Source organism: Vulpes lagopus, chromosome 10 (assembly GCF_018345385.1).
Source record: "Vulpes lagopus strain Blue_001 chromosome 10, ASM1834538v1, whole genome shotgun sequence".
NCBI lineage: Eukaryota > Metazoa > Chordata > Mammalia > Carnivora > Canidae > Vulpes > Vulpes lagopus.
This window is the reverse complement of record NC_054833.1, coordinates 91665658-91792757: the sequence shown is the minus strand read 5'-3', so window position 1 is coordinate 91792757 and position 127100 is coordinate 91665658. Positions and strand designations below refer to the sequence as shown.

Genomic DNA, 127100 nt, shown 5'->3' with positions numbered 1-127100 from the left:
GGAGAGAGAGAGAGAGAGAGAGAGAGAGAGAGAGAGAGAGAATATGACATTGTTTCATCTAAGTGATTACTATTCCTCTATCCTGAAGTGCACTTCCAAACTTTTCAGTTGTGTGACTCAATGAGTTCCTTTTATTTTATTCAGCTACTATACACTTCCTCTGAATTCCAAAGAGCCCTAACTTAGTAGGCACCTTGGTCTCCATCCTACGGCTGAAGGAACCAAAGTTCAGAGCAGTGATACATATTGTCTAAGTTCTGCCTTGCTGGGAAGTGGCAGAGGCAGGGCTCACATATGCGGCTGTAAGCTCATGATCTCATTGAGCCTTGCCTCACGGCTCCTCTTTGCTTCTAAGAACCTACCCATGAAGCGCGTAATCAGTGCGTGCTGAATTGCAGAGAAATGGCCAATCACCCTTTCCAAATTCTTACCTCGTGCAAGGAGATTTTTGGTTTGGAATAAAAAGTGTGCATGGAAGGCTACACCAATTACCTGCTACTGCCTGACAAATCACTCCAAGGTGTGGTGGCTGAAGACATTTACTGAGCTTCACATCTGCAATCTGGGCAGGGCTCAGTGGAAAGAGCCTGTCTCTGCCCCAGGAGGCATCCACTGGCACAGCCCATTTGGGGTTGGAGGACCCACTTCCCAGGCGGTGCACCCACAACTCTGGCGAGATGGAGTGGGCTGTCAGTTCCTCTCTTTGTGTGCCTCTCTGAGTCAAGAAGTCAGCATTTGTTCACCCAGAACAGTGTCATTTAGGAAGTCAAGCAGGTTCTTCAATAAAGTCAAATGCGGAGGTAATATGAGACTCAGCAATTCTGTCCCTAGGTACATACCCAAGAGAAATGAAAACATATGTCCACAAGAACACTTGTATGCAAATGCTCACAGCAGCATTATTTGTAATTACCAAAAAGTAGAAATTATCAAAATGTTCACCAATGGATGAATGGATTTAAAAAAAAAAAAAGCAGTGTCACAAAATGCAATTATTCAGTCACAAAAAGGAACACAGTGATGGTAATCAAGGCCGTGTGGTACTGGCCGAAGAATACCCAGATCAGTCCATGGGACAGGACAGAGAGCCAAGAAACAGACCCCCATGAATATAGTGAACTTGTCGATGACGGAAGAGTCGAGGAGTACAGTGGAGCAAAACCAGTCTTTTCAACAAATGGCGCTGAACAACTAACTGGGCATCCCCATAGCAAAAAATGACTCTAGACACAGACCTCACGGCCTTCCCAACAGTTAACTCAAAATGGATCACAGACCGAAATGTAAAATGCAAAACTAAAAACTCCTCCAAGACGACACGGGGAAAATCCAGGTGACCTTGGGTGTGGTGACGACTTCTCAGCATTGAAGGTGCAGTCCAGGAAAGAGATCACAATCAGCGAGACTTCCCTGAAATGAGAAACATCTGTTCTGCGAAAGACACTGTCAAGAGGATGAGAAGATAAGCCACGGACTGGGACAAAATATTTGCTAAAGATAGAAAGAAGGTACATCACCAAAGTGAACTCGGGATGAACTCTGGACTCCAGGTGACAGTGATTTGTCACCATGTGATGAGCTGTCCAAATATTCCACTCTGCTGGGGGATGCTGCTAATGGGGGAGGCTGTGTGTGTGTGGAGGGGAAGAGAGTATGTGCAATGTCTCTGTACTTTTCTTTTCTTTTTCTTTTTTATAAAGATTTTATTTATTTATTTATTCTTGAGAGAGACACAGAGAGAGAGAGTGGCAGAGACACAGGCAGAGGGAGAAGCAGGCTCCATGCAGAGAGCCCGACGTGGGACTCCATCCCAGTCTCCAGGATCATGCTCTGGGCTGAAGGGCCACTGAGCCACCCGGGCTGTCTTCTCTGTACTTTTCTGATCAACTTTGCTGTGAACTGAAAACTGCTCTAAATACCAAAGTTCATTAATCAAAAAGAAAGAAGAAAGAAAGAAAGAAAGAAAGAAAGAAAGAAAGAAAGAAAGACAGACAGACGTGTAGCACGTCTTTCCAAATTCATGCTACACCAGGGATGGAGGAGCCCTGACAACATTACATTCATTGAGGGGAGCCAGGCTCAAAAGGCCACATATTGTAGGATGCCATTTATATGAAATGTCTGGACAGGCAAATCTGTAGACATGGAAAGTAGACGAGGGGTTGAAACGGCTGGGGGTGGGGGAGTGACTGATAATGGGAATGCAGCTGCCTTTGGGGAAGATGAGAAAGTTCTGGAATGAGTTAGTGGTGGTGGCTGCAGAACACTGTGAATGTACTTAATGCCACTGGATTATACATTTAAATGGTTAAAATGGGAAAGTTTTGTGATGTATATTTAACCACTATAAAAAAGAAAAAGGAGGACGCTTGGGTGGCTCAGCAGTTGCGTGTCTGCCTTTGGCTCAGGGCATGATCCTGGGCTCCCTGCATGGGTCTGCTTCTCCCTCTGCCTCTGTCTCTGCCTCTTTCTGTGTTTCTCATGAATAAATAAAATCTTTATATATAAATAAATAAATAAATAAATAAATAAATAAATAAATAAATAAGAAAAAAAAAAAAGAGGGGGGAAAAAGCAGTCAAGCAGGTTTGCCAAAGTGTAGGCAGACCGGCAAGTTATTACGTGATTTCCGCAAAGGCACAGCATCGGCACCTACAGAGCAGGCAACAATGGTGGCTGTTAATGCTTCATTGGCGATAGTAGTGGTGTCCAAGTCCTTGGCATGGATACAAAATTTTACAAAAAAAAAACTCTGGTAAGTGTCCGCTTTGTGCCAAATGCTGTGGTGAGCACTTTCCCTGGTCAATTTCAAAATTTAGACACACCTCTGCAAAGTAGATTCTATTGTTCCACTTCACAGATGAGGACATAGAGGCCAAGGAGGTCTTGTTACTGGTCTGGAGCCACACAGAGGAATGTGAGCTGGAAGTGGAATGCATATCAGGCTGAGCTCAAAGGCAGGTGATCTCACAGGTGACTTTTGTGAGGTCTCACCACCCCACTTTCCAGGGGCGGAGACGAAGTCATAGTATAGTTTTGGTAGCATTCCCAGATTCACAGGACATCATAGTCACATGGCGGCGATTGAGTAGACTCCTTATCTTTCAAAAAAATTTTTTTTAACAAGACATTTTTCAGCTTTATTGAGGTATAATTGATAAACAGCATGATAGTTTGATACAGGTCTACATTTTGGAAGTGCTACCACAGTCAGGTTAATTAACAACTCTGCCACCTGACACAGTCAGCCCTGCTCTTCTTGTGGTGAGAGTACCTGAGGTCTTAGAGACTTTCAAATACACAGTGCAGCGCTACTGGCTGTGGTCCCCATGCTGTACATTAGATCCCCAAATGCATTCAACTTAAAGCTGGAAGCCTGTACGCTGTGACCAAAGGATCCTATTTCCCCCAACCCCTGGGCCCTGCTAACCACACATAGCTACTCTCTGCTTCTATTGGTTTGACTTTTTTAGATTCTACATCTAAGTGAGACCATGCTGTATCTGTCTGTGGCGGCCAGGCTTACTTCGCTCAGTACCATGCCCTCCAGGTTTGTCCACATTGTCACAAATGGCAGGACATCCTTCTTTCTTGTAGCTGAATAATATTCCATTCTTTATCTATGTCATAACTTCTCTATTTGTTCAACCGTCGATGGACGCTTAGCTCATTTCCATTCTTCCTGTTGAGAAGAATGCTACAGCATGCAGGCATCCTTTGTTCTCATTTCTTTTGGATATTTACCCAGAAGTGGCTGCTAGGTCATATAGTACTTCTGTATCAATTTTCTGAGGACGCTCTGTACTGTTTTCCACAGTGACTGCACCAGTTTGAATTCCCACCAACAGTGCATGAGGCTTCCTTTTCCTCTACCCTTACTGACACTTGTTATCAATTGTGCTTTTGATGACAGCCATTTTAAGAGTTGGGACATACCTCGTGGGTTTGATTTGCATTTTCCTGGTGACCAGTGATGTTTCACGCACTTGTATGTCTTCTTGGGAAAAATGTTTATTCAGGTCTTCTGCCCATTTTAAAATCTCTTTCTTTTTTGGCTATTGAGTTATGTGAACTCCTTATACATTTTGAGTATTAACTGATTTTCAGATGCATGGTTTGTAAATATTTTCTCCCATCTTTAGGATGCCTTTTCAGTGTGACATACAAACTCTTTTCGGTTGTAGTCTCACATTTGTTTGTTTTGCCTTTGTTGTGATTTTGGTGTTATATCAAAAAAAATTATCACCGAGACCTATATCAAGGAGCTTTTTTTCCTATGTTTCTTTCTAGGAGTTCCATGGTTTTAGGTCTTACATTTAAGTTTTTAATCCATTTCAAGTTGATTTTTATGTATGGTGTAAAATGGGGGTCAAATTTCATTCTTTTTGCATGTGAATGCTCATTTTCCCTGACACTATTTGTTGAAGAGACTGTCTTTCCTCCATTGTGTTCTTGATGTTTTTGTCCAAGATTAGTTGACCGATTGTGCATGGGTTTATCTCTGGGCTCTCTATTCTGTTCCAATGGTCTGTGTGTCTGTTTTTATGCCAGTATCATACTGTTTTGATTATGATAGCTTTGTGATAGTAGTTTGAGATCAGAAAGTGTGATGCCTCCAGTTTTGTTATTTTCTCTTAGGATTGCTTTGTCTATTCAGAGTCTTTTGTGGTTCCATATGCATCTTAGAATTGTTTCTTTTATTCTTGTGGAAAATACCATTGGAATTTTGTTAAGGATTGAATCAAATATATAGATTGTTTTGGGTAATATGGACATTTTAACAATATTAAATCTGATCCATAAACATGGGATGTCTTTCCATTTTTCTGTGTGTCTTCTTCTGTTCCTTTGATCAATGTCTTATAGTTTTCAGTGTACAGCTCTTTCTTCTCCTTGGTTAAACTTATTCTTAACTATTTTATTGTTAATGGGATTGTTTTCTTCATTTCCTTTTCAGATTATTTTTGTTAGTGTATAGGTTTTTGCATATGGTTTGTAAGTTCTGAGAGTTTTTTTGGTGGTCTTCAGGGTTTTCTATGTGTAAGATCATGTTATTTGCAAATAGAAATTTTAACTTCTTCCTTTCTGATTTGGTGGACTTCTTGCCTAATTTTCATGGCTAGGACTTCCAGGACTCTGTGGAATGTGGACTCTACATTTATCTCATTTTTGGTCTCATAGGAAAAGCTTTCAACTTTTCATCATGGAGTGTGATGTAAGCTGTAAGCTTGTCATACATGGCCTTTATTATGTTGAAAGTTTTTATCACAAAGGATGGTGAATTTTGTCAAATGATTTTTCTGCATCTATTGAGATGATCATATAGTATCAATTTTATTAATGCAATGTATCACATTATGAGTATGTTTCCCTCTGTGTTCCTGGGTGGGTGGGACTACACCAGTTACAAGTGGCTAGAGCTGGGTCTCAAGGTGGTTTCAGAAAGGCCTCAGCCATGGATGGCTGTTAAATTGTCGTTGCTGAGGGGAGATGTGATGAGAGAACCTCCTATTCCACCACGTTGCTGATGGACTTCCTGGTCCTTAAACCTCTTGATGGACCAGAATATGTGGCTGTGGTGGAACTATGCCAGTGGGGAATGAGGCTACAGTTGGATCTCAGTGCTACTTCTTTCCGTTTCTCTGGAATTATCCTATGGGCTTTACCTCCAGGACTCCAGGATGAATTCCCCTTCATCCCCAAACTTGATCTCTTCCCAGCAAGTGCTTTTTTATGAAGCAGAAAAAGGAGTCCTGGAGTAGAAGAGGAATTATAAAATAGCCCCCTTAGGTGGACAATTACAAAGAGACACTGTTCAAGCTTGTCTCCACAGCCATGGGTGGTGGTCAGTGGCTGGTAGTGCCCAGAGTTTCCCATATCAGGGAATGGTATTCCATCCATCTGGGTATCCATATTTGCAGACCCAGACAGCATCTCAGATGCCCCTCTCCCTTATCTCTGCCCCCAGTATCGGGTTTATGGTCAAGTCCTGTTGATTTCACCCCATGACATCTCTTGATACTGTCCACTTCTCTGCGTCTCAATCTCCATTGTGATCACTCCAGTTCAGGCCTCCATCATCTCTTGCCAGGACCCTTGCCACAGCCTCCGCAAGTGCTCTCCCCAATCCACTTAGAAATTCTCCCCTCCACCCCCAATTTATTTTCAACATTCTAGCTAGAGTGACTTTTGAAATGCAAATCTGATCACATCTACCCTTGTCCCAAACCTTATAAAGGCTTTCCATTATTTTAGGATCAAAACCAAACCCATCTCTTGGCCAACAAGGACCTGCATAGGCCACAGCCTAGCTGCCCTTCCTGCCATATCTCACAATCTTTCTCATCAAAGCTCTAGCACTGCCTTGGCTTTGTGACCCTGGATGTGTTGCTTAACCTCTCTGAACTTCATGTTCTTCACAAAGAACAGAGATTATGTGTTTAGCTGAAGGCATGGCAACTTAACACAGGGTAATATGATCATTTCTTGAGTCAGACCTTCTGCTAAACTATTTACAAACTCTACTTCACTGAATCCTCCTGATATCCCCATGAGCTGTAACTGTGAAGTAACAGTTTCCAGAGGAGACGACCGAGGCTCACAAGGCCTCAGCATGCAGTTTGCTACAGAAAAGCTTGGATTCCAAGCCCAGGTCAGGCCAACTCAATGTCCTTGCTCTTGTAGACAATAGCACTGTTTTCTAGGCTTTTCTTCTGCAACTGAGAGTTTCATGAATAAGAGTTCTCTCCATCCTAGTGACATCTTCATGAATAGGACCCTTCTGGAGAATTCTATGGTTTACTTGAAGTGAGCAATGCACAGTTTTGAGATCTTCACAAATGCCCAATGCACGCATATGGAAGGGGTCCCCCATTTCTGGTGCCATTCAGGCCAGAGTGCACCTCCTTCTCTTCTCATAAAGTCATAAATCCCCCACTAATGTGACACCAGTCTCATTAACTCCAGAACTGAACTGGATTTTTTTTTTTTTTTTTTTGAGAGGGAGACAGAGAGTGGGAGGGGCAGAGAGAGAATCTAAAGCAGTGGATGTGGAACTTAATTGCACAACCCTGAGATCATGACTTGAGCTGAAATCAAGAGTCAGATGTTCAACCCACTGAGCACCCAGACATTCCTGGACTGGATCCTTGTATGGATTGACTGGCAAGGAAGAGGACCCTCTGCAATAAAGAAGAAATCCTCCATTGGTAGATAGCTGTCTTTGTCAGTTTCCAGCTATTGAATTATTTTTAAAACCATGGCTAATCAGCTAGATGTCAATACAAAGTAACATTCTCCTCTATTTGAGCTTCCTGGGCAGCAAAATGAAAAATAAATTAATCTGAATAATCAAAAACGTAAAAGAGAAGTCCATGACTCTGGCATAAGTATAATTATAATTTTGATTGGCTTAATTCCTGATGATGACTTAGCAGTAGTATAGAACCCAGTAGTGTGCTAGGCCTCGCCAGGAAGGAGCCAGCAACCCATATCCACAACAGAGCTACAGACAAAAGCTTTGTTGAGATTTTGAAATCACATGAAAAAGATCATCTACAAAAAAAACAAAAAACAAAAAACAAAAACAAAAAGATCAGTCTACATTTAGCTACTCTGTACTCAGATATTTGCATGTCCATGTTAAGAATTCTTAGTTAAGTGTTTAGTTTTGGCTATGGTTGAGGCAGAAGTGGGGACAGAAGACATTGCCCTCACTTATCTCTCAGGATTTGCACGTTTAGCTTCTGCCACCCTCTTCCCCACTATGAGCACACTGTAGACCAGAGTGTTTTGGTTTCTAAACCCTGGTTTTGTCTTCTTCCAGCAGTGTGACCTTGCTGAGCAATTTCCCTTCACCCCTCCCAGGACAATTCTCATTTCAATGGGAGCATCTTTTCCAGCACCGATCTTCTGTGATTGTTCTCTGTAATTTCTTCAAGGCACCTTTCCTGTAAAGCTAACCCAAAGATCAGCCTCGGTAGATCCCCCAAGTGTGCATTCTGGAAGAGACTATTACTAGCAAGGTTGCCCAAGGGCAAGCAGCTCGTTACTGCCTCCGAGAAACAGGTTTTTATCATCGGCAAAAAGGGAAGTAGGCAGGAAAGTTACAGAAACAGTAGAGCATTTTCTTTTCCAAATGAAAATAGCTCCACAGTCTGTTTTTGGACAACCGAAGGAATTCTTACTCGTAAACAATTCAGAAAACAAAGGCAAGTATAAAGAAGAAAACAAAAAGCAGGGTAACCCCAACGCACATAAAGAGCAACAGTGATACCAGTGAGCAGGAGTAACATTGCCGGATGGTGTGTACAGCCAGTGGTTTTTCCCCACGAGCACCAACCGACCAGCACTTATGCTACATACGTGTAACACAGCCACATGCACACCGCATGTTCGTGTACGTATGCACACACAGATATTACTTCCACACGGGACAGGTCACACCACGAACACACATTTTCCCCCACGCGTGAGCCCTGGGAAGTGTGGTCAGACTCCGGGGACCCGGAGCACCAGCTATTACTCCGGGGCACCCCTTCGGAGCCGCAGCGGCCTCAGGGTCCCCGTCTCCAACTACAAGTCCCAGCAGTGGCGGGCGCGGGCGCCGACGGGAGACCGGAGTCCGGAGAGACTACAAGTACCAGCAGGCTTGGCGCACACGCCGGGACTACGATTCCCAGGAACCTCAGCTCGCGGCTCGCGCAGAGCCCTCCGGGATATGTAGTCGCGCGCACCTAATTCCTATTCATTCAGCCTCTGAAGAAACGTAAATTCCTCTCGCGGTCCACCGACGCGACTTCTCACGGGGCTAGCGAGGAGACGGAGCGCGCGCCGGGAAAGGAAAGATTCCAGGCCCCAACCGTGGCGCGGCCGGAGGACGCGTGCGCATGCTCGGCGGTCGCCGGCGCCGGCGAAGGCGCGCGCGGGAGGCCTGCAGCGGCAGGCCCCGCCCCCTGGCCCGGTCCCCGGGCCGGGCGCGCCCCGCGTGAGGAGCCTGCGCAGACGGGGCGGGGCGGAGGGCCGCGGGGAGGGACTCGCGGCGCCTGCGCAGAGCGGCGGCTTCTCTCGCGAGGACGGACGCCATTATCGCATCTCCCCGACAAACACCACGAGAATTCCGCAGCCCACACGGTAATTGCAGCTCCCGCAGCCGGTCGCGTCTCCACCTCCCCCTTCCCGCGGGGCGAGAGCGAGAGCGAGAGCGAGATCTCCCCTCCTCCCTCCTCCCTGCGCCCTCCTCCGGCCGCCGCGCCCGCGCCCGCCGCCCCCGCCCGGGACGCCCTGCGCGGCCGCCCAACGGCCCGCCGCCTTCGGCCCCGCCGGCGCGCCCCGCTCCCGGCGCCCTCCCCGCCCGCTCTGGCTCCCCCGGCCGGCGGCCGCCGCCGCCGCCCCCGCCAGCCTCCCCCCGCCCCCGCCCCCGCCCCCGCCCCCCGTGAGGGCCCCGCGCCGCGCCGCGGACGGACCGGGGCACAGGCCTCCCCTGTCAGCCGGCGCCCGGGGCCCGCGGGCAGGCCGACCTGCGCCCGGTGTGCCCGCCCCGCGGGGCCGAGGGCTCACGGAGAGGGGAGGGGAGGGGAGGGCTCAGGCTTGGGGAGTGCGGCCTGGGGTTTGCCTCGAGCCCCCAGTCCCGCCCCGCCCCGCGCCCGGTGGGCGCCCTGCACCGGGCGCTCCTCGAGGACGCGGGGGCTCGGGGGCTGCCGGGGGGCTCGGGGCTGGCCGCCCCTGGCGCCCCCTGCACCGGCTGCACCCCCAGGCCCGCCTCGGGGAGGGCCCCCGGCCTCGCCAAGGTCGGGGTAGTCCAGGGGTCGCCCCAGGTGAGGGACACGGGGGACCGACGCCCATTCCTCAGCCTCCGGACCGCCCTGCATTGGAGGATCTAGCGGCGGGGAGACAGCGGAACAGCCCCCGAGATGAGGCGTCTCTGTTTAGCTTCGTTCTCCCTTGTGTCGCACTAAAGTGAGAACATGTGCTCAGGATGTTGGATTCCGCCAACATCCCTTGGCCTTAGGGTCTGGAAGTGGCCGCCACGCGCGCGCTCTGTGCTGTGGCTGGGCCTGCGGACCACTCCCAGGGCTTCTCTTCGCAGCCATCTGGAGAGGCGGAGGTGGCCACCTTGTAGAGAGAGGTGACCGGCGCCTGGAGGTTAGGACGCTCGTCCGAGACGCGGAGAGCCAAGGCCTCGAACTCCTCTCTCCGAGGTCCGTGCTCTTAAATAATAATACATCTATCAGTCATGCACACGGTAAACCCTCAGTGGGAAACTTAGGTTGAAGAGCAACAGCCCCGTCTTACTCCTCAAAGACTTAACATCTTTTTGCTCTTGGGGAAGGTCTCCGTGGCTCTGGAGAGTACCTTGGTATTTTATTAGTCTTACACATTGTTGACATTCTGTTATCATACGATGATTGAGCCCTTCCTATCATATCCCACCTTTTCTATCCCCTTAATTCACTGTGTTCACTAAACTCAGATTAAGACCGAGCAAATCTTGTTTTTCACTTCTACAGCTTTCTGTTTTTTTCTGTTGTTTGTAGTGGCCTTTCTTTTTCTTTGCATTTTCTGTTCCCATTGACTCTTTACGTTGTAAATTCTCAAGGGATAATGTCATCTCTCCAACTCCCCACTCCTCCCTCCCCCCCCCCCCCATTCTCCTCAGCCCTCTGTCCTCTTTTTCTAATCTGGATTGATTACTCAGGCCAGTACAAGTATTCTTCTGATATTTTCCTTTATTATACATCCCAGTTTGTACAGGATTCCATGTTTTAATCTTGGCTTTCTTCATTTCAATATCATTTCTGCCAAATAGTCTTATTCCTTTTGAGTAACTCCTTACAATCCTCTTTGGTGTTAGGACATTTCCAGACTGCCCTAGGATGTGGAGTCTCACTGTGGATGTTCTGTGCTTCTGGGCGCTTTCCCTTCAGCTCTGGGAAATTCTCTTGTATCTGAGAATTTCCCCTGCATTTACTCTTTTATTTTGATGATGGACATCTTGGATTGACCCACTGAATCTTTTGTCTTTATCCTCTTTTGTCATTTTCTTCTCTTTTTTGGGAGAGGGCTTCAAGTTATCTTCCAATCCTGTTTAAAATTTTTTATTTCCACAGTTGAAAATTGATCAAGAACTTATGTGTTCTCCCCACCCCCTCCCCCATAGTAGCTACTTGTGAACATATTCTTGATTTTGAGGATACCAACATGGAATTTTTTCAATTCTTTTGTTCTTTGATTTCTTATTTCCTCTAGTGCCATTGTTGCCTTTTAAAAAATATTGGCTTCATACTTCATGTGGCAAATATTCCTTATTGTTGTTTAAAGCAAGAGGAAATGGGCAGAGAGCTCTGAGTCTGTGGGGCTGGTTTTGAAAATGTGTGGGTCTCCCCTCAAGTCATTGGGAACTTGTTAGTGTGTGGGACTTTGAGTGCCAGATTGCAGAGACTTTTCCTGTAGGCCTTACAGCTTAAGACAAACCCCTTTGATTTGGGATTGGTCTACCTGGTCTAGGGAGGCTTCTGTGAGCAGGAACAGCCTGTGCTCTGCTGAGTGTTCTGGCCTGCCACAGGCTTACCCACTTTGGCTGTACCCACTCCTGTATGCTCCAGATTGTGGTTTCCTTTGCCTCCATTAGATCCTATCAGTCTCCCAGAAATATGCAAAGTATCTTGTCTGTGTCATATTTTCTTTCTTGCGGGATTGTTATATGCAATTAAAAATTAATTTAATGGGATGAGCAGAGATCACCTTTGTGGCAAGTCGCTCCTTGTGAGCAGGAATTACAGAGCCCGTTCTTGTCATTCTGCTCTGCTGCCTCTCTTGGTAATGGATGCCATCCGTCAGTGGAACCGTTGCCCTGATCATTGTCCCCGTGGTCATCTCCGCGTTGCAGTGTGGGCGGATGTTGTGTGTTCCTCCTGGAGGTTCTGGCTCTGTAGCCTTGGAGGCATGCCAAGCTCAGCCGGGGAAGGCCAACCATAGACAAGTGTAGCAAAGGTTGTGATTTCAGACTCTAAGGTTGTCTTATCACACTGGCTTCTTATACCATGTCATTGTACTAAGGTAGCACTTCAGTGTGCCAAGTTTAAGGATTGCCTCTAGTTAAGCAGTGATTACTGTACATGAAGTGTAATCTTGGTGCATTTTAGTTAGCTGTCCTTCGAAAGTTGTGTACAGTGAAATATGTCAGCTATATCTGTCAGGGCCTAGCAAGGCCCACATGAGGTGGTTCATGGGCCAGTGACATTACCATCACTGGGTGTTTGAGAGAAAGGCAAACTCTCAGGCCCCTACCAGACATATGGAATCAGAATCTGCAGCTTTGTAAACTTTTAATTTTGAGACTTTTAATTTTAGATTTACAGAAAAGTTGCAAAAATAGTTCACAGAGCTTCCCTGTTCCCGTCACCTTCTTCCCGTAATGCTGACTTCTTACATAACCAGATATCCATATGAAAATCAGGAAATTAACATCGGCACAGTACTGTTAACTAAAGTACAGACTTAACTGAATTTCGTAAGTTTTCCATTAATATCCTTTTTCTGTTTCAGGATCTAATCCAGGATCCCACTCTGCATTTAGTTGTCATGTCTCCTGAAGTCTCCAATCTGTGATCTTTACATAGCCCCAAAGTATCTCTCTAAAGATATTTATAAATTACAAAGGGAAAAATGGTAACTTCACAGTGGAAAAACCTACAAATAGCACTTTAACATCACCAGTAATAAGACATATGATATCACGTACCCCAGTGTGATACACTGAGACAAATGCTTACCATAGTTCAGTCACGAGAAAACCCAGATTGAGGGTCACTCACCAAAATCTTAACTGGTGCTCCTCAAAAAGTATCCAGGTCTTGAAAAAACTGGGAAAGACTCAATTTGCTTGTAAAAAGATTGCTGGGTGTGGTATATGCCCTTTGATGCAGAAGAAATACTTCCTGTGCTAGATGGTCACCAAGGAAATAAGATAAAGCACAGTCTTGTTTTGTGGATTGCTACTTGGGTGCTTCAGGCACAGGTTCTGGGTGAGGTGTGGTAATGGTTTAGTGATAGCACCCAGTATAGCTGAGAAAGCCATCATCTTTAAGGTCTTTGTCTACAGTGTATAAATCCTGACAACTTTAGCTGTATGGTTATATACATGACCCACAAGAGTAACTTTAAAATGTACACATAACTATCAGTTTAGCTACTTAAGTCTGGGAAAAATAAACATTTTTCTCATTTTGAAGGAGCTCCTGGGGGAAAATAACACATTAAGGTTTTCAATGAGAACTTCTCAGATAAAAGCTTTAAAAAGTCCTCCCTATGACAGGTAAATAAAGATCGTTATTGTGTTCTCTGACTTCATGTATATGATGGTCATAACAAAATCACATGATGGATTGTTCATTGGAAGTACTCTGAACCATTCTGAAATGTTCATTTTCTTGGGACGTGAGGAGGAGTTTTAGGGAATCTGAGAGCCAAGTACTGAGTGGGATCATATGACTGGAATTTGCTCTTAAAAAGCTACACTTGTTTTTTTGTTGGGGGCCAGTACCTGGAGGTTATTTAGCTCATGGCGGAGAATTAGAATCAGCAGTCACCCCTACTTTTCAGGTGATAAAATACTTAACCCTTCGGTTTTCCACTTTTGACAGGCTGTGAAACCAGTTAAAAATTAGAGCTTTAGCTAATACACTATCTTTGCCTCGCCTTTTGGCTCTGTTCATTGTCCAGGACTATGCCTGGCTTTTCCGGGAGAAAGTTCTTGACTCCTCACCCCTTGTGCAGTGGTGAAGGTATGGCCTCCTCACAATGCTCCAGAGTACACCTCTAAGAGGAAGCAGAACTGGGGATCAGCACCTGGAGCCTCCCATTGCTTGAAACCTGTGGATGTTGTTGAATTAAAATGTGATGGGAATGTTAAGCCACAAGCAGATAGTATGCCCAAAATATTGTGATATCGCATGAAATTGATTCTTCTTTTGAATTAATTTTTCTGCACCTTTCATTTCTATCCAGAGTCAAGAACTGTCTGATTTCATTAAATATTTTGGAGCCATATACCTCCATAGTAGAGTGGACAGTAAGATTCACTTTCTGACTGTAAGAAGTGTCACATTGGAGGGGAGAGGTGGTGGTGATGGTGGATGACTGGTGAATAACCCGTGAGCTCAGATTGCTCCCAGTGCATAAGTAATGGAAGAACAATATCCAACAAAGGTCCAGAGAAGGCAGAGATGAGAACGTGTGTTAATTAGATCACTGACAAAGTAGTAGGTGGAATGGATGCGTATGTGGAAATTGACTGCCATTTCCTTGCCTTATATTATCTTGTATTCGCATATAAAAGAATTGAGCACACTTAGAGCACTGGAAGTGAAGGTGGGTTGGACAGGGCCCCCAGTTAGACAGAGGTCTGGCCACAAGGGTGGGAGTGTGGTCAGGAAACCAAGACTATGTTGAGCCTATCAAGCTGAGGCCTCGGCATCTGTGGGCAGAACCCTGTACTGACAAACTGTTTAGTAATAAAGATTTATATTCTGTGCTTCAAAAAGTGCTGTTTGTGGTTTGTAGTGATTTTTCCTTTTTTCACAAGGTAGAAAATCATCAAATAATTTGAAGCAAAGTTTAACCTTTCTGAGCTGGAAGGGGGTTTGGATGAAGCTAGCAAGGAAAACTTGGTGTGTGTACTGCTGGCACTCCCTCCCTGCTGTCAACTGTGTCCAGCGGGTGTGGCCAGAGCCCCAGGCATATGAACCTCACAGAGCAGGGACGGATGGACTCGGGCTGCGGTTCCTGCTGTCACCATGGTGCAGCCCTGTGATTCCGTCGGCAGGTGGATGGCCAAGATGCACCTGTCTGCTGTCACACCATCCTCCTGTGAACTCTCGTCGGCAGGAGCCGAGACTGGGCCCCAGGAGCAAAGTGCTGCATTAGGCTTCCTTGTCTGCCAGAACGCTTCCCTGGAGATGCTGTGTAATTCACACCCCTTGTGCTTTTACACTGAATTGGACAGAGAAGGCCGAGTGTCCTGTTGACTAGCTAAAAGTGGCAGCTGCCTGTTGGCAGTGAATTGGTCTTCTTAGCTTTGTAATTAAACATCTTGTGAATTTTTAAGATTTGTGACATTCAAGTAATTTTCACATTTTTTGCAAAGTGAGGGTTTAGTATGTTATTTTAGATTTGTGTAATTCAAACTTGTACAATGCAATCATCCTGTGTTAGGAGAAAGAAAGTGGAAGGGGCCACATAAAATAATAACAAGTATGTAATGCTTGGGGTTCCCTTCAAGCACAGCTGCTAATAAAAAGTGCAGTTAGACTTGGTTCTTGAGTTCTGGGGATCATTCAAGAACTCCGTAAGCCTGCTTTACCTTACCGGGATTTCTATGGATCCAACTATAACGAATCAGAAGCCACTCTCTACGGCTGACAAGAGGTGGAGCAGGAAGAGCCAGTGGAGACCTGGAGACAGTTGAACCGCCCTGTAATAATAGTGCAGGCACCTCTTTCAGAGCTCAACATCCCTGTTCTACGGTAATAGGTCCTGATTTCTTTATTCTTCAGTCTCGAGGCAGTTTCAAGATCTGAAGATGCCACCAATGTCTCCATAAACACTTTTGAGCTCTAGGGCAGAAGTCAATAAACTTTTTCTGTAAAGGGCCAGATAAGTGAATATTTTTGACTCTGGTGTCTCTGTCATAACTGCTCAGCTGTGCCCTTTAGGGTGGAAGCCAGCATGGGTGTAGTTGTTTTCTGGTAGAACTCTACAAAATAGCAGGATTTAGTCCCTGGGCTATAGTTTGTGAGTTCCCCAAGCTCTAAACTAAAAATACTAATGCAAGTTGGAGAAATAAATCAAAGTTGGGGGTTCAGTAACAGTGAGATGGTAGGAATACTTCGACTGATGCAAGTACTGTTCAGAGTGTGTCCTCCCCTTACGGGTGGTGGTGCTGTTCGCCAGCAGCATCGCGCTCTTAATTACAGACGTCGAGACTTGGGGCAATCTGGAAGAAGGCCACTGAGCTGTCTCATTCACCTGCTGAAGGTGCTGAGAGTGTAGGTCAGAAATTTAGTTCATTTTAGGGAAATCTTGGAAAGGAAGTGTCAGTGGCAGCCTTTCAGAAATAGAACAAGTGATGACAAAGTTGCCTTCAAATGAGAATGCTTCCATCCATCCTCACTGCTGTTCCATGGAGAAAAAGCCTCAGCATCTCTTTGTAGGAATTGGGTGTTTTCAGACTTAGAAGTTGCAGGAATATTACAAAGAATTGTGACAGTTTTCTAGATTTTTAGGTTTTCTCTCCTCTCTACGAATCTATGTGTGTGTATTTTTTTCCCTGAACAATGTAAGATATGATGCCCCTTTGGTCTTAAATCCTTAAGAGGCTGTTTTCTATATTCCAGGGATATTCTTTTATACAACCACAACATAATTATTAAAATTCAGAGTTTCTCATTGATACAACTCTATTATCTGAGCAACAGATTTAATTCGATTTTACTAGTAATTCCAGTGATGTCCTTAGTAAAAGAAAAAGGGACTCATACACTTTGATGCATCTGTTTTTCCTCAAGGATATTTTCCCTGGCATACGTAATCATAAATTAGGCCCACACTCCTTACAAACTATAAGTTCAGTAAAATTAAAAGTGTGAACTGTTGATGAAAATCACTGAATAACCATTTCTTTCTGCCCTTCTGTTGAGAGAGGAATGGGAGGACTCAGTAAAGAGACAGAATGCTAGCTCTTTCTAAGGTCTGCTCAGATCCTTAGCTGCATGTGTCAATGCATTGTGATTAGAATGTACTAGAATTGTGGGTCAGAAATGAACATGACCTCCCATGGTGTCATTACCTAGATTTATTTTTTAAAAAGTTAAAATTTCCTAAGGTTGCTTTCAGGTAGATGTTATCCAATTGGGCTAGGTAAGAGTTCTTTTCCAAGGGTACCTGGTTAGTGCTGGACCGTTTTTTTTTTTGTTTGTTTGTTTTTTAAATCAGAGTCTAAATATTTTGGGTTTCCAAGTTGAAATTTGTCCCCCTTGAAAGTCAGGTTAATGGGCTAAGGTGAAAACATTTTTGAGATGCAGATAAATTATGTCATGTGTCTTTTTTTTTTAAGATTTTATTTATTAGAGCACGTGAGGGAGCAGGAACAGGGAGAGGGGGTGAGGGAGAAGGAGAAGCAGACACCCCATGGATCAGGCAGCCCAAGGTGGGCCTTGATCCCAGGACCCCAGGATCATGACCTGAGTGGAAAGCAGACACTCAACTGACTGAGCCACCCAGGCACCCCTATGTCATGTGTCTTTAATCAAAGTGAATTATTTGGTGTAGCAAACAGATTTTCTTAAAATTTAAAAGTAAATATCATCTGGAAATAATCTTAACCTGTAATAGTTCTGGGCCCCTCCGCTGCTGTCCAGTCTGAAGTTGTGCTTGGAGTCCTGGTTTCCTTGGCCCCCTTGGTTGGTTCCCCCACTTAAGTCTAGACTAGAGTTCTGTGCTCCAGGTAGCAGGTGTTGAGATGTTTCTGGGTTTGGGTGGAGTAGTCCTCTCCAGAGAGGCGTTTCAGCTCTGTCGCCCATAAGATTGTCTTAATGTTATGTGGGCTAGGAGAGTGTTGGGGCCTGAGACCCAGAGCTCCTTGTTCTGGCTGTTTGGCTCCTGCAGGGAAGGGCAGGCCTGGCCCCACATGCCAGGTGGTGTGGTGGGGAGCACTCCTGAAACCCTCAGCTCAGCATTTACCAGGCTTGCAACCTGGACTCTCAGGTCCTCATCCCACCGCACACAGGCTTCCTGATGTTCTCGAGCCCCAATAGGAAGGCCTACTAGTTTGAAGAAGATATTTGACTACTAAAGTGGCTTTTAAAAATTAAACTGTAGATACATGCTTTACATGGACATTTTTGTTGGCATGAACTTTCAATCTTCTACCTGATCCAGTTAATTTTGGGGTTCCAAGTGGTTACTTTTTGTATCGTTTTCATGACTGAGTTTGGACTACATAATGAGAACTCTGAGCTTGACAGACCATACTGAGAGACCATAAACTTAGATCCCTGGGCCCTGTGACAATAGTGGCATGGGATGTGTCCACCACCCTTGAACCCGTGTGAGGGCTGTGCATGGGTCAGCCAGTGTCCCTGACATGACCTTAGCAAGTCTTCCTAGACTCTGTTTTCTGTTCTAGATCATATTAATTACTTCTCCTTGGTTATCAGCCGTGCCTCTGAGGGGTTGCACTTGCTTGACGTGTTGTGTGGATCAGAAACCTCTAGAACTGTCCCTGCATCTGCTACCTGTCATTGTTACTTATTTTAATGACTGCTCGAGTTGGGAGTTAATATTTTGTTTTTGTGTTGCCTGGTTAGGATTACAAATCCCCTTAACATTTTGGCATGTGCTAGTTGTTTCATTTGGTTTCTGTGAAACTGCGAGGTGGAAAAAGCAGATTAGGACACCGTAGTATCCTTACCCTTGGACTGCTGACCACCCTCCTCCCTTGGCTTTGCAGTATGTGGCATTGAGCAGGAGAAACAGATGGGTGATAAAAGGCTTTCAGTTTCCGGAGGGAGCTACAGGATAGATGGTTGGGTAGACGCCAGGGAGGAAGAGCAAGCGTGGGTGATGGATAACATATGGGCCCTGTTAGCAGGACACACAGGTTTGACTGGAGCATGCTCTGCTTCCTCCCCATCCCCACCCCCCATTTCTTCAGGATACTCTGGTCTCATTTCCCTTAGTAAACATTCATACTATGGTGCATCTAAGGGGAGTGTTTAGGAATGGGCCTGTCTGTAAAATGGGGGCACAACGGCCCCCATCCATTGTTGTGAAGACTGAATGATATGATGCTTAATACATGGCAACTCCTGTAATTACTGTTATCAACATCACCTTCTAGGTCCTGGGTCATCTTATGCTTGTCAAGCTTGTAAGGTGCTAGCTTAATTGAAATTTGCATGTAGCCAGAATTTTTTTTTTTTTAAAGATTTTATTTAGTTATTCATGAGAATACACAGAGAGGAAAGAGAGAGAGGCAGGGACACAGGATGGCTGTAGGCGGCGCTAAACCCCTGAGCCACCAGGGCTGCCCACCCCCCCTTTTTTTTTGTAGTCAGAATTTTGTTTGTGGTAAACTTACATCATAGAATCTTGAAATTTTAGAACTGGCCAGAAACTTAGAGGTGTTTTAAATTAGTAAACTTGCTAAGGAAAAGCTTGGCCATGCTTGTAAAGTACATATTTATTGTAAGTGCAAGAACCTGCAATGACTTTTGTGTTTCTGCTGTGAGGGACTGGTCAGTATGTGCTCCACGGACCACTGTCCCAGCAGCCCTCCTTGATAGGCATTAGGTTTCAGATACCCTCTTGTTCTCTTCAGGGAAGTGATTTCTCTTGCACTTTTTATTGTAAATTGTGGTAGATGCTGTAACTACACAGTGCTGTAATTTTTGTTGTTATTCAATGATACGTCGTTGAGAATTTTTTTTAAAGATTTAAAAAAAATGTGTTCATGAGAGACACACAGAGAGAGAGGCAGAGACACAGGCAGAGGGAGAAGCAGGCTCCCCATAGGGAGCCCGATCTGGGACTTGATCACAGGACTCCAGGATCACCCCCTGGGCCGAAGGCAGGCACCAAACTGCTGAGCCACCCAGGGATCCCCTACTTTGTTGAGAATTTTAAATCTTATTAGATGATTTTAGACAGTTTGCAATAGTATGAATTCTTATAATCTTAGGGTCAATATTTCTTATATGAACATATGTCTGTGGAGAAAGTGTTTGTCTTTAATTCAGTGTCATAAAATGAGCTATCTCGGATTTAGGTATATGATCATAAAAATCAATACAATGTTTCTTTGAAACATAGCTTTCTTCTCTAGAGGTGGAAAAATTGGCCCATGTCATCTCATGCATTTCCACACTTCTGAATGCCTTCCATCTTAACTGAAAAAATAGAGGTACAAGTACATCAAGTGTATAGGAGAGAGGTTGACTTTCAACTGCAGTCTCCAAGTATTGAATGCTTTTTTTTTTTTTTTTTTTAATGAGATAAAACCAAGATTTCTACTGTCCTATAGCTGAAGGGTTGAAAGACCTGTCAGGCCCAAGACCTGAAGCATGGGTTTCGGGATTATCTTTGTTTATAGGAACATTTGAACTGCAGGGTCATTCCTTTACTCAACTAGTATTTGTGGATGACTTCCACATGCCCAGCATGATTCTTGGCAACATTGGTCACCCAATGCCTACTGCAATGGTTTTAACATTAAAGGGAGACTTTCAGGCACTGGACAAATCCTTACAGCCCCAAAGCAGCCATAGACAGCATGCAAACAGCTGGGCATGGCTGTGTTCCAATAAAACTTTATTCATGGACACTGAAATTGAGTTTCATGTAATTTCATGTCACAAAATAGCATCTTTTTTTTTTTTTTTTGATTTGGCTTATGGGCTGTACAAAAACAGGTGGAGAGTTGCATTTGGCTTAGAATACATTTGTTAGGTGGATGAATAAAAGGAGGCTATCAAGAGGCAGATGGGGCAGAGCCAGATTGGGGAAGGTTTGAAACCTAGGGAGAAATTTGGATGTAACACTATAAGCAGAGGAGGGCATGGAAGGTACTTTAGCTAGACTTTGAGAGGGTGAGCTTTCTTTGGAAGAATGTTAATGTGGAACTTGTCTACGGGTGGATGAGAGAGGATTGGTTTCTTGCTTGAGCCCTCTGTGGCTTTGGGATGGACCAAGGGGACACTCAGCCTGCCAGATCAATGGACTCAAATTCAGATTGTGTTACAGGGATGATGGGGCACCTAGCAGACCAGGTGCAATGGAAGGAAGCAGGAGGAGGAAGTGGAGGAGGAGAAGGAAGAGGAGGAGTGAGGGAGGGAGGATGGATGGATGGAAGGAAGGAAGGAAGGGAGGGAGGGAGGGAGGGAGGGAGGGAGGGAGGAAGTCAGGTCAAAATCAGCAAGCATAAAGAAGCCATGGGGTTTGGTAATGGTTGGATACTTAAGGGCAGCAGAGCAGAGGAAGTTCATAAAAGTCTGCAGAGTTCTTTGTGGGAGGGGTTGGGAGATTGGTGGTATCTCCTTGAGCTTTCTTGGGGGAAGATTAGTGCTGGTGCAGGAAGAGTTCAGCTTTGAAAGTGTTGGAGTGGATTTTATTGTTAAAGGCCATAGTGTGTTTGAAATACGGGGTGAGAGGGCAAGGTGGGGGAGATGGGGATTACTCCCAATCATTGGTGTGTGAGCCTGCTGGCAGTCCTGGGAGACCATCCATCCATCTAGCATCCCAGGGCTATATCCTGGGAGCGGGGAAGGGGCCTCACTAGTGCCCCACAGTGTGTGGGTCATTTGGAACCAGGTGGATGAATGCTCCGCAGATGAAGGGGGGAGCGTTTGCAGGAGGGCAGAGGTACTGGGAGAAGGAGGGAGAAATGGAAGGGCTAGGGCCCAAAGGTACTCAGTCATTGATACAGGGCTCTTGTCTGGTCCCTTGGAGAAAAGCTCCAGTCTGACACTGAGTTTGGAAACAGTATTGCTTGAGATTCAGAGGGAGAGGGAAGAGACGTTGTGGATGGGCTTGGATGAGGGTTCCATAACATGCCTTAAGAGTTTGGCACAGGAGGGATGTTATGGCAGCTAGTGAGCAGCTAGTGGATTGGAGAGTTTTATTATTTTTGTTTTTTTCTAAACATTTACTTAAGAGCTTTTATCAGATACATTGCAGAGTAGTATAGGTTGTTCTTGTGTATCCATACCCAGTTTCTCCCTGTATCGTCAACACACACCAGCATGATGTGGGGCCGGGGCCGCGACAGGGAGCACTCCAGGCACTGCTTGGCCTGTCAGCATGAGCAGGTTCTGTGGAGTCAGTGGTTCTGTGCTGCCCTTCCTCCCCTTAATCCAGAGAAAAGTTGCTAGAAGACAGCAGTGAGTTCACAGGTGTGTGTCCTCCATCTAGACTCAAAAAGGATTAGTATTTTGGGGCATTGCTTCATCCATGTGTACAGGCACCCCTTGGATATACTGTGGGTTTGGTTCCAGACCTCTGCAACAAAGCAAATATCGCAATAAAGTGAGTCAAATGAGTCTTACGGTTTCCCAGTGTATATACATGTTTACACTATAGTGATTAAGTGTGCAATAGTGTGCGTTATGTCTAAAAAAGCAGTACACCTACCTTGTTTAAAAACACTTTACTGTTAAAAAATGCTAATCATCTTTGCTTTCAGTGAATCATAATTACTGATCACAGATCAGCACAAGTAATAATGAAAAAGTTTGAAATACTGTGAGAATTACACATTTTGGTAATTTTTGGTAACCTGTATTTTTTTCTGCTTTTGAAAATTAGTTGCAGAGATCACTGTATTTCACCACTAAATGCTTGAGTGCTCACGTCCTGAGAGCAAGAACATTCACATAACCTCTAAAAAATGAATATATTAAGTGTCACTGAAGATATTGTCCATATTTAAATGTCCCCCCAAATTTGTTTATGGCTGATGACCCCCACCACTAGGACCTCACTGCCTCTGGCAGATCTCCTTAGGTTTCGTTAATTGAGAGTGAGCCTCTGCTAGTTTTATGCTGTGGGCTTTTCCATGGTCCTGGCCAGTAGACCTGTACCTTTATCCTTTATCCCCTTCTTTCTGCCAACTCCCCAGATCTTTACGAGGGCTGTGGGGTAGCTGCCTCAACCTGTGTTCCCCTAGCTAGGCCTCTTCTTAGCTCTAGCTAAGCAGTAGATCCCAGGTGGATCCCAATTGTCACTTGTACTTAGTCACTATTTTATTGAGTATCTTAAGGGCAGGGCCATGTTCTCTTTCTTTGTAGCATCTGTTGGGCGCAGTGCCCAGTGGTTATTTTTTGAAGAATGTGGGAATGAACGCAGGAAGATCACTTAATATTGTGTGAAAGAGTTCACAGAGACTAAAATTCCTCCTAGAATGAAGAAACAAGGCTGAAATATTTAAATCTGCAGTTGGGTGTACATTATCGTACTCCTGTATCTTTGGCAGAGGTAGTATTTTATGTTGTCAGAGTAAATACGTAACATCGTGAACAATTTATAGCTACCAGGGAAGAATTAAAATATGGGTATTATAATAGTAAACACCAAAAATTTTATTGCAAGGTAAACACAAGCTTCTCTAGTGTATTTACATTTATCTTTGGCAGTTGGTTAATCAAATAAAAGTTGCTTGTAATTGTTTATGGTTTGTATTTTATACCAGAAGTTATCTGAAATTCACTTTAAGTCATACATGTTTCTTATGCTTTCTGGATATACAATACCTGAAAGCAGTGGTTGTTAAAAGTGTGGTCCAAGGAACCCCATGGGTGTCCTTGAGACCTTGACAGGGGGTCTGTGAGATCAGACGGTTGTCATAATGATCATAAGAGGTCATTTGCTTTTTTTGTGTGTTGACATTTGCACTGATGGTGTGGGGTTGATGTGTCAAAGCTGCTGCCGCCTGGCTGCAGTTGGGTCCTTCTGTTCTTCACTGCAATTAAAAAAAGCCATTTTCACCTAAAAATGTCCCTGATGAAGTAGTAAAAATTCATTTATTAGGTCTCAACGTTTGAGTACAACTCTTTTTAATACTCAGTGGGACAAAACAGGAAGTTTGTGGAAAACACTTCTACTGCATTTCAGAGTTGGAGCATTGCCTGGAGGACAAGCTTTTCTGCACTTAAGTTGCTAGCTGAACTAGCCCTGTTTTTTCATGGACCAACATGAAAGAATAATTGATAAACTACGGTTATTTCTTACTAATTGAACAAAGTTAGCCTGTTACTTCAAGGAAAGCAACTAATGCTATTGCTGAAGAGAAAATTTGAGCTTTCAAGTGGAATTGGAATTTTGCAAAGTATGTCTCTGCCACTGTAATCCTGACAGCTTCTCAGTACTTAAAGATGTTTCTGATATCAGTGTTAATATTAATGAATGCAATGCTGTTGATAACACATAATGAACTGCGTTTGGAAAACTTGCATGACTCAGTGAACCAGTATTTTCCAAATGATCAATGCACGATGTTGCAAAGTTGCATTTGGGTGGAAGATCCATTGAAAGTTCAAGACAGACCAATGGATTTGAAAGTAATAATTTGAAAGTAATAAAGTAAAAAGTTTACCGATAAGGTTTTAGATTGCACACTGCAACAAGATTTCAGGGAAAAATAAAACACCTGTCGAGTGTTGGTATTGTCTTAACAAAGAGTCTTAACAAAAGTTTTCTGAATTGGCTCGTAAAATATTGTCCCCACAGGACTTCTTTGTGAGGGTGGGTTTTCTTTGTGTGCATCAACCAACATATTTCCTAGTGTAAGATTGAAAGCTGACAGATATGAAAATCCAGTTGTTTTCCATTAAGTCTGACATGAAGGAGCTGTGTGAAAATGCCAAACTACGTCCCTCTTCTTGCTAAGATTTTGCTGCTGCTGTTTTGGAAACTATAGTTGTTTATCGTAAAAAATATTTTACATATAATATGTTGATTTTTATAATTTTTTGTTGATTTCTATAATTTTTAAATGAATAAAGAAGTATTCAAACATTTTCTGTTCTAATTTCAAATATGGTAACTACTGATGGATATACCTATACAAACACAGGCTTCTTGGGGACCTCACTCACTTTACGATGGTAAAGGGGGTGCTGAGCCCAGGATGCATGTGAATTGGGGCAGTAGGTGCTGTGGGACCAGTTTCAATGCAGCCACTTTTCTTTCCTGCATCATGGTTGGTATTTGAGGAGGTGTGTACCTTTTGGAAAAAATGAGTAAAAGTGGCAAAGTTAATCAAACATGAACCCTAAGGAGAAGGACCTGCATCTGAGGCCCATTTGGCATTCTTTTTCTAATTTTAAATGTAAACACATCTGGGCCAGCTGTCTTAACCAAAGAATGGTGTGGCTGGGTTTTCCCAGGAAGAAGGGGAAACCATAGGAAGAAGGGTTTCCTACTTCCCAATTTCCTTGTTTACCTGTCCCCAGACAGGGTGTTGATAGTTATATATTCCCTTCCTTCCCCAGTTTGTCTTTTGTATACTGCCTTCCCACCCTGCATTGATTTCAGAGAAAAAAAAAATAAGCAAGCTGCGTCTTTTTCACATAATTATCTTAATTATGTTCTTACTACACTTATATCCAAAAGAATTTGACCTAATGGAATGATCTTTGGTTTCGTGGAGGTTTCCCTTTTTCTGGAGATTCAGCTTCAGGTTTACTTAGCCACTTCTTCACATGGAAATGGAAATAATTGTTGTGATTTTTATGGTGTGGGCTTGACATTCCTGCTCAGGTGCACACAGAACCCCCAGCAGGAGCCATGCAAGATGAGAGGCGGTGGCTCTAGGGGCGCTGGGCAGGCTGCAGGACCTCTGTGCTGGCGGTCCTCCTCTGCACTGCGGTTTCAGGGCTCAGCATCCATTCGGGTGGTGGTACCCTGAGACTCTTGGACTCGTGTAGGGACGCTCCTACCCTCAGAATTGTTCATTCAGTTCACATCTTCGTCATGGACAGTGTGAAGTCACACCAGTAGTCTATTTTGAGGCCCCTCCAAGCTAGGGTCATGCCTGACTTTCTCCCCCGTAACTGTGCCTCTTCCGCTGGCCACGCTGTGTGTATCTGATGGTGGGTAGCTTACAGTAGTAGCACAGAGTCACTTCGCTGCTGTGGGAGGTTGTGTGGAAAGACCCTCATCCAAGACATTCAGCATCAGGCTTAATATAAGAAACAGCTTTGTGGGCAGCCCTGGTGGCTTGGTGGTTTAGCGCCGCCTTCAGCCCAGGGCATGATCCTGGAGACCCTGGATTGAGTCCCACATCTGGCTCCCTGCATGGTGCCTGCTTCTCCTTCTGCCTGTGTCTCTGCCTCTCTCTCTCTCTCTGTGTCTCTATGAATAAATAAATAAAATATTAAAAAAAAGAAACAGCTTTGCAAAGAATTTCTGCCCTAAAAAAACTGGTGGGAAAAAGAAACCTGTACATGTGACATCCCTGAGACAGACCAAGTGATGTTGTTCTTGTGGTGCCAGAAGATCCCAGCGTAGACACAAGGAGGCTTTCTTTGTTTTGCTTATTTTTTTCTTGCTGCCTTTTTCCTAATGAAAGCTGATAGTCCGGGACGCCTGGGTGGCTCAGCGGTTGAGCATCTGCCTTTGGCACAGGGCATGATCCCGGAGTCCCAGGATCGAGTCCCACATCAGGCTCCCTGTATGGAGCCTGCTTCTCCCTCTGCATTTGTCTCTGCATCTCTATCTCTCTCTCTCTCTCTCTCTCTCTCTGTCTCTCTCTCTCTGTCTCTGTCTCTCATAAGTGAATAAAATCTTTTTTTTTTTTTTAAAAAGCTGATAGTCTGTCCATAGCATTTTGTGCTTTTACCTTTACTGCTAAAGTCAAGTTGCATGTTCAATTACAGTAGCTTTTCTTTTATTCCTGTTTTAATGGCCTTGTGGTTTTATTTTTTGAATATCCAAAATATTTAAAAATTAGCAAAATTAAAAATAAATTTGTGGTTCTGTATTTCAACTGATGAACAGCTGCTAGTGTCTTCTGCTGACAACTGATGAGCAGTTTGCCTTATTTTCATTGTTAACAACTGAAAGTGCCGTTCACATGAAGGTCGCTGTCATAAACTAAACAGACTTGGGACTTAATTATAGTCTAGTCTTTATTGGAACCAAGACATAGATCTAGTACTTTGAAGACTTTACTCTCTGGCTCTTAAGTAGACATGCTGACAGTCCTAGTTCTGCATTGATGTGTGACCCCACTGATAAGTCCAGTGGATTTATCATCCAGGTGCTTGTCGTGGCCCAGTGTGTGCCAGGCTCTGTGCTAGGCAGGGAGCAAAGTGATTGAAATTTCTGGAGCTTCTCTTCCAGTTAGGGGAGACAGGTGCATATGTGGTGAGTTAGGCTTTCAGTGCCTTGTGACAAAGCAGAAGAGGGGAGCAAGGAGCCATGCAGGTGCTGATGGTGGGTTTTGAATGGGTGTAGTTGTGTCTCTGGGAAGATGGTGTTGGGCAGAGGCATTAGCTGGCAGAGGGCCCAGTGGATGTTGGAGGGCTGGGGCTCTGAGCTTGGACAGGTCCAGCAAGGAGCCGTGGGGAGAGCCTGAGGGGCACCGGAGGGTGCCAGCTGGTACACAGTTGTCTTCAGAGTGCCAGAAAGCTCATGAATTAGGAAGAAGCCTTTGGTGGGCTTTGAATAGATGAGAGATGTGGTCTGACATGTGTTTTAATGTGATCTGCATGGCTTTTTAACTAGGTATTGGGAATAATTATGGGGCAAAGACAGAGCAGGGAGATTATGCAGAGGACAGTGCACAAATCCAGATGTGAGAAGATGAGGCCAGAGTGCATGAAGTGAGAGATATGCCCACAGCTTGCCTATAAGAGGGACAAGAGCCAAGGACTGAAGGTTTTGACATGGAGAGTCGGAGGAGCAGGGTGGTTGTGGGGTGGGTATTGAGTGCAGTTCAGGTATGTTGAAACTGAGACCAGACACCCAGGGATGGTGTCCAGGACACTGTTGGCTACGTGGATCTGGAGTTCACGTGAGAGGTCTGAGTTGAAGGGTGGGCCTGCGTTATCAGCCACAGATGGTGTTCCAGTGCTACTGAGTGAGAAGAGGTCCTCCACTGAGCCTGGGCATCCCGCCAAGTCAGGAAGATGATGAGCACCCCCATAGAGAGAAGGGAAGGCAAGAGAGAGGCAGGTGGAGGAGGTGGGAGCAAGCCTGTGCCCGTGTTGCTGGCGGGGAGCATGGACCCACCTGGTTGGTCTAATTGGGCTAGGTTCTACAGGGAATGGAGGCAGCAAGTCTAGGCAGCTGTTAGGGGGGTGGTTTGCTCTGAAGGGGAGGAGCAAGATGGCCAGCTGAGCCCTGGGAAGGAGGGGCTGTGATGTGGAAGGGGGAGCAGAGAGGGAGGTGAGGTGGGGAGGGCAATGGCGCTTCGGGAGCCCCCAGAGCTGTGTGGATTGGAGCACATGGCCGGCTGAGGCAGTTGCCTGGTATTTGTCAGGATTTGATGTGGTTGGACTTGTCTAAATACTTACTGGTTTTAGAGGGACAGTTTCATAGTGATAATAATACGTGCTTACAGAAGACTCAGCACTCAGCTGAGGGAAGATAAAGGATGAACGTTGTCTGTACTCCCCCTCCCTGCCAGATACCAGGAAGTTCACCATGATGCCTTTACACATGCACATGGCCTGTGACTCCAGACACGCAGTTATTAGAAAACGGGATTGGGATCATATATGTACAGTTCTATAATTTTCCTTTCATATATATATATATATGTATATATGTATATGTATATATAGTATATATATATATTTCTGTTAGTATTATATTCTGGAGATCTTTGCATTTGGTTCACATATTAAACCAGTCTCGCTCACATTAATGAGTGTAGTGTTTTACAGTGTGGTGTGCCATTGTTTATTCCACCATTCTCCGGAGATCGAGCACTTCGGTTGTTGATTTGGGTTGGTGGGTCCTTTTTTCATGTGCCCCAGGGGAGATGCTCTCTTCATGGGCTTGCTAGGGTCGAACTGGTCATTTCCATCAGAGACTTTATTGACATTAATCTCAGCTCAGCTGCTTTATTGTATTAAGACTGGACTACCTCCAGGACTTCTGAGAAATGGTAAATTTAATTTGCCAAAATGGCAGCCGCATGGAGTACTCTGCTCCAGTTTTCTTGGGCCTGTTGCCCTAGTTTTTCCTATTCAAACCTTCACTGTTAGCAGAATTTTAAATGACTCTCTCCTGGCAGCTGAACCGTTCTGAGTAAACGACTTGGATAGCGTGTGGCGTCCTCATTGGGAAGAGCTTGGGATTGAGGATTTTTATGGTGAGCTTGGAGGATTTTCTTAAGCCGCTCATAGAACTTTCAGAGACCAGGAAAAAGCTTGAACTAGGTGTTTGAAAACTTTCCGTTAGCCCTTCGTGAGGGATGCTATTTAACCTGGAACCTGTGAACCCAGGGCCATCTGAACGGACTTGAGGGTGCCACACTTAAGGTTAAGGCTGACTGCGTGTGACAGGTTCCAGAATATGCTGTTTTAGAGCAGGTGGTTGGTTATTTTCCAATGAGGGAAGTCTGAGGCTGGTAGTCCTGGGACATGTGGCAGCTTCCGTCTTGTTCTTTGCTCTGCTCTTCTAGTTCTTTCTGTCCCACCCTCATCTCTGGAGTCCAGCAGCAGGAGGACAAGTGGGAGGGCCATGGCCACATGCCAGCTGCCCTGTAAAGAGGTGTCCTGGAAGCTGCCATGCACCATGCCTGCACTTAAATCCCATCGGCGAGAACTGGTCACTTGGCTACAGCATGCTGCAGGAGTGGCTGGGGTAGGGGGTGGGGGGTGTCTGCCTGGTGGCCTCATGTCCCAGGAAACGAGGACTCTTACCCCGAGCATCAGGAGAACAGCTTCTGGGATAGGCAGCTATGGTTGGTGTGGGTGAAGCTCTGAAACTTGGCATAATTTTGTCTCTCTGTGCTTTTTTTTTTTTTCCTGGAAAAGAGCTCATAGCGTTTTATTTTGTTTTAGATTTTGAAAGCAGTCAGCGACCTGAAAACGTTTAAATCCACCCCTCAAAGGTTGGGTGGGTGGTATTATCTCACTGAGGTCTTACTGCCTACATTAAGCGATTCACTGTGTCCTTTAACAGTCTTCGCTTAGGTTCTTGATTTGGACAAAGGAAGACCAAGTTTATGGCATGAGGAGCTCTTAGAGGTCATCTTCAGAGGACACAGAGGTAGCACAACACCTGTTTCTTCACATCTGACAGGCTCCCATGTCCGCTCTGCCCACTAGATATCCCTCTCACGGATGAGCACAGGCAGCAGCGTTCAGAACTCTACTCTGCAATTGAGGCCGGAATGGGGAATCCCTAGCAGTTTATGCCCATATGTTTAGATGACCAATATTTTTTTCTTCTTTTCTTTCAAGTAGGCTCCACAATGGGTGTGGGGCTCGAACTCATGACCCTGAGATCAAGACCTGAGCTGAGATCGAGCAGGATGCTTAACTGACTGAGCCATCCATGTGCCCCTATTTGACCATTTTTAAAAAGTGCTTTTTATTTCTGAAAAGGTGATAAATGCACAGGATAAAAATGCAGATATTATAAAAAGGTGAAAAGGGAAAAATAATTTCCTGTCCCTTGTATGTCCCAGGAATAGTCTGTGCATACTTAGCCTATGTCTTTAAGAAAAAAGCATGCTATACACTTCTGCCCTGCTTATGTCATGTAATTCCACGTCTTGGGAGGTGTTTCTTAGAGGCATCTGCCTCGTTCTTACACACAACTGCTTGGTGTGTCCATTGTGTGTGCCTTGTTTTAAAAACTCCCTGTTGATGGACACATAGTCCACAGTCCCTCTTTTGCATCTAAAGCAACGCCTCCATTGTTATAGGTTCTGTGGTCTGCAGATCTCTGCACGTGGATATGAATGTGGGTGCTGGAAGGATTCCTGAGTGGTATGTGGGGTCTGGGCCATGGCCATTGGCATTGTGATTGCCCTCGCCTGCTGCCCTGGAAGGAGCCATACCCATCTACGTTGGCCCTGGAAACATTGGAGTGCGCCCACCCCTCACCCTCCTGGGACACACGTTGGTGCTCCCCTGTCTGATGGTGGAAGATGATGTCTTGTTTAACTTTGCAGTTTATAAATTGTGTGAAGGGTTGAGTTCTTCTCATGTTCAAAAGCCTTGTGCCTTCTTTTTTCTGTAAATTCCCTCTCATTTTATATGCTCATTTTCCATTAGGTTTGTTGGTTCCATTTCTTGCAAAGTCACTCCTTCGTTTCTTAGTGGCAATACTTCCATGCAGAGATGCTTCTTACCATGGGACTGTTTTCTCTGTGGCACAGTTTAGGTAGAAAGCAGGATAAGTGTCCAATCCTTTTTTTTATCATCAATGTTAATAGTTAATGACTGGGTTTGTAGCACCTTCTGAAGCTGACCTTCTGTGTTGTTAGTAGCATGAGGTCATGAACTTAAAAATAGTTTTTTGAGTCCACTGACATGGGTAACCTTGTTGATGGTCAGTGTTTCTTTCCTCTTTGGCGAGGAGGAGCTGCTTCATGTTGACTCTGCGCCCTCTGCGACGACCCCAGTGTCTGTCATAGCTTCCTTACCTCTGGCCTGGCCAGATGTTCCGGGCTCACTCTGCTTCATCCTCGTCCCAGACCTGGACTCAGTAGTCCTGGAAGCCCGGATTTCTTCTGGTGAAAAGTGGTATTTAAGCATCACAGTGTGGGCTCTCGGGATACACATTTGCTCCTGATTCGACCACTGTTTCTTTGCCTTTTTGGTGAATTCTTTCTTTTTAGAGAATTAGAGTGTGTGTGCAGACATACAGCACATTTGTTCGTACTTGCGACCCAATGCACAGCCCCAGGGTGTTGTCTGACCTCTGGTTCTGCTTTCCTGGTTCCCAAGGAGTCAAAGAATGATAGAGTTGGAATATCCCGGAAGTCCTTATCTGCACATAGGGTGTTCTCAGGAAGGAATTCCAATGCCACCAGTCAGTGTGATCACAGAAAGTTGTTGGTATTTATTTTGTGTACATTCTTCCAATTTTTCTCCCCATTTTAAACAGTTAAAATTATATGTATATCAATGGGCATAGGACTCTTGTGTACAGTGCTTTTCCTTTATATTCTTCACTTAGTTCTGCTTGTAAGTCTGGAATTCTTGCCACTAACCAGTTCTTTTGTTGTCTCTTCAAGTGATTTTGGTTTTCTGAGGTTTGTTTTCTCGCAGTTTTTTCAGGAAGGGTTTATGGAATACACTCCTGAGTACTAAATGTTGATAAATGTTTGCTGCCTTTACACTTGAAAGTCATTTTGTCTGGATATAAAATTCTTGCCTCATGTTTCTTTGAGTATCTTATATATGTTAGTCTATTTTTTTTGTTGTTGTTGTAGTTTGATAATTTTTCCCCCTACTTTAAGTCACCTGGTCTTTTAGCTTGGATGTGTAAAGAAATTTCTCTCTTTTCTCTCAATAATGTTTTCATTAGAATGTATCTTGGGATTGGGTATCCGTCTTCACCTCCCCCCCCCCCCCCCCAAGTTTGTGATGTGTCTCTTTAGTAAGTAGTTTCAGAGTTTCCCCCTTCCAGAGAGTTGCCTTGACTCACACTCTTGGGCACTCTGTCCTTGGGCTTTGCCCTCCTGGAGCCGCCACCTCCACGTCCACTGGGCCATCTTTGCCCACTGTTTGTGCTCCTCTTTCTTGAACTATTTTCTTTCATCTCTTATTCTTAAAATTTTCCTCCACTTCTCATTTCCTGTGCCTGGTTCCTTTTGGTTTCCTTCATCTCTGACCCTCTTGGGTTCTATCCCTGCACTTTTGTACTTTGTAATGCTGGCTTAGGGTTCACCGTGAACCTTGTCCCTCAAAGCATGCTTTCATGGTCTTTAGTGGCATTATTTTCCTCTTTATTCTCTTTTAAAATATATTATCTTTGCATGAGATTGGACTTCAGTGTTTTCTGTTGTTCATTTTCATGTGGAATTAATTTTCCTGAATATTTAGAAGGCAAGCATGATTTAGAATAGTTTTTTCTAATTTCATTGTTCTAGAGCTCTATATTCTATTGATTTTAGAAAGTTTTAAAATGCAGCAGTTTATTTTCTGAGCTCTCCTGGCTTTGATTTTTTCCCCCATCTCCCATCCCCCCCCCCCCCCCCCCCCTTTTTAAAGTAGGCTCTACACCTAACATGGGGCTTGAACTTACAACACTGAGATCAAGAGTCACATGCTATACCAGCTGAACCAGCCAGGTGCCCCTTTCTCTCCCACCTTTCATTTCATTCCCACCAATCAGACTTTCATTTTCCTCTCACTTTTCCCTGTCCTATACATCTGGTATTCTATTCCTAGTCATTTCTTTTTAGTGTATTTAGCCTAGAAGGGAGGATAATTAGCTCTGAGAGTTCCTGGGGCCCAGACTGTTCTAGGCCTTCTGGATGCTTCTGCAAAGGCCTTTGCAGTTTTCTGCCTTTGGACTCTGCTCACCTCCTGGTTGCAGCTGCTGTCATCAGGTGGACCGATTGCTTCTTTCTGCTTCCTGCTTCATCCCTGCTTCCACCACAGTGATCTTGTAGCTCTCAGTGGTTTATCCCAACTTGCTGGTATTTTGGGGCTCATTAGGAACACCTCATCACTCAATCTTGTTGTGGATGTTGACCTGGAGTTTGTTCTTACTATCCTAGTTGCTCATATGTTTTTATGGGTGGGGGGGTTGGGGAGGGTTGGAAACCTACGGCACTCTGTCCTGGTGCCTGGGGAGGCCTCCTTTCCCTTCCCCGTAGTGTGTCATCAGTTTCTCCTTTGTTGAGGACCCTTGGTGCTTGAGTACTTCATTCAGTGTTGTGTCAGGTGTATTAGCTGTGAATAAAAATGCCTTTGCGATCTTATATTTGATCGTGCATTTATGTAAAAATGTTACACATACTCTATAAAGGAAGGTTTAACGTAGGAGCTTAACATATGAGTTCCTCCTTTTACAAATTTTGTCTCTAAGAAGTTCTATAAATTTTAAATCTGGTTGAAGGAGAAGAGCCACACTATTTAAAGGATATAAGAATGTGTGTGACACCTCCAAATTTAACTTCATGCCTCTTGGACTTACTTATTAAAAGGAGATGTCATTAGGCCCCTAGTTGAAAGTAGGTGATCTGAAAGTTAATTTGACTCCTCCTGCCCCACAGGAATGGTGACTGGGGGCTGTGAGCACTTCAGTGGTGAGAGGAACTGTGCCACAGAATGGAGGGCATTGCTCCTGCCCTCAAAGAACATGGAGCCAGGTTGTGGAAAGATCAATAAATGGTTTATTTTAAAAATATTTATTTATAAATAATTAAAACATAAAGTATAATATGTGAAAATATTATGGTGACATTGATCCTAAAGATCTCCAGGACATCCTGTTTTTAAGTAGTATGTTTAGATCTGTGTATAGATAGCCCATATCTGGCATAACGTGAACTCATTTTTGTTTTGGAAGATAAGGTCCTTCTTGACCTAATCAAAGTGTTTCAGGAGCAAGAAGAAAGGAACTGCCTGTTCCAGATATGGTTTTTAGCTCAGGGATGATGGCTCAAACCCCTGCCCTAGAGGGTGACAGGACAGCAGTGCTCCCAGGGCCATGGTCGTGAGGTGGTGCTGTGGTTTGGGTCTGCTCTGGAAGCCAGAGGAAAGCAAAACAGAGGCACTTAGTTGGGGGGGGGGCACTTTGAGTAGCAGAAAGGGAATATGGGAGCACCCTTGGAGAAGAAGGGTCCACTCAGGTAAAATCCAGGAAGCAGGGTACGTGTTCCAGTTGGAGAACAGTGGGCATGCAGTAGTTCTCCTGGGTGCGATACAGGTTGATGATGGGCAAGTGTACTTCCACGGAAGGCAGGGCCCCACTGAGACTACCAGCATGGGGATGGCCTGGTCAGGCCATCACAAGAAGCTGGCTTGGGAGGTGGCGTAGGGAGTGGACCAAGGAAGTGGGAGACCGTCAGGTAGGGGCTGGTCTAGTGGGCAAAGATGGAGACAGTGAGCAGGGTTTGCAAACTGCTTCCGGCTTCTCAGAGAACACTGCCATGTGGTGGTCTGAAGCCAGGAGAGCCCTGTATTAAACCTTGCGCAGCACCTGACATGCTCTGAGATATACCTGCTTAGTAGTTTGTCTCACGTCCCAGGTCACGATCGTGATCTCCCTGTCTGTCTTGATTTTGTAGGTGGCAGAAACCCAGCCCTCCGTGAATCTGATTCCTGCCCCCTCACCGGCCACTCTCTTCTCTCTCTGGATGATGTCAGAACAGGATCTGGCGGATGTGGTGCAGATTGCTGTGGAAGACCTGAGTCCTGGTCACCCAGGTACGGCGCTGTGGGACAGTAGGTGGATTCTTATACTCTCTTCTTCACAAATCCAGAAGCACTTCCAGAAATTTTCTTTCCTTTAAAAGTAAAGCAAGAGAAGAAGTGATACATGTGCTAGGCATGGAGGGTGGACATATCAGCGCCGCATCCATCCATCCTGAGGGACAGCCCCCCAGCACCCGCCTGCAGCAGTCCTGTGACACTCAGGCTTCCACAGCTTTCCTCCTTACAGCTTCCTGCCTTTACAATCCATTTCTGTAATGCACATTAGAAACCTTGCTTTGTTGGTGTGGACAAATCTGCCTCAGGTGTAGCCCAACCGCTGGACCTCTTTCCCATACACACCATTTACCTTGTGTGCACTGTTTTCTCTCCCTGTATGCCCTGCAGCAGAGAGCCTTGCTGGGATCTCTTGGCAAATATTTTTGTAGGGTAAGTTCCCAGAAGTAGAATTGCTCTGTATGTTCAAAATTTTGATAAGACACTGACAGATTTCCCAGAAATGTTTATTGATTCTTTCATTGACTGTGTGTGAGAACAACTTTATTCCTGTACTTTTGTTAAGGCTGGTAATTTTTCTTAATGATGCTAACAGCACACATCTACTTTGAAACTTTAAATATTTGTTTTGAGAAGACTCTTTATAAAAGAAACTGTAAAATTGAGGAATTCTATCTATGAAAAAGCTTTGTCTATACATTTATTTTAGAAGATTTCTTTGTAAATTTCTTTTTCTTTCTTCTCTTTTTTAATGTTTGATGTGAGAAGTGCACACAACAAAATCACTGGGTCTTACAGTTGCCTGGTTATTATTTTTGGAATAGTAGGATTGAAATGCTGACTTTTTTTTCCCCCACAGAAAAGACGATTTAGAAATCTCTTAAGAAAGTAGGAAGATGTGTATCTTTTATGATCTGTTTGATATATTAGCTGAAAACAATTCATTTGAAAAATAAGAGAAAAAACTTCATTTGGAACTTAGTTGTGGTCTGGAAGGGAGAGCAGTGTAAATTATTTTAGAATTAAACGAGCGGTCACAAAGAAATAGAGGCACTCCTTCAGAAATGCTGTGCCTTTTTCCTTATTTTGCCTCTACTTTGTTTATAAGAACTGCTGTCACCTGTTGGCTGGTGATATCAAGAGCCTGTCAAGTCATTGGACAAAGTTAGGGCCTGTGAGTGTAGCTGTGTGACTAGTCTTTTCTGTGAAAGCTGACCAATTTGTTGAGAGTGAGAACTTGCAGCCTTGGCCTCATTAGCACCATGCCTTAGATGCCACTGAGATAAATACATACATACATACATGCATACATAAGAGAACCACTATCGCTGCCCATAAAAATTTAAAAAATAACTTCATATTTTGGTAGGTGAATGACTGTTCCTTTAGAAAACATACACTGAGATGTTATAAAAATGTTTCAATTACATAAATTTTAAACCTTTTTAGAACAATTAGAATTCTGGACTGTTAACTTTCTAAATAAATTGTTTCTCTGGAGATTATAGTTCAAATAAGGCTTAGAAAAACCATTTCTAACCTTGGTTTTGTCCAGTCTGTGTTCCTTACATAACTGGGGACTATAGTTTATTAACTGTTTGATGAGACCATTATGTGCACGGCTCTCTGAGGCCTTCGTACACAGAAAGCTTCCAATGCCTGGTCCAGAAGAGCTTGCACACACCCAGCAAATACCATGGTGCATGCATGTGTTTGCCTTCAGAGTGGGCTTAAGATGGAGATGATTTTGTCCTTCAATTCTAAAATACAAACTTTTAAAATTTAGAAGTAGTTAAACAAGGAGGAGAAATAAAAGTGTCCCATGATCCTAGCAGTAGAACTGCTTATTGACATGGCAATCTACTTTTTTTCTGATTTCCACTTAAAACAAAGATGTGTAGGTTTCTCTGCATCTGCACATCCTCCCCCTGTAGCTGCACTCTCTTAACCTATCTAGCATGGATGTAGGTTTGCAGACTTTATCAGGCCTGGCCTTCCAGTTGATTGGTCTGGCTTTAAAACGAACATTGAGTTCTTTTATCTAATTCTAAAAGTAATGTGTGCAAAATTATAAAAAGCAATGCAGGCAATGTGTGTAAATATAGCAAAGGATGAAGAGGGAAGTATATTTGCAACTGTACCACCCATAGAAGGTTGTTGCTGGAACGCTGGCATGTCCTCCTCCATCATCCGCCGTGGACACACTTCCTTTGACACGTCGCTCTGCTGCCCTTTGCTTAAAGCTGGAAGTACTTCATGCTGCTGCAGGTCATCTTTTCCATAATTATAGGAACTAGCTGTGTGGCTCTGGACAAGTTGCTGAACCTCACTGGACTTGCTTCCTATTCAGCAAATTAAAAGAACTGGAATAATGACTGCCAGGATCTCTGTCTTCCAGTCCTGGGACAGTTCACCAGTTTCCAATGGTAGTAAATAGATGAAAGTTTTTGAGAACTTGTGTTTTGCTAACCACAAACACTTGTAGGCATGGATTTTTCCTTTTACTTAATTAAATGGGCATTGATTTCCACACATTTCTGTGGAGGTGGTTGAGCATTCCCTGCTGCCCATGACCCACAGTGTGCTTCCCCAAACCTTTTGGTAGGCAGGGTAATTCTTGTTTTGTTGGTCCTTGGCTTGTTTCTGCAGATACAGATAATTTACCTCTAGGAAATCAGTTTACAGCTCTTATCTAGGATGCATGAAGGGTTTGTGTTTGAGCCACAGGACTAATCATCATCTTTAAATTTTGGGGTTTTGTGATGAGGTTGTGATGATGCAGGCTTCAAGGCATTGGCACAAAACAAATCGAGATTCTGATTTGGAACCTCAGTGTGCACAACCTGTCAGCCTGTAATGCTTTGATTGAGGTGGGGACAGGGCACCTGGCTCTCCCTGAAGCCTCCCTCAACAGATAAGGAGGACAGATGTGGACAGCTTTGTGTGAAGGCGGCAGGGGAGAGGCATTGTGCCACAGCTGGGATCACAGTGGGAGCTGGTTTGAGTTCTAGCATCCACACGGGGCTGCAGGGAAGGTGACTCAGTCTCCCTGAGTGGAGGTGGCTGGGCATTTGATGGTTCTGGGAGGGCTGTGGAGGAGCAGGGATGTGCTCAGACAGCATTGTCTGAGCAAGGCAGATGGTGGTACCTGTCACAGCCAGTCTGTCCTGCCTGACTGGAATGTGGGATGCACTTGAAAGGTGGGATGAATGATGCCCCAAAGTGTACGTGCGCTCTGGCTTATTCCCATGAATGCCATGGCAAACATGCTTCTGCTCATGTTCCACATGTACACTGGTATGGTCCCACTCACCAGTACTCACTCTGTAGAATACATTCCCAAACTCGTATGACCATCAGAAAGTGAGTTGAAGCCACTAAGCAGGAGGGCCAAGTGACAGATGTCCATGTGTGGCAGTGCAGGATGAAGGAGAAATACTCTGTGCAGTGGACACTGGCAACTCCAGGCAAAGAGAGGACAAGGGAAAATACTGCAGTGATGTGGGAAGGTCCTTATGGTAATCCCTGAGGACAAATGCTGAATGGGACATTCTGTCCACAACTGCAGGTCTGTTTCTGGATTGGCGATCTGGGGCCAAGGTTCAGGAATGGAGAGAAGTGTGGTTCACAGAGATGATGTGATTGTGGACAGTTCTGGTGTTTGTGTTTATCTTTGGTGCTGTGCTTGTAGTGAACTTGGGATAGAGGGGAGGGGGCCGGCCCTGACCGTGGGTGGAGCCACTGTGGGGGGGCAGGAACTGGGCAAAGCAGCACCCTGGCAGGGAGTGCTTGCGGTATGGCCATGTCACGTCTGAGCCTAGGAAGGTGATATGCACACTGTGGGTTTGATTTTCAAATGAGGTGGCCAATGGACAGGCCTTGAACTGAAGAGAAGGCCTCACTGTTCTTGGGTTTTGTGAAGCTGGAAGCCCTGGGGCAGAGGCGCTGGCTCCTGTGTGTGGAGTCTCAGAGTGACAGGAGCTAGGACAGAGTCTGGTGCCTGGGGATGGGAGGCTGAGCCACGTGGGTGCAGGGTGGCGGCAGCCGCAGTGCTCACACTTGCTGTGTCTGCGTCGGTTTGCAGTCGTTCTAGAGAACCATGTGGTGGCAGATGATGACGAGCCGGCCCTGAAGCGCCAGCGCCTGGAGATCAACTGCCAGGACCCCTCCATCAAGGTGAGAGCTGCCAGGGCTGCCCGCACCCTTGTACCTGGGGCCCCACAGAGGGTGGTCCCCTGACCCGGAGGGGTTTCCCACATGGCCCTCTCAGAGTTGGTGAAGACGGGACTTCCCTGTGCCTTTGCAGCCCTGTGGTGAGGAATCCACTTGGGCTGGGGGCCACTGCTATCACAGGGCTGTGATCAACCCATGGCTGGCCAAGACACAAGCATGTTGGTTCTTGAGAAGCTCAGTTGGCTACTCGTGCACTTACGGCCCCCACAGCCCCGCTCCCTGTCCCCTGGTTCCCTGTCCCTACACCCCCCAAGGTGTCTGCTATGGGCATTCCTCCCCTTCCCCACCCCCAAAGTTGAGGGTGGAAGAGAAGACAAGCAAATTCCCATTTGTTGAGCATTGCCCAGGCTCTGGCCAGCTGTGGGGACCAGTGCGAGGTGTTCCTGGGTGCGGGTGTGGGTGTGTGGCTGGTTGGCTTAGCCTGGAGGTGGGGGCCGGGGGTGGGGGTGGCTATGACTGTCACAGGAAACAAGGGGCTCTCCAGGCCGAGGGTGGGCTGCCAGGGATCTTGCTGGGAGGAAGCAGGGGAGAAAGGGGGTCAGTTAGGGTACCTGAGCCCTCAGAGTGGCAGCTGGAGATGCCGTGCTGGCCACTGGGTGGCAGGCTTGCCGTGCACAAGCGGCACCCTGAACTGCTGTTGTGTGTTCTGCTGTGGGCTGGGCTCCCGCCTGGGGATGGTGTTCCGCAGTGACCCTGGCTCAGTGGGAGCGCCTGTCCTGGTCTCTGCGTGTGCTTCTGCTGAAACAAAGGAGTCAAAATGCAGGGCCACTTCTGTTGCTGTAGATGCATTTGGAATTGGGCAGTCACCCTGCAATCATAGCATCCCTTCTGAGCAGTTTCTTTTTTCCATTTGCAGTCATTCCTGTACTCCATTAACCAGACAATCTGCTTACGGTTGGATAGTATCGAAGCCAAGCTGCAGGCTCTGGAGGCTACTTGCAAATCATTAGAAGAGAAACTGGACCTGGTCACGAACAAGCAACACAGCCCCATCCAGGTCCCCATGGTGGCAGGCTCGCCACTCGGTGCGACCCAGACGTGCAACAAAGTGCGATGGTAAGAGTGGTATGGAGGGCGGGCCTCCTGCTCACCAGGCTTCCCAGCCTGGCCTGGCCGCTGGAGTCGCCTTGCATGTGGCTCTGTGGCTCTGAGTTTAGTTAGCCGCAACCTTGACACGTGACACCCAGCCCGACTGCCTTGAAGTTGTTCCCGTGGTTTCTGTTGGGCAGAAGCCACACTAATGCATCTTCTCTCTGGAACTGAGCCATCAGATCTTTGAAGATGTGCATCTCTCTCTTTTTTTTCTGTTCTGCATGGCTTGTGTACACATAGGTAGTGTTTATCAATTTTATTGGAGATACCAGATTTTCCATTCATAGCAGTAGTTTTTATTGTGCCTTTTAAAAAAACCCTTTAGAATCTCATGTCAGTGATGGGTGTAGTAGTCTCTGTACTGTTTGAGTAGAGACTTGATAAGAATTTACTTAGATGGAAGGGGTTCCTCAGAGTGTTCATGTATCGGCCTGTTCACGTATCATTCGTCCTTGGGACCTCTGAGGTGCTGGCGCTCCTGAGGTGAACTCCCTCAGTCTTGGTATCCTTCTCTTCTCTCACAGCTGGCTCCTAAGAAGTCCTGTTTATGGTGGTGGCAGAATTTGTCGTTGTAGTTGATGAGAGCTTGAAGCATTTTTGCTGACAGGCCCCTTCTGTCCTGGCCTTGCTGCAGTGTCTGCAGAGTCCACCCTGTTCCAATGCTCCAGAGTCAGGAGCAGCATTAGGGGCCTGGTAGACTTTTTCAGGGGGATGTGGGGGTGGAGGAGGGGTTCCTGGTGTGCTTTGGGGATGCCACATGCTTCACTTTCATGGTAGACACCTGTTCTGGTTTGTCCGGGACAGCTGTGGATGACATCTGCTGTGTGGGTATAACTAGCAGTGTCTCCAAGGACTCCGGAGTGTCCTCGTGTGTTTGCCACACTGCATGGCCCCACACCTCCTCTCTGGGCCTGAGGAAGAGGGGATAGTTGCTCTGAGACAGGCCTCTGGCCCTGTGTTTCTGCCAGCAGACATTTGTTGAACTTGCTCTCTGCAGGCAGGGACACTCAACCCTATCAGAACCAGCATCTTCCATACAGAATAGTTTTTCTGTGATGCCTTCTTACCCTAAAATATGATGTTTAGAAAATATTTGTAATGGAAAAATGAGCGTAATGTCTTAGGTGTAATGTGAAGAGAAATAAAAGGGTAGAAGGTATAATAAAATAATATGTGTTTTTGACTTGTAAACTATTGGGTGAAGTACATAAGGAGGCAGTGAGTAGGCCAGATGCCCAAACCTCGTATGTGGAGCTGTAGTGACAGGGAGAGCTGTTGTGCTTGACCACACAATGCTGGGAACTCAGGTACCAGGTAGAAATGGAATCTTACAAAGTGATGAGCAATGCTTGATGAAGTTCCAAATAATGCAAAATGTAATTTTTTCTACACTTGAATTGCTGGAAAATTTGTTACAGTAGAACTATCCAAAAGTATTTTGTGAATAAACATTGAATAGAGTAAGATTTTAGGCTCAGAAAGTTGTTAACAATCATGTTTTTCCTCATATGAGCATCTGGGACATTTGAAGTCTGTGCAGCAAGACTTTTTGTTAGATGAGACTCTGTCATGTGCTGAAGGATATTTTAATCTTCTTGGCTCACACTCACTAAATCCCAGTAGTGTCTCGTAAATGTGATGACCAGTGTGTTGCACTGGATTTCAGAGCCCCCGGCCCACCCCACCCCCAGAACCTCTCTTGGGAACTGCTATTCTGAGGAGTGAGAAGGGAAAGAATGACCTGCAGCTTCCATCTCATAGGCACGAAGCTGGTGTGTGTGGACGATGGTCTCCTTAGTTTGTCACTTTCTTACCTGTGCTTGAAAGAGCTACTCTTCATGATTTGGGAGACATGTAGACAAAGTACATCCATCCACATCCCGCTGTTGAATACTTGTGACAGTTCCAGCAGGGTCACGTGGACGAGTTCAAGGTCTGAAGAGTGCTGTTGCAGGTGTGGTTTGGACCTGGCAAGCACCTTCTTTTGGGATTCCTTCTGTGTCCAGAGCAGGGCCCCCATATTCTTGGGAAAACAGGCCTCTTCATGCCACACAGGCTGCCCTGGTCTGAAGCCTTGGGGTGACCGGGGCTAGGTCACATAGTTTTATCAACTGTCCATTTCCACTTTCCTCATCTTGAAAAACAGGACAAGATGAAGGTGACCTAGGCCTGCCTTTGGACTCTTTTGGCCTCTCCTATAGTTTAAAGGATGCAGCTAATGGGTGGGGGAGGAAATGGCCCTGCTTCTTTTGGGCTTGTGCCCCTAGACTGGTGTGCCATTTTCCTCTGGGCTTTGGGTTGTCTGATGATGGAGTGGCTCACTTGGATAAAGGCATTTCCAGGCTGCAGGAAGCAACCGGCTTTTTCAGCTCTCTTCAGCATTTTTGTGATTGCAGGGCTAGTGGGGAGACCCCATCAGTAGAAATTCCACCGTGCTTCCTGCTGCCAGCTATGGCTTAGACCTGCTATGGTTTTCTCCGTGTAAGATTTCATGGAGTAACAAGAGGTAGAGTAAAAGGAAAGTTTTCAGATACTGACTCAGATGTCTAATTTCATCAATCCATTGTCAGTTAGGTTTTATACCTTTAAAGAATTGTCCTGGTGACAAAATCAAACCATTATAGAATGCATTTACTATGTCTTGGCACAAGGTCTCAGTATCGTTAGTGAAATGATTACATCAGAAACTGACAGGAGAGTGATAAAAGGGACGACAGTCCCTTCTCTGTTCTCTCCAAAGCATGGTTTTAAATAGGATGTATACATATGATCTTTAAAGAAATGAGAGTTGAAAACTGCTAACATAAAATTTTGGGAAGAATAGATAAGAATTTAATCCGAGTATATCAGTGAAGAAATGTATAGTTTAATTAGCAAGTTATTCATTTGTGAACACAGAAATCATTGAAAATTGTACGTATCAAGTGTGGATGGTGAGTGGGACAAAGAGGAGAGAAGTTTCCAAAACAAACTAAAAATGACTTAACATTCTGAGTAATGAAGTACTTTTACCAAATACTTACTTGGCCTCAGGTATTTAAGATAAAAATTAGAGGTATATAAGTTCTGGATAATTTTATGTGCAAACCATATGCTTTTAAGAAGAACTTAAGATCCCTTAGGCCCATTTGCATTTGTTGTGCATGATTGGTGGGGAGTCTGAGTATAATTGGGGCAGACAGATGGAGGTTTCTTCAGGTACAAAAGATTCTCGGTAGTACATGAGAAGCTGTCCCCTCAAACAGTCGCCCGTCCATTCAGTGAGGCTGCCTGTGGCCCAGGTCAGCCCCAACCCCGCGGTGTGCAGCTCAGGCCCTCCACACTCCAAGACCCACTCACCTGCTGGTGTCTGCTGACTGCAGGCCCACACAGGACTGTCCTCTTAACTCTAAGAGTTCCTTACGTCTCCTTACTCCCTGGAATGCAGAAGGCAACAGAATGCAGCCAACCTCACCTGCCATCTAGGATCCAGATTTTTCAGATTCTGCACCGGAATGAGATTTACCATATAAATTCAAGAAAAAGCAGTGAAATAAAGAAAATGTTTTTCTTTGATGCTAAAGCTTACTCATTGTACTACAAATGTCTGTGAGGGTGTTTGGAGGGGTTCCATGCAAGGATGGTGCCCTCCCTGGGGGAGAAGGAGATGGACTTGGATCACTGCAGGTAGATGCTTTAGTTCATTGAAGGGGCACCACAGATTCGGATTTTGCATAACCTCCAAGGCTTGACCTCTGAGGCTGCCTTCACGCTGGTGCTGAAAGTGGCAGATGGCTGGAGAGCCCCATCACAAGCTGTGCAGTCCCTGTACGGAGGCTCATCCTCTCAGGGACTTTTCTGTCTTACAGTGTGGACTGGAGGGATCAGGTGTATGGACAGGGATGCTTACATAGATGGGTATAGAAATTCCTCCTTGGCACTTCTTTGAAGCTAGACACAGCTATTGGAAGAGAGTGCAGTGAGCAGGAAGTGGCTGAGTGTGGCTCTGCCCCTGTGGATGGCTGCTCGAAGGCTGGCAGGACTGTGCCAAGCAGTGCCCAGCTCACGGGACAGGGTACCTGCTTGTCCAGCGGTGTCTTGTAGGGATGGGTCAGACAGCAACGCAGACCTGGGTGTTCCAGATTTGTTTTCATTAATGGATGTACTGGCTAATTAGAAAAATGCTTGTGTTTCTTACTTTGTGTGTTTCTTTTAAAAGCAGTATGTTTTTATATTTTTGTGTACAAATGGTTTATTTTTATTGAGATATAATTGCCCTACAACAGTTTATTTTTAAAAACTTAATTTTTTTTTTAGAGTTTTAGTGTGTTTCTACAATTTTATTTATTTATTTTTAAAGATTTTATTTGTTAGAGAGACACACATAGAGCATGAGCAGGGGTTGGGGCAGAGGGAGAGGGAGAAGCAGGCTCCCCGTTGAGCAGTGACCCCGACGCGGGGCTTGATCCCAGGACCCTGAAATTATGACCTGAGCCGAAGGCAGATACTTAACCAGCTGAGCCACCCAGGCACCTCTGTTTCTACAGTTTTAAAACAGTTGCGGTAAGTCAGTGGACTCTTTATAATACTCAGACATAAAAGTAGTTTCTCTTCAAAATCTTTTCCTTTAGAGAGCTATGTCATATAAGACATATGGTGGAGGAAAACTGTTTTATTTTCCTTTAGGCTGATTACCCACAGAGAACTGAAACATTTGATCAAGAATTATTTAAATTCCCTCTGCTCTGCTGGTTGCTGAGTCTTTATTTCCCAGAGGGCCTTTTGTTTTCAGTGTTGATGGATATTTGTGGAAAGTCTATTGGGGCCCTTGTGGCTTGTGGGTAGAGGGGGTCCTCTTCTGAACATGTCTCTCGTGCTCATTGGGGCACTAGCAGACATCTGTGTTCAGAGTGTCTCTACTCTGGGCCGTTGACCTTTCTAATCAGCAGGGTAGCATTTAGTAGGTTTGGGAATGTGACAAACTCCAGATGAGGCTGTTTGGTGAAGAAAAGGTTTGGTCTCAGCCATGATGGACTTGTTTACAAATTTTGAATTTTTGATGTTTCTACTTAATTTCTATACATAGGTTTCTCTTTCCCACTACCTACACAGCTGCACACTCGTAGTGACCTAATCACGATACCTGTGCGTGACAGGGCTAAATATGAGCCAAGGAAAACACACAGCTTATGCACATATTATTTGTGGAATCCTTAGCATAGTCTGATGACTCAGATACAATCTGATAACCAAAGCAGATAAGAAACACACGGCCAGGGATCCCTGGGTGGTGCAGCAGTTTGGTGCCTGCCTTTGGCCCAGGGCACGATCCTGGGGACCCGGGATCGAATCCCACGTCAGGCTCCCGGTGCATGGAGCCTGCTTCTCCCTCTGCCTGTGTCTCTGCCTCTCTCTCTCTCTCTCTCTCTCTCTCTATCATTAAAAAAAAAAAAAAAAAAGAAACACACGGCCAAACGTTTTCATAGATCATGCCTGTTCTCAGGATTTGGAGTACTTCTCTAGTGTTAGAATAACTCATACCTCATTGATTGGGGTCTGTGGATCAATGTGGAGAGAATTGCCACCTTACCACCATGATGTCTTCTCCCCTTACACAGGTCTCTAATGTCTCGGTTTTAGTGTGCAGCTCTTACTCCTATCTTGTTAAATTTTTCTCTAAGTATACCCTAATTGTAGATGCTGTTGTTGATGGTACTGTATTTTATTTTATTTTATTTTTTTAAAGATTTATTTATTTACTTATTCATTCATTCATTCATAGAGATGCAGAGAGAGAGAGAGAGGCAGAGACAAAGGCAGAGGGAGAAGCAGGCTCCATGCAGAGCCTGATGTGGGACATGATCCAGGGTCTCCAGGATCATGCCCCGGGCTGCAGGCGGCGCTAAACCGCTGTGCCACCGGGGCTGCCCGATGGTACTGTATTTTAAATCCCAGTTTTCAGTTGTTTATTGCTAGCATGTAGGCGTACAGTAGGTTTTTGTCGACCGACCTTTATCGTGCACTGTTTCTAAATTCACTTGTTATGTAGCTTTTTTGTAGAATTTAAAAGCAAGTGGAATGTATGTGGTCATACTTTTTTTTTTTTTTTACATAAAGAAAGTTTTATTTCTCATCAGATTTCTCTACCCTTTCTTACTTTGGTGGCTAGGATCTCCTATTTCAGTGCGTACTTTTTTGTATTTTTACCTTATTTCTGATCTTTGCATGAAAGCATCCAATCTTTCACCATTAAGTGTGGTGTTAACTGTAAATCTTTTGTTCTTTATCTGATTGAAGAAATCCTATTCTTGATATCATGGTTTGTTTTTTTTTTTTAAATCGTGAGCAGGCATTGAATTTTCACGTGCTCTTTATCTCCTTGAGACTGTCGTGTGGCTTTTCTTCTTGGTTATATTGTTAAGAGTGAGTTACACTGCATTTCTGTCACAATAGGCCTGATGGTCATAGTGTATATTATGCTTTTTTATGTATTTTTGGATTGATTTGCTAATATGTAGTTAAGGGTTTTTGCATCTCCCTTTATATAGGGGATGTTACTCTGTTGTTTTTTTTTCTTGAACTGTCTTTGTTGCCAGTGGTAGCGGGAGGGGCGGGAGGAGAGAGACAGAGAGAGGATCCCAAGCAGACTCCACACCCAGTGAGGAGCCTGACATGGGGCTGGATCCTGGGACCCTGAGATCACGACCTGAGCAGAAATCAGGAGTCAGACACTCAACCAACTTCACCATTCAGGTGCCCCTGAAAATGTTTCTATAGGATGTTTTATTTTTTCCTTAAATGTTTGATCCACTTTGCCAGATATTTATGAATTCAGTTTTTTTTTTTTTAAATGTGGAACTTCTTGAGTCAGTATTGTTTAATTTGTATTCTTGAGGGATTTTTTTTTACATCTAAATTCTGGAATTTACTAGCATAATGCTTTTCATAGTGTCATCGTGCTGTGGGTAGGTCCACAGGACATTTAGTTGCCCTGTGTCCTTGGGCTCCTCTGGTCTACGATGGTCTTATAGACTTTCCTGGTTGTTACAACCGTGAGGAGTGCTGGTCAGGTCTTTTGTAGAATGTCCCTTGATTGGGATTCATCTGGTGCTTTTCTCATGATTGGACTGGGATTGTGGGGTTTGAGAGGATGACCTCAGAGGTGATGTGCCTCTTTGATTACACCTCACTGAGGGCACATGCTGTCCCCATGACCAGCCTCTGTTGCCCTATGTCAGTGGGCTGAGGTGACAGTCTTTAGATTTCTCTGCTGTCAAGTTCCACCCACTGCCATCCTGTGCTCTTGGGAAGGACATCATGAGCTCAGCCCCAGCTTTGGTGGCAGGGTGGTGGTGGTGGTGGTGTCATGCTCTACCTCCTGGATATATTGTTGTGCTTCTGCACAGATTTGTCTCTTCTTCCCCTTTTATTGATTGAACCATTTACTTATGTATATCAGTGTTGACTCAGGGATATTTTTTTTTTTTAATTTTTATTTATTTATGATAGTCACAGAGAGAGAGAGAGAGAGAGAGAGGCAGAGACATAGGCAGAGGGAGAAGCAGGCTCCATGCACCGGGAGCCCGATGTGGGATTCGATCCCGGGTCTCCAGGATCGCGCCCTGGGCCAAAGGCAAGCGCCAAACCACTGCGCCACCCAGGGATCCCGACTCAGGGATATTTATTGTATACTTTGGGTTAGAATCCAATACTCCTATATTTTGTTGCTCAGATGTTCCAGCTTTGGCCATTGGGAGTGCTCTTAGGTGGCCCCTTTGTCCTTTGACATGCCCCTCCCCCATCATTTTGGGGTTTTTGTTTGTCTTGAGCACTTCCTTCCTTCCTAGTGCCATAAGATGCTCCAGGCTCAGCTTGCATGCTCCCTGTACCAGCCCTAGAGTCTGTCATTTCTTCTTTATTGGAAGATGGCATTAGAGGCCGGCCGGGGTCTGGGTGCTAGGTCTCACTGCTGTGGTCACCTGCAACCCCACGCCCTCTGTGTGGTTACAGAGTACCTGCTCCACCCAGGAGTCCCTCTTGTTCAGTTTTTCCCTTCCTACTTTTTTTCTTTGGTAGTCATTTCTGTAGCTCCTTGCAAGGGAGAAGAAAGAATATGCATTCCTAACCAAGGTGCTCTTCTGATCTGGTACTGTGAGCGTGCATCCAGAGGATTTTGTCACCATATAGCATGACTTCTTTGGGATTAGAACTCGACCCCTCCAGGGTCTATCTGCTCCAGAATCTTCTCTCTTAAGCTGCTAGTGGTTGAAATTTGTTGTGTTTGGCTATCCTCATTTCTCTGTTGCACTTGGTTATTTTGGAGGAGTTGGTTTTTTACTGTATCTTGCTCATCTCATTAGATATTGGAAATAATTTTTTGAAGTAAATTTTTAATGCTAATTTATCCTTATCCCCAAGAATATTGTTTTGAGTCCTGTTTTTTATGACTTTAATCTTTAACCTGCAAAGAATGGAACTAAACCCTGTAAAACAAATTTCAGTGAGTATTTCATTTGAATGCTTTGTGTATATGTTGGGGGCACGAGCTGCTGTGATATAGGATCCTCTGAATCTGTGGGATGACAGTTGCAGGTTGGCACATCCTGTTTCTAGAAATGGAGCCTTGCTCCCGTTTACCTCCCATCCGTGAACACCTGTCTCAGGGCTCTGTTTGCTTCGTGGGGACCTGGGAATGTAGCCTGACTGCATCGTGGCTCCCAGGAATGGAACCACCCTATGTGGAAGGTAGGGGAGTAGCCCTCTTGCCTCTCTGGGGCTTAGAGACCTCAGTTACTGTGTAAGTAAGGGTTGCTCCCCTGCTAGTGCTCCCCTGGTGAATAGTTCAGTGTTTGTAAGGACAATGCACTGCACATGGTATGTTTTATTATGACCCAGATTCCTCTTTTTTTTTTTTTGCAAAATATAACTTTATTGAAAAAACTAAACAACAATATCCAACTTTATTTAAAAAGCATTTACAATACATGAGCTTTTTAAAAATGTAAATTAAATTAATTAACATAGTGTATTATGAGTTTCTTTTTTTGGGGGGGGAAGGACATCTCCTTTATTATTATTTTTTGTATTTTTTTTTATTGGAGTTTGATTTGCCAACATACAGTATAACACCCAGTGCTCATCCTGTCAAGTGCCTCCCTCAGTGCCCATTACCCAGTCACCCCTTCCCCCCGCCCACCTCCCCTTCCACTACCCCTTGTTCGTTCCCAGAGTTAGGAGTCTCTCATGTTCTATCACCCTCTCTGATATTTCCTACTCACTTTCTCTCCTTTCCTCTTTAATCCTTTTCACTATTTTTTATTTTTTATATTCCTCGAATGAATGCAACCATATAATGTTTGTATGACCCAGGTTCCTGTGTGCCATTCCGGAGTACATTTGTGAAAGCTGGTAAGAGAGTATATGTGCTTAGGGAACGTATGCATATCTGTGGAGTTTCAGAAGAATCTGCAAACCTGTTTTCTTATGAATAGAAAGTGGAATTACTTGAGATTTTTGCTAGCTCTCTTTTGTTAATTGAGATTTTTTCTATAAAAAATTTGTATTATATCAGCTTTACCCAACTGAACTTCACAAATGTTACTTTGAATTGCAAAAGGATCAGCTGTCAGCAGAGTGTGGTGCAGAGAGACTTCGGTGTAGGGGGGAGGGAGGCAGAAAAGTTTCCATATGTTTTTCCGATGTTCTGGCAGGATTCCTCCTCCCCCAGCCATGAAACACAAAGCTGGATATCAGTGTGTGAATAGAAGCCATACCTGAGCTGCCTGCCTCACACGGGTGGAGAGAGGGAGGCATGGTAAATTAGCCAGCGCTGTGAGAAGACCTTGTCATCAAGGTCCCTGCCAGGTTCGGGTTAGTACACATGGCAACTGGGAGCATCCTGAGGGTGGGGCATTTCTTCTCTGCCGGGAGCAGGGCTGTCACTTCACTGAACTCTCATAACATTCAGAGGCACTTGCTGTGAGTATTTTAAGTTATTTAAATGTATGTCTGGAAGGTTAGTTTCTCCTAGGATGGTCATGTTCTTAGCCCCTGCCTGCATAAGGTGAGGTTGAGGCCGAGAACACAGTTGTGGCCTTTCTTTCCTGCCTTGCGGCTGATGAAGGGTATCTGCGTCACCCCAGCCACGAAAGTTGGTTTGCTGAACATCCACGGGCATGCCTCTGTTGATGATTAATCAGACTTGCTGGCAGTTGGCTTCTTATTTCCTGGATGAACACTAGTGTGGAGTAAAAGCAGGCAGTGCCAGTGGATGTTTCCTTTGGTCATTAGGACCTGGAAGCAAGGACAGACCGCTTATGCTGCTCATATGAACCTGACTTTCCAGGGGCGCCCCATGCTGCAGAGGAGCTTAAGAGGCGTTCTCCTGGGTACTCCCAGTGCACCGGAATTCTTGGGTGGGGAGGAAGTCAACCCCTTGCCCCACCATATCCGTGGCAGACTGGCAGGTTGATGGCTGCTTGTCCCCTCTGAGCTCACAACAGCTTCAAACTCCAGTCAGTGTGCTGTTTCACTAGGATGGAGTTGGCTGCAAGCCTTAAGCTCTCTTGTCATCCATGTTGAAGGGGTTCTTGTGTTAGGACACAATGTAGGTTTGGGTGTATGCATGCACACGTTTGTCTGCATGTACATGTGTACATTCAGAATCCAGTTATGCGCCCCTGAAATCTGTGTGAGGAGTTAGCTAATTCAGTTAGAATTTCTATCAAGTTCTTTAAGCTTACAGAGATCTGACATGAAGCTCTTCCAAATAACTGTTGAAAACTCTGGGTTCACCTGACTTGATGTAATTTGTCGTCTTCTCTTTGCCCAAGATCTGTGTGTTTCTTGCTGGGCACTCTGCACATCATATGCTGAGCTCCTCTTGTGTCGGCTGGGTTTTGTCCTGGGTGCCCCTGCCCTTCCTCCACCCTGGGTCCCTGCCTGCATTGACCATGGTGTGGTCCTAAAGCTCTCTGTGTCAAACCAGCTTCTTTTCTATTTTTTTGTAATAAAAAGTGGAAAATACTGATTTGTGAAAAATATTTTAAATCCAGCATTTTTCAAGAAAATATTTAGGTCTTCTGTTTTTGTGGTTTGTTAATTTTTGCATAGTCTTCAACAGAGCCCCTTGACATATATGCAAATGGTAGTCCTGTTTTATGTGAGTGATGGACAAAGGGGACAGAACCATTTGTGTTCTAAATTCTAGTACAGGTACCTCTAACATGGTCACCAAGCAGTTTCCTGAAACAGAGGAGACATTGAAGACCACGTTGTAAGTGTACCTTGGAAAATGTTAGCATGATGCCTCTGACAGCTGAAGAGGTCTTGTTTTAAATCCATCAAAATAAAATAGTTTCAACACCCAACCCTGAAGGGGTAAGTGTTGGCAGTGATTGACATCGGATCCTTTCTGGTCTTGGCTAACAGGTGACAAGGAGCATGACAGGCTCTATTACCCATAAGTGGGAGACCTTGGGCACATTCATACCCTTGCCAAGCTCCGGTCTCCTCAGTACAGTGAGAATAAAATAAGATGTAAGGATCATGGTCCTTGAGGTCCTGCCTATAAGTGCTTGGTGTACTTTGACTCTCAACACCCCTGTGAGGTTTAAGAGATTAATCCTGTTAAGGCTTCTTGTTCACTGAGGGTCTAATACCATCCAGGCCTCATGGTCACCCTGAGTGGATTATAGCGCCCTAGGCTGTCCTTTGGGTGTCGTTTTGTTGGGTTTCTGTCCTGGCTCTTGACTCTTAGTCTCTTTGAGCACGTGGCCCAGCAGCATGAGATCAAGGAATCCAGCTAGAAGCAAGAGCCAGAGCACTGAACAGTCATGGGGCTTATTGTTGAATTTATTCATGTGTCAAACATGCAGGGTTGCCTGTACTGTGCACTCACCTAAGTAGCCGGGGTACCTCCTTGAGAAACGGACAGATTGTTTGTGTGGGGGATGGCCACATGACAAGTTAAGCTGTAGGAAGTGAGCCACGTAATAGCATTGTGGGGAAACAGCGAATGGAGTGGATTTGTGCCTCTTACACAGGGTTGAATATGTGTGTGATTTTGTTTGTTGTTTGAAACCAGGGACACCCATCAGAATCACCAGGGAAAATGGTTAAAAAACAAAAGCCTTGAGCTCTCTGGGGGTGGCCCCTGGATCCCCCAGGAAAGTCTGATGTTCAGAAAGTAGTGGGCTATGGACTGTTGCTTTGTTGGTGTTGGTTGTTAGTCTCTGGAGGATTCGAGCTCAAATCGAACTTGGCTGTGTGAGCTTGGGCAGGTTATTACATTAGCCTTACTGAGCGGTGGGCTGCTCGTCTGCACAGGGAAGGTAAGGCACGCTTCGAGGATTGAGTGTGTCCCTACCACCGGGAGCCCTGGGGGCAGTGCTGTCCTTTGGCTGCCCCTGGGGGGGTCACTGGAGGCCCCATACTCACTGTCCATAGAGAGGGAGTGGTTCTTGTGACCCTTAGTCACAGATCACTGGGCCACATCACAGAGTAGCTCTTACTTCTGAATGATACCATTTTTATGTGAGAGTGTATGATGGGTAATTAGCATATCTTAGAATTAAAACAATTAGGATAGTCTGTGAAGCTAGTCTTTCCCACTTTTCCTTAATTTTGGTTTTTATTTAATAGGAACTGAAAAAGCAAAATGGCAAACATATAATTAAAGGTATAGGACATGATTTAAGATTGCTAAAGAGTGAATTGAGCACATCGTTTTTAGAAAACAAGATGAGAGATGAGTGGAAGGAACATCATAGAGAGCCTAGAACTAGGCCCGCTGAGCTTTGACAAGTGCAGAGGCCAGTGAGTGGGGGAAGTGCAGCCCTGAACACCTGGAGCCAGGGCTTGGACATCCGCAGCAGAATGAGAGAAAGGACCCTTGGTGTCATGTCATACCTGGAACAGAAATTAATTTGAAATGGAGCATAGATGTCAGTGCAAAGCTGTGAGACTTGCCGATGCAGCTGTAGGAGACTTGATACTGAATGCACTGCCCATGAAAACAGTGATGAAAATGCTGAACTTAGGCTCCTCTAGAGACCGATGAGGAGGATGAAGGAAACAGGCTACATACGGGGTGGGGGGAAGGCTTGCACACCATACACCTGACAGTGATGGATGGCTTGCTCACCTGCAGGAGAGCAGCCCAGTTAGAGAGTGGGCAGGAAATGTGAACAGATAGGTTGCCCAAGAGGAGATTTGGATGGCAAGTGAGCACATGATCATTAGTCATCAGGGAAAGGCACGTAAGTCCAAACCACACAGCGTGTGGCTCCACATCGGTCAGAATGATGAAATGAGAAATAGTAACACCACCACATGCTGGCGAGGATGTGGAGAAACTGGGTCTCTCATCCACGGCTGGTGGGAATGTAAAATGGGGCAGCTGCTCTGGAAAAGTCTGGCAGGACTTACTGTATGGCCCAGCAGTCCCATTCCTGGGTGTTTAGCCCGGAGAATTGAAAACGTGTGTTCACAACCTCTGCATGAATGTCCATGGCAGCATCAGTTGTAATAACCCAAACCTGTGAATACCCCATGTGCCCTTCTGGTGTTAAAGATTAAAAAGCCTGGGCTGCCCGTAAATAAAGCTCTGTGCGGTAGGAAAGTCCTCGGCAGCAACGCCAGTGAAACTGAAGGTGGGTGCTAGCAAGATCTTGGGGATTCTGCTGAGCACAGAAGCCAGTCTTGAAGGTCATGAGATGTGTGATTCCACATCCCTAACCTTGCCGAAGTGTAAGAACCATAGGTGAGAGCAGGTTAGCAGTTGTTGGGGGACAGGGATGAGTCTGGGAGGGTGGGTTTTTCTAAGGGGGCAGCACGAGACTGCTCCTTGGCAGCAACACAGGTCTACACATGGGGTCAATCCACCCAGAACCACACATGCATACAGGAGGCATGCAGAACTCATGAAATCTGAGTAAGGACTGTAGACTCATTAACAGAAGTAGTCCAGGGTGAAATCCTGTTTTTGATGCTGCGCTGTATGACAGGTGTTATAGGATGCCACCCCTGGGGACATGGGACTTTATGTACTACTTTTATTATTTCTATAGTGATTTCAAAGCAGAACTGGGAGGGGACACATTCCTGTGTGTGTGATAGGAGAGGAGGGACGGCCACAGTACACCCGGTGAGGGTTTGTTACTTGGAGTTGGCTCACACGGTTGTGAGGGCAGCCAAGCATGTTTCCAGTCCAGGGCAGGAAGGGGAGAGCAGGATCAGAGGAAGGAGCCAGTTGGTGTCTCCAAGACCGGGAAAGAGAGCCTAAACCTCCCACCTGATCAGGCCAGGCTCACCTAGGATAGGACTTTTAATTACCCCTGCAGAATAATTGCTTCATAGCATGTGCAGATTAGTGCCTGATTGAATAATTAGAGAGTGTAATTCAGCCTAGGCAAAACACACTTATACTATTGTACCAGTTTTCCCATAGCAACCTTTAGATGACTATTTCATCTTATTAATGTGACATGGATGTTCCTTAATTTTTGAAAAACGAAATTTTTTTTAATACAATTTGAGGTTGATATAAATGCATTTGATTAGTCAGAAGGGTGTAATTTCTGGCACATTGTAATGTTGATTTATTGCTTTCTCAGATGTTTGCATTATAGTCTAAATACCATCATCTGCTTAAAAGTACCCCACGAATGAGCTTTCCACCGTTGAATTTCACCTTATTCCTTTGCTTTTTGACAGTTCATTCCCATTTCATCCCCTCCCTGTGCAACGGGAACACAAATTGGAGCTGAAAAATGTACTTCCTATTGCCACAGGCTCCAAGCCTTAAAAGGGTCTTTTGGATTGAGTTCTCCTGACAGTCATTAGTACACAGTTGAATAAAACAGAATATGTGTATGACTAATTCTTAATAATCCAGTGTTGTGAATGAGGTCTTGAGATGGATGGGGCTTTTGTTTTGGCTAATTTTTGAATCCTCCGGTGATCATGACTTATCACTTAAAGTAAGACAAGGTTCAGCCCTGTTCCTGCTTCCAGTGTTTTTAAGGTTTTAAATGCTGAGAAACCTTGTTCACAGAAATAACTACGTGGGAGGAGAAGTACCTCTCAGCTCCTCAGGTTGTGTCAAAGGTCTTTGTAAGCTGCTGTCAAAAATGATTTTTGATGACCTCTGAGCTGAAAAGGCCAGTAGGTCCTCTGTCGGTTTTATTGAAAGCAGAGAATGCTAAAGCATTCACATGCTCTGGGGTGCTTCGTTGGTCGATGGAGGTGTCTCTATGGCTTTCTCACGCCCAGCCTGGTGTCCCCTGGGGTGCTGATATTCCGGATGGACAGTGCACATCTGTGCATTTGCAGGGATAGGTCATTTTCTTTTAAGGTGGGAAAGGGGCTTTGGGAGAGGGAACAGAGACCAACCAGGTGCTCTTTCAAGGGGAAAACATTGTTAGGAAGGAGCATGCAGTGTGGGAATTCGGATGATGCGCTGCTGAGAGCTGTCCATGCCCAGGAACACCCTGGGCATCTTGGTGGACCTCTAGGGCTACCTGTTTACATTGAAGTTTGTTGCTTAAGAATGTTACTTCTTTGACCTTAATGAGAACTGTTAGGGAGAGAAGGTATATTTAGTCAAACAATTTTGCTAGATGGTGCCATGAGTAAGTTTCAGTCTGTTTCCTTTGGGACTTCTGAACCCACTCATGTGCTGCCATCTGGGTGGAGTCCCATTAGGGGGCCCTGTAAGCCCCAGGGTGGCTCCGCTTAGCTGCTCATGGAGGGAGAGAGGTGGAGAGGCACATGTGGGACCCTGGGGGACAGCAGGGTTCCTTGGAATGTACTTCACGAAAATACCAAATGCGTGCAAACCTGTCATCTCCTGTTGTGATACGTGAGACCTGAAATCTTGAAAGCCTGTGTGTGACCACAGTACCAAGCTGAGGTCACCCAGGCCACTTGCGATGCCTGCCCTGTGGATAGGCTGCAGGGATTTGGTGGGTTACTTTCGCTAACACCAAAGAACAAGTAGAATCCCTGAAAAAATACTACATTGGAATGAAATGGAGTTGATTTTGCTTTTATTTTAGAAAACCACCCCATGGTCCTGTGATGTACTTGGGCATGGAATGGCACTGTTTGTGTCTCTCATTTTGGGAGGGGTCACTTAACAGCTGTGTGCCTGTGACACAGGGCTCCATTTTCATATGTGCTTTTGGTTCTATGAAATCTTTTCCCAGAGTTGTGAAATTCAAGAATGACACCTTCTCAGGTCAGATTCCCATGCATTCCATGGGAATACCAGTCCATGCATGGTATTCCCATGTATTCCCAGTGCTCCTGGCCACCTCATGACACAGCATGCTCAAATTTCCTATGGCCATAGCACCACTGGCCAGAAGCTTAATGACTGAGCATCTCCAGGAGTACGTGCCTTGAGATAAGCTGTTGGCCACTACTTATTTGACCATACCGTGCCGCCTCTAGGAAGGCCTCCGGATGGGGGCTCTATTCCTTCACGTAATCATGTTCCTTCAGAGACCCGAGGCCCTTTGTGGTTGGTGCACCCCCCTAGTAGAACACGAGGTGATAAACGTGTGGTTTTGCCTGCAGTCTTCCTGTCACATTTGCCCTTGTCCTTCCAGAGCTAACTAACGTTCTGGAATGAGGTCGACAAACATGGTGGTTATGAAAGCCTTGATTTGTCACGTAGGGGTGGAGTGAGTAACAACGTCAAGCTGTGTTTCATGCAAACACCCGACTTCAGAAACCCTACTAACTGCAGAAGACCCCGGGACCCCCGCTGCCTTCTGTATGAGGGTGTCCGTGTTCCTTTCTCCGCCCACCTGGGACTACCAGCAGCGAGGGTCGAGGGTCGGTAAACTCTCTCCTAGGAAGAAAGCAAGCAGAGGGAAAGGAGAAAGAAAGCCCCATCCCGGCCACTCCCTGCCCAGTGTCAACTGTAAATGCCGCGTGAGCCCCGCGGGGGGCCCCCCCTCCCCTAGTGCAGGTCATTGGGAGCTGACTGTATTGAATGACTCTTATGTGCTCTTCAAATGAATGTTGTTGTGTTAAGGTCTTCTTTTTTCTTTGTGATTCTTTTGTTCCGTAGCGTCGTCCCCCAGACCACAGTAATACTCAACAGTGATCGGCAGACCGCCACTGTAGCCAAGATGGACGACCCCTTGAGCAACAGGGCGCCGGATTCCCTGGAAAATATCATTAGCAAGTCAGTAGCCACCACACCAACCCCAGCACCTCTCACTGCCACTGCCACCGCGATGAGTCCCCCCAGGACCAGTCGACGTTCCGCGCGGGGCACGGCCCACGGTTCTGTGTGGTCAGGGGGCGGTGCTGCGCCCGCCACAGGGGGGTGACTCGGCCGGGGAGACGGCTCTGCTGCGTCCCCCTCCCTGACCACCACGTGTTCTCACCTGTCTGTCTAGCAGCGTGTCAGGCCAACGCACGGCCTTAGTCTGCTAAGTGATGGAGGCCCTTCAGGGTGACGATTTTTTTCCTCCCACCTTTTTCTCTTGAGACTTTGTAAATGCAGCCTTGGTCAGACACGGGAGTGCACAAAAGGCATCATGCGATGGTGGAGGCCACCGCGGGTGCCCCTGTGTAGGGCTCTAGGCCCAGCATGGCCTGGTAACATGCCCCGAGAGGACCCCTCTGCTTGTGGCTCCCCTCTGTGTGTTCACAGAGCTCCATTTGGCCTCTTCTCTGGGTCCTGTCTGCAGATCGTTCCTCCCCCAGCTGTGTCCTGTGCCCTTTGTTGTTCTAGCCACTCCTCAGGGCCCCATAGTGCCGCGGCCTGCTGCGCTGGGGGGCGGGAGAAGGCCTGGCTAGATGCTTGGGGGCCAGGGAGCTCTTGCCAGTGGTGAGACACAGGGTCGGGCGTGCCAGGGGCTGACCCCGAGTGATTAGGAGCCAGGGCAGCTTGTGAGCAGGCTGCTGTGAATCGAGTCCAGAAGGTGGAGCCCCCTCCCCATGGCACAGCCAGGATAGGAAGCATGTTTTGTCTCTGTAAGCAGGGAGGTGGCATTTCTTCCACTTTCTTTGTGCCCACTAGTGCCCGCGAAGGGATGTTGTTGAGGCGGTCTTGGAAGAGCTGCGTAGCGTGTCTCCAGGCAATAAATACAAATGCTTTGGGCCTTTTTTGGAACTGGTGACTTATGTCCTATTTTCCTGGCAGTATCTTACAGCCCCATATCAGGACCCCTTAGGGTGGTGAAACTGTCCCTTAGGAAGTTCTTGGCTGGCTTTTTAGATCCATTTCAGTGGATTTTGTTGGTGGGAATAGTTGGGAGTGATAATGGCCATTAACAGAGTCTAGTTGCTTCTGGTAGCTGGTAGGTCTAAGTAGGGAGTGGATTGGATCAGTGAAAAGTGTCCAGGTTCACTTTCTCTTAATCCAGTCTTTCCTTTGCATAGCCTCAAAAGTTACTCAAATGTCCACGTTTTGCAGGATCACCTCTGTGATCAGAGTTGCATTCTAGGCCTTGAGTCACAGTGGGTTGTGATTTTTTTCTCTTGTGATACAAACATGATTGTAAACTTTGCAATTTCATACGGTTTCTTTCCAACCCCAGACTATTTCGTGCTGCTCAGTTGCTGTTAATCTTGGTAGGGAGAGCCGTATGGGGAGACTTGTGAGCTGCTGCTCCATGCGCAGTTAGAGTCTCTGATAAATGAAGGTGAGAAGAACATGGCAGTGCCTCAGTGCTAGTGTCTGCTGTTGCTCATGGCACGCTCACAACATTGGCTGGTGTTTTTGTTTCCCGCTCAGCGCGGTGCCCGGGCGACGACAGAACACCATTGTGGTGAAGGTGCCGGGTCAAGAGGACAGCCACAACGAGGACGGGGAGAGCGGGTCCGAGGCCAGCGACTCCTTTTCCAACTGCGGACAGTCGGGAAGTCAGAACATTGGCAACAACGTCACCCTCATCACCCTCAACTCAGAAGGTGCGCCCGCAAAGCTTCTTTCCTTTGCCTGAGAGGCGGTAGGTACGGCTTCCTGTCCTGTTCTGTGTGTTTGCCGCAGAGGAAAGCAAAGCGGTCAGCCTCACAGTGTTTCAACTTGATGATGGCTCACAACCAATCCATGTCTGGTGGAAACTGTACTTCAAATTTTGAATTGGGGTCTTGTCCCCGGGCTGGCAGCGTGCAGTCTGGTCTTGGTGATGCGAGGTAGTGGCTCCCAATCAGTTCGTGGTCATGCAGTCAGTAGCCACCAGCCCGACCACTGTTCCGCACCTCCCTGCAAGCCCTTCTGTTTGCCCCTTTCAGCGCTGTGTTCGGTAAGTTCCATGAGCTCTCTCGCACGGTATTTGTGTGACATGATTTTGCCCAGCTGTAGTCTAACGTGGATGTTCTGAGCACGTCTAGGGTAGGCTGGGTGAACGTGTGATACTTGGTAGGTTAGGGGTGTTAGATGAATTTGTGACTTAAAATTTTTTCAACCTATGATAGGTTTCTTGGGACATAGCCCCATCCCCAGTTCAGGAAGATCTGTACATGTTTACTGTTTTTAAAAAGTGGTAGAAGAAAGTGAGAAAAACATAAAATTTCATGTCCAGAGAGCTCTGTAGAATCCTGTGGGCTTTTTCCATGTGAGCATAAACATGGTATGATTCATGGTGTGACATGGACCTCATTCATGCACGTCTAGTCAGCTTCTGGAGGCTTTCTAATGACAGGCATTGTGCTTCTATAACTAGTAGCTGGTCACTGCCTTTGACCATAGGCCTATCCACGTCTCTGTTGAGGACCAGACACAGGTGCTCAGAGGGGATTGTACAACCTTCCACGAGATGTAGAGGGAGCTGCTCTGCTGGCTGGATGTGAGCCTGGACGTGAGCCTCTTTCACCCACACCAGGGCTCCTGTCCCCCCCCGCTCCCCCCCCGGTCTCTCCTGCCAGGGTCTGATGTATGCTCTCGACTGGCCCTGGTCCCTGCTGCTGGCCTGATGTGCCTCTCAGAGGCTCCCTGCTGCCTGGCACCTTTGCCCTGCCTTTGTGGGCCAACCTCGGCTTCCCACATGGCTTTTCATAGCATGGGGAAGAGGGCAGATTGATGGTTTAGCGCTGTGTTCCTGACTTTTATTTTTTTTTTATTTTTTTTATTTTTTAAATTTTTTTATTTATTTATGATAGTCACACACACACACACAGAGAGAGAGAGAGAGAGAGAGAGGCAGAGACACAGGCAGAGGGAGAAGCAGGCTCCATGGATTGGGAGCCTGACGTGGGATTCGATCCTGGGTCTCTAGGATCGCGCCCTGGGCCAAAGGCAGGCGCCAAACCGCTGCGCCACCCAGGGATCCCTGTTCCTGACTTTTAAAGCCTCTGTTTCATTTACTAGTAAACTTGTCAGGTTTATTGGTTTTATGTCTGAGTTGTTGATTATTACTAGAAGCACAATATTGATTCCTAAAGGCAGTGATGTAGATTTACTGAGCAAAGATTTTCCTGTTAGACAGGTTACCATATCTGAAAGATTGAAGACAGTGTTTTTCTCAAAGTTTTGCTCAATTCTGACATAAATTGCTAGGATTGGGACAGCACAGCAGGAGTGAGGAGAGAATCAGAGTTTAGGGACAGTGTTTTTTAAAAACTTAGATCGAGGGCAGCCCGGGTGGCTCTGAGGTTTAGCGCCGCCTTCAGCCCAGGGCCTGATCCTGGAGACCCGGGACCGAGTCCCACGTCCATCTCCCTGCATGGAGCCTGCTTCTCCCTCTGCCTGTGTCTCTGCGCGCCCCCTCTCTGTTTCTCTCATGAATAAATAAATAAAATCTTAAAAAAAATAAAATTAAAAAATAGAAACTGAGATTGAATTTAAATACCATAAGGTTGACCATTTTAAACAAGCATCCAATTCAGTGGTTTTTAGTACATTCACATGGTTGTGCAGCCATTGTCCAGGCTAATTCCAGAAGATTTCTGTCAGGAAGGAAGCCCTGCCACAGTCACTGGCCATTCTCCCTGGTATTCACCAGTCCACTCTCCATCTCCGGAATTATGTGTTGCAGGCGCTTCACACACGGGGGAGTCGTGTAGAGCACGCCATCCCTTCTGTGGCCAGGTCCTGCTCCATCATGTGGATGCACCACATTTTGTCCATCCATCTGTTCATTTGTCAGTGGAAACTTGAAGTGCTTCCAGTTTTTAACTGTGATGACAATGCCTATCTAGGTAGTTTGCGAGAACATGTGTTTTTGTTCCTCTTCGTAGGCACCTGGGAGGGGAATCACTTAGTTTTTTTACACATTAAGTTTGAGGAAGAGAGGGATGCCATCAATCTCAGCTAATGGAGATTTACCATCCATGGTAGAGATGGCGTCTGCAACTACGTGTTCTTCCTGTCTGTGCACGTGGATTCTGGGTAGATGCCCACATAGGTCTGGCTGGCCACTCAAAGCTTCATGTTTGTTTGGTTTAAACTGCATCAGTTAGGGAGCATAGCACCCAGTAGTTCTGTGAGTTTCTCAGTGAGTATCATAAAAACAAAATATTTCAGCTTTTTATGTGTCTTACTGTGATGTGATTAATGTAAGATATATTTCATTTGGGGAAACTGCAGAATGCTGCTAAGTGAACACAGAAAAGAGTCCTGCTTTGAGGTTAGTAACATCTGGGAGACAAAATACAGATTTTCTTTTTATCTGAGTCTGAGCTCTTGATGAGCTGACGCACTTTGTGGAAAGCATTGCTTTCTAGCGGACTGTGTCCATTGGGCATGATGGATGGAGAATGCCTGTTGTTGGGATTGGGGCAAGCTAGAGAAATTTCTCTGATGATGAATTTTACTTTGGGGAGATCATAATTCAGGACCATTCTGTTTGTCTCACGAGGAGAAAGCATGCTGTGTTGTGTGCATCCTGCTGACTTTGCCCTTGGAGGGTCTCCCCCAGAAGTTTGACTGCTGTGAGGAGGCCAGGCTGTGCTGCCCCAGCCACCACCATGGTCAGGGTGAAAGGACATGGAGACGGACAGGGTCCTCTTCATTTGGTTGCCGTGTATGGAAACACTGAGGAAAAAAGCTCATCCATTTGTGTCTCTTGTATGAGATTTACTGTTGACCTGTAGTGGCATCATGGGTTTAGTCCTCTGAGATAGACGAGTGTGCTGAGAGGTGGATTAGCACTTTCCCTGCCTCATCCTCCCTGAGACCTGCATGGCTCAGCCGGAGACAGTGTCAGGTCAGCTAGTTTATGTTAGGGAAGCTCTGTTCACATGCAGAGCTCTGAAGGGCCCTGACTTGGCGTTTGTTTGTGGAATCATTGAATTCCTGATAATGGCCCAGAGCTGCAACTAGACAGATTGTTCTTAGAACAGTATTTAAGTGGCTGTAGTTCTAAAAAACCACAGGTTTCAAAATGGTTATTTCTTAAGAATTCCAAATGGTTTACACGAATTGATGTGTGTTTTATATCAATTTGGAGCCCATTATTTACTCTAAGGCACCATATCTTTTTTTTTTTCTTAAGAGAGAGCAAGTGAGCACGTGTGTGGGGGGGTGGGCGGGGGGGCGGAGAGGCAGACTGAGCGAGGATTTGAAGCAAAATCCCTGCTGAATGAGCCAGCCTGGAGCCCAAGGTGGTACTCGACCCCAAGGTCATGACCTGAGCTGAAATCCAGAAGTGGATGCTCGACCCACTGCCACAGGTACCCCGAGCCAAATCATGTGATGCCCATGTTCCTAGCTCCTCAGAGTGAGGGAGGAGTCTAACTGCCATGGGCACCTTGCTCACCTGGGTTCTTGCTCTTCTCATCTCGTGGCTGTTTGGTCCATTTACTCCTGCCTTTGGAAAGTACTAAGTGTGAGAAAGATAAAGGGACTCTTTTATACACTTTGATGAATCTGTTTTTCCCCAAGGATATTTTTCCCCAGCACATGTAATCATAAATTAGGCCCACATTCCTTACAAACTACAAGTTCAGTAAAATCAAAAGTGTGAATTAATTGTTGATGAAAATCCCTCTGAATAACCATTTCCTTCTGCCCTTCTGTTGGGAGAGGAACGAGAGGCCTCAGTAAAGAGACAGAATGCTAGCTCTTTCTGAGGTCTGCTCAGATCCTTAGTTGCAAGTGTCGATGCAATGTGATTAGAATGTGCTAGAATTGTGGGTCAGAAATGAACATGACCTCCCATGGTGTCAATAGCTAGATTTATGTTTAAAAAGGTTAAATTTCCTAAGGTTGCCCTCAGGTAAACGTAATCCTACTGGGTGAGGTAAGAGTTATTTTCCAAGGGTACCCAGTTAGTGCTGGACCAGTTTTTTGTTTTGTTTTGTTTTTCTAAATCAGAGTCTAAATATTTTGGATTTCCGAATTGAAATTTGTCCCCCTTGAAAGTCAGGTTATAATGGGCTAAGGTGAAAACATTCCTGAGATGCAGATAAATTATGTCATGTGTTCTTTTTTTGTTTTTTATATATATTTTATTTATTAGAGCGTGAGAGGGAACAGGAGCAGGGAGAGGGGGTGAGACAGAGGGAGAAGCAGACTTCCCATGGAGCAGGGAGCCCGATGTGGGGCTCAATCCCAGGACCCCAGGATCATGACCTAGCTGAAGACAGATGTTTAACTGACTGAGCCCCCCAGGTGCCCCTGACATAAATTCTTTATGTTGTCATGACATTAAAAAACATTTTATTGGTGATCATAAATGGGGTCCTAAGAAGAGGGGGATCACAGACAGGTTAGTGACCAGTTAATACCAAGTTAGTGAAGATGACTGGAAGAAGAATGCCAGTGGGTCTTTGAGTGTGACTGGTCAGCAGGGCTCTGCTGTTTGGCCCATCTCACGGAGTTCCAGAATGGGTGGCATGTGATACTGATTTGTGATACCCTGTCTGTGCCCCATGGTTCCCACTCATTCATGCCCAGGAGGATGTGCTCTAGTCACGATTGAGATCATGATGACTTGTGCTCAGTAGGTGACCAGGCCCTGGTCCGTGGCCTTGTCCCTCACTCAGTGTGTGCTCATGTGGTTTCTGTGGAATGTGCTTAGAGTTGTGGGGGAAAGTGTTGGCTTCAGTACCAAAGACCGTTTGTTTTTTTCCCTTTTCCTTATTATCTTATATGTAACTCGACCCCCTTGAGTAGCCCATTTAAAAACCCCAAATTATCAATCTGTTTATAGCTTACAGATGTCACATCACTCCCAGATGAGCATGGTTGTTTGGGCTACGGGTACAGAGTTGACTGTGCCTAGTTCCAGAAAGGCAGGCCGTCTGGTTGTTTAGGTTGATCTAAGGGTGGAGTGTTCTTGGTGCTCATTTCAGGTGACACACGTGAATAATGGGCACAATCAGAACATGCCCAGTTGTAAGTGTCATGTGTGATCCAGTGTTGGGAGGGCATGTTTTGGAAAGCCTTGGTCAGCTCGTTCCTAGGGCTGTTCTCCATGAGCATAGCTGAGCCTCTGGTTCCCCTCCCCAGCCTGTGGGCCTCCTTGTCCCCACTGTCCCCCCTCCACAGGGCATGGAGAACGCCATACTGCATCAGTCCCTACTCCGGAAGCTGATGATGTTTGCTCCTGGAACTCTCTGGTTCGGGGGGATGTGGTGAGTTGGATGCAGCGGAGAGTGAGGGCCAGGGGAGAGGTGAGAGTGGAGCCTCTGGAGGAGTGGTTGGCACCCTCTAGGTGAATGCAGAGCGGGCAGGGCAGTGCAGTGATGGGCCTTGGCATGGAGTTGTACCAGCTTGGAAGAAACTCTTAAGTACCTTATGGTCCATGTATTACTGCTGATCCCACACATTTTCTAAAGTAGTTTCTGTGACTCTGACCAGGCCTCGCAGCCTCTGAAAGCAGGAGTGGACAGTGGAGCGGGGTTCTGTAGCCTCAGAACCCAGAGGGCATTAGGGCAAATGAGCAGAGGCTCCCAGGTAGCTTTTTCTGTTTGGTCCTTTTTAAATGTACAGAAGCGGTTGGACTTCAGCTTGGGTGTGTGACAGGGTGTGCGTTTGCCACACTGCAGGACAAGGTTGCCACCCTATTGGTAGCGGGAAGGCCCCCTCTGTTCCCTCAGCCCCGAGGGCACAGGTCCCGCCCAGCACCTCATAAGGCCTTCGTCGGGGTGTTGCCTGTGCCGGGCTTCCTTCTCTCTGGAGGCTCTCGGCCTGCTCCCAAGCTGTGGTGGCAGAGAAATGGGCACATTAGTTAAACTGCGGCCCCTTCCCTCATCAGACATGTAGAAGGATGGGGAGTTGTGCAGGGCAGGATGGGATGGTGGGCTTGAGGCACAGGGAGGTTGTGGTGTAGGTCTTCCCATGGGGAGCTCAGCACGTGGCCGGCTGGGTGCAGGCTGCTTCAGGCATGGTTGAGTAGAATCCTATTTTCACCTTAAGAAAGGTTTGAGTGTCCTTGGTAAAAATTTTGTAATAATAGAACTGATTTAAAACTTTCCACTCAGGACACCTGGGTGGCTCGCTGGTTGAGCATCTGCCTTTGGCTCAGGTCGTGATCCCTGGGTCCTGGGATCAGGTCCCACATCGGGCTCCCTGAAGGGAGCCTGCTTCTCCCCCTACCTATGTCTCTGCCTTTCTCTGTGTATTTCTCATGAATACATAAATAAAATCTTTATAAATAAATAAATGACTAAATAAATCTTTCCACTCAACAACAACAAAACAGAAATAATCCATTCCGAAAAAGCACTTTGAAAGAAAGTGGTAGGATGTACCAGTTCTGAATCAGAATCTGTGTAATTTGTTGTAGTTTGTTGAATGTCAATTTTATGGATTTGGAAATTCTCCAATTCTGTTTCATGTGATTGTAAAAGCCCTGGTTTTGAAGGAAGGACAACCTGTTGGGGGCCACCTGGCCCCGGCTGCTGTCCTCTGGGCCTGCGGCCATTCATGCCATTTAAGACCTTTTTCTTTAGATCTTCCTGACCCTCTTCTCATGCCAAGTGTTCATTAAATATCCACTGATACACGAGGATGCTTTTGAAACATCTGTATGTGGTCTTCATAGAAGTTTAGCTAGCAGATGGCCACAGCTGACAAGTTGTGACAAGTGTGCTTTATTTTTGCATAAAAATAGGTTCCAGGATCCTGGAATATCCTGGCATATGATTTTTTATGGGACAGATAATTGTAGGTAGCACAATGATCAACTGTTGCATGTATTACGTGCAGAATTCTTTTTTTTTTTTTAATTTTATTCTTTTGAGAGAGAGAGAGGATGCGTGCATACATACGATGAGGGGAAAGTAGAGGGAGAGAGAATCCCAAGCAGAATCTGTGTTGACCCTGAGGTCATGACCTGAGCTGAAACCAAGAGCCAGGTGCTTCATTGACCGAGCTGCCCAAGCACCCCCACCCTCCCATTTGGTATTTTCTGCCTCAGGTGGAAGAAATTCATGATTTCAGGTGCAGTCAGTCCTTGTCCAGTCCCTGGAAACACGGAGCCGTGATACTCATGTGAAGCAGAGCAGCCTGAAGGCTGCTGGCACTGGCCTGCCATCACCTGCCCTGTGAACTCTGTGGGTTTACCCTGTGGTGGCATTCCTGCCTGGGACCATCTCTTCCATTTGCTGTGGCATGTTGCTTTTGAAATTCATGAACAGTTTGGGCAGTCCTGTACAAAAGCCAGATGAAAGTGAATTTTTGATATAGATGGAGGATACAGCCTGACACCAGTCCTGACCACGAATCTGTTCTTTGAAGACTTGCCCGGACATGGGAGGGAGCCGACCTTGAATGAGGTTGACAGGAAGTTTGCTGTGTTGGGGAGCTGGCACCATGTTCTCTTTCTTTGAATAATCCTGGGGCCCTGGGTGAATCACAAAGTGTTGCCTTCTTTTGGTTTGGTCTCTGTCCTGTGGGTAGTGTCCCCTCTCACGATTCTGGAGAACTGAGTATGTGGCGTCTCAGTAATAGCCAGCAGACACCGCTGTAACAGGCGGCTGTCAGTGAGCATGTGGGGCCTCCAGGGGTAGAGCTGAGACCCCTGGCCTTCCCTCTTTGGGAGCTGTGGACATGTGGGATGCTCTGCTGGCAGGCGGATCACCATGGGCAAAGCCTAATGGCATCCGGAGTGGCCACTCACCTGCTGGATTGTCCCCTGCCATGCCACTCCGAGGTGATGCACAGGTACGTGCAGCAGTGCCATGAGTCATGGCGCCTCTGGATCAAGGCAGCTCAGCAGGGAGCCAACCCTGTGCTGGCACGGGGTAGGTCACGTTGATGCTGTCTGGGAAGAGAGATTCATGCAGGGAAATTGGCTCTTCTCTCTTTAGCCTGGCCGATGGTGGCCGCATGGCCGCGCTTGCATCTTGGGGCTCTTTTCTGCACATTTCATCTTCCTGGTGCTGAAGTAGAACCTCAGAACAGATATTTGTACTGAAGTGTGTGTTTAGTGGGAAGAACATTCAAGTTACTGCTGAAGGTTTTTTTTTTTTACTATTAGGTTTTTCAGAAGTGTTAGTTAATTTCATTGAAGGTTTAAATAATTAGAATAGAAGGTAAGTTTATTTTTCTTATAATTTGGTAGTTTTTAAATAAGGCCAGTGGAGTCTTTCTATTATTTCAGATGCCCAAAATGACCAGGCTATTTTAGTAAAATAAACATATCCTTTTTTGAATTGTCAAGAGGTGAATTTCTTAAATATTTATGTGGGAAGGTGTTTTCATTATCTTTCCCATTTAAAAGACATGATTCATTGTCACTGGTGAGAAGCTAGAGTCTAGCCTGGCTTCTTGCTCCCAAGTTGGAAGTGAGTTAGTAACAACTGAGTATTTCCAAGGGGAGCAGAGCTGAGCCAGGGGTCAGCCAACATGACCTGTGAGGGACCTGCACCTGAGGCCTGTCCTCTTGCCACAGGGTCATGGAGGTGCTGCCCATCTCCTGGAGGACCACAGATAGTGGTGATGGTGGTGGTGGAGCCCCAGTCCCCATTCCCACAGGGATGCTTCCATGGTGGGGATTTTTCATTGTGTGGTTGGTCAGTGTTACTCAGGGTGTAGTCCTTGTCTGCCTAGCTTGACTACTCGCTTTAGAGATGAGTATGCACCTGCCATTCACAGGGCATCTAGTGAAGTTAGGGACGAATAAGTTATAAACAGGTCATAAAATGCCTTGTAAAAGTTTGAGATGTTAGATTGGATAAAGTTTCTGGATCATCTTCTGTGTTGTCAGAGAAATTTAAAGTATTATTTTTAGGAGTGATAAGGGAGCAGGGGATAAGGAAAGTTAAGTTTTAGCCTCATTTACTTTTTTTTAAAAATTTTTTAAAAAATTTATTTATGATAGTCACACAGAGAGAGAGAGAGAGAGGCAGAGACATAGGCAGAGGGAGAAGCAGGCTCCATACACCGGGAGCCCGACGTGGGATTCGATCCCAGGTCTCCAGGATTGCGCCCTGGGCCAAAGGCAGGCACCCAACTGCTGCGCCACCCAGGGATCCCAGCCTCATTTACTTTTGGGAGAGGGAAAAGCATCTCTTGAAATAATACTTACTATAGGAGTCTAGACTGACCTCTTTCATCCTCCAGAATATTCTTTGTGCTTGGCACGGAGGACAGGCTCCTTTGTCCATGGGCAGGTGTCAGCATGGAGCAGGGCCTAGCTGGACATTGAAGCCAGTGTCCTTTGTTGACTTGGTGAGGGATCTCCCGCATTCTCCTGCTTCTGTTGGAGCACCTTCAGCTGCAGCAGAGGTGCTGGGTTCATGTAGTACGTCCCATGTCCTGTTCTGCGGCACCACTTAGCAGAGACCAATTGGCGAATACAGACCTACCCATTGCTGATCACTCTTACTGATGATTATTTTTGACATGAAAAAAAATGAGGTTTAACTGTCATTTGTAAGTTTTCTCACTCATTTAACATCGTATTTGCTTTCACATAGATGAAATCACCTTTCCTTCCTATGGAATCACTTTGAAAATACTCGCATTTACACTTTTGGAATGCAGGCGCAGTGTTGCCCTGGGACCCCTGTGGCTCAGGATGCCACCACCCCTCCCTGCAGGCTCACGTGGATCCTCCTGTTCAAATACTTAGGTCCAGAGATGCTGCTTGGTGCCACTAGACACCAGACCTCTGGTTCGACCGTAGTTACAGTTAAATCAGCAGTGAGTGTTGGAATGTGGGAAGGTTTCAACACCACAGGTCCTGAACTGAGCCCTGGTGCTTCTTGGACTGATGAGTAGCCCCATCCCCAGTCCTGTGTGTCCTCTGTCACTGCCCTCCCCCCGAACATCCCCTGCCCTTCAGTCCTCAGCGTACACCAGGTCACTCCCCTGTCCTTCCTATTTCCCCTACTTGCTTTGTGGCTTGATTGACTGCTGCAGGTGGAGGGAAATCTTTCCACTCTGTGTGGTGTAGTGAAGACTGGGTTACCGAGGGTTTACATCCTGAGCATTAGACCCAGTGCCAGGCATAGAATTGGCCAGTAAGTATTTATAGGTGAATCAATAAATGCCTGAGAAGTTGCAGCTTTTTTGACATTCTGGATATGACTTCGAGACAGCCCCCTTCAAGTCCCATCCCATCTGTACTTAGGTTACTTGTCCGTTTTTTTTTCTGTGGGTAGACTAACCATGTGATAGTAGCTGATCGATGTTCAGAAACACATATCTACTGAGCACGTGCTCATACATTGATGTTTCTCAGAAATGATACTGCTTCCTTGTGGCCTATTCTGAATTGCAGAAGTCAGATTTGTGTTTTGTTTTCCATCCTTAGGAAAAGTCAGGAGCCTAGCCTCAACCCCAGCTAAGCAGTACTTCCAGCTGCGGGTCCGCCCCGATGGCGACGTGGTCCTCTGGACAGAGTTGCTGAGGCTCGCCTGATGTTCATGCAAATCTCGTGATGCAGGAGCTCAGCTGGGAGGGGCTCCCCGTGAGGGGCTGGTTGTGTGAGTCACCGCTGGGCTGGCCACTTGCTCTGCTCCAGGCCTTCCGCAAAGCAGGGCGGGGTGGGCTGCCCTTTGTGGGGACTTCTTCCTGTGTGTGGAGGTTGGAATGTAAACATCAGGACATTCAAAACAAAGCTCATGAGAAATCCTGAAGTGGTGATGACCTGGCTGTGGCGTGATCTAACAGCCACTTGACAGAAAGCTGGTGTCCCTCTTGCATCCCAGCTGCCCAGGGGAGGTTTTGTCCCTCCCTATGAGCGTCCCTTCTCTCCCCTGGTGGCCTGTTTATGCAGGGGCATGCTCACACCCTAACTGGCTTCAATGTTGGGGTCAGAAGAGGTTGGGAAGCTGCTAGGTTTCCTGGCAGAATCGATGATTCTCTTGGTTTGTTTCCTTCTGCCAAAGGTTGAGGCTCCTTTAAGTTAGTGTGTATTTGAAGCCCTTTCACATATAGACTGGGTCACTACCATGGCTGGAAAGCTGTTCCAGGGAGATGGAATCCATGGTCGAGCAAAGCCAACCCCTTTGCTCTAAGGGTCTAGCTCGGAACCAGGGGCTGGCTGCCAGCCTGGTCTCTGCCTTATGGTGTCCTCACTTCCTCCGGAGAGCTGGATAGGTGCCAGTGGATGTGTGGCCGGCACGGCCCTGGTAGAGAGGTTTCCCCACTGCCTGCCCCCATCTCTCCATACATCAGCCTTGTGCCTGTCTCATGATCATTGCTGTGGCTTTGCTAAAAGTTGAGAAGATGAGGATCCCCCTCTCCCCTACCGTGAACGCTGAGCTCTGGGTGTTTGCATCTCACACCGTCCTTGAGAAAGCCAGAGTTTGGGGTGTGTAGTGATTTTCAGTTTGCACAGGAGAGACTGGAATCGATTGCTGGGGTGGGTGGGGGGTGGCTCTGCCATCTGCTGATTCTGGAGCCCTCCTCCCAAAGTGCTCTCCTGTGGGCAATGGGCAGAGATCAGACTAGGCAGCTAGATGGGGTAGCTAGTCTGGGTGTGAGGGGACCTGGAAGAATAAATGATGCTGGAAGTAGCTGGAGCACATGGCACCCTGTGGAGCAGCACCTGCTTCCAGACACATTTAAGGATGTCAGGTCTGCTGAGTCAGAAGTCAGGTCCCAGCAGAGCATGCAGCCCCCTGGGTACCCAGGTCCTGGAGACCTGCAACTCATCAGGCACCAGATCCTGGTCCTCCTGGGGCCCTGCTCCTCCAGGGCACCCCTCTCCTCCTGGGGACCCTGCTCCTCCAGGGGACCCCACCTCTCCTGGGGATCCCACTCCTCCTGGCCCCCTTCCTCTCCAGGGGACCCTGCTCCTCCCTGGGAACCCTGCTCCTCCTGGAGATCCCGCTCCTCCAGGAGACCCTGCTCCTCCTGGGGTCCCTGCTCCTCCAGGGGACCCTGCCTTTCCTGGGAACCCCACCTCTCCTGGGGACCCCACTCTTCCTGGGACCCCTGCTCCTCCTAGGGACTCTGCTTCTGTGATCAAGCAAGGCTCGGGGGGTTTCATTCTGCAGGTAGTACCTTTGAGATTTTAAAAGCACAGATGGTGCACTCCTTCGTGTTCAGGAAAGCGTGTGGCAGGGAATGAAGTTTCCACAAGACAGGGAGGGAGATCACAGTGCTCTGAGGAGGAGGTTAGAGGTGCTTTAAATTGATAGACTTCTCGGTTCACTCTGAGAGGCCAGAGGGGCGAAGGGAGTGGGGGGCAGGGGACATCCACAAAGCTGGGCAAGGGAGCGCCCCATCCTCATGGAAGGACTCCACAGCAAGGAGGAGAGCATGGGCTGGTCAGCCCACACCTGGAGCCCTCTGTCCCGCTGAGTTGCCAGCTGCCTCCTCCACAGTGTGGGGCAGTGCCAGTAACGTCCTTCGTCTCAGCTAGGATGTGCCTGGCCTTCCTGAGGCTTCTTCTCAGAGCAGTGCTGAGGAGAGGCGTGAGGGACAGGGTTGCGAGTAGGTTTGAGAGGCGGTCCTGCCACTCAGGGCCTCCAGAATGGCCATCGGAACCGTCCCCTGCCCCAGGCGCCAGAGGGCTCAGCCCGCTGTTGTTCACCACCCTGCCAGATGCCAGCAAACCTAAAACAAACGCAGTTATCTTAGGTTATTTGTGGTGTTTTCCCCGCCAGGATGTGAGGAGAATCTGTTGTTAGAGGTGAGCGCATGCCTGGTGTCACCTCTTCCAGACTTGCGGGCCAGCATGTGGGTCTGGGTGGCACGCGCGGCTGGTGCTGCGGGGCCTCCTGTTAGACTGGCAAGAGTGGGGGGCAGGCCTGGCTCCCTGGCACGGCCTGGCCCCAGGGCAGGTGCTCTGCCTTGTGTTTGCTCTGAACTGAGCTGGGGCGGGGGGGCCGTGCAAGCCAGCCTGGGAGACGAGAGAGTGTTTCCACGTGGCAGCAACTCTGCTGTCCGTCTCTGAGGGTGGGCGGTGGGAACCAAGGTGACTCTCGTTGGAACGGTGTGCCAGTTTCTGTTCATCACATGCCCTTTGTGACCCTGGGGGCTGCCTCCTGTGCTCCCAGCCACGCTTTGGAAATTGGGGGAGCTGTTCACCAGCAACCACCATGCAGGATCTGTGTTGAACGTATTTGAGCTGAGCTCAGGGGACTTGGGCTTGTGAACTTACATGAGACTGCGTCTCCTCTCTTTCAGAGGACTACCCCAATGGCACGTGGCTGGGCGACGAGAACAACCCCGAGATGCGGGTGCGCTGTGCCATCATCCCCTCCGACATGCTTCACATCAGCACCAACTGCCGCACAGCCGAGAAGATGGCACTGACGCTGCTCGACTACCTGTTCCACCGGGAGGTGCAGGCTGTGTCCAACCTCTCCGGCCAGGGCAAGCACGGCAAGAAGCAGCTCGACCCCCTCACCATCTATGGGATCCGCTGTAAGTGTGGCCTTCCTGGGTGCCTGGTCACAGGTCACGGCTGGCTGAGCCTATGCTCTGGGGTTGGAGGGCCTGCTGGCCTTGGTGCTAGCCACAGAGGCTCCGGGTGGAGCATCCCCTTCAGTAAATAGCGCTGGTGCCTGCCGTGGGAAACATGGGGACGTGGGCCTTTCAGACCCTGGCTCCACCAGTCCTTGGGCCTCTCTGGAGGTCGGGGAGGAGCAGAGCCACAGTATTCCCTGCCCTCCACTGAACATGGCCTTTCCTGGGCTTCCCGGTGGCACAAGCAGGGTGCCATCTGCTTCCTCCTTCAAGAGAGGGCTGTGTAGTTAGGGGCTGACCTCCCCGACTAGCTAGCATATAGTACTGGTCCTGATGTCCTCACAGCCTGTGTGGTGTTCCTCCTCTCTGAACAGTGCCCCACCTCAAATCAGTAGTCCCTATATCCTGTTGGTGACATTTAAGCGGGGGGCAGGTGACCCATGTCTTTCTCAGCAGCACCCACATGCCTCTCTGCCCTGGGCTTGTCCACTCCACGAGCTTGCCTGACTCTGGGAGACAGTGCTGTGGCTTATGATCCAACGTGAAACGAAGCAGTGGACTTAGGAGACCCGAGATTTCTAATGGAAGGGCTGGATAGCCGGGTGTGAGACACGGATTCTGGAGAGTCACTGTGCTTGAATGTCGAGTTTAAGTCTGAGCTGGCACAGGGGGATCGAGTTCACCCAAGTTCACCATCTCAGAGCAGAGAGGGTGCTGTCCCGTTGGGAAAGAGCTGTGTTTGTCACCGGAAACTCTAGTGTGATCCCCGAGTCTCCTGTTAGGAACACAGAGAAACAGGCTGGCTTTTCCACAGTTATTGTAAGACTAGCGGGAGTATTTTTCTCTATGGCCACTTATACAGACTTTTGATTAAAACTGAGGGCTTCCTGCTGACTGCTGACTCATCTGGTTGTGTCTGAGACATGGAATCTAGCTCCCTGCTCACGCTAAAATGGCTCATTATCCTGGTTTCCCTGTCTCTTGGCCCTGGGCTTTCTCCCACTCCTCTCTGAACCACTGGGGGGTGGGGAGGTCTGTCACAGACCCTCAGGGCCCCCTCGTCTGTTTTTCTGGGAGACTGTTCGTGTGGCCAGGTGATGGCAGCTCCTCAAATGGGGCCAGAGTGGTTCAGGGATGAGCAGAGAATTGCAGGAGGGCCACAGCAGTGGATGTGTTAGGCTCCGTGGGCCTCAGGGTCTCTTGTGACTGCTTAGCTCTGGAAGCAGCCACAGGCCAAACACAAACAGACCTGCTTGTATTTGAACAAAACGTCATCTTTAAATGCAGGTAGTGGGCTGCTGCCAACTGCCAGCCCCTGCTCTGGAGCAGGATGCTGACCAGAACCCTCCAGTGCACTCGCTCACACCTCTCCGGTCTGTGACGAGGCACGTGGTGTGCGTGCAGCCCGAGAACACATGGTTGTGTGTTGACAGGGTGCTGTGCGGTGGTGTGTGATTGCATGATCCATAGTGCCCCGTGCAGGAGGTTTGTGAAGATGAGTGAGATTGGTCCACGATTCCCAGTAGACTCCATGTGTGGTCGGTGTTTGTCAATGGCCAAAGCCCTGGCTGGCAGTGTGCTTGGGAGGTTAGAAGAGGCAGCCCTAATGGGGAGGCTCCGTGAGCGGCTTGGACCAGGCCCAGGCCCAGGCTGTGTAGGCATGATGGCCTCTGGGGGGTGGACTGCTCTTCCCGTGGGGAGTTGACATCTCCCAGAACCTGAAGCTGGAGCATGGTTGCCTCTCATTTGGAGATGTACCTCAGAGCATCTGTCAAGGAGTATGGGCTCCCTGCATACAGGCTGTGTCTTGTGGGTTGTTAGAAGCTTGGAAGAGGTTCTGGAGAGGGATGGAGAAGCCAGGTGGTGTGGGACAATGAGCAGAAGCACATGGTGATGGGATCGACATGCTCATGCCCAGAGAGACTGTGTGGTGTGGGGGAACATGCTGAACTGACCAAAAGGGCCAGCCCTGTTTCCTGTGCGTAGAGAGGTTGGCCTGCCTGTGAGCTGTCCTCCATCTGGGAAGCACTGCCGCCTTCCCAGGGTATCAGGAAGCATGAGGTAAGCATCTTGCCTGGTAGCTGCCACATGGCAGCAGCTTAGCAAGGGAGCATCTGTTTTCTCCTAGCCCTGCAGACTTCAGTGTCCCCCTGGGGGGACTGTGCTCAGCAACAGGGGGTTGCTGGCTGTGCTTACCAATCATGGCACCACATGCACCCATGCCAACTGGGCTGAACCCTCCACCCCAGAAGGTAATGCCCTGCAGGTATGCAGTCCCCCTACAAGGCCTCTGGTCATGACCTCCTGTGGGATGGGAGTGCTCCTGAGTCCATGTCCATGTGACCAGTACCACCGTGCTGTGTGGGTAGTGTAGCTTTGGTAAATGAGCTCTGGGGAGGGAGGGTCTTGGGCTGGCTGGCTTTTGGGGAGACAGAAGAAGGATGGCGGCCTCTTAGAGAGGCCATGTTGGGAGACTGATGAGGGTGTCCAGCCCAGGTCTGCAGCAGTGGAAGCAGAGGGGTGCTGATGGATTCCAGGGATTCTGGAAACATGAGCAAGGCTTGGCTAAACAGAAACTCAGAAGGTCGCCTTTATCACTGCATGCTGAGGAAGATGGCCCACTTTCTATATAGCAGATGACTAATTTACTCTCATAAACCTCTGACTTACCAGCAGAATGGTTGTATTTGCATTGAAGCCAGGTGGCAGGACCCTGTGAGCACATTGGCAGGAGAATGGGCCACCCGTGTCCTCTCGTGGGAGAACAGGGGGGACAGAAGGGTTCTGGGGATCAGGCTGTCCGGGGCTGGTGGAGGGCTGCTGTGGATAGCTGCTTTCTGTAAGCAGGCAAACTTGGCCATGTGTCTTTCCCATGCAGGGGAAACCTGTGGGTCCTTCCTGACCCAGACTATGTACATTTGTTCTTTTTCATGTGTAGTATGTAAAGAATGAAGTATCTTTTAAAAAGAAAATCACTGGAATTGAGATGGACCATCTACAGGGAGTGTCCCCTAAGAGGCAGGGCCTGCCCTCACTGAGCTTCCATTCCTCCAAGGCCACTGCTGAGGGAGTGGGCGAGGAGTCCTGTTGGTAGGTAGCAGCTGTGTCCTGGAACTAGCCATCTAACCGTGGCTCTGGGTCTGCAGCATGCACGCCCGTTCACCATGGGTGCCCCATGTCCACCGCTTCCCAGCAGAAGAGCAGAGGGTTGGGGCCTGTAGCACTGCACATCTGGTGAGGGCTGCACCTGTGGATGACGCTCAGTAGCTTATCATGTACAGGTTGCTGCACCCTCAACAACAGAGGCCATCAGGCAGGACGCGAATTCCTGAGCATCCAGCTCTGTCATGTTCAGAGTAGGTGCTGGTTTGGCATCTTCGTTTGGAAGCAGGGAGCGGCTGTTGGCCTGGGTGAAGCTCGGGGACGAGATGGGCAGGAGAGCAGAGCACCCGGTCTGGTTGCACAGGCGCTTGCCTGTGGGTACTCTGAAGCCTGGGCTCCCCCTAAGCCCTCAGCAGCAGGGGGTGGGTGCATCAAGGCATCATCCTGGGGTAGAGCAGTGCAGTCAGGCCGGGTTTCAGTCAGGACTTTGGAGAGTTAATCATGTGCCAGTTCCCCCTTGCCCCTCACTCGTACATAGAGAGCAGACTTGGGGCCAACACCCTCCCCCCCCTGCATACAGTAGGTCCTGGCCATGTCCCTCTCCCCTTGACTCCCATCCCAGTCTTACTGGGGAAAAAATGACCATTTTAAAACATACAATAGGCTGTGTTTCTAAGAACTGCCTTTCTAATGAGGGAACAAGGAGGTTTTTTTGAAAGCGAGAAATAGTGCATAAAATATTCCATGAAAAGCATGTTTGCTTTTCAGGGTGTCAGCTTGTTTAGGGCTCTCCAGGACTGTTGGGCTTCCCCCAGATTTGGATAACTTGACCCTACCATTTGTGTGCTCAATGCCTAAGTAGCATATTATTGTAACTTTAAAAATTGGGAACACTTTCCTGAGGGAAGTCACCTAAGAATGCAAGCAGTTGCTTTTCTCCCCTCGAATTGAGAGTATAGTATGGCTTTTGTTCCTGGGTTCATCCTAGCAAATCACGTGAGCCTCTGCTTAGACTGGGTGCTAGAGCAAGTTGTGTGAGTTGCTAGGAAGGAAATGAAATCGCATGTCAGATAGACCACTCTGGGTCTCTGAAGGCATCTGGAAGCCTGCAGACGTGGAGGAGAGATCCTCACGAGGCTTCTGCATACAGAGGACTGCAGTCAGCCCATTCGGTCTTGTCAGCCACGCTGGCAGAAGGCCGTGCTTCAGGACTGCTCTTGCTTGTATGAGTTTGGGTGTGCTGACTGTGCTGCCCTGGGCTGTGGGGTGCAGGAGCGCCCTGGGGCAGCTGTAGTGGAGCCCTTCACCCCAAGGGGATTCACGCAGCAGGAATTTGCTGGCTCAGCCCGGGAGGCTGCAAGTCTGAAATCACGCTGTCGGCAGGGCCACGCGCTGAGCTCTGCCCCTTCCAGGAGCTTCTGGTGGTGGCTGGCAGTTTGTGACAACACAGCTCCTATCACTGCCTGTGCTGACACTTGCGTCTCCTCCCTGTGGATATGTTTCTCTTCTCTCCTTATAAGGACACCAGTCATGTTGGATCTAGAGCCCACTAGACTCCTCATATGACCTCATCTTAATTAATCACATCTGCAAAGACCCTGTTTCCAAGGGAGGTCACATTCTGAGGTCCTGGGAAGGACATGCATTATGGGGGACACTCGACAGTGCACAGATAGGGCCTGGGTTGCTGGAAACTTGGTGATCAGATGTAGTAGTGTCTGATACAGCTTATTGGAGGTGGAGGTACCCAACACGTGTGTTTAGGGATACTGAGATGGCCAGTGGGAGTGCAGAGCTGGGAGGCCGGGTTGCTGAGCATAGGTGAGAGACCATCGGAGCCCTTGCTCATAGATTGCCCACCCACAGGGAGGTCCTCAGGCTCCACTCCCCTTCATGCTTCTCGGTTGTTGAGGCCTCCGCTGCTTGGAGAATGGAGGCTTACCTGGCTCTGACACCAGGACACAGACAAACAGTGCATGGAGAGACATATCAGCTAGTCCCCCTCACTCGGGGGCTGAAGAGTTCTGTTGTTTTTCTGCATTAGTCACTATCAAGTCAGGACTAATTTTAAGAAATAAATTTCTCACACTCAGTTTTCTGCTTTTCTTTCTGCTTGAACTTGAGATTACATTAACAGTGATGGTGTTTTCATTCCTCTGTGTATGATAAGCCATTTGCCACCCACCAAGGACATGAGATTACCAGTTTTGTTCCTTTTTCCCACAGTGAGTCTCAGCCCCTCTGTGGGGCTTGTGGGTGCAGGAGTGGGAATCTGGTTTTATGGGTTGAACCACCAGTGTCAGGATAGGCATTCCAGGAAGTTGGAAGGCAGTTAACGGTGCAGCAGATGGAGCTGCAGCTCTTTGGTGGGGGTGGGGGGGTGGCCAGACAGCTTGCCAGGGGATCTGGGGAAGAGGCTCCAGGGGCAGTCTTTGGGGGGAGGGTGGTGAGGTGCTTGCCTCCTGAGCACTCTCCTTCAAGATGGTGAGGGGACAAGTGGCTTGCCTTGCAGAGGACACAAGGCCTACAGGTGTCTGGGGACCCTGTATGCTGGGGCAGGGCCCTGGAAGCTGTGTTCAGGTTGTGTGTCTTGCATGGGGCAGCCAGGGTGGCAGCCTAGTGCAGGGAGGTCAGGAGAGGAGGCGCTGGTCTCCTGTGCGTGCATGGGGTGGGGGGCTTGGATGCAGGGCAGAGGGAGGCACCATTGCTGTTCTATCTGGGTGGGTGCCAGGAGGCCTGGATTTTATGATCATTTCTCACTCCTAACTGATAATTGGACAGAAACTGAAGCTAGGGTATTGGCATTCTTATTTCGTGAGGTTTTCTTGTAAGCATCAGATAACATGAGAGAAGATGCTTCAACAAGTGTGAAAAAAGTTAAAATCAAAATAAGTTTCTCATTAAGATTTTTCTTCCTCTGTTCATTAAGCTGAGGTTGTTTGGGTGCTATTAGAGAAAGCAGCAGTGTCAGGTTCCCAGGCCAAGGCAGAGCTGAAGCCAGAATGGCATGCACCTAGGGGTGCACTCCCCACCTCAGTTCAGTGCCCTCTGCGAGGGGAGGAGGCTGTGCTGCGGACTCCATATGGTTTCCTGGCAGCGGGCAGGGTGGCTTTTGCTGTCCAGGTAGAGTCCGGGCTTGCTTTTGGAAGGAATACGTGATGGGAGGTCTTGGGAGAATGTGTGTAACTGTGTGAATGTATGTTTTTTCTTCAAAGGACGGAAGCCAGGTTTTGAACTGGTTGAACTGGCAAATTGGTTTTTACAAAGTTAAATTTAAATATCAGCATTTTCGCTTATTATATTTATATTCCTTGTAGGTGTTGTAGATATTCATTTCTGTTATTAACAAGTTTTTAAAGTTCCACACAATGTCATTTATCCCAATTCCACAGATATCATTAATTCCTGGAGACATCTGAAAGGTTTCTCCCTGAGTTGAAGGTGGGAGCATAGGAGGACGGTGTAAAACGTTCCTCTTCATTGAAGCGTGTCCTTGGAGGGCCTTCTGGGATGCGTGACTGCTGTTTCTCCCTTGGGGACCACTGCTGCCCTTGGCTCCTGAATGACCGCAGCCCGTAGTTGGGCTCCTGTCACCAGAATTGGTAACTAGCCCAGAACATTCTGAGTTAGCCCCTGTACTAAAAGCCGTACGTGGCATGTGGCAAGTGCGCAGCAAATACTGATTAATAATCTGTGGTTATTTTAGAGATGACCTGAAAATCAGCAAAGAATTGCCATTTCATGTGTGTATTTCCTTTTGTGTACGAGGATTATGAAGTGCTGCTAAAATACTTTGTTTTTTTTTTTAAGAATTTTATTTTTTTTTTATTTATGACAGTCACAGAGAGAGAGAGAGAGGTAGAGACACAGGCAGAGGGAAGAGAAGCAGGCTCCATGCACCGGGAGCCCGACGTGGGACTCGATCCCAGGTCTCCAGGATCGCACCCTGGGCCAAAGGCAGGCGCCAAACCGCTGCACCACCCAGGGATCCCTGCTAAAATACTTTGGATTGTTTTTCTTTCTGATCCTGTAAATCCTCCTCCTCCTCAACCTAATTCCTTTTCTCTAAGTTATAGAAATTTTGGTCGTCATGTTTAGAGTCAGATTGGTCTTAAGCATGTGCTCATAAAATCAAGAAGTGTCTTTCCAAGAGGAAAGAAACTCAACACTTATATAGAATTTGGAAAACAGGTGCTTACTCTGGTGATGATCTCTGTGTAGTGGTCTTGGTGGGAGGTTTTAGGGATCATGTGTCTGTTAAACTCCATGGATGGTGGAAACTCAGCCCTCCTAGCAGAACAGGATGTTGTTCAGCTCCTTTTTTTTTTTTTTATTGAAGTTTTGAATTCCATTCATTTATTTTCCCGTTTATCAGTGAAGTTTCACGAGCCAGCTCCAAAAGAGGTCACCCCCTTGAAGAGTGTTTCTTGTGGTTCCCAGGCTCGTGACTGTTACTTTCTGTTGACACCAGGAAGAGGTGAAGTGTCTAGTGAGGGTCTACATCTGCCACCATCCCTTGGTGGCCTCCCTGATGCCTGGTTTCCTTGTTGGTGAGGAAGTCGCTGGGGACCAAAGGCATGTCCTGAGAGGCCTGTGTTGCGGAAGTGGTTAACCAATGTGGGTGCCAATAAGTTGCTCCCCTGGGTGGCGGGAGAACCACGGCAAGGCCGCATGTACCCATGGCTGGCGGCAGAGTGAAGGAGATGCCCTTCCACGGGGTGTGCAGGGTTCTTGAGAATGAAGACTGATGTGCCCTAAGGTGGTTTTCTTCCTGATGGACAAGCAGAGGCAGGGCACACTGAGTCACATAAGCCACCCTCGGACTAGGGCTGGAAGAATGTCTTCAGCTGAATTGTCACCACCCTTTAGTGCACTGGTTGGTGCTGGAGCATCTGCCATGTGCCTGGGTCATCTGGGCTCTGTGGCATACCAAACACAGTAAATATATCAGTTCTCTGAGGTGCTAGAGAGGTGCCTGGGGTGCAGGGGGCCCTGGGGTCCGATGGGCTGGTTAAGGGGAGCCCTTAGGCTGAGGTAGTGTCTGAGCAAAGACTCGGGAAAGGGGGGACAGCAGCAGACACAGAGGCTCAGGAGGAGGTGAGTTGGTGATTGGAAACGGGGCTCCAGTAGAGTCATGGGCCCTGGTTTTATTCTCAGGGTTCAGGATAGCTACAGTGCCCTGTGTGAGGTACGAGTGGTCAGAGTTGAGTGTGGGCGTCCTGGGGGCCTGTGAAAGTTCATTAGACAAGGACTTTTAATATCCCAGGTGCACCTCTAGGGGAGATTCTCAACCCCAATCACATTTTGTGTTCCAGTTGCTCCCACATGACCAGGATGCAAGGAGAGACCTTTATCTCATGTCCTTCCACATGGGTGTGTGCTTTCAGGTCACCTTTTCTATAAATTTGGAATCACGGAGTCTGACTGGTACCGAATCAAACAGAGCATCGACTCCAAGTGTCGGACGGCCTGGCGGCGAAAACAGCGAGGTCAGAGCCTGGCCGTCAAGAGCTTCTCAAGGAGAACGCCGTCGTCGTCCTCGTACAGCACTTCAGGTATGCTTCGTTCAGCCGCGCAGAGCATTCCCCTGTGGGACTCGAGGGCGGCGGTCCAGAGTGAGCCCGTGGGCCTGCCACCAGCCACGGCCACCCACCGGGTCAGAGCGCAGTGACTGGAGCCCCGTTCTGTGCCCCCTACAGGGTGGGTTACCTCCAGGCCCTTCTGGAAGATTTCCAGATGGAGGGCTTCGAGAGCCGGACCTCTGAGGAGGCCTGATGCTGGGAGGAGGAGCAAGGTTGGGACTGCTTGGTCCCTGTGAGCCGCTGTGCCGTGTGTCCCTCCACCCAGTCCCTGAGCACAGTGCTGGTGTGGGGACTGCAGAGGGAGGGAGCAGCAGTGCCAGGTTGTAGTGCTCATCACTACTGCTCTGAGAGCAGGGCCTTAGTGAGACTTCCCCAGCACAGGTGGGGGACGTTCTAGACTTTCCTCGCCGGCATGGCTGGAGGACTCTTTTTTTCCTGAGGAAAATGTTCACTAGGAACAGCAGTGTGATTTTAGTATTGCCTTTCACCCCACACATCTCAAAATATTTTAACAAAAACCTTAAAAAAAAAAAAATCTCCACAGTGGCTCCCTCGGCGATGGCTCTTCGAACCTGAGCTAGGGTCAGGATCTCAGGGCAGCCCCGGCAGGGTCGGCCAGAACTCTTATTCCGGAGCCCTGTGGTGACCGGGTCACCTGGAGTCCTCACAGGGTTTTGTCTTTCTGAGGCAGACCTCAGGATGCCGTTTTCCTCCCGTCATCTTGGCAGTAACTTGCCAGCAATTCCTGAAGATGGGAGGTGGCCACACAAGTTGTGCCCCAAAGCCCTGCTTTTGTGAGCTGCTGTATGGAAGAATCTTCTGAGGAATGTAGGCCTTTCTGTTACAGTTAGCAGTTCTGGCTCGGGAGCGTCAGGAGGCAGCAGTTGTGGGACGTGCTGACACAGTGACTCCTCGAAGAACTAGACTGTCTCTGTGGGTCCTGGGAGGGCAGGCGTGGGCAGCGTGGGTTCAGGGAGGTGGGCTTTAGGCAGAACGGGGTTTTGTCGTCCTCGCCCTGGGAATCCATGTGGCCTGGCCAGAGCTGGACCCACGATCAGCACTGTGTGTGTCCTGAATACATGGGGAGGAATGGCAAGATGGAGCCCATCTCTGGAGGTTCTGGCGAGGCAGCGTGGCTGTTGGGGATCGTGTTCAGATTCAGACTCAGGATGTCCAGGCAGTGGCTGAGATGGTGTTTCTGACAAGGGGCAGGTGATGCCCTTGAGCTGCCGTGGACCACCCTGGAGTGTGGAAGCTGTCCGTCCGAGCAGGGCTTGGGCCGCTCTGCTGCTCGCCTCAATGAGACTTGAGCGGTCTTTACCTCCTACTCAGGTGTGGGTCGTGTTATGTGGTTGGAGATTATAGGACTTAGTTTCATGCTTGTTTGTTTGGAACTATTCATCGCTCTTCCAGTCATTAGCGTTTCTTTAAACTGAGTGACAATAATTCAGTTTAACCAGAGATGAGTTTCTTCTGTTTTTCCTTTGTTTACAAATGTGTCCATATTTCTTCAGAGATGCTTTGGGTTTGAGTAAGTCTCAGGTGCTGTTGGCGTCTTGTGGGCGGTGAGTAGCCACCACTTGAGCGTGTGTCCCATGCCCAAGTCCTGGGGGACGTGTGCCCAGTGTCTCAGGATGTGTTGTTTGGAATGGATGGTTTCAAACACCGGCTGCACCGGTGGCTTTGGAACAAGCACAGAACACAGCAGCACTTTTCGTGGCCTGCGTCCTGGCCCTTTCCTCAGGAGCTTACCACACTTGTGCCCGTGGGGCAGGGACACAAGGACTTGGGAGTGGGTGTCATTGCACAAGAGAACTTTGCTGCCTCTGCCACGGTCTCTGCACCCAGCTGTGAGCAGGGAGGAGGGTGAGGAGCATAATTACATTCCTGTGGCCCCAGGTGTCTGTCGAGGGAGGACTGGGACTGCCTTTCTGAGCTGCGACACCCGGCCTCACATTCTAGCTCTTTAGTCACAAGGGCTGCTTCCTGTGCGGTCCACCAGCAGCCAGAGGCTTCCCAGGGAGCACTGGAATTGAATTTCTGAGAGAAACACAAAATGTATTTTTATTTTATCAAACTTTTTAAAAAGTACATGGCTTTATTTATTATATTTTTATTTTTTTAAAAAGATTTTAGTTATTTGAGAGAGAGAGAGAACGGGAAGGAGCAGAGAGAGAGGGAGAAGGAGGCTCCCCGCTGAACAGGGAGGCCGATGTGGGCCTCGATCCTAGGACCCTGAGATCATGATCTGAAGGCAGACACTTAACCCACTGAGCCACCCAGGCGCCCCTGGTTTTATGTTTTTTAAATATTTGTTTATTTGAGAGAGAGAGCAAGGGAGAGCTGGGGGTGGGAGAGAGGGAGATGGAGAGAGAAACTTAAGTGGAGTCCTCACAGAGTGCATAGCCTGTTGCAGGGCTTGATCACTTGACCCTGAGATCACCACCTGAGCTGGAACCAAGAGTAAGACACTTCGTGGACTGCCCCATCCAGGCGCCCCTAAAAAGCACATGGCTTTGTAAATTTCCTTTGCTGTCCTTGTTTCTGTGTTTATTGTGCCACATTCTTCATTAAAATCAGATAGAGCAAAGTAGGTGGTTAGTTCAAGGGCCTCTGGTGGTCTGTCACTGCTCCGTTGGCATCTTCCCAGCCTCCCAAGGCAAATCGGAGATGGTGACAGAAATAACCCAGTAAAATTCCTGGATTCCTGGCTGGCTTAATTTGGAATTGGTAGTGATTCCAGCTGTGTGCCTTGTTTACTTTTGAATTATCAGCAGACAAAAAAAGGAACTTCTAAATACGTGCTATAAAGAGATTCTGAGCCCAGGTTCCTCTAAGTCTGAATTAGTGCTATCCCTGTGAGCACAGACTGTGAAATTACTAGTGCCAATGGATGTTTACAAAATCAATTCATTAGGACATCTGCATTGCGCTTTCCTGTCTGGTAGTATCGTGTGAACTTGTGTACTGCTTAAGTGAAAGACGGCTGCGTCTCCCTGTGAAAGCTGCCTCTGCGCGCCCTGCAGCCCTCATCAGTGAGTTGAAAGCCTCGAGGGAGTGTCTGTGCAGTGCCTGTAGTTTAGGCTTGCAGAGGACCAGCTTGTAACAGTCTGCTGCCTGCCCGTCTGTGTGTGCAGCTGCCTTTCTTCTGGATGCAGAGAAGAGCCAGGTCAGCAGAGGGGGGGCCCTTGGAGCGGCCTGCCTTCCTGACGTGCGCTCTGACAGTGGGGCGCTGTGGTCTGGAACCTTCACCAGCGTCAGCACTGTCGGCTCTGAAGGATTCTTGATCACAAAAAAGTCACCAACATGTTTTTTTGCACTGGGCTTTGATATCAGTACAAATTATGAGACATGAATTTAAACTGGTCTACATACATTGTGTGATTTTTAGGGAGTTGTTGATTAATTGGTAGATGCAAACGTTTGATTCTTAGGTTTGGAAACCATTGACTTCATACCCACACGTCCTGTGTTCTGTAGTTTCTTTAGAACCTTGGGGACCATCATTCTTCCTGTATTTTTGAACCATTTGAGAACTGGCAAGATCACTTGATTTTTTTTTTTTTTTTATTAACACTAGAGCAGAAATTATTCGGGAATCTATTAAGTTATGTAATTCTTATTTACTATCAGAGTAGACTTTATTTTTTTATTTTTATTTGTTTATTTTTTTAAGTTAATATTTTAAAACGTTGACACCTAAAATTGTTCACTGAAATCATTAAAAAGGATGTAATTTCTGACATAATACAAGTGTTAACGTTTTCACATCACCACATTACTTTTTCACACGTAGTCAATGGAGTCAATATCCCGTGTCAGTTTAATTACCACCATTGCGCTGTTAAAAAACACATGAAAATCTTTTGCTGGGCCATCAGACATTTTATGTCCTTGTTTTTTTTTCTCCTTCCATTCGTGTTAGTCGTCTGCTTCTTACCAAGTTTCATCCTGCTGAGATATGTGTTTTTCTTACCATCCGTCCACCGTAGTTCAGATTTTATGCTGAAAACCATGCACAAAATCAATATTTTTCTGAGGCCTTAATATTCTAAGTGTCTAAGAAAATTCTGTTAAGATATCATTATAACTAAAATTAATATATAGCACGTCAGCACAAACGTCTTATTTTGGATTAAATGAAGGAAGTAAAGTTTTATTGGAAACGTATCTTTAAAGAAGTGGATGGGGATTTTTCCCTTTCTCCCCAGTGAGTTTAATTGTACAAGAACAAGTATTATTTGCTGCCGGTGTAAAATAGACTTTATTATCAATTTTATTCCTATTTTTCATTTTTGCCGATAAATCCTGAGCAACTGCATTTAACCAGTAGATGGGAATCCTATGTCTCAGGAGTCAGTCCTTCAGACTCTTTCTCTTTCTGTCCACAGGTCAGAAATCTGCATTCCCTTGCACTTAGAACTAATGGTGTGTACAGAATGCTGGGGCTCCTCTGTCGGGCCCTGTCGACTGGAGTCTGGTCCTTTCCTCTCCGTGGGAGTGTGGGCCTTGGGAGGGCAGGAGGCCCAGAGGCGTGCACGTGGCTGGTTGCTAAGGCCTTCTGTACTTCCCCGCAGAGACCGTGTTGAGCACACCGCCCCCCACCAGTGAGATGCCACAGCCCCCGCCTCAGGCCCTGCACTATGCCCTGGCCAATGCCCAGCAGGTCCAGATCCACCAGATCGGAGAAGACGGACAGGTCCAAGTAGTATGTACCCTTCTCACTATTCTGCCTCCACGAAGGCCAGGGGAGGCTGGGCTGGGGCTGGGGCATGGCCAGTGGGGAGGGCCACCACCAGCCTCCCCTGCATTTCTGGGTCATGCTGTGGTAGCTTGGGGTGAGGTAAACGTACCATTTTAAAGTAGAAGTTGTTAGGGGTACCAGTTCTTGCATTTCATGAATGAGGGCAGTTCCTGAAGGGATGTGTCCTTGGTAGTGGCCCATCATGGCTCCCCGACATGTACTGCCCTGGTGCCCACTGTCAGCTCTAAGAGTCAGGCTGTTCGACCATCCCTGCTTTTGCCTGTCCTGCTGAGAGGCAGTGTAGATGCACCATAGATGATTTTCAGTTCAGGAACACAGGTACCATTTTACTGAGGGAAGAAAACAATCATTTCTTTCCATGATCACTAGAGAAAGCTAGTGACCTTGGCTAGCGTGAAGCACTTCCTTGGAACTTTGTGATGTGCACTAAGTTTGTGTGGCAGTTAACCCAGCATTTTGCCAACACACACCTGCCTCACCCTGCTTTGCATGGCATGGCCAGGTAGAAATTCCTCCAGAACCCTCCTGGGTCCTATGGCTGGGGAGAACCCGAGGGCAGGAGCTTTGTTAGGGAGGTGCACACTTCCTGCATACTCTGGGCTCCTGTTGATGCTGTAGTCCCACCCAGCTGCGTCACTGCATGCCCGCAGCAGGAGGGCTTTTTCCTGGAAGTTTCAGGGTGGCCTTAGGTCTGACATGGCACTCACAGTGCTGCTTGGTAAAGGGCGGGCTTCCAGAAAGCACTAACGAGTGCTTTTAGAGGGGGGTTTTCTTCATCTTCCAGAGGAGATAAAGCAGTGATGAATGGTGAATTCTCTGTTTAATTGACAGTTACAAAGGCAGATACTCTTATCTTAGTATAAGAAAGTCTTTGAAGGAATCCCAGGACAGATAACATTGATCCAGTTTGCACAGAGTAAAACCAAAGCAACAGAAAATTTTGCAGCGATGTTGAGCCACTTTTGCATTTATAGGAGTTGTCTGCTGCCTTGCAAACCTAAGTGTGCTTTAGCAGGGTTCTTTATTGGTGTTTACCCACCTATTTAAATAATTTTGTGTTTAAGACACATTGCTTGACACATATTCAGCGTAGACACTCATGTATAGGCTTCCCACCACTCACGCACTGCTGTGTGGCCTTCCAGCACTCCCAGGCCCCTAGGAGACCACCTGCTGCTTCCTTGGGGTTTCTGGTCCCTCCAAGTTGATAGTATGTTTTAAAAAACAATTCTTTTAATTTTCTGGGAAATTTCTATTTCTCTTCTTTTCCAGATGTCTTTCCTATTATTGAATTTCCCTGTTTGGTAACATTTGAAGATTAAACAGATCTTTCCTAGGCCCCAGTGTTTCTTTAAGAATCATTGCAAAGTGTTCTTTCTGTATGTGTTATACACCAAAAGTTTGATTTCAAGGGGCTGTATATACTACATATGTGTTGTGTCATACTATTGAGGAGTTAGTTGTCTTGAATTATCAGCAGGTAATCAAGGACAAAAATTTCCGAAAGCATTTCTTGTTTCCTGTGGCTTTCATTTTCTTCTGATGCTTCTCGGTGTCTTCTCTTGCTGCGGATCCCACAGGGCCATCTCCACATCGCGCAGGTGCCACAAGGGGAGCAGGTGCAAATCACGCAGGACAGCGAGGTGAGTACCTGGGCTTCCTCCACTCTGACCTTGGTCACATGAGGTGGATGGCTGCCAGTTGCCAGATGACACAGATGTCCAGCGGTGACCACCAGACTCCTGTTTCCTCAGGAGGTGGTTGTGTTGGGAGAGGGACCATGGGGAGATGGCCTCGGGACCTATTACTGGACAGAGGTGCTTTCACTTGGAGGCTGTGTCCAAAGGGAGGAGGCACAGGGGCTCTGGGGGTGGGTGAAGATGTCCTGCTGAATCAGTCCTTGTTTGTTCACCTGAGGGGAGGGCCTGACATCAAGAATAGTCAGTTCATGGGTGGGTAGGCGGGCAGGCAAGCCAAGGCAGGAAGCTTGCTGGAGCAGCAGCAGCATTGGATGGGAAAGGAGAATAGAGGGTGAGGTGGGAGGAGGTTGCGGGCATGGTGTTTCCTTGAGGTGGGGGAGCTCCCTTTTAGGGGTGAAGAGAAGTGTGAGGCCCAGCTAGTGGCCTGAGACGTCTGCCAGGATCCTTCACTGCACAAGGCGCGCATGGTTGACTGGTAGCCTCCTGGAGGAAAATCAATATAGATTTGCTTTTGTATTGTTTTTTTTTTTTAATATTTTATTTATTTATGAGAGACACACACGGAGAGCGAGAGAGAGGGGGTGGGGGCAGAGAGAGGCAGAGACACAGGCAGAGGGAGAAGCAGGCTCCATGCAGGGAGCCCGACGTGGGACTCGATCCTGGGTCTCCAGGATCACGCCCTGGGCCGAAGGCAGGGCTAAACCGCTGAGCCACCTGGGCTGCCCGCTTTTGTATTGTTTTTACTAAAAAAGTATTTGAATATTTCTTGGATTTCATGGGTTTGCCTTTTTTTTTTTTTTTCAGATTTCATAAGCACATCCCTCTTGTCTATGTAATCCAGCATTTTTTTGTTTTGGTTAGAAAATTAGAATTTTGAAATTAGAATGCAATGGATTAAAAGAAATTGCTGATGCCATTAATGATTAGTTTGTGATAAGTTACAATATGAGATTGTCTTTTTAAGATTTTATTTATTCATGAGAGACACACAGAGAGAGGCAGAGACACAGGCAGAGGGAGAAGCAGGCTCCCTGTGGGGAGCCCAGTATGGAGCTCAATCCCAGGACCCCAGGATCAATACCTGAGCCAAAGGCAGACGCTCAACCACTGAACTACCCAGGCGCCCCTATGAGATTGTCTTCTTAACACAATAAAACTTTACCATGTTCATTTAAAAATTGAATATTTTGCAAGATGAAGGTATCTGCAAGAAGTTTTAACAGAGTCTGTTAGACCTAAAACAATAGTTTTTCCCTAAACAAATGAAAATACATTTATACCCTGGTGACCCCAGTGGGGCTGTGACCTGGTTGGTTGTGTTGTGTCCTGTGTGCTTCTGGGTTGGGATAGCACATGTGTGTAAGGCGTCTCCGTCAGGGGTGCTGGCTTATGTACATGGGACCTCCCTGTGTGACTTCTGGTTTTTCCCATCCATCTAAAATTATTTCAAAATTAAAAAGTGGGGAAAGAAATGACGTTTTCATTTGGTGTCAGGGTGGGGGTGGGTGAGTATAGTGTTTTCTTCAGTTTGTTTTCATCAGAAAAAATAGTATCTGTAAACTCAGTTTTTCTTTTGCTTGGGTTTTTTTATTGCTACAAGGGATTGAATTTTTGTAGAACTGACACTAATGGCTTTGCTGGTTATTCACAGATGGCATGGGATAATCCTGCCTCTGTGTCACTGTATCTGGAAGTTGTTCTGGTCCTTGATCTCTCCTTTTTTCACTCATTCTGCAGGGCAATCTACAGATACACCACGTAGGCCAGGATGGGCAGGTAAGTGCTCACTTGCTCTCACTTAATACCTACTTGCTGTGTGGGTCACCAGACCTTGCCTTGCCATGGGGAGGAATGGGGGCAAGATGGTGGTGCAGTGTCAGCCTTAGGGAAAAGCTAGCTCTACCCCTGCTGGCACAGACGTCCTAGAGGGTGTGGCCACCTGGACATTGGGGCTCAAGGCCACATTTGTTTCTTTGTGGGATTTTACGTAGCTTTTTGCTTTGTAGATGACACTCCACTATCACTTTAGCATTGTTGTCTATGAATTTACGTGAATGCTGTTGATGGCCATGTCTGTACAATAGCTATATATTAGGATACGGTAGGGTTTTTTTCATGGATTTTACTGCAAAACGCCAATCACCAGCCTTTAAAAAAAACTCTGACAAAACATAACTGAAATAGTCATTGTACATACCGGATATGAACTATTTTTACAAGGCCGAGTATTCCAGCCATCGGAGTTTCTAGGGAGGGATTTGCTTCCTAAGATCCAGTGAAATTGCTGGTGAATTTGAGGATTGACATTTTTATGCCCTTCTGAAGAGTTTCTGTTAAAGAGACATGTATAATCTTTGAATAATTGTGAAAGAGAGTCTGGAGAATTTTCCTGTTTTATAGAAGATGACCTGGAGCCACAAACATAGAGCCTCTTTACTCTCAAGACCATAGTACTTGGTATCCTGGAGACCAGCCATCTGGTCTCCCCCATCTGAAATACCCGTGTATGTCTGTCACCACTGGTGGGGGCCTGGTGTCGGCCCTGCATGGGGGCCTGGGGAATGTGTTCCTGGGCTCAAACATGAGGGGTCAGCGACCACACCTCTTGGGTTTTATCTGGAACCCCCTGAACACTTTGGGAGAAGTGTAGCGGACCTTAGATTAAATCACTTGTTTAGATTGGAGTTCCTCTGCTTTCAGTTTCATCTGGAAACACACACTTGAGGTTTTCATCAGAGCCCCGAAGCACCTGAAAGCTGCAGCAGTGCAGAGTTAGCCCACGGTCCCCAGTCATTGCTTCCGAACCCTGTCTTAGAGATAAGGTCATTGGGCTGGACCTGTGGAGGTCAGTTCTCAGCAGGTTGTCGTTGTGTGTTTCTCACCTCCTAGGCAGGAGATGTCCCACCTAGCTAGGGTCGGAGAGGTCAGGTCATTGTCTGTAGCTGATCTCTGCCTTTGACCACTTAGTGGTTTGTATTTATACTAATTCACAAGAAAAGAAAGTGTGGGACATGGCTGTTCTTCTTTGTCTCTATTTCTGAGAATTCCACTTGGGATTTTTGAACAGTAGAAGGATCAGGTTTTTATATTATGTTAGCACTGTTGTTACCACGTATGGCTAGAGTCAGCATGTCCTAAATAAATCATGAGAACAGAGAGCACAGTCTCATGGCCGAGACAGTGGCACAGCTTTCAACCCAGGAAGGACTCCTGGAATGTCCGTCAGAGGAGCCCGTCTCTGAAAATGGTGCAAAACCAAGGTGTTTTGTATACACTTACCAAGGGTTGCCTCCTCCAAGTTGGTGGTCATGCCAAGGCCTGTCCTAGGGAGCAACATGCTCTCACAGACGCTCCTCCTGTTCTCTCACCACCTGTTGAGAAGGGCAGTAGAGCTCCTGTGCTGATGGCCGTCTGTGCTACACAAATCATAATTTATTGATCATCTGGCTCAGGTTGCTTGTGCCGCCTCACCTGCCTTCCCTAGCTCTGCCCGGGTCCTGCCGTCCATCCTGTGTGTGGGACATGCAGTCAGAGCTCAGGAAGAGGTAGCACACACTGACATGGCTGGAGGAGTTGTAGTATCTGCCACCTTTTGCTTCCCTAAAGGAAGCTCAGCTTTCTGATTTAAATAAACAGTATGTGTTTATGTAAAGCTGCCTTCTTCTGGTCAGTCTGTTTAGCTAATCCTTTTTTGTTTTCCCTTTGTGGAAATTCCGTGTCATTTTATCACTTGGCTGGCTTTTGTTCCTATGAAGTTACTCTGCTCGTGACAGCTGCATTTTTTAAGTTAACTGAAAATTCGCAGAACAGAATGATGTTTCGCAAGACACAGAACCCGCCACACCACTCAATGTTGCTGATGGGGTGGCTGCGGGGCACAGCAATGCGGGGAGCAGGGGCTCTGGGGTCACCCCCCAGCTCCCACCCCACTGCCCCAACCCCCACCCACAGGAGGACAGCACTGGGGTCTGTGGCTCCTTCCCCTGCAGTTGGGCGGGGGCTTGCCACCCTACAGCTGCTCCCCCCATTTCCACGGCATGGGGCCTTTGCTGGTCCTGTGCCACCTTACCTGTGGGGCAGGTAGACCTGGCTCTGTGCATCATGGAATCTGGTAAGGGAAGGTCTAGTGTGCCCCTCTGCTCTGTCAACCCTTGTTAGAGCCTGATGATCAGTACCCTGGGATTATGAGTCAGAGTTTGACTTTAGTGAAACACCCTCACTGTTCAGATTCCAGGTCTTCTGAGTATGTGTGTGTGGCTCTCCAGTCTCATCCCCCAAGCAGGAACAACAATGGTCCATTCCAGCCCATCCCAGATGAACCACTCTCAGATCAGGGATATATCTGCTTTAGTCAGGGCCTTTCCGGCACTGGTGTCCTGATGATGAAGTGCTTTGTGAACTTATCATGGTGTTTTGTGCCCTCACAGCACTTTGTGCTGAAGTGTCAGATGTGAATTATGCTTTCTTTTTGCATGGCTAGGACTGTGTGCTATAATTAAGTGAAAGTGATTTTAAAGAGACCATCTAAATTTGACACCAATTAGTAGTGTCCCCAGGTGTTGGCAGAAGCAGACACTGGGATTTAAGGGGGCAACCCTTAGGATGGTGGGGGAAAGCTGACAGGTGACAATGGTGGGTAAGCTCAGATGTAATTACAGGAGAGGCTTCAGCCTCTCAAGAAATCACATGCCACACCATACTTGATTGTGAATTTGTTACAACAGTTTTTTAATTTGAATGGTGAGTTTTGGATAAAAATGTTGCCAAGTCTTTGTAGGGAATATTTAGACCCTCTGGGTTTAGATAGCAAAAGATACTATACATGCTTTGATTCTGATTACTTTTATCTAGTTGAAGGCTTGCCAACTGACAATTTTTCAGATTTATCTAATCAGTTGGAAGAACAACTAAATAATTATACTCTGTTTAAGAGATGGTGATGCAGTCATAGAATTACACGTGGAAGTACGGACTTCATGCAGAGAGGTTCAGTTTGAGTAGTGGAAGAAAGAAGTGACCAGAAAGAAAGGGTTTTTGTTCTGAAAATACTCTCAGTGTTGAATTGGCTTCCACAAAACAAATTGTGATATGAAAGCATAAGATATTAAAGTTTGCATCATTGTGACAAGCGGGGCAGAAGGTGGTTACAAAGCTGCAGGATGTGCCCTGCTTTGCAGTGGGTGTTGTGTGGGGTCCCAGGAGGAGATGGGCCTGGCTCTGGCACTACAGTGGAAGCAGGAGTGCTCTGAGGTCTCATGCTGGAGACATGGAGCGCCCAGCCACATGACTTCACATCAAGACCAGACATCTCCTGTAACTCATTATGTTGCTAAAATGAAAATATTCTATTTTTTCCCCTCTTCCTTCTCTAAAGTACTTGTTTTCTTGGGGGGGTTTAGATTACATAAGGCATAGGAAATGTGTTGTTTGAATTAGAGCATAATGTCATAGTGCTCAGATTGAGAGCACCGAGTAGGGCAGAGTGGGGTCTTTGCCAGCCGAGCATTTCAGTCATGTTAGCAAGAATATAAATCTTGTCTTGTGGGTTTGTTTGGATATTTAAGGCAGGATCAACTGGGGTAAAGGGAGTTAAATACAGACAAGATACTTTTCATTTAGTGTACCTACTGCTCTTGACACATCCACTCCTTGATTGCTTGAGCATCTTGTGTTGCCAGTGGCTCATCTCCACTGGTCATGTAAGTGGGAGTGAGGTTGGACAGAAAGGGACCAGATCTCTAAAGATGGCAGACATTAATTGACATTGGCATGGCAGAGTGGGAGAGCCTAGTCTAAATCTTCCTGATTTAGAACCAGTCATGAGTGAGTCATGCTTCAATTACATGCAAGTACAAATAAGCAGAAATCCATAAGTTTGGATAACAGTGTGTATGTTGTAATTAGAACTATTTGATGCTAAGTTGCAGGCGCTGAAAACCTTATAGTAGAGCTGTAGGCATGGGGATGGGGACACTAGTAGGGAATGTAGGCTTGGGGACAGGAATGCTACTCGGGCTGTAGGCAATGGGACAGGGATGTTAGTCGGGCTGTAGGCACGGGGACACTACTAGGGCTGTAGGCACAGGGACGCTTCCCTGTGTAAGGAGTTGAACTGCCACTCTTGCTTTAGTTACCTCTTGATGTGCAACATACTGCCCCAATATGTTGGGCAATATGTTGTGGCTGATAACCACAACCAGTCATTATCCCGCCTATCTCCATGGTTTTACTGGGTGCAGTGGCATCACTGGGGTGGGTCATCTGGAGTCTGAGCTGTCTGGCCTGTTGTAGGGCCCACATGCAGGGTTGGAGCTGGGCTGGGCCACACCTGGGGGCTCAGTGAGGCCATCCTCCTTTGTGCAGGCTCCCCTTGTGGCCCTGGGCCTTGCACAAGGTGGCAGGGTTCCAAGAGGTGATATAACTGAAGCTATAGACCCGCCAGCCCCTTTGATGACCCTGCCTTCTTTATGGGTGGTGTGGAATGTCTGTGCTGTCATCTGGAGCTGGAAAGGATGAGGCAAGGAGGGTCACAGCATCTCTCGGCATCCCCTCTGCGCCCAGTGTGCCTTGACTCTGAGCTCCTTCAAGGGGGGGCCCATGCTGTGCCAGGGAGGGCTCAGCCTACGTGTACAGCAGGGGTGCAGGAAGCATGGGCAGCAGTGGCAGGACTGCAGTGAAGGACACCTAAGTATTTTTAGGGAGACCTTTACTGGATGAATCACACAGCACATTACGGGCCCCAGAAATGACCCTCCCTGTTTGAGCTGATGGGTTGAGGGTAAGTCTGTCAGCACCAGTGTCGTGACCTCAGGCAGACAGCAGCCCACCCATGTGGCACAAATCCACATTAAGAAACTTCATGGGATTTATTAACGGTGTGCTTTGTTGGGGCAGTTTGGCTGATGATCAAAGTCGGATGCATTTTTCTAATTATATGTTGTGAAATAATCATTGAACTGCTGAAAGTCTGAAGTCTTTTTTGCATTTACAAAGTCTTTTTTGCATTTACAAAGTTTAGATTTTTAAAATTTAAACTTATATAATTTCTCAGATATCTTTTCATTCCATTTATGTCATTTCTTTGGGAGTTTAAGAAAGCAAAGCACAGCCCTAAACATGTATTCATGTGACTAGAAATAATGCTCCAAGAGCGATCTGTTTTTGGATAGCTTGGCCGCCACTGGCTGCCCTCCAGTTCATGTTGGAGCACCGCATCCGCGGCTCTTCTCTGCTTGCTGGGCTCTTCACCCAGGGACAGGCACTCAGTCCTGAGAGGGCGCCAAGGCCTTTTTTTCTTGCAGTTGATCCTAAGTTGTTGTTAAAGATCAAAACACAACCAAGAACAAGGAGCTAGAGGTCACTTTAACCTTGGACATCATGTAGCAGGGTTCCCAACCGTGAGTGGGGAGCCTCCTGCCCGCAGGGCTTCAGGCACCCCTTTCTGGGGCTGGACATGTTTTCTCCTACATCATAACGTCTCCTGTGGCATTCCTGGGGAGGTGAGGAGAGAGGTTCAGGAACTAGGTGGGTGTTGGTACCTATTCTACATGTGGGGACAGGATTATGCAGGGAGGTAAAACCCGGGACGGATCCCATGACTCCTGAAGCCCCAAACTGCCTCCAGTTCTCTAGAACAGCCTCACCGCTACTGTTGCCACCGCCACTGCCGCCACCACTTGGGATTGAGAGGGATTCTTTATTTTCTTGAGCTGTGTTCTGATCTATCCTCTCTACTTAGGACCTTCTGAGTGCTATTTGGTGACCCCACAATGGCAGTACTTCCTTTTAGCTTTTAGCACAGTTCCTCAGCATGTCTGCTATGGGCTGCAGATTGAGAAAGGTTTAAACACTCACTTTGTACCAAACTCTGTTGCTAGGCAATATCCTATCTGTTGAAACATTGAAATCTGGGTCAATTATTTCTCTACATGTGGGAGATTTTTAGCCACATGGGAAATCCGTAAAACTTGGGCTTTAGTCATGTTGCTTAGACCATGAATCACAGAATGGTTTAGTACTATTTCAGCTAGATGTGTGTTGTGATACTATTTTTTTTTTAAGTAGCTGTACCTAATGTTCTAAAATGTGTATGAGAAAAGTTTAATAGGTCTATAAGCTAAACAGTCTCCATTGATGTGAACACCTGGAGAGTTTTGTGTGTGTTCTCGTAGTAAGCCCATCTCTGTAATGACAAATGCACCAGGCAGGCACACAATTTGTTTGTATCAAAGCTAAGCAACACAGCGATAAATTCAGGCTGTTCCCACTGCCCTTGTGAGGTGATTTTACCAATACTTAACAATAGCTTGGCATTCTTTAAACTTTTAAACCTCTCTTGACTTCTTTGGCATTTGTATTCCTCCTTATACTTGAAAGTAAATTTTAGTAGCTTTCAGAATTTTTTCCGTGAAATGGGGCCTTCTAAACTCAGCTGGGGAAGAGATTAGCAGAGACAGGAAGTATCCAGCATTTTATGTGCACGACTCTTTTTGAAGTGGGTGAGAAGAAGGAGCGTGGATATGTAGAGAATGTGTTGTATGTGCAGGAGGTGTGGTGGTGGGGGCCGTTGTTGTCTGTGGCAGTAAAGGACTGTAGGATTTCTGCGAGGTGCGGTCCACGATAGATGGTTTGCCACAGCAAGCAGAGCATTCTCCACCTCACAACAGCATACACTGTGTCACTTCACTTCTCATAAAAACGTTCCATTCAAGAAAATATGTTTCTGCATTGCATGCCAGACACAAACAGAAATCTTGGAGGACCTAGGTAGTTCAGGGAATGAATCCCTTATGGAAAAGCCTTCCCTAACTAGAGATGGTGGAAAATATAATTTAAGCTTATAAAGGCCAGAGCAGAATGAGTTTGGTGTTGATTAGTTCCAAAAATATCCTAGAAAAGTCACAAAAACAAGTGTGCATCTCCCGTCACCTGGTTGAGGAAGCCTAGCCTCCTGGCTAGCCCCAAGTGCGTACAGGGCTGTGGGTCACCCCATGTGAGGCGGCTGGCCTGGATGGGACACAGGGGCCACTGTGTGCCCTGCTGCTAGCTCCAGGTCTTAGGAATCATCTTGGATTCCAGCAGAGGCTTGTCATACAAAGTGACATGGGCTGGCTGCAAGCGGGTGCAGGGCACCAGGAGCTGGTTCTGGACTGTCTCAGTCTCTGAGCAGCAAGGATAGTCATTTCAGTCGTCTCAGGGGGACAGCCTGTCATGTTTCCCTGCGGTTGTCGCAGACCAGGCTGGTTCATGCAGGACACAGGGTGGGAAGGATATTATGATGCTTTCTTGAGAGAAGTTGGATGCACTGGTTACTTAAATGTGTGTTTTCAGAATTGTGTGTAGCTGGAACGAGGTTGTCTTTGAGTGGGTTACGAATAGTTGAGGCTGAAGGAGCTTTACCTCAGAGGTACTCCCAGCTGTTAGGACAGAAACTCTATGCTGCTCATGCACCCACGGCCCAGCCTGAGCCCCTTGGGGTGGAATTCATATCCAGGTCTGGTGCCTCCAGTCAAGGAGGAGTCTTCAAATCAACGGCAAACCCTAAAATCATTTTCAAATATGTTTAAAAGGTTAAACTCTAAATAGTTTTAATACCATTAGGTCCACAAATTTTATTCATTTCTGTTCCTTACAGAACCCAGTGTAGTACCATGCTATCAATTCTTGATAATTATTGGTAAATGAATACGATGATAATTATTCCAAATTAGCTGTTGGTTATTTGTAAGATATAAGTAGGAGGCATTTTGAAACACTTCATTTTGAAGCTATTTAGGAACACAGCCATGTATTCCCTGGTAACTTTAATCATGAGTGACAGCCTAGAAACGTATAGAGGTGTACTTATTTAAAATTTACAGCTCAGTAGGCTGAAAAATCGTGACTTCTGAGTAATTCCAGAATTTCTTTTTGGTGGGATCCAAGTTAAACTCTCTCTGTGTCAGGGAGGCGTGCTGATTTCCTTGGGCCTTTCTGCCATGGTCTTTGAAATGTGTCCATGTCTCTTGTAGGTAAGCCTGGTGTGTCATGGGGGGAGCATCCCCATGCCTGGACGGACAGTGGGAGCCCACAGCCTGTGCCATCATGCCTGCGATTTGGCTGATGGCACAGAGCAGCTAAGAGCTCTCTACACACAAGGGTTCTGTTCCAGGTGCCATCCCCCCTGGGTGACATCTGCTGAGAGGAAACCTGCTGCCTCAGAAATGGGATTTCTGAGTTTCTGGCTTGTGGAGGGAGGGTAGATGGAAGGGGGCCTCCTTGCCATTGCATAGAGTTCACTTTTCCTTTGTCAGAGGTAGGGTATGAAAGAGGTCATCTCTTAGGACATTTCATCTCTGTTCTCTCTCTTTTTTTTTAAGATTTTATTTATTTATTCATTCATTCATTCATTCATCCATGAAACACACAGAGAGAGGCAGAGACACAGGCAGAGGGAGAAGCAGGCTCCCCGTGGGGAGCCCATTGTGGGATTCAATCCCAGGACCCCCCGGGATCATGCCCTGAGCCAAAGGCAGATGCTCAGCCACTGAACCAACCAGGCAACACCATTTCATCCCTGTTCTGATCACACCCAACCCTTCCCTTATGCAAACTCAGGCACTCTGACAGCCCCCCTGCATAAAACCCAAGCCTCTTCCCTGCTCTCCATGTGGCCTCAGGGCTTACACTACAGAACAGACAGTAGCCAGTGGAGAAAGCACTGGGGGGTCAGGGCTGGGAAGGCGGGTGACAGTGGTCTTAAGGTTTGGAGACCTCGGAAACACGTATTCGTCCTTTGAGAAACGAGCAGGGAGGGCCATGGAGGGCCATGGAGGACCCGCCCACTGGCCAGCATACTTGTGAGGCATGCCATGTGCCGAATCCTGATGGATAAGATACAGGAGCCCAAGTGATGTCACACAGAGCCCTTGAACCAACACATGACAATTACCGCAGAATAAAATGTTTTCAAGCCCAGGATACCTTCCCACTTTTCTTTTTACTTGCTTCAAGAATGCACCACTGAGTATTAAATTCACAGTGTTTTCATGAGGAATCTTTATTTAGAAATCATAGGTTCATTGTGCCTGGAGGCCTGATTAACAAAGGAGCGCTGCTGTGTGAATGGGCTGGTGAGTGACTTCAGAGCGTACTACATGATTTCGCTCACTCACTGATCTGGGGAATCTGGAGGACAGTGGAGGGGAAGGTCCTAGTGTCCCTCCTCAGGAGCCTGTGATGAGTACAAGTGTCCCATGGACAGAGGGTACGGCCCAACAGGACCATACCATGCTGTGTGCACTTATGCACCTGCAGGGAGGAAGCTCCATCCTGGACTCTGTGAGGATTGACATTTAGAAACCTGCAACAGCCCACAGCAGGACGGTGCAAATGTCAGCATGAAGACGTGTCACGCGATGCAGAGCAGAGGTCAGTTTCTGACCCAGGAACAGATCACACGGTCTCTGTTCTGAGCAGCCAGGAGGTTCCTTGTTTCTCTCACCTGGGTACTGAGGGGAGTACTTGGAAATCCTGGGTGAGATACCCTCCCTGGAAGGATTTGTAGTCCACAGATGAAGTGTGAGTGCCCCTGGCTCTGGGCTAGAAAGAGAGAGAGAGAATCTGAGACGTCCAGTGTGCGGTGTGCAGGAGGGAGGCGCCAGCAGACTGTTGACTGCTCTCTGCATGACACGTGTAAAGGGTAGAAACATAATCTTGGAATGGTTTTCACATGCAAACACATACTGTCACTTATTTTTAAAATTCAGGCCATTGTTTCATGGGGACTCCCAAAGCAAAACAAACAAAAAGCTTGTAAAGTGACCCAGACTGATTTTTAATTCCGCTTTTTCGTCTACTCCTGTGAGCTTGTGCATTTGCTTTCAGCATCTGTTCTCACTTCATGTTTCTGTGTCCCAGACGTGTGCATAGCACTGGACACTGTGCGCTTGGCGTCAGGGACAGTCCTGTGCTCGCCACTTCGGGTTGGCCTGTGCTCTGCATTTAGCTGGAGGATGGTGAAGATGCCCACACACAGGGGATCTTATGATGGAAGCCTGTGGAAGAGTAATGACAGGGGCCCACAGTCCAGTGATAGCTACCCCAACTGTCCGTGCATGTGTCCCCCTTCCAGGAGTGGCACTGGCAGAGGGACACACGAACCTCCCAAGTCGTGTGCCCGAACTCAGGCCGCCAGCTACAGGTGTCTTGAGGAGGTTGTGTGAGGGGCCCAGTTAGCGGGAGCTTGGCTGAAGTCGTAGCAGTAGACCAGCAGGCGGGTCTCTGAGAGAACGCTTGTCCATCTAGGATGACTCTTCCTTGGCACCCACAGGAGACGTGGGCAGTGGTCAGCAGGCGCTCTGGCAGGAGACGAGTGGGCCTAAGAGACACCAGAGCCCTGCAGCTGTTTTCTCCTCGCTGCGAAGGCTGAGGTGGCAAGGCTTCTCCCAAACAGTCTTCCTCAGTGTTTCAAGCCCAGTGGGGTGCTGGGGGCTCCCAGCCCCATGGCTGGTGTGCGGTTGCTCTCTTCACTGTTCATGGACAGTTTCTGGCCATGTGCTGTGGGCTAGCTGGGCCGGAGTTGGCACGGCTGTGCTCAGAGCTGCTTCTGTTTGCTTGTATTTTTACTGGCCTGTGGACCCAGCTCAGAAGTTAGCCTCTGAGGCTCCATTTCCTCCCTGGCAGAGTGGAGCTAATGACAACAAACAACATGACATCTCTGCCAGATGCCCAGTGCTACAGACTTGGGCTGAGGCCCCAGGACCCGGCCGGTCCTGCTGCTCCCAAGCAGGCTCCTGGACTCTGACAGTCCTGCTCACACTTAGGTGGAATGATGGTTGATGACCAAAATATTACATATGTGACCCTGATACTTGTCGCCATCGGCCGCTCTCTGGAGCAGACCCGCTATGGCTGAGCACGAGAAGGACCTGCCTGGGTCTGGGCCACTCTCCTCTGGCTTCCTGTGGGTTTGGCCAGTACACGGTGCAGGGGGCGGGAGCCTGAGCTGGGGCACCACTCAGCTGCATGGACTCCCCTTCAGGAGGAAAGTCCCCCTCCCTACCACCTGGTTATTTGTGCTGCTGGCTTCCCGTTTTCCAGGCACAGTGCTAACGTGAGCATACCATGGGCCATATTGGAGCACATTGGAAAGTAAAATGTGAACTCCCGCCTCTTGAGCAGCCCACCACTGGCCAAGTGTGAAGTGTTACTCTCTGAGCAGTTTTAGTCTTGGACAAAGTTGAAAGACATTCTCTACACCTGAAGTTACACATCTGCACCGTGTCTGATGCCTGGGGTCCATTCATCTCACCTTGAGCACACCATGCGGCCACATGGTTCTCAGTGCAAACGTGTCTGAGAGCGGTGCTCTGTGCCTTAAACTTGTGGGCACTGCTGCTCCCGTGTGTGGGCACGCGAGGGCTGGGATGCCGGGCTGGGCTCCTGCTCCATCCCTGGGATGCCTGGCCCGGGGACCCTCCGGACACTGGGGCCCATGTCCTTGCCTGTCTGTTTTCTACTTTCTGAACCCTGGAGGTTAGAAACAAGGTCTCACCCCATCCAAGGGCCAAAACAAACGCTCTGCAAAGTCCCTGGTCGAGGTGCCCTAAGAGATGTTCCTGCTGGAGTTGGGACCCAGGGCCTCACTAGAAGGGTTTTTCCAAAATTGAACTTAAATCGACTAGGTCTCTGAGGACCATCCATGAGTGCACAGCGTGTCTCAGAGGTCCATTCCACTGGAACATCCTAGAAAATGAGTGACAGTGGGTCTGAGCCCAAGACTGATGTATCCAAGGTGCCTGTGGGTCCATTGGTGGGTGTTTTCTCACCACCATCTGTCCGGTTGTCTCTGAACTTATCAATGCCTCGGCCACCCTCTTGCCAAGCCAGCCCTTGTGGTGATTGGATGGTGATTGGAGGGTTCCTGAAACTCCCATCTTATAAGGATGTCTTACCCATGTCACTGGGAGGAAGGGTGTGTGTGTCCTCTGCCTCTGCATGCCAGCAGCTCTCACCACCAAAATGGTGACTGCAAATGGGGCAGTTTACACAGCAGCCCCTGATTTCTCACGGTCCTGGAGGCTGTTGGCCTGATGTCAGGTGTTGACATGAGGGCTTCTGATGAGGACCCCCTTCCTGGGGATGTACTCACACGGCCTTCCCTGGTTCCCATGCACAGACACCATGTGTGTCCCACTCCTGGAAGGGTGCTGGTCACATCCCAGGCTTTCACCCTCCTGACCTCATTTTCAGACTGTCACACTGGAGGTTTGGGATTCCACACAGGGATTTGGGGGGGTACACAGACATTCAACTCCTAGCACTCAGTCTCTTCTTGGAAAGAATTGGGCTGCTGTGACCGATTTCTCCTATGGGCACAGGAAGGGAGTTTGGGCCTGGAAGCATTTTTGGCTTCTTGTCCCAGACAGCTTTTGTGTAGACAGTAACCCTACTGTATCTTACTCCCTCACTATGGATTTTCAGACACTGCCACACACAGGCAGGTCCTGGGACAGCACAGCCCCAGCGGGGAGTTGGGTCCAGTCACCATGTACCCTGTGCTGATTCGGGTGAGGAGCATGCCATCAGCAGTTGAGAGGAGGCTCCCTTTCTCCTGCAGACTAATTAGAAGTTGGTCCATAAGAGGCCAGTTCTTAACAGAAAATGGGAATTTGGCTTTTTAAGAGAACGTCGCTTGTTTTGTCTCAGTTTTGGCAGCTTTCTCTTGATGGTCTTTAGGCAATGTGCAGTCTTCAGGTTTCTGCCAGGGTCCAGCTGCTCTTCTCCCCGGCCTGGCCCTGACTACGTTCTTCCCCATGAGCTTCGCCCAGCGGTATCTTTTGTGCGCTGGCTATGCTTGAGGCCTGCCTGGACCCAGCCAGACTCAGCCCCACACCTGTCAGGTATCCAGGGAGCACACATCCCTGCTGTTGGGGATAAGGAGAAGGCTGCCCTTAGAGCCCACCCGGAGGACCTGTGTATGAGCAGCCAATCATGATGAGGGAGAGGGGAGGAGCTGTCAGGATGTTCTCTGGAAGCCAAAGGCCTGAGCTCAGTCAACTAGAAAACTGACTAGGTGGCCCTCAGCGTGGGGTTAAGGCAAACCACCTGAGAGTCTGAAAGAGGTTTGTCTTTTCCTGAGTTATCATCCCAAAATCTGTGACCACCACTGCTTGGCTTCAACAGAAATGTGTTCTCTCACAGTGGGGAAGCCAGAGGTCCAAAATCAGGGTTCTTGGAGCTGCATTCCTTCTGGAGGTTCTGGGGGGCATCTTGGCTGCCTCTCCAGGCAACCCTGGGCTGTGGTGGCGTCCCTCCACTCTGTGGTCACGGCACCTGCCTTCCCATGTCTTGTCCAGATGTCTGTCTTCTTAGGTAGACAGTTGCCATTGGATTAGGCTCATCTCCTGTGTGACTTCTGCTTAACTTAATCTCATCCTCCCAGACCCTGGTTCCACATATATAGGTACTAGGGGTTAGGATGTGGACATTTCTTTAGGGGGATGCAGTTGGAGGCACAGCTCCCCTCCTCAGAGCCATGTGCCACGGAGATGTGTGGTGAGCCCCGAGCTCTGCACCAGGGAGCAAGGTGCTCTGAGGTGACAGGTGCTTGGTGAAGGAGGGGCCTTGGGGAGATGCCTGCACCCACCCCCTATCTCCCTGTTGCTCTGGCTGTCCTTAGATTGTGGAATAGGAAGGGGCGGTTTTTTGTACGTCAGGGTGTACTTTGAGCCTCGGCTGTAGGGCCAAGAGTCACCTCTGGAACTAATCCCAGAGGCAAGGAAGTCATCCCTCGCTAGGCCTTCTCTGGTGTGTGATTAATCTTGCTCAGTATAGAAATCCATTTCTGAACCTTTCTTCTCAGGGTAGAATAGGAACAGTGCACGGATTGAGGACACAGCACCCAGTGTGGGGAACACGCAGACGCTGTTAGCCAGCAGCTCACTGTGAATATCTGGCCACATGAACAGCAGACCCGTGTGTGTTTTACAGCCTGATCAGCCATTCACATTTCCTGGCTTCCCCTCACGCTGGGAGGAAGTAGGCTGGCATCTGTGGTCCCTAGAGCACAGACCTTACGAGTACTTCCTACTGAGGTGAACTCTAGGAAAGATGGCCTTGCCCCTTGCAGAAGTTCTTTCTTTGACCCTACACAGCAAACACGAGAAGCTTTCTTGTTCTGCAACAGTAAGTTTTCTGAATTAGAGCAGTGACCAGAGCCATGGGATGGGGTGCCGAAGCAGCATGCACTTCTGTGGCTGGCCCTCCAGCTCCTCATAGTCCTGGAGGGTGCAGGTTGGCAGGCTGGGTGCCCCCTGCCACCCCTCCCTTCCCCAAGTGGTGGTGACCCACTAGCACACGTTGCTGACACAGAGCTTTCATTTTCCTCCTGTTCTTTGTCACTTGCTCCCCACCCACCCCTTGTGCCCCTTCTGGAAGCCAGGGGCCTGGAACTCCTGGGAAAAACTGAAGGTCTTCGGATTTGACTTTGGCTGAATTATCAACCCCACCCCAATCTACTGGAAGGTCTTAAAGCACATGGTTAAGATTTGTTCCCAGGAATGCTGCCTTATCTGGAATGATGGGAGATGAATACCAAGTATCTCCAGACTTCCGCTTCTGCTTTATTGTATTTTTTTAGGTTTTGTTTGCTTATCCCCCAGATTGTGTTTGAGGTTTGTGCCCTGATGCTGGGATGAGCTCCAGAGCAGACAGCAGAAACTGCTGTTACTGCTGCTTGCCACACAGCATCTCTCTGTGAGCGGATCTGGACGGTGGCTCTGGGGCAGTTCCCTGCGCCTCTGAGGAACGACCCCAGAGGAGTGGCCTTTTGTGCTCATTTCTGACCATGTGCTCATGAGTGACTTGCCTTATGAAAGGATTTGCAGTAGAACCTGGGAAACACGTGGCTCTTCCCATCAGACGGTTTAAAAGCTTAAGAATGATAATTCGTTCTTGGCATTTGCTGTGCAAATATATGAAGAAGATTTGGGGGCTGGTGGAGCTCCTGGCCAGTGGTGATTTGGGGCATCCCTGGGACGGGCTTCCCTCTCTCAACGCCTCATGCTTTTGTCACGAGGAAGCTGCTCGTGAAGTAACATCTAGATTTGAGAAGATTGGCTTCATTGATGGTGTTCCCTTAATAGGCTGGGTGCAAAAGGTGATGTCAGGAACGAGTGACCACGCTGTTCCAGGACACCTTCGAGGTTCGTGTCTCATCTTTGTTCCTGGCCACACACACGTAATTAAACTGCGTTGAAATGTATCTTGTGATGATAGGAGAGTCTGGGTTTGGTTTTTTTGTTTTGCTTCAGTTTTTTTCCATCTGAGCAGATTCTTGGTTGGATTCAAAATTTTACATCTAAACATTACAGGAAAGTCCTTGGACTTCTTGCGTTTATTTTAGGCTTTGCACCAGTTTTGCATTATTTCAGTTGGGTATCAAACAGAGTTTCAAAATTGGCAGTATATCGAGGAAAACCAGATGTGTGCACTTAAAAAACCAGTGCTTTTAGATCTAGGATTTGCTTAGTGGGCTGCTTCAGATGCATGCCCTCTGGGGGGCCTGGGGGGCACATCCTGAGGTCAGCCACAGGCTGCTGGCTGCTGGAAGCCTGGAGGTGATGCTCCTGGCTGCTGACCTGGGAGCCCACTGCATTCCTGTTAGATTTTTCTACATTCCAGAGCCTGTTGGGAAAGGGTTGCAAACCCCAAATGAGTGGGAAGGAGCCGGAAACTCCTCATTGGAGACTTCTTGCTCATTCTAGAGCAGGAGGGGATAGGTGGGGTGCTGGCCTCCTGTTCTCCCAGCAGATCAAGGATGGGTTGTGCACTTTCAGTGGGCTCTTCTCGGGGCACATACTGATCCATGTCACAAAAGCATGTGACCTCATTTTTTGCTGCTCTACGTTTCAGATTTGATGTAAATTGGTTTTATTCTTCACTAGTTTAAAATGAAGTCCAAATCTACACATTGTGTCCAGCCTACTGTGTATTTCAAGAGGCTGCTTAGAGCTTTGAGGTGCTTTCAAACCATAGGCAGTAAATCAGATTCTTGTGGGATTGATTTTTGTAGTGTTGTTTTCATTTTTACTTATTTCACATGTGTTAGCCTCGTAAAACACAGCTGCCTCAAGGACATAATTGCTGGAGCGGAGGCACAGCTATACCTGGAATGTCCACTCCCTCCGGGCTGCCTTATGAGTGGCTCAGGCTGTAGAGCCTCCCTGAGGCCCCCTGGGGTGACACCCACTGGGTCCTCACCTCTTAGCCTATGTCTCTCTTTATGCCCCAGTCACTGCCTGCTGTGCACCAGCCACTGACACCTTTCTGTGCCCTGACTGCGGGCTTGAAAGGAGGGGTCCTGCTGGGGCTTCCAGGTCATCCTGCGCCGAGCTCCACCCAGGTAACAAGGTTTATTCTTTTATTGTCAGATGACACTGGCTAAAATAGAAACTGCCCCACAAGCCTGATAGTGAGTGGATTTTCCTCCTCACCCCACAGGGGTGCCTGTCAGTGGTGGCTGCTGTGCCCTCTATACTTGAGCTCTTGTAGGTTCTTCTAAACACAGAGCAGTGCCACATCTTTACCGTCTGCTCTTAGTAAGTACATACCAATCGCTGAGAAACCAGTGACCTGTTACTCGGCTGTCCCTTGGTCTGACCTTCTAGAACTCCTCCTTCATGTGTCATCCCTTTAGCGGAGTGAGAACGGGCTCTGCTGTGTGTAGGTTCAGTGCGCATCCGGAGGCCTCCTCAGGCAGGCTATTAATGTTGTTTTGTGGATCAGGGTAAGAGACCGTGTCTCCTCCTGCGGACATGGGCAGAGAAAGGTGTCAGCTGTGTTTTACAAGACTAACACATGTGAAATAAGTAAAAATGAAAAAGAAGAGAAAAAAAGAGATGAACAGGGTGCTCTGCCAGTGAGGAGCTTCAGTGGCAGGGAGCCTGGGACCCTGGGCAGGATGCTCAGTGGGAAATAGTGCCAGCTTCATCTCTCTTTCTTCTTCCACAACTGAACTTTAACAAAATCTCACCTTAAAAGAGCTTTCCAAATTTTGAGGACTACCTGAAAAGCATCCCAAATTGCTATTTGTGAAGTGCTGTCTCTCTGCATCACGAGGCCCCTGTCAGGGTGTCACTGCCAGTGGGTGTCTAGAGGTGTCTGCGATGGGGGGATGTGCCCTTCGGGGGAGCTGAGGGCAGCCACAGGAGGAAGCCTGCAAGCCAGGCAAGGCCGGGGCCACGGGAGGTCACAGAAGACACTGTGAGACCTATGTCTCGGCTGCTGAGCTCTCTCCACAGCCGGCCCTGCTCCCTGTGCTGCAACCGGCCTCAGCCTGGGTCTAGTCTGAATAGGCTTTCCGTCCACTGAAGGGGAAACCATGCCTCCCATCAAGAAGCCTGACTCCCTTCAGGGCTCTCACTGTTCCCACCTGAAGAACGGTGTCACCTTCTGGTCATGCTCCCGGCTTCTCGCTGGGAGGGCCCCGTGGGAGGGTTTCCTCTGTGGGGTCTGGGGTGCAAGGACGGGCACGGGCACTGACAAGGTGGCTGGAAGGCCTTTCCCGCCAGTCCTGTGCGCTCATTGACTTTTTGACTCCTTTCCATTGCCAAAAGCAAACCAGTGCGGACATGGGGAGGAGGTGTGTTGGGATGAAATCTCAGGTGAAAACATTTTCCCGTTTTTATTTTTGTTTGCCAGCCAGGCTGGTAATGTGCCTGCTTTTGTTATCATAATGTAGCTCGTTGAGATTCTGAGCTTTCGGGCGTTCTCATCCTCAGGATTTAATCAATTCTGGAGACCGTGTGAAAAGTCTTGTCACTAGTAGGTTCTGACAGGAAGCGGCTCACCCCCAGGACACCGTGAAATGCCCCATGTCACGGGGGTTGTGGCTCACAGCCCAAACCAGAGGAAGGCAGTGCCTTCTCAGAAAACCGTCATGGAGGCATGGCTTTCATTAAAGATGGTTGATAATTTGACCTGAAATCAGCGTATTAAGGGATCTTGCACGGCACGTGGTGGTGACAGAACCATGACTGTATTGCCTAATGTTTTGCTCCCGTGTTTCAAGACATTGCATGGTTTTTACATTCAATCCAAGATCTAGCAAAACTGTGCCAAGTGAGGTTCACCACAGGGTACCAGTGACAGTTCAGCCCCTCCTTTCCCTCCTTCAGCCACCAAAAGGCAGATTAATGTGTGGTTTTTGAGAACCCCCTTCCTTTCTATCTTTCCCCTGTCCTGATCTTTCCTTGCTGCTATGGAGCAGAGTTCCTGCCGCTGTGCAAGCTCTGCCCTGCACCCCAAACCTCACCCAGTGGGAGCGTGCCGCACGTGATCCCTCCCCAGCTGAGAGGCTGCCCATCTGGGAGGAGCAGGGGCAGCCCCTGCCCGAGGCTGCCGTCCCGTGGGCCGTGTGGGGGCTGCCTTGTGGCTGCAGAAGCCTAGCTACAGAACTGGGCCAGACTGGGTCTTATTTTATGACCACGAGAAGTTGGTGGAGAGTAGGTCTTGGGGAAAAGAAAATGTGAGTAATACAGGAGACTTCAGTTTTCTCTAGTTTTTTCAAACCTCTCTTTCAAACACTCATTGGTAGAAATGGCTCATGATGGAAAAGGAGCTGTTATTGTTGGGTTAGCCCTTGGGGAGCGAGAAGCCAGCTCCTTGGAAGGTGGCAGCTGAGGAAAGGCAAGCATGCTATGTGCGTATCCTGTGGCTGCAGGGACTGGTGGCCACCCGCTCATGCTCCATGGTCAGGAGGTCCACGTCCAGCTTGGGCCTCCCGCGGCTGAAGTTAGGGTGTCACAGGGGTGTCACCACCCGGAGGCCCCAGGGGAGGGTCATTTCCTGGCTTCCCCAGCCTCCAGACCTTCCCGTCCTCCATCCTCCAAGCCAGCAGTTGCCCAGAGGGCTCCTCTCACATTGCATCTCCGTTCCTCCGAAGCTAGAAAAGATTCTCTGCCTTTCCAGGTGCCTGTGTGAGGCTGGGCCCGCCCACTTGCCCAGGGTTGTGCACGTGTCCAGGGGTGCTAGCCTTCCTAGCACAGCTAGCTGGTATTAGAATGTGCAACTGTCTATACATGGTTTCTGAAGACACAAAAGGAAAAGTAGTTAATAACTTTCTTCTATTCTAATACTTGAATTTACTGGGTATTTTTTTTTCCACCGAAACGTTCGTATTTAGAGAAATAGAACTTTTGCTCATGGAAGACCTTAATGCTCTTTTAAAACTATAGACTCTTTTATACACAGTTGATTTGTACCCAGGCCCGCCTTTGCCGAAGTGGACAGCCCCTTCTCCCTCAGAGTACCTCCACCCTCTTTGCTTTGTGGAGGCAGGCAGTGGTTGGGCTGGTCAGGAAGCATGCTCATCGTTGTCCTGCTATGGACCAACAACAAGAATCTGGAGGTGGGCGGTAGATGCAACCCGAAGTATAAACCGCCACAGTTCGTGGCAACTCCCTTACGAATGCCAAGCCTCGAATGCCTTCAATCCCACCTCCCTATCTGGCCTGCGGGGCAGCAGGGTGTCCACCCACCTGCCCGGCTATTGGAGCACCAGGTGGGGATGCCTCGTGAGTGGTGAGGTCATCCAGAGCCTGTCTCCGGGGTCCTCTTCTGCCCCATCCTTTAGGCACAGTCCATGGTGGAGTCCCCCAGGGACTCGGTCTCTCCCGTCCCCTGGTGGTTCCCCTGTAGCCACCAGAGTGTCCGCCTTCCTGATGGCAGCTCCTCACCCTGAGCTCTCCCTGTCCCCTAACTTGCACATATTTCTGCTTTGCTTCCTAACTGTGTTCGTCCACTGTCAGGGAGCTTCCCCATCTCCCGGGCTGTTAAGCGCTCCAGGGGCTCCCCAGAAGAGCCAGTGAATGTGTCTCGTGCATGAGTTGGGATGTGATACCACCTCCAGGCTGCCCTTGGGGTCTCTCCAATGAACCTCAAATAGTGATTTCCAGAAGGGTGTCTGTGCTTCAGCCTCTCCATCCCACATCCCACTGTCTCCTTGCCAGCCTTCTTGGACGCCTCTCAGCCGTCTCTGAGCTTACTCTTTGAAAGCTTGAGCTGGTTGGTCTTTTTCCTAAGAGGCGTGAAAAGCTGTCATTCTGTCCACGGTGTCTGTGTTGGAGGGAGGTGTATCTGTGAATCTGACATCTGTGGATGTCGCAAAACAGCTTGGTCACACGTGCGCATTCATACGTGTACACTTTCACGCGCGTACCCTTACCGATCAGATGCAGTTCCAAAGTGACTCGTGAGACAGGTGGACCCCACGGTGTGGAAAGTGGTCCTGGGTGATCTCCCTTGGTTCACGTGTCCACCACAGAGTAGCCCCCGCCCCACCCTTTGCTGTCTGTGCCAATGGTGGTCTGCTTTGTGTCTCCAGGTGCTGCAGGGGGCCCAGCTGATAGCCGTGGCCTCTTCCGACCCTGCTGCTGCTGGGGTGGACGGCTCGCCTCTCCAGGGTAGTGACATCCAGGTCCAGTATGTCCAGCTGGCACCGGTGACTGACCACACCACTGCGGCTCAGGTGGGTCCTCTTTCTGGAAATGGACGCCCTGTCTGTGGACAGGTCCTGCAGCTTTTGCAGGTGTGAACACAGCCTGGGTGTTTTTCCTTCTCGTGTTCTCCCACAAGGACAGTAAATTATCATTGGAAGGCATGGAAGTCCTCATGTTTTGTAAAGCCTGCGGTGAGGAGTTAGATCCCCGTCCAGATACCAGTGTTAGGCCAATTCTAGAGATATTCTGGGTCATGTCTTATCTCAATTCAGAGGCAAGAATTAAGGTATGTCGACCCATGTCCTCAGAACCAGCTCTTGGGAACTGCAGAACGTGAGGGTCCCCGTTCACCGGAGGCCTCATTGCTCCTCTGAGAACAGCAGGGCCCATCCCAGGGGTCAGCACTCCTACAGACCACGGGCTCTGCCTGTGTAGCCCCGGCCCCCACCCGCCCCAGCTCTCGGCCTTGATCCTTTTCCCAGGGGCAGCTCATGCGTCCTTGCCCTAAGTGGAGGAGGTGCAGGAGAGCCCTGGGCGGCCGGGGTACCTCCCTTGGTCCTGAGGGCCCTTTCAGGCCTGGTTTCCAGCCTCCCGCCTGGTAGCCACAGGGCCTTGCTGGGGGCTGCTCGTGCATGGGGTGCAGTTTCCCCTCCATTCCATGTGTGCTTCCTCAGCACACCACCTGACTGGTGAGCACCGGCTGCCCCATGAGCCCTTGCCCCTAAAGCCCTTGTCATCTGGTTTTGCTGGACTGTGAGTCTTGTCCCCGTTGCCTGTCCACCGTGCTTTCCCACAGTATGGGGACACTTGGCATCCACTCACTGTTTGAACCCCTCTTGAAATGTCAGATAAGGAGCTGCTTCTGTGATACGACGCGTCTGGAGTGGCCCCTTAATGGGTGTGCCTGGCCAAGCGAGCAGCATGCCCTCTCCTGGGCCCCCCATGCTAGTGCGAAGAGCCTCCTAGAAGCCGCCTTAGGGGACAGTGTACTCTCCATCTCATAGGTTGATTATAGAATAGCTGGGCCTGTCTCTGAGAGTAAGCTAGGATGAGTCCTGAGAGAGTGGGGGGTCTTCCTTGGTACAAAGCTCAGGCTGTAGGTGGTGGGAGCGATAGAGGTGCCTGTTGCCTGTGTTCTCAGACCTTGTGGCTGCTGCTATAAGTCGCTGGCCTTCCTGCTGAGACCGGGGTCTGATGCAGGGGCTGTCGTCTGCTCTAACCCAGGCTGGTGGCTCCTGCCCACCCCTCTCCCCTCTGCATCCCGGCACCAGGGAGCCACATGTATCTCCATGCCACTGGCTTGTGATGCTCAGAATGGAAGCCCCAAATTTCCATGCAGTGCCTCTCCCCTTTCTCGGCTCACACGCTGCTGGGAGGAAAGGAAAGTCTCCTTTGCTTGCTCATGAGGTGGCTGCTGAGGATTGAGCTTGGAGTAGCCAAAGAGAGTGCCCCAGGTGACCCTGGGACCAGGTGACCAGCTGTGTGAGCTTCTTAATCTCCTCATTCATAGTGAGGCATTGCCCCTCTGTCCCCCCAAGACTCCTTTGGCCACTCCCACATGAATGGCCACTGCAGCCTGGGCACGTGTGGGTCCATCTCCTATGTGGCTTTTGTGCAGCAGTGACCACAGAGGCCCACTCCACCCTGAAGTCCACTGGAGCCAGCAGTACCAGGGGGCAGGGAAATCTCTTTGGCTGCCTCATCTGGTATGGTTTGAGCATAGCCTGTCCTGGAATTAAGGGCCCCTGCAGGCCCAGCTCTCCTCACGCGGGGTAGCTGGCATCTGATGCCCATGTCATAAGTGGGGTCAGTGCGCTGAGGTGGTTTTCTTCCCTGCTGCCTGGCAGGCACAGATGGGTCATACAGTGGATGTTCATACCTGGGGTGCTGTGTGGTGGTTACTGGACTGTGAGTTCGTGATCATTCTACAGACTTTGGAATTGAGGAAGGCTGTGTCCATATTAACCCCTTGCCACCTTGGCTTCTTGTCTGCATTCCTTGTCTCTTCCTGCCTGGCACGTTTGTGGGACCTGCTTATTGGAGCGTGTATGGGAACAGGCCAGAGAATATCTGCGTCCACAGGGCTGCTTTCCGTGGAGGACACCCCATTGGCCTGGACTCCAAACAGCCGGCCATAGAGCAGCAGGGCGGCCCCCAGTGTGGCCCATAGCGCGTGGCCCTAGGACCTGCACCTCCCATCTCATCCCCGCCGGTGCCTCCTATAGACGGAGGCACGTCTGTCTCTGTCAGCATGCAGGCCCCCCACTCTCATTGGGTTCACTTTCAGTCTGCTGGTCAGACAGCGTCACGTTCCTAAAGTCATTTCTGGAGAAGGGTGGGTCTGGCTGACAAGAACCTCCCAGGAGCCCCAGGGACCATAGGGGGAGTCTGGCTTTGTAGAGGATGGGCTGCTCCTCAGTAGGAGGCCAGGATGCAGGCGCCCACCTCATCTGTGTGCCACCTTCTGCTTGCCTGAGTCCAAAGCTGCTTTCCTGGTTGTTCATGGGGAGGGGCTCTCTACCCAGCCTGTAACCCCCTGCTCCCTCCTCTGCAGCCACTCCCTGCTCACTCCACTTGACCTCCCTGGAAATCTGTAGGGAACATCCGCTGTCTGTGTCCCAGGTTCATCCTCTCTCCTAAACTAACCCCTACTGGTCACGCCCAGGGCTCTGCAGGCTGCGCAGGTGGCACACATAGTAGGCCCTGAAACAGCAGTACTCCTCCCTGCTCTATGAAGCCCCATGTGCAATCCTGGGTACCATGTCTCTGAAGTAGAGCCTTATGCCGTAGTGTGTGCTGCCGCCACGGCCCTACAGCTCTGGGTTTCTGCCCCTTCTTCCCTCATGTCCTCCCGCCTGGCCCCCCCAAGCAGGTTTCCTTCCAGGGCAGCTTGGGGGATCCTAAAGAAAACCCCCCAGTTAATCTCTGTTTGAGGGTCTATTCTGGTCGTGGATGGTTGGTGACTTATTCTAAATAGAATTTTTCCCTTTCTTTTAAAACTGTAAAAATACATTTAAAATTCTTTTGTCTGTAACTCGTTGATTAGAACTTCTTTCATTAAAGAGAAAAAGGTAACTGCCCCTTGGGTTTTTTTGGAACAGTGGAACACATTTTATAAGAAGGCATAATGGTAAATAGGATGGTGCAGCCACTTGGAAGGCATCCCCCAGGGGTGAGCAGGGGTGAGACTCTGAGCTGCAGACACTGTGAGGAAGGGTGGGTGGCGGAGGCGTGGACAAACTGAAGTTCTGAACAGAAGGATCATGGCCCCTGAGAGTCCTCTCCCAAAGCAGGGGTGAGCCTAGGGCTCTTGGCCCCTCCCAGCTCTGCTCTGTAGGTTTCTTCCAGGCATGAAAGCCTTTGGTGTTTTATGAGCCGTGAGCAGCCTGGACTTGCACTAGTAGGTACTTTTATAGAAAGCCCTCGTCTCTCTCCTTTTGCAGACGGCTGAGACCCTGCAGCCCACCCTGCAGCCTGAAATGCAGCTTGAGCATGGAGCTATCCAGATCCAGTAGGCAGGACGGGCTGCCCACCCACAACAGGACCTAAGACAGCCACTGCTGCTGTGCTCAGTGCTGGCTCCAGCCAACCACCCTGTTCCACACGCGCCCTGGCCCCACGGCTTTGCACGGAGGTGACCGCACATGTTCTGTTCAAGTGCGTCTGAGAGCCTCACCGCGGGGGAGAGTCCCAATGAATAGAAGGTGACAATAACAACCACCGTCCCCACCAGAAGACCCTTGAGTCCCACTGTTGACGTCCAGAGAAAGAGCGGGGAAGCATAGTGTGGATTGCATTAAGTACATGCGGAAAATCAAGAACTGATATTTTTCTCTGTTCAAACAGCTTTTTTTAATTTGCTATGGTGTTTATAACAAAAAAAGAAAATTGAAAAAAAAAGTGGAGTAGCAGAAGCCTTTTGCTGTGTGCTCTGTTCAGTGTAATGAAAATAGGTATTTGCAAAAGACAACTAACGATTTTGACGGAAATATTGCTTACCTACTTTTCTAGGGGGAAATGCTCTCAACACTGTTAATTATGCATTTCTAATGAAATAAAATGTATTTATGACCACAGCTTTGTGTCATTTCCCCAGAGGGGATGGTTCCCCAAGGCTGGCCTCATTCCTGGTGGGTGCTGGGGAGTCCGCCGTGCTGATGAGAAGGTTATGGTTGTGTCTTCCAGTCCCAGCAACAGGACCCAAGCGCTGGATGTGGTGTGCCCTCTCGGATGCAAGCACCCCTGATGCTGTGTGAGCCCATGCCAGTGTGCAGCAGCTCCCACGAGCAGACCTCGAGTGACACATGCCTTTCCCCACCCTATAGTTAGAGTCCTGGGGGTCCCTAGGGAAAGGCACACCTAGAGATGTACACCTGTCATGAGAAATTTTAAAAAGAAAGATCGCTCCAAACAGAAGTCCCAGAGGTGGTTTTGTGTGGCCTGTGCCTGGCGCCCGCTGGCCTCCCCATCTGCCATGTTCTGGCAGTGACGTTAGTGGGGTCTGGGAGGTACCTGCCACAAAACTGTGCTCACTGACTTGGACTAGCCACTCAGTGCTTTCTCTAGAAAGGATTCAAAGTTGCTGTTCCCCAGCAGCCGCACCTCTCCATGCCATGCCATTCGGGGTCACCGGGCTGGGTGAGTGGCGATGGCAGGCGGGGAGAGCAGCCCCTGAGAGGGGGATGACGTCTCTGCATCTCATGCCTCTATCTACCCTCCAGGGCTGGGAGTAACCTGGGAGGGGCTGTTCTCCTGTAGATGGAAATGGGAACAAGGACTGTGTCTGGAATCCTAGAAGGAGAGAAGAAAGGTGACATGTAAGGGATTCCAGAAACAGAACAGATCCCAAGTAGATATAAAAATAAAATCATGCCTGAACACCCACCCAGTGTTAAAGGCAAGGCTCATTCTGAAAGCAGCCAGAGAAGGACAGCAGCAGAAGCACCGCCAACTTCTCCACAACCACCAGGACTCAGAAGCCCAGGCTAGTGAGAGAAGGCGTTGAGAGAAGGAAATTCTCAATTCCTATCTGAGTGCTCGGGAACACTGTTATTCAGGAATATTTGAGACACTTACCATTGAATCCTGCATTTCCACTCTTAGGTGTAGTGTATTCACCCAAGGAAATTGAAAGCACATGTCCACACATAAACTTGTGCACAAATGGTCATTGTGGCATTATTTATATTAGCCAAAAAGCGGAAACAACCTAGTATCTATCAGCAGATGAATGGGTAAGCCAAATATAATCTCTCCATCCATACTTGGAATATTATTATTTTTTTTAAAGATTTTATTATTCATGAGAGGCAGAGACACAGGCAGAGGGAGAAGCAGGCTCCATGCAGGGAGCCCGATGTGGGACTTGATGTGGGCCGAAGGCAGGCACTAAATTGCTGAGCCACCCAGGGATCCCCATACTTGGAATATTATTTGGCCATAAAAAGAAACGAAGCTCTAACAACACTACGACACAGACGAACCTCAAAAACCTTGTGCTGAGTGAAGGAAGCCAGACATGATAGGCCATATATGCTACAATCCTATTTCTATGAAATGTTCAGGATGGGGCCAACCATAGAGGCCTTGAGGAGAAGCAGATTAGTAGGTGCAGCCGCTAGCAGAGGACAAGTGGGGAGTGGCCCTGACTAAGGGCGGGGTTTTGTTTGAGGCCACAAGAATGTGTTGGAATTAAATGACGATGTCAGCCCAGCTGGCAAATACACTAAAAGTTGCTGAAATACACACTTATGAAGAGCGTAAATTTTTTGGCATATGAATCACATCCCAAAATTATAAAAATAAAGGATATTTCAGAAACATTTTATAGACAAAATGAAGGTGTCACCTGCAGATCGTCCCTCCTATTAAGAAACTCGCAATGAATTTCTTTGAGAGCAGGAGTCGGGATCCAGGAGGAGATTTGATTTATTTATTGGATTTTTTTTTTTTTTTTAGATTTTATTTATTTATTCATGAGAGACACACACAAAGAGAGGCAGAGACATAGGTAGAGGGAGAAGCAGGCTCCATGCAGGGAGCCTGATGTGGGACTGGATCCCAGGACCCTGGGATCACGTACTGAGCCAAAGGCGGATGCTCAACCAGTGAGCCACCCAGGCATCCCAAGGAGGAGGTTTTAAAGGAAGAAAGGTGGGTGGACAGGTTTGTCTAAGGGCTGTGCCCTAAAGCTGCTTCACATCAAAATTTTCAAGTACAATAAGCTACTGGAAGAAATTGATAAGTTGGGGCCAGCAGGAAGGAACTAAACTTTTTAAAAATCACTCTTTATTGCCCTGGAGAAAGGGGATCAAGATACTGCACAATTTCAAGATGTCAGGTTTAACATCCTTGATGAGTGTTGATGAAATGTGGTATATAGAAATTGTCAAAAAAAAAAAAAAGAAATTGTCAGGGTGGCAGGTATGTGAACGACATGATCAAGGAACTGGGCACAGGTGACATGCAGAATGCCGTGTCCAGCAGACACAGAGTGCTCAAGTTTCTCACGTGCTCCTGGGAGCGTTATCAACATTGGCCACATGCCAAATTGTAAAGATCTCCACAGACATCAAAGGACTGAGATCCTGCAGACCGCACTCTGACCAAGTGGGATTGAGTTAAAACATAATGAGAAAAAATGAGTACATTTGTCAATGTTTGCAGATTAAGTAATGCCCATGAGTCAAATAAATGAAAATGAAAAGGTATTTTTTAATTACCAATTAAATATGACAGAGTGACATATCAAAACCTGTAGAATTTGTTGAAAGTTGTGCTTAGAAAAAATTTGTTTCCTTCGGATGTATTCCCAGAAGTGGGGCTGGTGGGTCATTTGATAATTTTATTTTTAATTTTTTGAGGATCCTCCACATTTGTTTTCTGTAGTGCCTGTACCAGTTTACAAAGCAGTGCACAAGGGGTCCCTTTTCTCTACATTCTCACCAGCATTTATGTTCTCCTGTCTCTTGATTGCCATTCTGACAGGTCTAAGGAGGTACCTCTTTGTTTTTTGTTTGTTTGTTTTTGTTTTTTGGGGGGTTTTTTTGTTTTGTTTTTTGTTTTGTTTTTTTTTAGGAGGATAGAGAGACTCTTAAGCAGGCTCTATGCCCAGCATAGAGCCAGACATGGCTCTCCATCTCACAACCCTAAGATCACAACCTGACCCAATCAAGAGTCCAGAGCTTAACCAACTGAGCCACCCAGGTGTCCCTCATCATGATTTTATTTTTTTTCTCATCATGATTTTGATTTGCATTTTTCTCTTGATGAGTGATGTCATGCACCTTTCCATGTGCCTGTTGGCCTTTCATAGGTCTTTGGAGATATGTTTATCGAGGTCCTTTGTCCACTTTTTAATTGGGTTATTTGTTTTTTTTTTTTTTTTTTTTTGCTGTTGTACGAGTTCTTTATGTCTCTTGGGTATTAATCTCTTATCGTAGAGATGGTTTGCAAATATTTTTTCCCATTCTGTAGGTAGTCTTTTCACTTTGTTGATGATTTCTTTTGCAGTGCAGGAGATTTTAAGTTGCATATAGTAAAACTGTTTATTTTATCTTGTTGCCTGTGCTATAGGTGCCCTGTCCAGACAATCATTACCCATGTCAAGGAGTTTTGCTCCTGTTTTCTCCAAGGACTTTCATGGTTTCGGGTCTTATATTTAAGTCTTTAATCAATTTCATGTTAATATTTTTGAGTGGCGTAAGATGTGAATCCAGTTTCATTCTTTGGCATATGAATACCCAATTACCCCAGTACCACTTACTGAAGAGATTATCTTTCCTCTGTTGAGTATTCTTGAAGGGTCCCCACTGTTGCCATCTCTGTTCAACACATTACTACAAGTCCTAGCCAGAGCGATTCGAAAAATAGAGCTGGCATATGATTCAGCAATTCCATTTATGGGAATATATCCAAAGGAAACAAAAACCCAAAAAGATATCTGCATCCCCGTATTAACAGCAGCATTATTTACAATGTTCAAGACATGGAGACAAGTGTCCATGGGTAGATGAATGGATAGAGAAGATGTGGTGTATGTGCACAGTGGAAATTACTTATTGTGCCACAGTAAAAAGGAAATTCTACCGTTTGCAACAACGTGGATGGACTTTGAAAGCATTATGCTAAGTAAAATAAGAGAAAGACAAATACTATATGGCATCACTTACATGTGGAATCTAAAACAAAAGACCAGACTCTGAGAGAGCTCAGACTTGTGGTTACCAGACGTGGAGGTTAGGAGGAGGGGGAACTGGAGGAAGGCCATCAAGAGGTACAGACTTCCAGTTAGAAGGCAAGTAAGTACTAAGGGTGTGATGTAAGACATGATAACTACAGTGAACACTGCTTATGACACACAGGATAAATCCTAAGAGTCTTCAACACGAGAAATTTCCCTTGTTTCTTCTTTCTTTTCATTTTTATTTTGTATTTATATGAGAAGGTGGATGTTAGCTGAACCTACTGTGATAGTTCTTTCACAATATATGTAAATCAAGCCATCATGCTGTATGCTTTCCTTATACAGTGATGTATATCAGTTATTGTTCAGTAAAATTGGAAGAAAGAAGACTGAGTATCTTTGTCTTGTTCCTGATCTTAGAGGATAAGCTTTCACCCTTTCACCATTGAGGTGATATTAGCTATGGGCTTGTCACATATGGCCTCTACTAAGTTGAAGTATGTCCCTTCTCTACCCTATTTATTGAGACTTTTTTATCCTGAAAGGGTGTATTTTGCCAAATGCTTTTTCTGCCTCTATTGAGATGATCATATGATTTTTATCCTACATTTTATTAACGCAGTGTATCATGCTTATTGATTTGTATATGTTGAATCATCCTGGCATCCTTTGTGTCCTCACACTTGATCATGGTGTATGGTTTGCTAATTATTTTATTAAGAATTTTCACATCTAAAAAAATAAAATAAAATAAATAAAAAAAAGAATTTTCACATCTATGGTCATCTGGGATACCAGCTTGTAGCTTTCCTTTCTTGTAGTGTTTTCATCTGGCTTTGATATCAGGGTAATACTGGCCTTGTAAAATGAGTTTAGGAGTGTTCTCTCAAGGTTTTTGGGACAGCTTGAGAAGGATTGGCATTAATTCTTCTTTAAATGTTTTGAAGAATTCATCAGTGAAGCCATCTGGCCTGGGCTTCTCTGCATTAGAGGTTTTGATGACTGTTTAATGTCCTTGTTATTGGTCTGTTCACATTTTGTTTCTTTGTGAGTTAGTGTGGTAGGTTGTATTTTCGAGGAACTTGTGCATTACTTCCAGGTTGTCTAGTCGGTTGGCACATAAATACTCAGGGTAATCTCTCAGAATCCTTTGCATTTCTGTGGTATCAGTAGTAATGTCTCCCCTTTCATTCCCAATTATGTTTGAGTCTCTCTTTTCTTCTTAGTCTGGCTAAAGGTTTGTCAATTTTGTTTCTTTTCAAAAAAACAGGACCACTCACTGTATATACATTTTTAGTTGTAATACCTCTTCAGTGTATTGGTGAATTAACCCCCTTATCATTATATAGGGACCTTCTTTGTCTTATTACAGCTTTTGACTTAAAGTGCATTTTTTAAAATGTAAGCATAGCTATCCCTGCTGTGTTCTGTTTTCTGCTGGCCTGGAATGTCTTTTCTATCCATTCACTATGTGAGCCTCTGTGTGTCTTTAAAGCTGAAATGGGTCTCTTTTTTTTTTTTTTTTTTTTTCTGAAGTAAGTTTTTGTTGTTTGTTTAATGGGTGCAATGTGCAACTCTGGCATTTTTATTTATTTATTTTTATTTTTTGTAAATTTATTTTTTATTGGTGTTCAATTTGCCAATATATATAGAATAACACCCAGTGCTCATCCCGTCAAGTGCCCACCTCAGTGCCCATCACCCAGTCACCCTGCCCTGAAATGGGTCTCTTTTTAGAAAGCATGTAGTTGAGTCTTGGTTTTTTATCCATTCAGCTACACTGTGCATTTTGATTGAATAGTTTAATCAATTTATATTTAAAGTAATTAGGAGAATTACTAATGCCATTTTATTAATTGTTCCCCCATTCTTGTCTTCCTCTGTGAAGTGGTGGTTTTCTACTGTGTTACTCTTTGATGCTGTTTCCTTTATATTTTGTGTATCTGCTCTAGGGTTTTGCTTTACTGTTCCCGTAAGGCTAACATAACATTTTTTTAAAAAGATTTTATTTATTTATTCGTGAGAGACACACAGAAACAGAGACATAAGGCAGAGCAAGAAGCAGGCTCCCTGTGGGAAGCCTAATGTGGGACCGGATCCCAAGACCCTAGGACCATGACCCGAGCCAGAGGCATACGCTCAACCACTAAGCCACCCAGGCATTCCCCGCCCCCCTTTTTTTTTAAGATTTATTTATTTATTCATGTGAGAGAGAGAGAGAGAGAGAGACGTAGGCAGAGGGAGAAGCAGGAGAGAGAGAGAGACAGAGAGAGAGAGACATAGGCAGAGGGAGAAGCAGGCTCCCTGCAGAGCCTGATGGGGGACTCGATCCCAGGATCAGGCCCTGAGCTGAAGGCAGACACTCAACCGCTGAGCCCCCCAGGCATCCCTTAACATAACATACTTTTAAATTTGACAACAACAACAACTTCAATCACATGAACAACTTACTACTCTTTATCCTTACCCTTTTTTATGCTTTTGATGTCACGATATGTATCTTTTTATATTGTGTATTCGTTAACAAATATTGTAGCTAGGTGTTTTTTTTTAGTAAACTACACCCAGCATGGGTCTTGAACTCATGATCCTGAGGTCAAGAGTCACATGCTCTTCCAACTGAGTCAGCCAGGAGCCCCCAGACAGTTATTTTTAATACTTCTATTACTTTTATGCTAGAGTTAGTGATGAGCACATCAACACACGTTAGAGTATTCTGTTTGATTGTATCCTTCCCAGCATCAGTGCGTCCTGTGTTTTCCTCTGTTTTGTGTTAACTAAACACATACCTGTCCATCTCCACCTGAAGATCTCCTTTCAGCACTTCTTGTAAGACAGGTTCGCGGTAATGACCTCCCTCCATTTGTCCCGGACAAACATGCACATCGCTTCTCTGGAAGTTCTCCTGGAGCTCTGGTTGGGTTTCTTCACGTGTTTTCCTTCCCTTTCCTGTTTGCTGCCCTTGCTGGAGGAGTCAAGGGACGTGTCTCTGGCCCGCCGCTGCCTCTCCTGCTGGACCCCTCTGTCACTGAAGCTTTCTGCAGAGTGTTTGTCTCATGATATTCTTCAATGTTAGGATTTCTAGTTTTAGAAAAATGATTTCTATTTCTTTGCTGAATTTCTTTCTCCTGTTGTTCATACATTGTTTCCCAAATTTCATTTGTTTATGTGTGTTTTCTTGTAGTTTATTGGATTTCTTTGAGAAGATGATTCTGCATTCTCTCTAGACGCTTCCTGGCTCTCCCTTTCATTAGGGTCATTGTCATTTTTTTTTTTTTTTTTTTTTGGCTTCCTTTTAAGGTGTCATGTTTCCATGATTTCCTGTGATCCCTGTGGCCTTGTGTTGGCGTCTGGACATTTGAAGAAGTTGGTACCTGTTCGGGTCTGCACAGATGGGCTCTGGCACTCAGCCTGTCCAGGAACCTGGGTGAGACTTCCAGCGGCATTCCAGGGGGCTCACTGCTGGAGTCCTTGGGCAGGCGGCCTGATGCCCAGGTCTGCAGGGTCAGGTCTGGGCTCTGGGCTCACTGCGGGCCAGTGCTAGAGTCTCTGGGGGCATTCAGATGTACCTGGCCCCCCACCGCCTCCTCTGGGGAGCGTGTCTGTCTCAGTGCTGTAAAAGCATCTTTTGCCACCTGGGTGCTATAACCCTTACCTGCACTCCTTTGCTCTTGTGAAGGTTTCTCCTGTGGGAATATTTGTTCAAACTGATTTTTCCAAAAGGGGCTGATCACCAGAAAACTCCTGTGCTGCCATCTTGCTGATGTGACTCTTGATAGTTCCCGTCTTTATGTAATCTCACCTGCAGCTTAACATGTCATCAGAGGAAAACCCCAAGCGCAGATGACTTCTCTGTTGAACGTTTAGATGTGTTTAAGAAAGAACAGCAGCCTGTTATAAACTCTTACACAGAACAACAACAACAGAGAGGCTCATGTCCCGTCTTGTTTTAGGAGGCAGCATAACCTTGATGCTAAAACCTGACAAGGACATTTCAAAGAAAAAAGAAGGAGGGGAGGGAGAGAGGAGAGAAAGATGGTTATAGAGCAGTGTCTCTCTTGAAAATCCCAAATAATCCTAAACAAAGTATGAGGAAGCTGGATTCAATAATAGTGAGAGGTAATATATTACGACCAAGTTGGGTTGGGTTCAGGAATGCAGGTTTGTATATTTTAAAAAATCCATCAGTGTAATTCACCACATTAATGAAGAGATAAACCATATGATCTTGACAAGCAGAGAAAACATTTGTATACTTCAACACCCATTCATGATTAAGAGAACTTTTAGCAAACTAGAGGTAGAAAGGAACCTCCTTAATCTGATCAGCCAAGAACTTGGTGGCAGATATCCTGTCTAATTGTGAGATCTCGGCCGCTCTGTCCCTGAGGTGAGGTTGAGACAAGGCTGACTGCTCAACACTTCTCTTATCCCTGCACCACAGAGCCTGGCCAGAAAAGGAGATGTAAGGGTGTACATCTTGATAATCCAGAAATAAAACTTCCGTTATGTGCAGAGATATGGAGAAAAATGAAGAAAATCCAGAGAAATCCACAAGCAAGCTATCAAAACCAGTGAGTAAATTTAGCAAGGATGCTGGCTACGTGCTCAACCTACAAGAATTGATTCTATTTCTCATTATGGGAAAAGTTAATAATGATCCCTGATTTTATTTATTATAGCCTTTCAGACACTTAAATTATGTAGAAATTAACAAGAGATACCTGAGATAGAAAGCTATAAAATACTATTGATGAAAACCTAAGAAATGGAGGTATTTGGCACATTTGTGGATTGGAAGCTTCATGCAATCCGTTCTTACCTAAGCAATGGATTTGGTGCGATTCCAACTGAAATCCAAGCAGGGAATTTTGTGGAAATGGACAAGCTTCTTCTGGAATATATTTTGAAAATGCAAAGGACTGAGAGTAGCAAAGACTGTCTTGAAGACTTTGAACTACTCTGAAGGACAGTGTGGGGTTATGAGCGTGGACATAGGGCATCGGGGCAGGATGAGGCACCTGAGGGCAGACCCGCTGCTACAGGGTTTCTGGTTGAGCGATGAAGGGAGCTTCAGGGAGCAAGGGTGCTGCGGCCCTGGGGGCTGCTGGGTCAGTAGGGTACACACAGGGGAGCGATTGTGAACCTCTGTCTATAACACGTATGGAAATCTGTGGGGCAGCTGGTCCAGGGACCCCACAGCACACTGGGGACTTGAAGAAGAAGTTCCCCTCATGACCTTGGGGTTCCAGAGGTGTCTCACCCTGGATCCGGAAGTATGGAGTGGAAGGAGACACCCGATGGTGGAGGACTCCAGTTCATCCAAAGGCTCTGCTGGGGAAGGGGCAGGAGACCAGAGTAGAGTAGGTATTTCCCACCCTTCAGCCAATGGAGGACACATATCTGGGATCTGTGAGGTCGTGAAGTTGCCTGTTATGGATGGAGCCCCAGGTGCCCCTAAAGTGTTGCTTTTTAAATAAAACAGAAGACAGAAGTTTGCCACCCACAGACCCACACTAAGAGGAGTTTTAAAGACGTCCTTCTGGTGAAGGGAGAGTGATCCTAGACGGAAGATCCTGAGTGAAAGAGGAGCAGGGAGGTGCAAGCCTGTGAGTAGTCTGAAAAACTCAGCCCATTAAAAATATTGTCCGTAGGGCTTACAGAGAAACATAGAATTATCCTGTCGTGGAGCACTCAGGAGGACGGCAGGGGACAGCCACATTTGGGTTTGGGTCTAGTGAGCTGTAGTCCCTTATCCATCACAAGCCTAGAGACTGTGTAAGCATCTGAATGGACCAGGGGGGCGGGGGAGTGGGAGGTTATAGTTCGGAAGAGCCCTTGGCCATGCAGAAGGTGGCAAGGAGTAGGAGGTGGTGGGGGCTCTGCTGGGAGTGCACTAGGCAGGCAGCCCCTGAGAGGAGCACCTGCAGGAAGCGTGCAGGGTGCTCACAAGCCAGCGGGCCGACCCGCCCAGCGTCTAGTTGGGCCATGATGCTCCTGAGGTGGCCAGGACCCAGCTGGGGCAGCTGAGCAGCGACACTGTGATTTTCTGCCTTGCAGCGTGCAGGAGGAAGGCCCTGCCGACTCCTCGTAGGGTGGGGACTCTGAGGGTGTTTAGCTCCTGAGCAGCTGAGTTTAACCTTAGAATGTTGACTGGCATAACTCAGCACTTACGGGAGGAGAAAAATACAGGTGCCTCCACAGAGGCAGAGGCTCTTGATAAACTTCATCCATTCCAAATGTTAAAAAAGGATGAGACAAGGACTATTCACATTCTAAAAACACAAGGGAACCTCCTTAATGCAGTCAGGGGCTCCCACAAACACCAGACAGCTGGTGGCGTGCTGCACACAGCACTGGGACTCAGGAGCATGGCCAGGGTACCCATCACCACCGGCCACTGTTACCCGATGAGGAAGATACAGGTTTCAGCATGCCTGCACGGTGGGAAGAGCCCTGTCCTGGTCCTGTGCCTCCGCACAGCAGTATGATGGCGGGCGACAAGCCCTGTGTATGGAGGGGCCTCTTTGTTGTCGGTGGTCCACGAGAATTGGAGTCCGGGGTGGCTCGTGAGGCACTTGCCCTTCTGACAGAGTTGGCGGTGCTCACTGTCTGCTCCCCGGTGATTTCTGGGCCTCCACCCCAGACCCCAGACTCCAGGGCATGGAGGTGGCCCCTGCTGGGGGCCCTGGGCTCTGCTCCCCACCCTCTGCAATCACTGGCACTGGTTTTGGGGACGATCCACACCTGGACATGCACGTGACCTTGAATTCATGCCCGAGCTGCTGGAGACTCTCCATGTGGGCTCCTCCCCCAGCGATGCCTGCGGGGACCTCAGGGGACCCTGTCTGCCACCTCTGCCCAGGGCAGGTGGGCTTTCCGGAGATCCAGCCCCAGCAGCTGAAGTGTGGGCTGGAGGTCACAGACCAGCATGGAGCAGAGCGAGAAACCCACGCTTGCCTGGTGACGGCGGGGGGGCGGGGGCCTTGCACTGAGGTCGTCCTCAGCTGCGGTTTCTCAAGCCTCAGGGCCGTGAGTCCTGCTGCGTGCTCTCCCCACGGCGTCTCATGGGGTCCTGCCTGTGACCTCACGATCCAAATCCAGGGATGCAGTAAAATCGCCCCCGTCTGCCCAGAGACGTGAGACAACTGAAGCAGCATCTCAGTGCCTTCCAGGTGTGACCTGACCCCCAGAGGCATTTGCATGCGGTGGGGTCCCCAAGTGCCAGGGGGCGGGCGCTCAGCATGAGTACTGCTGACACGGTGTCCATGAGCGCCTTTCCCCTCACACCCCACCCACCCCACAAATGGCTGAGGCCAGGGACTTCTGAGGCCGCCGCACCCTGGATCGGGGTGGGGGGTGGGGTTCAGAGCTCAGACCTCCCCCCCCATTCTCGTTTCCAGAAGGGCTTGTCTGCATGTCCCAGAGCTGCAGCCATTAGAAGTCACTGGCCCACGAGTGGGGCCTGGATTCCGTGTGCAGACTGTGCCAGGCAGAGGGGGGCAGAGGGGGGCAGAGGGGGCCCCGGTGCCAGCCGGGAGGGACCTGAGCCCCAAGGGCCCCGTCTCAGGTTGGCGGCCGGAGCTGAGCCTAGGGCTGCCGGCAGGTCGGCGCCAAGGCTCCTGGTTGCCACCCCACCTCCCGCTGGGCCGCATGAGGCTCTGGCCACCCTCACCCTCCTGAGCACGGCCGCGGCCGCCACACCTCCTCGACCCTTCCTCACCCACCTGGGCTACCGGGCGTCTGGCTCCCGCCGCACGTGCAGCCGCAGAGGCCGCTCCCCACGCCCGCTCCTGCCGTCCGAGCCCTGCGCCTTGGCCAAGGGCAGGCCTCGAGGGGGGAGGATGGCCCAGGACACGCCGGAAGTCTGCACCGCCACCTGCTCCAGCCCCGTTCCCCGTCCTCTTCCCCGAGCTTTCCCTGGAGAACGAGCAAGGCGGAAGGGGCGCAGGGCAGGGAGCGCCGTGAGCCTATTGCTCTTCTGGTCACGTTCCCGGCAGGCTGGTTCCCGAGGACCCGGCGGCCACGTCCAGATCCTCTCACGGGCAGGAGGGGCCGAGGGCAAGCCTGGGAACTGGGCTGCCCGGTCCCCTGCGTGGGTCGGCCCTGTGCTGATGCAGGGGATGCGCGGACGGGCCCACGCTGCCTGCGCCAGGCTTTCTATGGCCAGGGGACGGGCTCCCGTGACCATGCTCCCGTGGTTGTGCTCCTGTGGATGTGCTTCCGTGGACCTACACCCGTGGACCTGCTCCCGTGGACCTACTCCCGTGGACCTGCTCCCATGGACGTGTCCTGTGGACCTGC

At 47.8% G+C, this 127100-nt stretch overlaps 1 protein-coding gene across 6 annotated transcripts; it reads left to right on the top strand.

The window, feature by feature from the left end:
- Nucleotides 1–9005: 9005 nt before the first annotated feature.
- On the top strand, nucleotides 9006–114704 carry LOC121499627 (BTG3 associated nuclear protein). Of its 6 annotated transcripts, XM_041770483.1 has the most exons (14): nucleotides 9095–9132; nucleotides 10088–10199; nucleotides 34760–34898; nucleotides 38986–39077; nucleotides 39991–40190; nucleotides 57286–57402; nucleotides 58963–59138; nucleotides 72700–72939; nucleotides 81471–81638; nucleotides 86243–86373; nucleotides 88002–88073; nucleotides 89868–89906; nucleotides 110497–110640; nucleotides 114055–114704. In XM_041770483.1, the coding sequence occupies exons 3-14, from the start codon at nucleotides 34829–34831 to the stop codon at nucleotides 114124–114126; spliced, it is 1521 nt and encodes a 506-aa protein (XP_041626417.1). In that variant the 5' UTR covers nucleotides 9095–9132; nucleotides 10088–10199; nucleotides 34760–34828; the 3' UTR covers nucleotides 114127–114704. The 6 variants fall into 6 exon arrangements, with proteins under 6 accessions (XP_041626418.1, XP_041626415.1, XP_041626420.1 ...); XM_041770484.1 differs by lacking the exon at nucleotides 10088–10199 and having other exon boundaries at nucleotides 9006–9132; nucleotides 88011–88073; XM_041770481.1 differs by lacking the exon at nucleotides 10088–10199 and having other exon boundaries at nucleotides 9006–9132.
- Nucleotides 114705–127100: the final 12396 nt, after the last annotated feature.

Coding starts and splice junctions, on each gene's coding strand:
- LOC121499627 (XM_041770481.1), top strand. CDS start 34,829: ATGATGTCAGAACAGGATCTGGCGGATGTGGTGCAGATTGCTGTGGAA. Junction 59,139..72,699: donor CATCACCCTCAACTCAGAAG/GTGCGCCCGCAA, acceptor CCTCTCTTTCAG/AGGACTACCCCAATGGCACG. Junction 110,641..114,054: donor ACCACACCACTGCGGCTCAG/GTGGGTCCTCTT, acceptor CTCCTTTTGCAG/ACGGCTGAGACCCTGCAGCC.